Source organism: Lynx rufus, unplaced genomic scaffold, assembly GCF_022079265.1.
Source record: "Lynx rufus isolate CCGP_SWC_20201006 ecotype Redwood Valley unplaced genomic scaffold, mLynRuf1.p SCAF_9, whole genome shotgun sequence".
NCBI classification, from domain to species: Eukaryota; Metazoa; Chordata; class Mammalia; order Carnivora; family Felidae; genus Lynx; species Lynx rufus.
In genome coordinates, this window is record NW_025814897.1 from 109,057,433 (window position 1) to 109,192,035 (window position 134,603).

Consider the following 134,603-nt stretch of genomic DNA (forward strand, 5'->3'; position numbering starts at 1 on the left):
GCCAACACGCCCCCCCCCCCCCGAATGGCTTCCTGGTGCCCACCCTGCCCCCACCCCCTTCGCCTTGTCTGGCCGGGCTGGCGGGGCTGGCTCTGGGCCTCAGACACTCTGGAATCGCCAAGGTCTGAGCTCAGGGCCTGGCCCCCTTCCCAGGCTAACAGCCGGGAGGAGGGGGGTGCTGCTTGAGGGCCCAGGGGGCTGGGGAGGGGCACAGCAGGGCCCCAGGGCAGGGGTTGGCAGGGGCTGGGGAGGGGCCTTGGGTTTGGTAAAGCTTCAGAGGAGCCAGGCCTGTCCACTGGTCTGGAAAGGAGAAGCCCTGGAGGCCTGCTGTGTCCTGGGGCCCCAACTGTGGCGACAGGGCCCGGCCAGGAGACCCCAGGATTCAGTGTCTGACTCACAGAACTCAGCAGGGGGCGGGTGTGACCAGGGTATCCTGAGCAGCTCACTGCCAGGTCAGAGCAGCACCAAACCCTCTCCTGTTGGGCCCTGGGGGTGGCAGTCTGACCGGGGGAGGGGGTTCAGGGACTTGCCTTTAGGAACACCTGTCCAAGGAACTCATGGTTTTTACTGTGAGGGTGGATTTATTTGGGTAGCTTTGGAGGGACTGAGGGAAACCCTTAAGTGTAGACCCTGCCTGAAGTGCCCAGTGGGCTCTGACCTGTTCATACAGCCTGGTGTTGCAGGGACGGGATGAGGCCGTGTCCTCAAGGGATCCCTACTGCTGGAGTCCCAAAGTGGATACGAGAGACAGCCCCACCCTCCCTCGGGGCTCAGATCACACCCTGAGGCAGGGAATAATAGTGAGCGCTTACCACCTGCCAGGTTCAGGGCTGAGCGGTCCGTAGTCATTTTTTCCTCCTACTCATTTGAACCTGACCCTCCTCTGTTGAGGACAGGCTGTGGCTCCCCTTGGAACACAGCACAAACAGACCAGGGTTGGGGTCTTAATCTCCCCAAGCCCCAGTTTTCTCACCTGCGAAATGGGGCTCTGTTCATTCAACCAACCGAGAATCCACCAGGTACCAAGCTCTTGCTAAGGTATGGGACCCATCCCTGCCTCACCTGGAGCCTCTGTAGCGGAGGAGACTGACAGGCGACAAGTCAATTCACACGTGACTGTGGCTACAATAGAGGCCTGCCGCTGCTGTGGTGGGACCTGGAGGTCCAGGAAGCCCCTCTGACAAAGGGACTTCTAAGCCGAAAGCTGGAAGAGGAACAGGAGTTCATGGGGGTACGTGTGAAGCCAGCCAAGCGGGAGGGAAGCCTGCAGGAGGCCTGAGGGATTGAGGGCGCAGGGATGGACAGAGGGCATGCAGGGCTGGGGGATGGGAGGGGGATGGACAGAGGGCATGGGGGGCTGGGGGATGGGAGGGGGATGGACAGAGGGCATGCGGGGCTGGGGGATGGGAGGGGGATGGACAGAGGGCATGCGGGGCTGGGGGATGGGAGGGGGATGGACAGAGGGCATGGGGGCTGGGGGATGGGAGGGGGATGGACAGAGGGCATGCGGGGCTGGGGGATGGGAGGGGGATGGACAGAGGGCATGGGGGGCTGGGGGATGGGAGGGGGATGGACAGAGGGCATGCGGGGCTGGGGGATGGGAGGGGGATGGACAGAGGGCATGGGGGGCTGGGGGATGGGAGGGGGATGGACAGAGGGCATGGGGGCCTGGGGGATGGGAGGGGGATGGACAGAGGGCATGCGGGGCTGGGGGATGGGAGGGGGATGGACAGAGGGCATGCGGGGCTGGGGGATGGGAGGGGGATGGACAGAGGGCATGCGGGGCTGGGGGATGGGAGGGGGATGGACAGAGGGCATGGGGGGCTGGGGGATGGGAGGGGAGAGAGATTCAGTTCTTCTAGGAACTCAAAGAAGGCAAGCAAAACAACAGGGCGCAACGTGGGAGAGGATATGGATGTGGGAGGCCACCCAGAGGAATTTGGTTTTTTTCATTTCAGTGGGACTGTATCAGGGCAAGAGGGGGTGTTGCTGCCATCACCCCAGAAGAGATGCTACATCCTGGGCACAGTGGAGATGTATTTGGGAGGTGGAATCTAGGCACTGGGTGAGTGGCCGGTACCCGACAGGCAGGTGGCACGAATGGCTCAGGGAGTCTGGCCTGAGCCCGAGGGTGGGTGAGGAAGGTGGCGGAGAGGGAGATGCTGGGAAGAGCCTGGGGTTCTGTTTGAGCCCTTGCTGAGTTTGAGATGCTTGTGTCATCCAGATAGAGACATCTCAACCCAGCGGTCTAGAGCTCAGACTGAACGTCTGGCCCGAAGACACAGACTTGGGGTCCGTAGCATACAGGGGCATCGATGGCCATGGGAAAGGATGGGCTCAGCCTGGGAGAGAAGAGGGCCCTGGGTCAACCAGGGAGGTCCCCACTCCCAGGTCAGGGAGAGGAGGCAGAGTCGGAAGTGACTCACAAAGAGCAGCAGGAGGGAGCACGGAGGAAAGATTGAGAGCAGTGTTTGGGAGGAGTGTGTGGCCAGCAGTGTCCCCTGCTGCCGGAAGCAGGAGGGGGTGGTGACCGCCCTTCTTCAGGGGCTGCTGAGGGGACTCAGTGACTTAAGGCGGCGAAAGCAAGCACTCCGTCCAGTACCGGGCACATTCTGAGTGCTTAGTAAATGTTATCTGTCATCATCACCAAACTCCTTAAGCTCAGTGGGGAGCCAGCAGGGAACAGAGGACACCTGCATGTGGGTGATTGAGGGGACTGGATGGGAGGGACCGCTTACAGAGGGCAAGGAGACCACCAGGGGCAACAGAGGGAAGCTCTGGCCGCTGAAGGGACTTGGGGGTGGGGGGGACCCACTACCCCACTAACCTAAGCCTAGAGCCACAGGAGCTGGGGCTGGGGCCTGCAGCAGAGACCCTGGGCACCAGAGAGGGGGCTGGGCTGAGGCCATATTACTCTAGTCTCCTCTTGTCCTGCTGGGCCTCCCAGGGGCTGAGCCCCCGAAGCAGCCTGTGGGCAGGGGCCCCTGGGAGGTTTCAGCACATGAGGTTGGTCATGGAGCAAGGAGGACAAAGAGGCAGAGTGGACCAGCAGGGTAGACTTTGACAGTCCAGCTTTGGGGCCTGCCCCTGTCTAGCCTCATCTCCTGCGTCGCTATACCCAGCGCCCCATCTCCCTAGAACCTACCAGCGTGCCTCCCTGCCTCCTGGATAGAGTTCTCCTGTAAGTCCAAGGAGACCATGAGCTTTTCGGTCATTCCAGATCGTTTCTGCTGCCCAACGGGTCCCCCCACTGCCACTTCTGCCCTCGTCCCTCTTCTACCTGGTGCCAGAGCTGCCTTTTTTGTTGTTGTTGTGAGTTTATTTCGAGAGAGAGAGAGAGAGAGAGTGCGAGCCGAGTAGGGACAGAGAGAAAGGGCAGAGAGAGAATCCCAAGCAGGCTCCGCACCATCAGTGCAGAGCCCTACACGGGGCTCGAACCCGCAAACTGTGAGATCATGACCCCAGCCGAAATCAAGAGTCCGATGCCCTGCGTTGGGCTCTGTGCTCTCGGCACGGAGCGTGCTTGTGATTCTCTCTCCCTCCTGCTCACACGTGCGTGTGTGCTTTCTCTCTCTCTCTCTCTCTCTCTCTCAAAATAAATAAATACATAAACTTAAAAAAAAAAAAACGAACAAACCTGATTCCAACTATGCTACTCCCCTGCTTAAAAATCCTCCAGTGGCTTCCCTTTGCTTCCTGGCCCCCAAGGTCCTCTGTGCCTCAGAGGTGCTGAGTTCTTGACTCTGCAGGGAATGAGGGTGGGGTCAATCCTTTTTGTCTAGGGTTCTTGCCTCTAGGAAGCATTTCTTTACATCTTTCTCTAAAACAGCCACCTCTGGCCCTCTGGGTCCCATCACCTATTTGTTTCCTGCTGGTATTCATCACAGCCTGAAACATTCTTCTCCTCCTCCTCCTCCTCCTCCTCCTCCTCCTCCTCCTCCTCCTCCTTCTCCTCCTCCCCCTCCTCCTCCTCCTCCTCCTCCTCTTCCTCCTTCTTCTTCTTTTCATGTTTATTTATTTTGAGAGAGAGCACGCACAAGCATGAGCAGGGTAGGGGCAGAGAGAGAGGGAGAGAGAATCCCAAGCAGGCTCTGCGATAGCAGCTCAGAGCCCGACTCGGTGAGATCATGACCTGAGCAAAAATCAAGAGTTGGACGCTCAACCCACTGAGCCACCCAGTCACCCTTGGAACATTCTTCTTTATAGGTGTGTTTACTTTTTTTTTTTTTAAGTTTTTTCCTTAATGTTTATTTATTTTTGACAGAGACAGAGAGAGAGAGAGAGAGAACGCGAGTGGGGGAGGGACAGAGAGAGAGGGAGACATAGAATCTGAAGCAAGCTCCAGGCTCGTCAGCACAGAGCCCGACGTGGTGATGCCCAACCATGAGATCATGACCTGAGCCGAAGTCGGACTCTTAACCGACTGAGCCATCGAGGTGCCCCTATAGGTGTGTTTACTTCTTTATTTTCTGTCTCCCAGCCATCCCAGGAAGGCACACCTTTGTCTCCAGATCCTAGCACAGGGCCTGGCACACAGAAGGTGCTGAAGTTTGTTGACTGGCTAGGTGGAGTGAGCCACAAGAGCACCCATCATTTACCACGCACTTTATACCTTTACATTATTACATCCTCCTAGTGACCCCGGGAAGGGGGTACTGAGGCTTTGAAAGATGAAACAGTTAGACTCAGGTCATCAGGTGAGTCAAGTGTGGGAATGGAACTCAAGGCTGCCTGATCCGAAACATACACAAGTACTCTTGGGAGGGAGGAGTGAGAAGGGTCCCACAAATGTCCTAAAGATAGGTGCGTGGGGCCCTGAGGGCAATGACGAGCTCCACTGGGATGGGACAAACATGAGGCAGGGGACCCAGGCCCAGGAAATGTTCAGACCTGCTTAAATTTAGGGGCGGCTCTGTGTGGAGGGAGTTCTTGAGGCCCAGAGAAGGCAAGGGACTTGGCCAAGTTTACACCGCCGGTCAACAGCAGAGCCAGGACTCAAACCCAGGGCTCCCAATGCCTCATTAGGGGAATTGGCGGGACAGGAGAGAGGCAGCCTGCGTAAGGAAGTTATATTTCAGGAGGCAGCAGAGCACAGCGGTGGTTTTCTGGCCTTAGATTTTCCTGGCTACATCCTGTACCAACTATGGGAATTGGGAAAACTCTTCAACTTCTCTATGTCTCAATTGCCTCACTGTTAAACAGGGATGCAAATGAGCTGGCATTTAGGAACCCCTTAGTGGGTGCTGGCCACGTGGTAAGTACTCAGTATATGTTAACTCCTGCCATTGTGATCTGGGTCTGGGAACCATGATGGGAAGGTGCTTGTGGGGAGGTGGGGTACAACCACTAGAAGAGGGGCTCTGTGCCACCTTCAGAGTTCTGAATGTCTTTAGGAAGCTTCTAGGCTCTGAAGACATGACTCTGGGGGGTAGGGGAGTGGGGGGCTACGCATCAGTTCTGAAGGTGAGGGTGGAAAGTTTCAGAGGCCTGGAGAGGACGATTCTGCCCTGAAGCATCTCTCTCCCAAGACACTTTGGCGAGAGTGGCTTTCACTGAGTCCCTCCCATGTGCCACATACTGTGACGAAGGGATGGGATTGGAAAATGAAATGACGCTTTCTTCATGCTTGATCAATCAGACAGCATCTTCGGCCCTGCTACCCCTCTCCACCTTTCAAAACAGGAAAAGCCCACTGAGAATCAGGCTCTAGAGGTACACTGCCTGGATGGAGTCCCAGCCCTGTCACATCCGAGCAGAGTGCTCATGGAGAAATCGCTTAACCTGTCCAAGCCTCAGTTTCCTCATCTGTAAATTAGAGATGATGATAAGACCTAATTCACGGTGTCGTCCCGAGCATTAAGCGAGATAGGTCGTGAAAAGCCCTTAGCACAGTGCCCACCCCAAAGAAAACATACACCGCAAGTTGAGTAGTAGTATTTTTGTCACTGTATCATCAAGCCCTTTCCTGTTCCACAGAAATGTCAGGTCAATTAACACTACAGTTAAAAACAAGAAGAAAAGCTGATACCTTTCGGGTGCCTGTTAGTGTGAAAATACAATAACATAAATTATATTTTTCAGAATCACAGCTATGCATCATAGACCACACTTGGTACCATGTGAACCTGACCTCCAAGTGAGGCAGTCAAGGGTGGCTGTTATTGAGTTGTGCGAGTATATCTGCCACCATGGTGTTTGCTGCCACTGAGGAATGGGCCTAACTACTGCCGTGTCAGCAGTGCCACAGGTAGGGACAGATGTTGGGCTGGCTTACATGAGGGTGTGATAGATTCATTGGTGAGGGAATAGTCTGAAAGAGTCCAAGCCCACTGCTTCCCAGACAACTGGTCTGCTTTCCATGACTACTATGAATAAGTTTTACCACCAGCTTTTCTAGGATCTTCTTTGTACCCCTGTCAAAGACTGGCAAGGGGCTGAGACTGCCCCCTACTTGCAGAGTAAGAAGTGAGCCCACCATTGTCTTGTGCATGCCGGCAGAAGACATGAGATTCTTGGGTCAGAGTCAAAGGACTTCATTACTCAGGGCACAGTAAACAGTGTGATCATGAGCCTATTGACATTAATCCCCTTGTCCCTAAGTCCCATGGAGGTGGCATCAATGGGCCAGATAGATGTCTGCACACAGTGGGTTGCACTAGGGAGAGGACTCTAAATTTAGAGAACCCAAATCTTTTCTTGTTTTTAATATATATTTTTTGTCAAGTTAGCTAATTTACAGCCTATGCAGTGTACTCTTGGCTTCGGGAGTAGATTCCTGTGATCGATCACTTACATACAACACCCAGTGCTCATCCCGACAAGTGCCCCCCTCAATGCCCATCACCCATTTTCCCTGCCCCCACCCCCATCATCCCTCAGTTTGTTCTCTGTACCTAAGAGTCTCTCTTTTTTATTTATTTATTTATTTATTTATTTATTTATTTATTTACATCCAAGTTAGTTAGCATATGGTGCAACAATGATTTCAAGAGTAGATTCCTTAATACCCCTGACCCATTTAGCCCCTCCCCCCTCCCAGAACCCCTTCAGCAACCTCTGTTTGTTCTCTATATTTAAGAGTCTCTTATGGTTCGTCCCCCTCCCTGCTTTTATAGTATTTTTGCTTCCTTTTCCTTATGTTCATCCCTTATGTTCCCTTAAATTCCTCATATGAGTGAAGTCATATGATATTTGTCTTTCTCTGACTGACTGATTTTTCTTAGCATAATACCCTCTAGTTCCATCCGCATAGTTGCAAATGGCAAGATTTCATTCTTTTTGATTGCCAAGTAATGCTTTAGTGTGTGTATGTGTGTGTGTGTGTATACCACATCTTCTTTATCCATTCATCTGTTGATGGACATTTAGGCTCTTTCCAATGTTATAGCACTGCTATAAACATTGGGGTGCATGTGCCCCTTTGAAACAGCACACCTATATCCCTTGGATAAATACCTAGTGGTGTAATTGCTGGGTCGTACAGTAGTTCTAGTTTTAATTTTTTGAGGAACCTCCATAACTTTTTCCCAGAGTGGCTGCACCAGCTTGTATTCCCACCAACAATGCAAAAGAGATCCTCTTTCTCCACATCCTCGCCAACATCTGTTGTTGGCTGAGTTGTTAATGTTAGCCATTCTGATAGGTGCGAGGTGGTATCTCATTGTGGTTTTGATTTGTCTTTCCCTGATGAGTGATACTGATCATTTTTCATGTGTCAGTTGGCCATCTGGAGGTCTTCTTTAGAGAAGTGTCTATTCATGTCTTTTGCCCATTTCTTCACTGGATTATTTGTTTTTTGGGTGTTGAGTTTGATAAGTTCTTTGTAGATTTTGGATACTAACCCTTTATCTGATATGTCATTTGCAAATACCTTCTCCCATTCCGTCGGTTGCCTTTTAGTTTTGCTGATTGTTTCCTTCTCTGACAGAAGCTTTTTGTTTTGATGAGGTCCCCATAGTTCATTTTTTGCTTTTGTTTCCCTTGCCTCCAGAGACATGTTGAGTAAGAAGTTGCTGCAGCTGAGGTCAAAGAGGTTTTTGCCTGCTTTCTCCTCTAGGATTTTGATGGCTTCCTGTCTTACATTTAGGTCTTTCATCCATTTTAGGTTTATTTTTGTGTCTGGTGTAAGAAAGTGGTCCAGGTTCATTTTTCTGGATGTCACTGTCCAGTTTTCCTAGCACCACTTGCTGAAGAGACTGTCTTTATTCTATCGAATATTCTTTCCTGCTATATCAAAGATTAGTTGGTGTACTTAAGAGTCTCTTATAGTTTGCCTCCCTCTCTGTTTGTAACTTTTTTTCCCTTCCCTTCCCCCATGGTCTTCTGTTAAGTTTCTCAAATTCCACATATGAGTGAAAACATATGGTATCTTTCTCTGACTGACTTACCTCACTTAGCACAATACCCTCCAGTTCCATCCGCGTTGTTGCAAATGCCAAGATTTCATTCTTTTTCATTGCCGAGTAGTATTCCAGTGTGTGTGTGTGTGTGTGTGTGTGTGTGTGTGTGTGTGTGTACATACACATCTTCTTTATGAACCCACATCTTTTCTTTTCAAAAAAAAATTTTTTTAACGTTTATTTATTACTGAGAGACAGACACAGAGCGTGAGCAGGGGAGGGGTAGAGAGAGGGGAGACACAGAATCTGAAGTAGGCTCCAGGCTCTGAGCTGTCAGCACAGAGCCCGACGCAGGGCTCAAACTCATGAACTGTGAGATCATAACCTGAGCCGAAGTTGGTCGCCCAACCAACTGAGCCACCCAGGCGCCCCTGAACCCACATCTTTTCTAATGGCCAGCAAGCATGTCTGCCCTTTGCTCTGGAGGAGACATTGTTTCCATCTTCTCTTCCATGGCTGCTCACTGTACCAACATCCTTGAGAGGAGTCCAGGACAAGGGAGATAGTCCCTCTCTTGCAAAATGTGCAGAAACTTAAGAGACTCCCGGAGAACTATTTTGCAATAATAACCAATCCTCATTTCTGAACTTTGATTTTGGCAGATTTTCCCATGAGGGTACCACATCATCAGTAAATCTGATCAACAGAGTCTGGGACCAAATCTGTTCAATTTGTCACACACAGCATTACGTAAGGCTTCTCTCAACAGGAATTGAAGCAGCAGAATGAGGTCAGTTTATAGTACTGACCTCAACCTCAACCATGCCCCTCAGGGTCCTAGTTCTACAGATTCATTAAGCATCAGATCTCCCTTAAAGAGAGAGGTTGCAGGGTGACCAGTTAAGCACCCAACTCTTGATCTCAGTTCAGGTCTTTTTTTTTTTTTTAATGTTTATTTATTTTTGAAAGAGAGAGACAGAGCGTGAGTGGGGAGGGGCAGAGAGAGAGGGAGACACAGAATCTGAAGCAGGCTCCAGGCTCCGAGCCATCAGCACAGAGGCCGATGTGGGGCTCGAACTCATGAACCGTGAGATCATGATCTGAGCTGAAGTTGGATGCTTAACTGAATGAGCTACCCAAGCGTCCCCCAGTTCAGGTCTTGATCTCAGGGTCTTGAGTTCAAGCCCCACATTGGACTCCGTGCTGGGTGTGAAACCTACTTGAAAAAAAAAAAAGGCGGGGTGGGGGTGGTTGCTTGCTTCTAGGTATCAACCTTTCCACTTGACCAGAAGTGTTAACTCAGGTAGGTATAGCAGAATATATCACAATTGCACGGACTCTGCCCCGGCTGGCAAGGAAGAAGTCCAGGGAAATTCTATCCTCCATAGCAACACGAGGTAGTGAATTAAAACTCTCCTAAAAGATTTCTAGGCCGAGGTGGTGCCACTGATCACTTCAACTAAAGTCGGATAAATTAAAAAAAAATTTTTTTTAAACGTTTTTATTTTTGAGAAAGTGAGAGACAGAGCATGAGCGGGGGAGGAGAGAGAAAGAGGGAGACACAGAATCCGAAGCCGGCTCCAGGCCCTGAGCCGTCAGCACAGAGCCCAACGCGGGGCTCGAACTCACGGACCGCGAGATCATGACCTGAGCCGAAGTCGGACGCTTAACCGATTGAGCCACCCAGGCGCCCCAGAAAGTCGGATAAATTTGAAGTCATCCTGTTTTCAAGAAAGAGGCAAGTTAACATTTAACTTCCACACAAGTCGTGCAGTCTTGAGGATGCACATGGTGCTTCTGGGAAGAAACCTAACCCCCCCCCCCCCCCCGCCAAGTGGGACCTGCATCAGTTGGGGGCACAACTGACAGCGCCTCCAATGTGGCTTCTCCACGCGCTAGTCGCCTTAGAGTGCCCAGTCCAAGTCAAATAATGGAGTCTAGTCTTTGTTTTCGGAGGGACTGATTGAGGGCCCAACCTCTCTGGGTTGTCCTTGCCACCAGCCAGATGGCATTCATCTACCCCAGGGAATGTCTGAGTGATGACAGCTACAGGCTTGGGGATGAGGAAGACACCTGGAGGTGCTGGTGTTGGCAGGTGTTTTATGTGGGAAGCAGAGGGGCCGAGGCCACCCTCTGCTGCTCCCGGCCTCTCAGCTCAAGCGGAATGGCAATCAAAGCAAGGTCAGAGCTGTCGAGTGGACGATAACAGACCCAGCGGGCAGTTAAGTTTAAGGCACTCGTGACAGTTTGCGTGCATTGGACCAGGATGTTTTCCTTAGTAAGGGGGGCTCCAGGTGCCTCGGAAAGACAAAGATCACTAATGTCTCTCTCTCCCTCATGGCTCCTGTGTCTGAAGTGCTCCCTCCGAGCTGCCCAGGCGGTTGTTTCACTTCCATTGTTACAAGATCAATCTGTTCTGTTCCAGTAGCCAGAACGTCACCTTTTTCCAAGCATTCCCTACTGACATCTTTCATCTGGAAGGGTCTGGTGCAAGAAGGACAAGGACATTTAAAAAAAATTTTTTTAACGTTTTTATTTTTGAGAAGTGAGAGAGCATGAGCAGGGGAGGAGAGAGAGAGAGGGAGGCACAGAATCCGAAGCAGGCTCCAACCTCTGAGCTGTCAGCACAGAGTCCGACGTGGGGCTCGAACTCACAGACCATGAGATCATGACCTGAGCCGAAGTCGGATGCTTAACTGACTGAGCCACCCAGGCGCCCCTGACAAGGACATTTTTATAAAACTTACAGGGACTCATTAGGTCCCCCAGTCTACATTTGGGCCACTTCTGAGGACTCAAAGAGAGAACACTCCAGTTGTTTTCACGATCCAGGACCACATCTGTCCAACAAGAGAACCTAGGTGGTTGAACCACAATTCAATGTAAATCTCGTAGGTCCCCTTTGAGCTGCCACCGAGGAAATGCAGCAACCAGGCTGGGGCTAGTGTTAGGGGAAACAAAGAATCATGTATTTTTTTGTTTTCTAGAGATTTTACACCAAACATGGGGCTCGAACTCACAACCCTGAGATCAAGAGTCACCCGCTGTACCAACTGAGCCAGCCAGGTGCCCCAGTGACTTTTTAAAACTGGTCTATCTAAACCCCACCCCTCTCATCCTGATCATTACAAAGGACATAGCCAAGAGGAGATGGTCCCATCCTGGGGACAGCCACATTCAGTGACTGAACTGCTGTACTGAGTTGTGTGGACCGGGGGGAGGGCCAGAAATATTTTTGAGCTTATATTTCTTTAAGTAAACTCTACCCCCAACGTGGGGCTTGAACTCCCCACCCCAAGATCAAGAGTTGCATGCTTTTTGAGTTTAGTTTTGAGGAAACTACTTCAACACTCAACAGTGCCACCTGCCTGCGGATGATAGCATGAAAGGGCCACCAAATCCCTAGACCATCAGCCCCTTGTTGCGTGGCTTTTGGGATAACAGTTGCCCTGTTCCTACGCTACAAATCATCCAGAAAGTAAAATGCACAGATGAGTCTCAAGAACCACAATGATGTGGCCAAAGCTGCCTGGCCGGACTGGCACAGCACCACCGTACCCTGAAAAAGGCACCGCCGATAGCCCCAAGAAGGAGTGAAAGGTTCTGTGTAGTCAATTCCCCCGGAGAGAACAGGGGCAACACTACCTACGCTGTGGCCTCCCTCGTCGTAGGACACACAGATGAACGTTCGGCAGGAGTCACAAGTTTGGCAGGGAGTGGTGGCCTCTGTACCAGAAGCCTAGAATCTTCTACTTTGTGCCCACTCTATGGTGGTGGACGTGTTGCGTATGATGAAAGACCCAGGAAGAAACGGAGACAACCTGGGTGATGCAGGACCGATCAACAGCTCGATTCTTGCCAGTCTCGTTAGAGAACGGCCCATAGCATGGCAGCTACGTGAGCGATCTGTATTGAGCAGCCGCGGTTTGTTTCCACAGTTAGCTGAAAGCATTGCCATGCGAAGCCCCCTATTGGGCGGCAGGGTTACTATCACTGGCATTGACCTCACATGTGGGGACTCCCTGACATAGCAACCACAGCCACATTGCTTTCTGGCTGCAGCTGCCAGGTTCACACCCTTTGGCTAACCTGGGCCTGAGCCGGTCAGTCCAGCAAAGGTTTGTCAATTTTGTTGATCTTTTCAATGAACTAATACGTAGGGTAGTTGATTTTTCTCTAATCTTTACTGTAGCTTTTCTTTTGTTTGCTTTGGGTTTAGCTTATTCTTCTTTCTCTATTTTCTTAAAAAATATTTTTTTTAATGTTTATTTATATTTGAGAGAGAGAGAGAGGAAAACGCAAGTTGGGGAGGAACAGAGAGAGGGAGACACAGAATGCGAAGCAGGCTCCAGGCCCAGAGCTGTCAGCACAGAGCCTGACGCGGGGCTCGAACTCAGGAGCCGTGAGATCATGACCTGAGCTCAAGTCGGACGCTTAACCGACTGAGCCACCCTCTTTTTCTATTTTCTTAATGTGCAAGTTTAAGCTATTGATTTTAGATCTTTTTTTTTCTTTTTAAATTGAAGGTTTTAGGGGTGCCTGGGTGGCTCAGTCGGTTAAGCATCCGACTTTGGTTCAGGTCATGATCTCACGGCTCCTGAGTTCGAGCCCCGCGTCAGGCTCTGTGCTGACAGCTCAGAGCCTGAAGCCTGCTTCGGATTCTGTGTCTCCCTCTCTCTCTGCCCCTCCCCTGCCTGCATCCTCTCTCTTTCTCTCTCTCTCAAAAATAAACATTTAAAAATTAAAAAAAAAATAAGATTTTAGAACTATAAATTTCCTTCTAAGCAGTGCTTTGACTGTATCTCGTAAGTTTTGGTATGTCGTGTTTTTGTTTTCATAAATCTTAAAGTAGTTTCTAATTTCTCATGTTATTTTTTCCATGTGATTTCTTCTATGACTCATTAGTCATTTTAGAGTCTGCTGTTTAATTTCTACGTATTTGTGAATTTCCTAAATTTCCTTCTGTTATTGAAAACTTCATTACATTGTGGTCTGAGAACTTACTCTGTATGATTTCGACCCTTTTGAATTTACTGAGACTTGTTTTACGGTTTACCATATGGTCTCTTCTGGAGAACGTTCCATATATACTTGAGAAGAATATGCATTCTGCTATTGTTGGGTGGAATATTCTATAGATGTCTGTCAGTACTTGGGCTTGACTTGCACGTCTGTGACTTTTAAAGGAAACTACCTTGGTCGAGGCTCTTTCTGTCTCATTGTGATGATAACATCTTGGGTTTTTTTCCTGGTTTTAATGTAAGGGCTAGGAGCATTTTCTAGGGCAGTGGAGCTGATCACAAAAATTTATCCAGATTTTTTTTGGCCACCTTTAGCAGCACTGTGAACCCATATTAAGACAATAAGAACCCAAAGAGCAATCCAGGCCTCATCTATGGTTTTCTAAGGGAGCTTGTCTGTCTCAAGAGAATCTCCCTGAGTGGGATAAAGCTTCGATATAGCAGCTAGGACTCATTGGCAAAAAAACAAAAACGAAAACAAAAAACTGAGCAAAGCTGAGACTTTTCATCATCATCTTGGCATGGGTATAAGATTCGCATGATAGGGGCTCCTGGGTGGCTCAGTCGGTTGAGCGTCCGACTTCGGCTCAGGTCATAATCTCACAGTTTGTGGGTTCGAGCCCCGCGTCGGGCTCTGTGCTGACAGCCCGGAGCCTGCTTCGGATTCTGTGTCTCCTTCTCTCTCTGCCCCTCCCCCACTTGTGCTCTGTCTCTCTCTGTCTCTCAAAAATAAATAAAACATTAAAAAAATGTAACAACAACAACAAAAAGATTCGCATGATAGACTGTAGGAAGGACTGAGCTGTTAGATGGTCCAGCTGTTACTGTCCTTCCTTAACAAGCATCCCATGTCCTTCTCCTCATCTCCCGAGTGAGCCAACAAAATTCTCATGATTCATCTGACTTTGGTCCATAGGGGTAGTAAATTTCCCTCCCTTCATTGTTCAGTGGGTATGTGCCGTCTGAAAGGGGCTGGAAACTTCCGTATGCCCCAAATGAGTCTTAGGGCTGGTTGTTACAACGGGGCAGACCCGAGGCTGCCTGCCGGGCTGTGGGCAATTACCCCTGCATCCCCCAGTCCCACCCAGAGGAGAGTTAGCAACAACCTGGGCAGCGTCTGGCAGCTGGCTTTGACCCTACTTCCAGGTACTCCACCTGCAACGACCTCCCTCACTCGTTCTCATGAACAGGAAAGGAAGTCGCAGGCCGTTTATTGATTGGTTGATTGTACGCTGCTGCTTCCCTTGGCCTTCCCCTCAACATGTGTTCGTCAGCCCGTGAGGTCCTCATACTTCCTCTTACAGAAAACTGTGCTTCCGTCAGCACCTCATCCTCAGTGCCAGAACAGTCCGGAACTGTGAAAGGGTCTCTTATTATTTTTTGCAATTTATGATATTTATTTATTTTTTTAAATTTTATATTTTTTAAAAATTTACATCCAAATTGGTTAGCATCTAGGGCAACAATGATTTCAGGAGTAGATTCCTTAGTGCCCCTGACCCATTTAGCCCATCCCCGCCTCCCACAACCCCTCCAGCAATCCTCTGTTTGTTCTCCGTATTTATGACTCTCTTCTGTTTTGGCCCCCTCCCTGTTTTCATATTATTTTTGTTTCCCTTCCCTGATGTTCATCTGTTTTGTCTCTTAAAGTCCTCATATGAGTGAAGTCGTATGATATTTGTCTTTCTCTGACTAATTTCCCTTAGCATAATGCCCTCCAGTTCCATCCACGTAGTTGCAAATGGCAAGATTTCATTCTCTTTGATTGCCAAGTAATACTCCCTTGTATAGATATACCACATCTTTATCCATTCATCCATCGGTGGACATTGGGCTCTTTCCATACTTTGGCTGTTGTCGATCGTGCTGCTATAAACATGGGGGTGCATGTGTCCCTTCGAAACAGCACACCTGTATGCCATAGGGTCTCTCATTTCACCCTATTTTCAAATAAACAAGGTGACACAATCTCAGGGATACTGGCAGAAGACATGAGACTTCTGGGCCAGAGATATAAAGGACTTCATTACCTCACAGCATGCGTTATGAGCACGAGAATACTTGTCACTTCCCCTTACCCTCAGGTCTCACCAGTGCAATGCAGGTGGACTCATATGGATGCCCACACACAGGGCGAGTTGTGTCACAGTAGAGGAACCCTGAACTTGGGCCACCCAGGGATTTCATAACGGGCAGTAAGTATGTCCGCCCTTTGCTCTAGAGGGAGCCGCTATCTCTGTTGTCCGAGGCTGTTGACTCTACAAACATCCTGGGAAAGACAGTTCAGAATAAAGGTAGTGTCTCTGCTCACGAAACCTGCATTCGTGCGAGAGGCTGGGCGACAACTGTCTCCTACCACCTCTCTCCTCGCATCTCACTAAATCCCCACGGCCACCCTGCCAAGTAGGTGTAACTGACCCGGTTTCACAGATGAGGAGCTGGAAGTCCAGACAAGCGAAGGGAATTACTGCTGGTGGCGGAGGCAGTAAGCGGCGGATCCAGGACCAAAGCCAGGCCTACCTGATGCCCGACCTGTGCCTTGTCTACCCTCCTGCACAACTGGAGGCAGGGACGGGCTCTGAGGAGAGAAAGGTGATGAGAATCCCCTTGAGTAATGGGAGAGCGGGCTCGCAGGGAGAGCGGGAAGAGAGGAAGTGGGCCGGGAGCCAAATTCATAGGACCTTGGAGACCATAGTAGAGACTTTGGATTTTTGTCTGGGTGTGATGGGGAGATGCCACAGGATTTTGGGCAAAAGAGCGATATGACTTGATTTGTGTCTTTTTGTTAATGTTTATTTACTTTTGAGAGGGAGAGGAAGACAAAGTGGGAGCAGGGGAGGGGCAGAGAGGGAGGGAGACACAGAATCCGAAGCAGGCTCCAGGCTCGGAGCCATCAGCCCAGAGCCCGATGCGGGGCTCGAACTCACGGACCGTGAGATCGCGAGATTGTGACCTGAGCCGAAGTCGGACGCTTAACCGCCTGAGCCACCCAGGTGCACCCTGATATAGGTCTTAAAAGCATTATTGTTGGGGCTCTTGGGTGGCTCAGTCAGTTGAGCAGCTTCGGTTCAGGTCACGATCTTACGGTTTGTGGGCTCAATTCCCACATCAGGCTCTGGGCTGACAGCTCCGAGCCTGGAGCCTGCTTCAGATTCTGTGTCTCTCTCTTTCTCTGCCCCTCCCCCCGCTCATGCTCCCTCTGTGTCTCAAAAATGAATAAATGTTATAAAATTTTTTCAAAGCATTATTGTTCCCTGTTCTGTAGAATGGGGATAACAGTAGTACCTTCCGGATAAGGCTGTCATGAGGAGTAAACTAAAGGGATGGAACAGGAGGATGAATGTCAGGATCTTAGTTGGTTCCAGGAAGAACAAGCTGTTGAGGGGATCCTGGCCACGCTGATGAGATGAGTTTAGGATGGGGCTGGGAGCTGAAGCGGTATGGACCTGGAGGGTCTGTGCATACAGGTTAGGGTTCAAGAGTTCCACCAGTCAGCTTGGCTGAACTGACTTCGGGTCAGCCTGCGAGTCAAGAGCACTAATGCCCAGAAGCCTGCTGGTAAATGGAGAGAGGGAAGAGAGGCACAAAGCTCTCCAAGTAAGCAGGAGGCAGCAAGGGTCAGAAAATGGCAGTTCCGGGGAGTCTATGTAGAAAGAAGATGGGGCCAAAAGGAGGGCACTCGATCTCCAGGTAAGATTGTAGCCAAAGAAGGAAGTTGCCGATTAGATGATGGGGGTCTAAATCCTAGCTCCTTCTCCTCTGCCCTGGGGTACAGCCTTAAGGCACTTCGGGCTGCACATCTGGGGACCACTGCCTGCCCCGTCTGGCTTCTCTAAATCTAATAAAGGAGAGAATGTATAAAGAAAAAGAACACAGAAGAGAAGGAAAAATCAAGACCAATGTCCAGGGAGCCCTAGTACTTTTAACAGAGACCTACCTAAAAAAGAATATTACAGTCATACCTATTAGGTCCCTCAGCCTCACCATCCAGCGGGAACCTCTCCGCAGCAGCTGGACCAGCTCTGGTGCCTGCCCAGCACAGCACTTCTCAGTCAGCCAGCGTTTTGAGGGCTTACACTCTTTTAAATGTTTGTTTATTTTTGAGAGAGAGACCGAGGGGGAGAGGGGAAGGGGCAGAGAGGGAGACACAGAATTTCAAGCAGGCTCCAGACTCTGAGCTGTCAGCACAGAGCCCGACGTGGGGCGGGAACCCACGAACTGTGAGATCATGACCTGAGCTGAAGTCAGTCCCACGCTTAATCGACTGAGCCACCCAGGCGCCCTATTGAGGGCTTAAACTTTAAAAAGAAGAGAAGGAAAGAAAAAAAGGAAGGAAGGAAGGTAGGTTAGGGGTGGACTTTGCATTAGTCGAAAGAAAAAAAGAAAAGAAAAGAAAGAGAAAGAAAAGTTAGGGGCAGTCATTGCATGAGTCAAAAGAAAGAAAGAAAGAGAGAGAGAGAGAGAGGAAGAAAGAAAGAAAGAAGAAAGAGAGAGAGAGAGGAAAGAAAGAAAGAAAGAAAGAAAGAAAGAAAGAAAGAAGAAAGAGAGAGAGAAAGAAAGAAAGAGAGAGAGGAAAGAAAGAAAGAGAGAGAGGAAAGAAAGAAAGAAGAGAGAGAGAGGAAAGAAAGAAAGAAGAGAGAGAGAGGAAAGAAAGAAAGAAGAGAGAGAGAAAGAAAAGAAAGAAGAAAGAGAGAGAAAGAAAAGAAGAAACAGAGAGAGAGAGAAAAAGAAAAGAGGAAAGAAAGAAAGGAAGGAAGGAAGGAAGGAAGGAAGGAAGGAAGGAAGGAAGAAAGAAAGAAAGAAAGAAAGAAAGAAAGAAAGAAAGAAAGAAAAGAGAGAGAGAGTCAGGGGCGGACTTTGCATCAGTCCCAGGCCTTGGGGCTAAGGGGTCGGCGGCAGATCGGGACTCCGAACAGGCACAAAGGGGTGGGAGTGTCTTGAAACAGGCTGAAAGGAATAGAAAGGGAGACCGATCCCCGCCTGGCCTGCCTTCTGAAGTGAGAAGTACTGAGGCCCGAGGAGGCTCGACGCGCGCGCAGGGGGCCACTAGACGACACTGCCCGGCCTGCCGGTGCGACCGGTGCGGAAAGGGAAGCCCTAGGGCAGGTGGAGGCCAGCGGGGATTTCACCAGCCAAGTGGTCTTCTTCATCTGCGACGGGTAAGACAGGCGACCCCGCACACCCACCACTTTCCGGTCCTGCGACCCGAGCGGCGTAACCCCGGGGACTCCCCTCCTGCGGCCCCGCCAGCCCAAAGTTCGCAGACCCGGTTCCGGATGCGGGGCTCGCCAGCAGGCCAGCGACGCCGGCAGCAGCCACGCCCCACTCCTGGCATGTTGACGTCTGAGGGGTGCCGTTTCCGCCCTCATCCTAGGAGGGCGTGAAGGGGGCGGAGCCGGGCGGAAAGCGCGCTGCTTGTACGTCACTTCCGGTGAGCCTAGTGGCGACAACGGCAACATGGCCCTGAACGGCGCTGGTGAGGACTTGGGCTGCGGGGGCCTGTGGTTGCGGGATATAGGAGGCAACCCGCTCGGGCAAGACCTCTCTGTCTCTTGTGACTCTCTTCCGCCAGAAGTCGACGATTTCTCCTGGGAGCCCCCAACCGAAGCGGAGACGAAGGTTCTGCAAGCGCGACGGGAGCGACAGGATCGCATCTCCAGACTCATGGGCGACTACCTGCTGCGTGGTTACCGCATGCTGGGCGAGACGTGCGCGGACTGCGGGGTGAGGAGACTCGGGACGTGGGATCGGGGATGGGGCCGCGGACCAGGCCTCCACGGCCCTTCCTCAACTCTCCCCCCTGGATTCCATGGCCTTGCGTCTCACCCCTGCCCCCGTACTTTCTGCTTCTAGACGATCCTCCTCCAAGACAAACAGCGGAAAATCTACTGCGTGGCTTGTCAGGAGCTCGACTCAGACGTGGATAAAGATAATCCGGGTGAGGGGGTCGAGTGTGCTTGGTGGAGAAGATGCGTGCTAATAGAAGCCCCGGAACAGTAGGTTTGGGAGGTGACAGTGGAGTCTGCGGGTGGGGCGGAGGTAAGGTGCTTTCTCCTTTCGGCTCTAGAAAGGACCATTCGTTCAGTGAGAGCACTAAACACCTACTTTGTGCCAGACACTGTGAAGAGTCTGAGCTCCATCGGGCACGGTCCTGATGGGAGAGATGGATCAAGGGCACAAATAACTTCGACACAAAGAAGAAAATGGATGCGTTACCTAATAGAGGGGTTAGGAAAAACATCTCAAGCATAGAAAGAGCAGAGCAGTAAAGAGTAAGGAGGTGGCTCCGCGCCGAGAGGGGACAGGCGTCCTGACCATTTCACCCACTTTCTCCTTTTTTTAGCTCTGAACGCCCAGGCTGCCCTCTCCCAAGCTCGGGAACACCAGCTTGCCTCTGCCTCGGAGCTCCCCTTGGGCTCCCGGCCAGCCCCTCAGCCCCCAGTACCCCGTCCAGAGCACTGTGAGGGAGCTGCAGCAGGGCTCAAGGCGGCCCAGGGGCCACCCCCTCCTGCTGGGCCTCCAAATGCAGACGTCCTGGCCTGCACACAGGAGGCCCTCCTGCAGAAGCTGACCTGGGCCTCAGCTGAGCTGGGCTCTAGCACCTCCCTGGAGACTAGCATCCAACTGTGTAGCCTAATCCGAGCTTGTGCTGAGGCTCTGCGCAGCCTGCGGCAGCTTCGACACTAAGAGGCCCCTCCTGAGAAGAACCCTCTAGAAAAACAGCTGTCCTCTCGTGTGGTTTGTTCTTTTCTTGGTTCTGAGTTGCATGCCAGCCCCGGCTCCGTGAGCCTTTTCCCTGCCTTTGGCCTCTTACCCTACTACTGTCTGCTCTTCCTGATGCCCTGAGAGATTCGTTGGGCTTGTCTCTGCTTGGTTTCCCCGCCCAGAATGAGGGAAGAGGGAGAGGACTATGTGATACTTTCTTTCTGAGGAGGAGGCCAAAGCCTCTTCAAAAGCCGAAGGAAGAGGGGTGGTCCTCTCCGCACCCCGGCAGCCTCCTCAGCCAACCAGTGCTCATTTCCCATCCTCCAGTGACATTTGGGGGTTCCAGGCCCCTTTGGCATCTTCTCCTTCCCCGGAGTATTCTGGTACCATCATCCTGACCCACCTCATGCCCAGCCCAGGTACTCAGACACTTGACAGGACGTCAGGGACCAAGTATGGACTTACCCAAGTCTCCCGACCGCCCCAGCCCCCTCGTTTTGGATCCTTTCCCTTGGGAGTTATAATTGGGCAGAATGATTAAACACATTGTTGTGGGGGGAGCAAAAAAGAACCACGAAGGAACCGCGTGCGCCGCTTTTGGTCACCCCCACCCCTTTTCTGGCTCCTGTTCAGTGGATGCCCCATTCCGTTTTCTCAGCTTTTCGAGATGTGGTCCCACCACCATAGCCCTTTTAAGGGAGGCCCCGCCCGTGCGAAGGGGGTGGGGCAGGGGCGGAGTCGGAGGAGTCGGGGAAGGAACAAAGCGCGGCCTGCGGGCGGCGGCTGGGCTCGGCCGGCTGGGCCGCGCGGTGCGGGGCCTGCGGGCGGCGGCCCGGGCGCAGCGTTGAAGGGAAGCAGGCCGCAGCGGGGTCCGCGTCGGCCGGGCCATGAATGGGCTGCCCTCGGCCGAGGCGCCGGGTGGCGCTGGCTGCGCCCTAGCCGGGCTCCCTCCGCTGCCGCGCGGCCTCAGCGGTCTCCTCAACGCAAGCGGGGGCTCGTGGCGGGAGCTGGAGCGCGTCTACAGCCAGCGCAGCCGCATCCACGACGAGCTGAGCCGCGCCGCCCGCGTCCCAGATGGGCCCCGCTACGCTTCGGGCGCCACCAGCGCGGGACCCGCCGCCGGTCCCCCCGGTCCGCGTCGTCCTGTCAATCTCGACTCAGCACTAGCAGCGCTGCGCAAGGAGATGGTGAGTAGCTGGGCCCGGGACTTACTGGGCGGGGGTCTGCCACTGAGCGTGAGGGTCCGGGGCGGGGCGGAGGGCAGAGGCACGGAACGGGGAACGCATAGCTTGCGTCTCAAGATCTACAGAAGCTAGTTGGGTCAGAGGGGATATGGTAACAATAATTATAGTTACTGTTTATGGCACTAGTTACCATGTATTTTTAAGAGCTTTACTCGTGTTATTTCATTCCATCCTGCTAGATAAATGTTATCCCCATTTTACAGATGAGGGTCAGTGACTTGCCTAAAGATTCATAGCTTGCAGGTGGCATCTGATGTCCACAAAACTTTGTGCTTAGAAAGGTGCAGGAAGATTGGCTAGGGCCGAGGGTGGCCTGGACCCCAACCCCAGCCCACCCTCAGTCTTTTGCAGGTGGGGCTGCGGCAGCTGGACATGTCCCTGCTGTGCCAGCTGTGGGGCTTGTACGAGTCAATCCAAGACTATAAGCACCTGTGCCAAGACTTGAGCCTGTGCCAGGACCTGTCATCCTCCCTGCATTCAGACAGCTCCTATCCACCTGATGCTGGCCTATCTGATGATGATGAACCTCCTGATGCCAGCCTGCCCCCGGACCCGCCACCCCTCACTGTGCCCCAGACACACAATGCCCGTGACCAGTGGCTGCAGGACGCCTTCCACATCAGCCTCTGAAGAGCTGGGGGTGGGGGGGAATATGCACCCATGCAAAAGGCTCAGAAACTCACCCGTAGTAAGTACTCAGACTTCTAGTGCCTGCTTTCCCCCATACCACCTCACTTTATAGGAAGGCAAGGCTTGGGCCCCTCAGAGGCAAAATTGCCAACCTCTCTCTCCTGACTCTGGTTAGCTGGCACTGGGGCAGGCACCTGGCCTACAGCCTTTGCCCGTGGCACTGGACCTCCACTTCTGCCACAGTGTGCACCCCAGCTTGGCCAACCTTCAGTCTGGTGGTGGGGCCCAAAGCATCTGGCACTCCCCTTAGCGTCTCTGGGATTGGGATGAGTGCCTGGTTCCCATCACCTTTTCACCTTTTGCTGCTACTGGCAGCTGCTGGCTCAGGGGCATCCCACCTCTGGTCCCTGGGTTCCACTGCTCTAGACCAGGGCATCCCCATTCCTGCACCCACCCACGGCCAGGAGGGCCAAGGCTCCATGCTGGATATTTAAGTTTAGGGGCCAGACTCCTGGGCACGGAGGTAAATAAATACTCTCTCAGCGTTCTTGTGTTCTGACTGCCTGGCTCTGCGGCTGGAAGATAGCGGTGTTTCTGGCAAGTGCGGTCCCGCGCTTCGCCGGCAGATGGCGCCCAAGACCCCCGAGTGGAAGAAGGGCTGGCCGGTGATGGAATGCGAAACCTCCTTCCACCGACGGGGTTGGGGAGCTGGCCAAGCTGGTCCCGCGGTTCTGCGACGGCTGGCGAGGAACTTCCCCTCTCTGGCCGGACATCTAGGAGTCCAGCCCCTCTCCCCCCCCCCGCCTCGCTTTGGTCCTTCCTGGCCGGCTGGGAAGGAAGGAGAAGGAGCCGCCTATCTTGAGAGAAACTTTCCACCCCGAGTGGGGGCGGAGTTGGGGCGGCACAGGAAATGGGTGGGCCTGAGCCAGCGGGCCTAGGGGCCCCTCGGCAGGAGAGGGGAAGACGCCTCCAGGAAGGGCCTGGGAGTTAGTGAGTGCTCTTTGGGTGGAAGGAAACAGCTGCAGAAGCCGAATGGGGTGAAGTTGCGTTGGCCCAGGCCTCCGTAGAGGCCACACAAGCCCTGGAGGGGAGCTGGGGGCAGGGCCCCAGGCTTCCGTGCATAAGACCCAGCTTTGATGAGGGGCGACTGGGTGCCAGATACTCCCATCCCGCGCTTACAGGCTGCCTAGCCCCCCCCCCCCCCCGCCCCGGTCGCACTTGGAACCTTTAGAGTTATATGTCAAGGGCTTTCTCTTACAGAAGAAACCGAGACTGCACTGCTGGGTCTGGGAGCCAAACCCAAACCCAGGTGTCAGGCTCGCTGGAGGAAGCCTGCACAATTGGGTATGGTGGGTGCTCAGACCTCCAGGCACACACATAACACCCCCGTAACTTCCTGAGATGAAAAACAGAGCACCTCGAAATTGCACAGCTTAGGTTTACAGGTTGCTCACCCCCACACCCTGCTGTACGGTCCCTTGCCTCCTGGACACAAAGGCAGGCACTCCTGGCAGATCAGTTATCCTGTTCAAACCGAGTACTTACTAAGCACCAGCCTGCAGTCCATTCACAAGCCTTGCAGAGGGCAGGCAGGGAGGGAAGGAGACTGACAGTTCTCTAACTCGGCCTGATACCTGCAGGTGCTCATTACCATGCAGGTAGGCGATAAGGGTTCTAATCTAGGTGTGAACAGGGCGGTTGATGCCTGGGGCAGGCTTCTTAGGGCAGGGAGAGTAAACTCATTTGTGCGTGCACACACACACTTTCCAGTCTGTGATAACGGGTTCCATTCATTTGTTTTGAGTTTATTTATTTTGAGAGAGCCAGCGGCAGTGTGAGCAGGGGAGGGGAGGAAGAGAGAGAGTGAGAGAGAATCCCAAGCAGGCTCCATGCTGCCAGTGCAGAGCCAGACACGGAACTCGAACTCACGAACCATGAGATCGGGACTGAGTTGAAACCAAGTCGGACTTTGAACCGACTGAGCCACGCAGGTGCCCCGGGTAGCGGATTCCATTTAATAAGACCTCAGAAAATCAGCCAGTCTCCGTCCTAAACGCTTCCCAGGATTTCATATTCTCAGTGACTGTGTAAGAGGCAGAACTATAATTATCCCTACTTAACAGAGGTAGAAACTGAGGCTCAGAGTGTTGGTGCTTTGCCCAAGGTCACACACTTGTTGGAAGTCAGCTGCTTGTGTGATGTTGGGGCTATCTTCCCACTTGCCAGCTAAGGAGTCCGGTTCTGAGACTGGCAAATGGGTGCTGCCCATAGGTAGGGCCACCCAGGTTGACCCCTGACTCTGCTCCTTCCTACTTAGGTTAAGACTTAGGTGGCAGCAGAAGTCCGCCACCCGTGTCGAGGGCAGTTGGCTCTGGCCCAGGTTCTCAGTGTGGACCTGAGCAAGTCCGTTCTTCTCGGGTCTCTGTTTCCACCACCTGTGAAATGGGGCCAACAGTACATACCTCCCAGGGCTGCGGGCAGGAAGGGTGGCGGCCAGGGCAATGCTCGAGAGGGCGGCACCAAGTTGTCGGTTGCTCTCTCCCCTGGCCCCCGCGTCCGCACCGCCTCGGCGCGCTGCGAGCCGGCGCTGCGGACCGGGCGTCCCCCTCGGTACCCCTCCCCTCCCCGCCAACCGCGGTAGAGGCGCGAGGCCCCGGAAGCCGGGCCGCCCCGCCCCCCGCTCCCGCCCGGGCCCCGGCCCCCGCCCCCGCCGGAGCCCCGCCCGCCTTCCGACGGGGGTGCGGCTCCAGGAAACGGCGCGCTCGCCGCTCAGCGCTCCAGCGACCCGACGCGCCCCGGACAACCCGCCGACTCAGCCGGACCACCCGGCGGGCCCCAGCGGCCTCCCCGGGGAGATCGGCCCCGGGTCCGAGCCTCGGACATCTCCGACGGACGGGACGGGCGGCTCGGATAGCAGCCCCGGAGGCCATGGGGACCCAGGGCCGGCCAGCGGTCTCGGGCCAGCGGGAGCCCAGAGTCTGAGGATCCGGCGGCGGGGGCGGCGGGGGCCATGACCTCGGTGTGGAAGCGCCTGCAGCGCGTGGGCAAGCGGGCCGCCAAGTTCCAGTTTGTGGCCTGTTACCACGAGCTGGTGGTGGAGTGCACCAAGAAATGGTGAGTGACAGGGAGGCCTGGGGGACTCCGCGGGCTGGCCGGGACCCTGTGGCGGCGCCGTTGAAGCCTGAGAGAACCCTGCCCCCAACCCAGGGGCCAAACAGGCCCCTTGCCCCACTTTGGGCCCTGGCGTCCCAGACAGAGATTCAAAAGTGCCTCTGCAGTTTGTGGGGCCCCTAGACTTGGTGGTGTGGGTAGCTGTTGGGGAGTGGAGGTCAGAATTTGCAGGCCTGGGAATCTGTCTGTCTGTGCCCACACCTTCCTCGGCTGCGCTCAGGGCTGGGGGAAGGGAGGCCTCCTGTTTTTTTGACCAGAGGGATGGTTCCCGGTGGCATCGGAAAAGGGAGCAAATTTTGAGGTCTGCGGGTGGCCAGGCCGCGGCAGAAACCTCCATCGACGGGTCCAGCTCAGAACAAGGATGTTGCCCCCTCCCCCTCTGCCCACTTGTTGAGCCAGAGGAACACGCACGCACACACCACACACGCAGGCCTCAGCCAGAGTGGATGCTGGGAGGCTGGATAAGTCTCCACAATGTCCTTAAAAGGGGAAACTGAGTACTGAGAGGGATGAGGAGGGAGGCAGGGATCGGCTTAAAGGGGCCTGAGGGCCTAGAAGGCTGTGAGTCTGGGAAGAGAGAGGGCTGAGGGAGGGCGAGGTGGCCCGGTCAGGGGGAGATGTGTGAGAGGGCACAGAACCTGGCTCAGACTCCCAAAGGAGCCGGGGGCATCTTGTTCACATGGCTCCCACCCGCAGCTGCCCGGACCCCTGCGTCACACCCTAAATATACGTGCTCACTGGTGTCGGCTTCCCTTGGCTGGATTAGGGCGCAGCTGTGGGGGCCTCGCCCGCCAGGCGGGGCTAAATTTAGGCTCCCAAGAGAAAGCTGCTGGGGCAGGAAGGGATCGCGGGGTCCAAAGGGAGGGGAGTGAGCAGGAGGCTAGGGTCCCTTGGGCAGCAGCCAGAGCCGTGGTTTTGACTGGGCCAGCTGGAGGGCCCTTCACTCCATTTGGCGAGGCCCAGAGAAGACAGGGGCTGACTAGGGTAACACAGCACAGGGCTAGGACTTGAACTCTGGTCTCTGGCTGCTGCCTTCTGCCCCAGCATCCAGGATGAGCCCAAGGGGACGCTGGGCATGGTCCCAGAGAGCAGGCCTAGGGTGCGGGCAGTGTCAATGCATCTGAGTCACGGGGGTGGGCAGGGCCTACTGGGCTTCTGAGCTAGGGGCCCAGGCTAGGAAGCTGCCCCTGCCCAGATCTCAGGCTCCCCAGGAGGGCGTGCCTGGCCTGAGTCAGGCTGCCCAGCCAGGCCCCGCCCTCTCTAGGCACCCCTGTCTGCTTCCCCTTTCTGGGAAGGCCCCGTGGTGGTTACTTTTGCTCAGCCATCACCTGCAGTTTGGGGTTGGGGAGAGGAGCTTGGCTGCAGGCTGGCGGGCTCTGCGCTTGGCTTTGTGACCTTGCCTGGCTCCCAACCTCTCCGGGCCTCAGGATTCTCAGGGGTTGACGGGAGAGCCATTTATCCTGGCCCTGCCTACAGAGGGGCAGTGAGGTGGGTGAACCTAAGTGCCCTGGCCTGGGGCCGGGTGCAGGCAAAGAGGGCTCTTGTACTGCCCTCGGCCTGATGGTCCCCTCAACCACCCCCACCCTCGTGGGCAGCACTTGGACCCTCTAACCCAAAAGGACCTTCTCCCCGCACCCACGTGTTATCGCTGTGGGGCTGGGCCCTGCACGGGCAACTCTTGGCCCTTGTTTTGTCTGTCTCTTCACGTCTCTGCCTCTTCTCTGAGTCGGGCCCGGTGTATGCAGTTGGTTTGGATGTCACCTTCTGGAAGTCTTTCTTGATGCCCCTTGTGGGAGTCAGGGGCCCTGCAGAGCTAGAGTCCAGGGCTCTGGGTTTGAGAGGTGGGGGCATGGCTGGCTCTCAGGGCCTCTGAGCCCAGCGAAGGGCTGGACGTGGAAGGCCCTGGGTGGTTGTCTGATGACAAACTGACCCTGTGTGTCTCTGATCACCTCCCACCCTCTGCCCCTCGCTCTGATCCCGAGCCCCCACCCCCCCCACCCCCGCTCCGTCCCCAACCTCGGACCCTTGCACTTGCCATCCCTTCTGGAACCCTCCTTCTCCAGAGCCTCACGAGCTTGTCCCTCCCCCACTCATGCCTTGCTCAGACACCCCAAGTTCAAGGAGACCCCAGTGGCTCTCTCCCATCTCCCTGAAGCCAGCGTGTTCACTTATTTTCTTTCTTGATTGGCCCTCCACCCCTACCTCTGTTGTCCTCAGCCCCCGAAAGGGTCTCATTTCTTCTGTGCTCTGCTCTGCCCCTAAACCGGGCTGGGCTCACAGTGCACACTCCCCACATATTTGTGAGTGATGGGGTTTGTTTTCCTCCAAGTCTGTCTCTCCCTGTGTCTCTGAGTCTGTGTGTCTCTTGCAGGGTCCTCGCTGTGTTTATGTGTATCTCCCTGTCTCTGTGTGTGCCTGTCTCTCTATATGTCTCTGTCTCTCTGGCTGCCTGTCTTCATAATCCCTGTCGGCCCACACACATCTGGGCCTTTGCCCTTCTGCCCTGGGCCTCACCCTGCCTCAAGCAGCTCCACCCTGCTCCTGGCGGCTCCAGATAATGGGCTGTCCAGTCCCTCTCCTGGGCGAGGAGGGTGTGGGCAGAAGGAAGACCCCGGAGGAGATGGAGAGGCTGGGCGAGTGGGCCCGACTGAGTAGCCCCCTCTCTCCCCACCCCTAGGCAACCGGATAAGCTGGTGGTGGTGTGGACCCGGCGGAACAGACGCATCTGCTCCAAGGTGGGGGAGGTTGTCAGCTGGGGGGTCCAGGTTGGGGGTGAGGCCAACAGTGGGTGCGGGGTAAGTGGGTGAGGACTGATGGGAGAGTGGAGTCAGCTTCGGGTTTGGACCAGAATCCGCAGAAAGGGGGCTCCTGGGTGGCTCAGTTGGTTGAAACTCCGACTTGGGCTCAGGTCACCGTCTCGTGCTTCACGAGTTGGAGCCCCGCGTTGGGCTTGCTGCTGTCATCTTGAGGCTGCTTCGGATCCTCTGTCCCCCTCTCTCTGTGCCCCTCCCCTGCTCGTGCTCTCTCTCTCTCTAAAAACTAAATCAACGCTAGGGCACCTGGGTGGCTCAGTCGGTTAAGCATCTAACTTCGGCTCAGGTCATGATCTCGTGGTTCGGGGGTTCGAGCCCCGCATTGGGCTCCGTGCTGACAGCTCAGAGCCTGGAGCCTCCTTCGGATTCTGTGTCCCCCTTCTCTCTCTGCCCTCCCTTGCTTGTGCTCTCTCTCTCAAAACTAAATGAACATTAAAAAAAAAAAAAAAAAGAATCCACAGAATGGAGAGAAAGATGAGGTCAAGTTTGGGGGTAAGGACAGGGGACAAGGGGAGACTTAAGAGTCAGGGGAGGCTTCAGACTGCTCATTGCAGGCCCACAGCTGGCAGCCCGGCATCCAGAACCCGTACCGGGGCACCGTGGTGTGGATGGTGCCAGAGAATGTGGACATCTCTGTGACCCTATACAGGGTGAGTCTCTAACCTTCCTGCGTAGGTGGGAATGGGAGGGGCCGATTACAACCCAGGCAGCCACGAGGGATCCCGGTGTGTTATCCATCCAAATCAGAACGGAGGGGTGAGGCCAAGAAGCAAGATGGGGGTGGGGGTAGCCTGCTCAGTGTGGGTGGCCCAGGAGGTCTCTCGGGAGCGGGTAGCACGCACACATAGCTGCTAGAAGCAGCGTGAGAGACGGCTGGCCCTTCTCCCCGTACCGCCCTCACCCCAGCAGCCCCCGTACTCACCAGTTCCCCCTTTTCCCAGGACCCTCACGTGGACCAGTACGAGGCCAAAGAGTGGACGTTTATTATTGAGAATGTGAGTGGCCGGGCAGGCAGGGGCTTGGGCTCTTGGGGCCTCGGGGGCGGCACTGATGCTCCTCCCCCCGGCCCTTCTCCCCGGCCCACAGGAATCCAAGGGGCAGCGGAAGGTGCTGGCCACCGCAGAGGTGGACCTGGCCCGCCATGCGGGGCCCGTGCCTGCCCCAGTCCCCCTGCGGCTGCGGCTGAAGCCCAAGTCGGTGAAGGTGGTGCACGCGGAGCTGAGCCTCACTCTCTCGGGGGTTCTGCTGCGCGAGGGCCGTGCCACGTGAGTGCCCGTCCTCCTCCCTTGGCCTTAGTCTGTAATCTCTGTCCCCAGCCCCGACCCCTGACCTCTGACCCCCCACCCCACCCCCAGGGACGATGATATGCAGAGTCTTGCGAGCCTCATGAGCGTGAAGCCTAGTGACGTGGGCAACCTGGACGACTTCGCTGAGAGTGACGAGGAGGAGGCCAATGGTCCAGGTGCCCCTGAGGCACGGGCTCGTGTCCCCCAGCCAGGTGGGCTCACAGCCTACCATGGACTGAGATCTCCAAGACCTAGGGAGGGTGGGGGATAAGCCTGCCCATAAGCCCCTCGCTGTGCCGGGCCAGGGCCTGCCTTGAGCACGCCCAGTGAGGGGGCTCACTACGGCCCGGGCAGCCCCAACCTGCCCCGGCAGCCCTGACTGTCCAAACTTGGCTCCTGGTCCTGCGGCGGCCTGGGTTCTTGGCTGAGTCCTGCAGGATGGGTTCCCAGAGCCGCTGGCCCTCTCATCAGCCCTGAGCGGGTACCTGCCCGGAGACGGCAGGGCCAAACGCGCAGAGGGGAGTCTGATCTCCCCAGCCCTCGCCACCCACCCTGGCCCTCCTCGCTGGCTTCCTCATCCCTCCCTTTTGCTTGTTAAGGCTTTGTTTCTGTCTGTCCTTGTGGTTCTCTCTCTCTCTTTCTCTGCATTGGAGGGCCTGTCTCTTCTCGCAGGCCGGGGCGGTGCCCTGAGGCTGGGGCGTTTCCCAGGTAGGCCCAGGACTCTGGTTGGGGGGAGAGGGTCAGACCTGCAGGGCCCTCCCCTGGGCTGACCTGCCCCCCCACCATCCCCACCCCAGATCCCCCTCGGGAGCTGAAGACACTTTGTGAGGAGGAGGAGGAGGGCCGGGCCCAGCACCAGCAGGCAGGTGAGGCCCAGGCTCGGGTTGGGACCGGGGAGGGAATGGACCTCCAGCCTCAGGGCCCAGGCCTCAGCACCCCTCCCTTCCTTCCTCCCCAGCTGCCAACCCCTCTAGTGTGGAGGATACCAGCCCGGCCCCTGTGAGTGCCCCTGCGCCCCCAGCCAGGACCTCCCAGGGCCAGGGGTCTGAAAGAGCTACTGTAGCAGGGGGCCAGGTGGGCCTCAAGGCCCCAAGGCCCCCGGGAACCCCACCAGAGAAGAGGTGAGCTTTGGCACGAGCCCTGTCCCCTGCCCACTGTTAGAAAGCTGCACTCCTACCAGCGTGCCTTTCCAGGGCCCTAGGAACCTGAAGGGCGGGGATGGGGCTAAAAATGCTCTCTCCTGCTCTCTCCCCAGGTCTTCAAGACAGCCAGGCCAGGAGGCGGCCCCCACCCCAGCCCCTCGGCTCCGGAAAGGCTCTGATGCCCCCTGGCCCCTAGTCCCCCAAGGGGAAGATGAGGCTCCCAAAGCCTCAGGGGATCCCCCGGCAGGAGTGCGTTCTTCTGGGCAGACCCAGGCCCAGGAAAGCCCGCAGGAAGGGACAGAAGCTCAGGGAGCCAGGCTGGCCCCAGGCATTGAGGGTGGAGGCTCCAGAGACTCTTTGGGGGGGCAGAAACCTAAGGTTAAGGGGAGGGGCGCTGGGGATAGGCGGGGGGCTGGGGGGACGGACACTGAGCAGGAGTCAGGAGTCAGAGAGGTGAACACTAAGAGGTCAGACGTCAGAGCCGGGGAGGCTGAAGAGAGTTTAGAAGGGAGTCAAGTGGAAGCTGAGCAGATGTCAAAGGTGAGACATGTGGACACGGAGGGACCAGAGGCTGTAGGGGTGATGTCTGAGGCAAGATTCAAGGGGACTCCCGAGGCTCCTCCAAGGGGCTCTCAGGGGAAGACGGGGGTCAGGACCAGGGATGAGGCTCCCACAGTCCTGAGCCCACCCCCAGCAGACCCTGCAGGGCACACCAGGCATCTCGGTGACCTCAGTGGGGCCAGGGCTGCTGCAGGCCAGGAGAGAGAGGGTGCAGAGGTGAGAGGCAGAGCCCCTGGTGTTGGGGGGACAGGCCTGGAGCAGGGTCCCTCTGTTGGAGCAGCAAGCACCAGGCCCCAGGTGAGCGGGTACTGGGGACCCCCGCCAGCAACTGGCCAGGGGGTGATGTCTAGGGATCTGGGGGTCTGGGAGGCAGAGACTCGGGATTCAAGGGTCCTGGGAACAGAGACGGGGGTGGCAGAGTCAGAGGTCCTGGGGACCCAGGAGACCGAAGTGGAGGGATCAGGGTTCCCAGAGATAGAGATGGGGACAGCAGAAGCCAAGGCGTCGGGGGCCCAGGAGACACAGATCGTGAGATCAGGGCTCCTAGAGTCAGAGGCTGCTGGGATGGCAGAGTCTGAGGAACTGGGAGCCCAGAAAACAGAGGCTGAGGGTTCAGGGTTTCTGGGGACAAAGACTTGGACGGCAGAGACTGAGATAGTGGGGACCCAGGAGGTAGCTGGTGGTTCAGGGATACTGAGGATAGCAGCTGAGATAGCAGAATGTGAAATATTGGGGGCCCAGGAGACAGAGGTGGGAGGTTCCCGGATGCCAGAGACAGAAGCTGGGACGGCAGAGGCTGAGATACTGGAAACCCGAGAGGCTGAGGTGGGGGGTTCAGGGATAAAATCTGAGACAGCAGGGACCCGGGAAACAGAGGTAGGGGGCTCAGGGATCCCAGGGTTTGAGACTGAGACAGCAGCAGCGGAGATACCGGGGACCCAGGAGATAGAAGCTGGGGGTTCAGGCGTTCCCAGGATAGAAAATCAGATAGCAGGAGCCCTGGAGACAGAGGTGGGGGGCTCAAGGGTTTCAGGGCCAGGAGTTGGAAGGGCAGAGGCTGAGGGACTGGGGACTCAACAGACAGAAACGACAGTTTTAGAGGCTGAGAAGGACAAGGCTAAGACTTTGGGGGTCCAGGAGGCAGAGACTGGGCTCTGGGAGACTCTCCAATATGAAGCTTTGCAGGATTCCGTCACTAAGCGTGGAGTTTTAGGGCCCCAGGGAGCAGAGGCAGAGACCACAGTTTTGAGGGCCCAGGAAGCAGAAGCTGAGGTGCTGGGAGTTTCAGAGGCCAAGTCTGGGGCTTGGGGGGCCCAGGAAGCAGAGACGGAGATTTTAGGGCCTCCAGAGAACGAATCTGGTATTTTTGAGGCCCAGGAAGCAGAGGCCGGGTTCTCAGGGACTGAGCAGGGACAAGAAGCCGAGGGAAACCTCCCGGAGGCCAGCCTGATTGAGGTGCAGGTGGCCAGCGGGGCAGGGGCTGGGGTGCCCAAGCCCTCGGGGGCCTCTTCCCCAGAGGAGCCTGAAGAGGACGGGAGGCTGCCAGGCAGCCAGGTAGGGATGGGGGCCGCCGAGGGCCCAGTCCGCTGCTTTCCACTAACCTGGGGCTGAGCTAACGGCGGCTCTGCATGGACCCACCTGGTCGACTGGGGTGCGGTGGGATAGGGGCTCAGCTTCAAGGAGCCCCCCTCACCCTCTCCTCTCTCAGGATGCCCTGGCTCCCCCATCTGTCTTCCCTGGGCTGCATGGACCCGGACACCCCTAAGCTGATTTTCTGGGCTGACCTTGAGGTGTGGCTGCTGGTGACCTCTGATCTTGCCTGGGGGCCACTGACCTTTTAGGTGACCTTGGTAGATAACCACAGAGCTGGAAACCCTTTGCCTAGTCCCAAGGCTCTGGCCAGTGGTCTCTGGTGACCCCTGCAAACCCAGAGCCAGGGCTATTTTGTGCCCAGGGGTCAGAGGGTATACAGGTCTTCCGTTCACATTCCCTGAGCCCATCCCTGTGTCCCTAGGCACCACGTGCTCTGGTCAGCTCCAGTCAGTCCCTGCTGGAGTGGTGCCAGGAAGTCACCGCTGGCTACCGTGGTGTCCGAGTCACCAACTTCACTACATCTTGGCGCAACGGCTTGGCCTTCTGTGCCATCCTGCACCGATTCTACCCAGACAAGATGTGAGCGGCCAGAGGGGGTGGGAATGAATGAGGGAGCCTGCTGGGAGGGCAGTGTGATTTCAGCCTCTGACCGGCCCTCTCTCTGCAGCGACTACGCCTCCCTGGACCCACTCAACATCAAGCAGAACAACAAGCAGGTGAGATGGAGAGGGAGCGATGCCTGGGGGGAAAGGGTCCAGAGCCAGGCCGTAGATCCAACATTTAGGGTCCGTCTGTCCTTAGGAGAGGGACCTACGGGCTGCAGGGCCCCAGCAAGTGGGTTTGGGAAGTTCTGTCACTTTTTCACCCTCTTGGTCTTTAAACTGTTCGTTTTTCTTAGTTTTGTTTTGTTTTAAAGCCTATTTCCCCCAGATGGTTTTTCCAAAACCGCCCTTTGGTGTGCAGTTGCTGGGTGACGCGGGGGCGGGCCCTGTTGCTAGATTTCCCCCAATAGAAGGGTGAAGGCGTTGCTAGGCAAAACCCCGGCGTGCCAGTCGCGGGGATTCCTCCGGCGGTCCTGGGCGGGGCCGCAGCGTCGCTGGGTAACACCCGCCGCCGCCGCCGCTGATCCCCAGCGCACCGTTCCCAGGCCTTCGATGGCTTCGCGGCTCTGGGCGTGTCGCGGCTGCTGGAGCCGGCGGACATGGTGCTGCTGTCGGTGCCCGACAAGCTCATCGTCATGACGTACCTGTGCCAGATCCGCGCCTTCTGCACCGGGCAGGAGTTGCAGCTGGTGCAGCTGGAGGGCGGCGGCGGCGCTGGCACGTACCGCGTGGCCAGCGCCCAGCCGAGCCCGCCCGACGGCCTGGACGCCGGGGGCCTGGCGCAGCGGCTGCGCGAGCACCGGGCCGAGGCGCCGGAGGAGCCCAAGGGGCCCAAGGGGCCCAAGGAGCCCGAGAACCGCGCGGACGGGGCGGCTCCCGAGGCAGCCTCCAAGGACCGCGGTGCGGAGGCCGCCCCGGAGGCGCGCTCCGCGGAAGCCCCTGCCGACGGTCCCGGAGCCCGGGCGTCCGTGCCCCCGGCCGAGGGGCTGGTGAACGGGGCGGGGGCGCCGGGCGCCGGGGGCGGCGTGAGGCTGCGGCGGCCGTCGGTCAACGGGGAGGCCGGGCCGGTGCCCCCGCCCCGCGCGCACGGTTCCTTCTCCCACGTGCGCGACGCCGACCTGCTGAAGAAGAGGCGCTCGCGGCTGCGGAACAGCAACTCCTTCTCGGTGGAAGACCCGGACGCGGGGGCCGCCGGGGCCGCGGCTGCGGTGAGTGCCCTCCTGTGGCGCGGGGTCGAGGGTGGCCGGGCAGAGAGGGATGGGTCCTGAGGGGCCCCAAGGGCAGAGACGGCGCAGGGGCGGCGGCTTCAGGCCCGCAGGACTCGGCTGGACGCTTTCTGAGTGCGGGGGCCGTGGTGTCCGGGAAGAGTCCCCCGGCGACGGAGTGGGCTTCTGTTCAGGGGACACATGCAGGCCGAGGCCCCCCAGGCCCAGAGCGGCCGCCTGGGCAGGGTCTCCACCTTTGCTGCCAGCTTGGAATCTATGCTAATGGTTCTTACTGCCTGACACCCAGGTAGTGGAATCAGGGCTGTAGCAGGAAGTTCCTAGGAGGCTCCATCGTTGTCAGCACTCAGCACGCTGCTCTTTAGGGACTGTGAAGTGGGTGGGGGCGTTTCTTTCCCTGCCGTTGGCCCTGGGTCGCTCAGCAGCCACCATTGCCCTGTAAGCCGGCCAGGGCTTCTGTCCTCAGCGGGGCCGGCTAGGGCCTCCCTGTTCCAAGTATCTCTGATTCGGATCTTTAACTCCAGATCCTGGAGACCCATTCTTCTCTGAAGAATTGAAGCTGGGAGACCCTGCCTGGTGTCCCCTCCACCCCACTCCCCCAGCCCCTGCATTTCTCGGGTTCGGGTCTCCCAGGGTGTCATATGGTCATTGCACTGAAGGGGAGGTGGTCCCGGAGAAGGCAGGGATTTGCTCAAGGACAAGTGCCACTGAAGTGGCTTCCCAGTTGGGGTTCCTTCCACCCCCTGCACCCATCCTGCCCGCAACAGCAGGGGCAGCCCTGTCAGGCCACCGCAAGCCTTCAGCTGCCCAGGGATGACGTTCCAAGGAAAGGAGGGAATAAACCGGGAAAGGCTTTCTGGAAGAAGCAGCCATGTGAGCTAGGCTGATAAGATGGGAAGAGATGGTTCTCAAATGGGGGGACCTGCTTAAGTAAAAGTGTGCTCTTAGCAGGAAAGCTCAGGTCTCCTTTAGGGATCTGCCAGTCGTCTCCCACGAGGTCCGCAGGTTATAAGGCTGGTTTGGAGAACGGGAGCCTTGAGCAGGTCAGAGGCACAGCATTGTGAATGAGAGACAGAGAGGGCACCAGAGGCACCCCTAGGAGACGTGGTACGCAAGGGCCAGAGGGACACAGTCACCCCTGGCCTGTCTGTTGTCCTCTGGCCACAGTCTCATTAACATATGTCACTGGCTCCTTAAATCTTAGAGGGGAGGCTCCGTCCTACACCCTTCTCTGCCCAAGTCCCAGCATCTGGTCCTTCTGAGCCAGTCCCCTCCGGAGCCCTTGTCCCACAGGAGATCTGTGACCCACGGGGCTGGAGGGGACTCCTCCTTATTGGCTGTTCCCATCCCCCATGCCCTATGCATGCAGTAGGAGGTGGTCAGGCCTGTCCCTGCCCTTGGGAGCTCCCAAAGTCCTGGATGGGATGAAGTCAGGCACCTTGAAGCTGGGGTGGGGCCGAAGCAACGCCTAGAGGAGGGCAGGGTGCCTCTGGTGCGGCCCAGCAAGGCTTCCTGGAGGAGTGGCCATGCGTGAGGGTATAGAAAGGGGAATTGGGGTCAGACAGGAGGAAGCATTGGAATTCCCATCGGGGCTGAGTGAGTAAGCTCAGTGGCTGCTGAGGTTGGGGTTTCTCCTCCACTCTTCTGCCTCTGCCTGCTCTGTGGGTGGAGTGCACGCTGCGTGCCAGGCCCTGCCCCCATGGCCCCTTATTAGCTCCCAACTGACTTCTCACAATGTCCCTTCCGGGGAGGAATGATTACCCCATTTGCAGGTGGGAACATTGAGGTTCAGGGAGAAAGTTGAGAACACCCGTGAAGCCGGAACTATGAAACGGTGCCCTCTGCTAGGCTCAGCACTACTGGCTGGCTGGCTGCGGGACTCTGGGCGAGCCACTTAGCCTTTCTGTCCTCTTTCCCTGAGGAGAAGCAGCAAATGCCTAAGTCCTTCACGGAGTGGCCTTGAGATACTACTTCAGGGTGCCGTCAAGAAAGGGGAACTGTGTTCTTCTCCAGATGCCTTTCTGGAACCCTGCCACCCCCAGTTTCCACAGGGTTCGGATTTCTCTCACATAAAGACAAACAGAAGCCCAGGGAGTATGACTGGCCCAGAGGCAAACAGCCAGTGGGTGGCCCAGCTTGGGAACACATCTTTGGATTAGATGGCCCTGGGTCCTAGGCCAGACCTATACGAGCTTCATCTCTGACCTTTGGTGTCCTGTTCTGTGAAGTGGTGATGTTATGACCCCTGAATCACAGAGCTGTTGGGGGGACTGGTGGAGTCATTATATGCACCGTGTCCAACGCATCAATGTCTAGTCAACAGCGCTAATTGGTGGGCCCTGAGTGAATTCTCTGGGCCCCATCCTGTCTGCAGGGGCTGCCTCTGGGCAGGGAGACACAGATAACCAGCAGCTATGATGGGGGTGCAAGCAGGGATGGGGGGGGCCCTGGGAGGCCATGGAGGGGGGCACTCTCCGGGCTTCAGGAGGGGTGAAGTTCGGGAAGAGAGACAGAAAGCTGTGTGGGAGCCCGAAGGGGCCTCATGGAGGTGGAGCCGAGCCGGGTCATGAAGGTTGCTGATGTCAGGTTTCCCCAGATAGAGGCCAGTCCAGGCTGAGGAAGCTATTTGGGGAAGCGAAAGTCCATTGCTATGGCCAGCGGCTGGTGTCTGGGTGGGGTCTGGGGTAGTAGGAGTTGAGGCTGGAGCTGCCAACAGGCCTTGGCAACAAGATTGGGCGCTGAGAGGGGTCGGGGGGCTGGGGGAGTGACACCATCCGGTGAAGGTTTTAGGAAGACCCCTCAGTTGTGACTTGAGGATAGAGTCAGCAGGCAGGGAATGGGTAGTGGCCACTGACAGGGGCCAGAGAGGATGGCATCTGACCGCCATCTGTCCAGGGACGCTTCTCAGAGAAGCGCAGGATGGAGTGGACAGTGGGGTAGTTCAACCTTCTCCCCACCCTGTGACCTAGAAGGGTGGCCCGAGCAGGAGCCATCAAAGGGGCCAGGCTATCTGCTGACCTGAGCCCCCGGAGCTGACCCCCCACCCACCCAGCGAGTCGCCAGGGGCAGGGCACATTAAGGGCCAGCCCTGCCTTTGGAGACTGAAATTGGTAGGCCCAGCCCACCTGACCCGTTCTGAGTGTTCTACGAAGAGCACAGCAGTCTGGGCGTGGGAATTGATAAGGTGGGAGGGTGCCCCCTTTTGGCCAGGATATGGAGGTGCTGGCCCAAGATGGCCTGGGTCTGGAGATGAGGTGCATGCATCAAGGGAGCTCAGTGTCACCGCGTGGGCCCCTGGCCACGATGGAGACTCAAGCACCGGGTGATGGGAGTCGGAGGTGGCCTGAGGGAGCTCCAAGCAGGAAGGGGCGAGAGGGAGAAGGAGAGGCCCCAGCCAGGCCCCTCACAGCCTTTCACCCCTGACTCTCACAAAAGCCTTGTAAACCCAGCCCAGGGAACAAGGACTGTGAGGCTCCCAGAGTGGGTGTGGACTGGCCCAGGATCACAGGGCCAGGCAGGGTGAAGGCCATGGCCTTCCCTTGGGGAGGCACTTTCCCTGGAGGGGACGGAGGGTGGAGTTCTGTGCATGCAGGACTGGAGAAGCAGCTGGGGTGGGCAGGGCCTGGAACTGAGGGCCTCTCCTCCCCTGCGTGTGCATGAGGCTCTGGCTGGCCCTAGGGCAGGGCTGTTGGGGAGCCCTGCAATCCCTCACCGGCCCCTTTCTCCACAGGAAGGCCTGGGCCCTGACCCCAGCCCCGCCCCTGGCCCATCTACAACCACAGCCCCACAGCAGCCCCCTGGTGAGTAGTTGGGAAGGAGTAGTGACCCAGCTCAGTTCAGGCTGTTCACAGATCCTGAGCTGGGGACGCCCTGGGGGCAGCTGTCAGATGGAGGTGCCTTAGCCCGGTCTCTGTCTGCAGGTGGGAGTTCCCCACCGGAGGAGCCACCCCCAAGTCCAGGGGAAGAGGCTGGGCTGGTAAGGAGGGCTGAGGAGGGAGGAGCTGGTGGGTGGCGCTTCCCAGGCAGAGCCTGGACTGAGCCCCCCCGCCCCCCCCTTTTCTGCAGCAACGGTTCCAGGACACAAGTCAGTACGTGTGCGCAGAGCTGCAGGCCCTGGAACAGGAGCAGAGACAGATAGATGGGCGGGCAGCGGAGGTGGAGACACAGCTGAGGAGCCTTATGGAGTCAGGTGGGGCAGACATCTGGAGTCCACTCCCCAGCACATGCCACCAGATCTGCCCAGCCCTGCAGCCCTTCCTGATCCGGGGAGGAGTTGGGAGGAGGCAAGGCTGGGGTCTCTGTCCCCATTTACAGCGGGACAAGGGAAGCAGCTTGCCGGAGGCACCAGGCTCCGGCTTCTGGGATGCCGTAAGGAAGCGAGCCCCGATCCCCCGCCACCCTACTCTTGCCACCTGGGTTGACGGCAGGCCTGGTGACTGTCCTGGCCGGGTTCAGGTGCCAACAGGTTGCAGGAGGAGGTGCTGATCCAGGAGTGGTTCACATTGGTCAACAAGAAGAACGCTCTCATCCGCAGGCAGGACCAGCTGCAGCTGCTGTGAGTGAGCCCCTCCCGCTCCAGGCCCCGCCCCCAGCCCGCCCCGGGCGAGCAGGACCGAGGGGAATCTGGGCCACTTTGGTTAGAACTATTCGCTACTTTCTTCTTTCTGCAAAGGTCTTTTTGGAAAATTGCTCAGTCACCTTATTTTCTTCTTCTCAAAAGTCCTGTATGAATTGTACACCTCTTTTCTTGGTACTGTTTTTATGAATCAGAAAACTAAGGCCGAGAGAAAAACGTGGTACAGGCAAGTCAGGGCTGAGTGCCTGTTCCTTTGACCCTTCCAATAAGAAAAACTGAGGCCCACAGAGATCTGAGCTGGTTTCCAAGTGGGGTCAAAAGCAACTCTTGACCATGATTGCTTTGATAGTCCCGCAGGATGAAGGCAAGTTTGCCTCCCTTTTGGATTTTAGATCATTTTTCAGAATAATTTTAGTGTCCCATACTTGCTGCTGATGAATAATGTTCATCCAAATGATCCTGCAAGGTTGTTTCCTAATTTAAAAAAAAAAAAAAGAAAGAAAAAGGGAGGGGTGCCTGGGTGGCTCAGTCAGTTAAGTGTCCCGACTTTGGCCCAGGTTATGATCTCATGGCTCATGAGTTCGAGCCCTACGTTGGACTCTGTGCTAACAGCTCACAGCCTGGAGCCTGCTTCGGATTCTGTGTCTCCCCCTCTCTCTGCCCTTCTCCCACTTATGCTCTGTCTCTCTCAAAAATAAATACATATTTAAAAATTAAAAAATAAAAAGCAGTGGGGATGGGAGGAGACACTATAAGCATCCAGCATTTGGAGAACAGTTGGAAGGAAGATGATCTGGGGCAGGGACGGGGGTATAGCACTTTCCTCAGCCCAGCCCTCCACACGAACTGGTAATGAGGTGGGATGGGAGGCCAGGGAGTAGTCAGAGCCCCGGGACCCCTTCCTCTCCTGTTCCCCTTTTCCTGACCCACCCCGCACCCTCCACCCCAGTATCGAGGAGCAAGACCTGGAGCGGAGGTTCGAGCTGCTGAGCCGGGAGCTGCGGGCGATGCTAGCTATCGAAGGTGGGAGATGGGGCCCGGAGAGGGTGAGAGCCAGTACGGAGCAGGGACGGGCGCCTCCTGACCCTCGGCCTCCTCCGCCCTCAGACTGGCTGAAAACGGCCGCGCAGCAACGCCGAGAGCAGCTTCTGCTGGAGGAGCTGGTGTCGCTGGTGAACCAGCGGGATGAGCTGGTCCGGGACCTGGACCACAAAGAGCGGATGTGAGTGGGGTGGGGACCGCGCTGGGAGGGGGGGGGGGCGTCTAGGGGCGGATTCCCGAGGAGGGCGCGCTCTGGCCAGGGGGGCAGACTAGGGTTGGGGCCCCGACTCTGACTTCAAGCCGCTCCCTCCCAGCGCCCTGGAGGAGGACGAGCGCCTGGAACGCGGCCTGGAGCAGCGGCGCCGCAAGCTGAGCCGGCAGCTGAGCCGGCGCGAGCGCTGTTCGCTGAGCTGAGGCCTCAAGCAGTCGGACCGCAGGCTTTCTCGCTGCCGCGCCGGGTCGCCGCCCCGGACTAGCGCTGCGGAGGACCCGGGCCGCACGGACGCGGCGCGCCGCCCGTAGGGGCCGCCGTCGCCCCCGTGTGGGGGGAAGAAGGGCGGCCTCTGGGGGCCCGACAGACAGGAGCGGCCGGACGGCCGTGCCGTCCGGGCCGTATTTATTTGTCCGTGTGAGTGTGTGTGCGTGTGTTCGCGGGGCCTGGGGGTCCCAGGAGCACCCCTACAGAACCCCTCCCCGATGGCAGGGCCCGGGCCGGCCAGCGGGGGGACAGGGATGGCCGGTGAGCCGCTGCGCCCCCGCCCTCCCCCCTTTCCTGATCTTCGCGAGCAATAAAGTTGGACGAGGCCACACCAGGCCTGCCTTTCTCAGCCCTGGGGCTTTCAATAGACGGAAGGGGGCGGGGCTAGGCCGATAAGGCTGTCTGCGATCCGAAGTGGGGCTGGGCGGGTTTTGAGTTTCCCAGATGCGGCGGAGGACCCCCCTCGGCCTTCGCCTTCAAAGGATGATGGGGCTTAAGGATGGTGGGGTTTGGGTCGTTGATCGCTTTAGGGATCCCATTTTTTAAAATTTTTTAAAAAAATTTTTAACGTTTATTTATTTCTGAGAGACAGAGAGAGAAAGAGTGCAAGCAGTGGTGGGACAGAGAGAGGGAGACACAGAATCGAAAGCAGGCTCCAGGCTCTGGGCTGTCAGCACAGAGCCCGATGCGGGGCTGAAACTCACAAGCTGTGAGATCATGACCTGAGCCCAGTCGGTCGCCCAACCGACTGGGCCAGCCAGGCGCCCCTAGGGGTCCCATTTTGAAAGAAGGGACCAGAACAGGGCTATTGCCTTTCCCTTTAAAAAAACAAAACAAAACAAACCACTATTGCCTGAGGTCCTTACAATCACACCCTCCCCTCCCTTCACTGGGGGCTTCCTCCTCAAGCTCGTCCACCTGAACAGAGCTCAACTCCATCACCTCGCACCCATCAGCAAGTTGGGGTCTGTTCTGGGGCTGCGGCCAAGGGTGGCAGGGTGCTCAGGGCCAGTTCATCTTGGCCTAGGATGCCGCTTTGGTCTTCAGCCGTCCGCGGGCCACTGGACCCAAAGAACTTCACCACGGTGCGGACCTGTGGCAGCTCTGAGAAGGTCTCCACGGCCAGCAGCATGGCCAGGAGCCCGAGGAGCAAGTAACCTGGTGAGGAGAGGTTGCTGGCACGGCTCTGGCAGTGCCCGTATGCTGCCTGCCGCCTCCCAGCCAGGTGACCCGCCACCCCGGCACCCGGCGCCACGCAGAGGTGCCGTCAGGGTTCTACGACTCCCACACCACAGCCCGGGGCAGGGTTCCTCCACCTGGGCGGCTCGGCCTCCCCAGTGGTTTACGGAGTCGTAGTCCGGGCGCCTCTTCCCTCCTCTCGCCCTCACGCTCCTTGGCAGCTGGACTCACCGAGAAGTGCGAGCTGGCCCAGGTGGTAAAGCACCGGATGCAGGCCACGGCCGTGACCCGGCAGCAGGTCCCCCAGGCCGATGGTGCTGAGGGAGCTGAAGCAGAAGTAGATGGCCTCCAGCAGGCTGCAGTCACCCTGGACGCCCCACAGCACCAGCGCTGGCAGCAGCACGAAGGCGCCAGCCACTAGCAGGCCCAGTCCGGCTGCCCGTAGCAACGCGGCCCTGGCCGGGGCCGGCCGCCAGTAGGCCGCTACCCAGGCCCCTGGGCGGCTGAGCAGAGGCAGCAGGCAGCGGCGCAGTGCGGCCAGGAGCGCTAACGAGGCTGGCAGCCCCAGGGCCGCGTAGACCACGCAGAAGGCCTTTCCGCCCGCCGACAGCGGGGCCATGCAGCCATAACCTGGAAAGGAGAGAGGCCGTGGGCGACGAGCACTCGAGCGGGATGCCGGCTGTGGGCCCCCCCTTCCCCCAACGAGGCCTCTGGCAGAAGACCGCCCTCTAGTGGCTGAGATCGGGGGACCGGCTCCCGCCTGTGCTCTGGCTGGCTTTGCTCCTCATTCGCTGGGGGTCTTGGACAAGTCCCTTTACCTCTGTGCCCACTCTTTTCTGGGAAATGGAACATTAAAAGAGGCAGTCACCTTAGGCCTCTTGGGGCTGGGACAGTTCTGAGAACCCCTATCCTGCCCCAGAGGAAGCTTGGTTTTCTCCGGTTCCTCAGCTCTGCCCTTGACCAATACGATGCTTCCAAATCCACTGGGAAGAACGTTACGCACTCTTCCCCTGCCCAAAGGTGTCTTGAGACACCCTGTGTGCCAGGCCTTGCACTGGAATCTGAGTCTGCCCAGGCCCTGCCTTTTGGTGGAGACGACAATGAAGGAAAGTCAGTGGAGACACGACATGAACGGCGGCAAAAGAGGCAGCATGCGTGAGAGAGGGCAGTCAGGACTGGAAAAGCATGTGCAAGGCAGGGAGAGGCGGGAGAGCAGGGTGTGCTGGGAGAACAGGACCAGCTAGTCCAGAGGTTGTAAACGCAAATGCCTAGAGGGGCCAGATGTGAGACAAGAGCGTTGGGTTGGCCTGGAGAGGAAGCGTTCTGTCCAAAAGTACAGGCCTTGTTCCTCTCCAGACAATATGCCGCCTTGCAGGGATTCTGGCTCAGAGTGAATATAGCTCTCCTGATTGTCCAAGAGAAGTTGGGAATACAGATTTAGACGACATTTAGACACTCTGCAGATGTTTGTACGGACGATGTCCACTCACAGGACCAAAAAACCTCCAGGGCTGTGGGTCCCATTCCTTTATTTCCCTGCACCTTCACACATGCTGTTCGCTCTGCCAGGAATTCCGTCATCCCTCATCTCCGTGCCCTCTCGCCATGGCTAACGTTTCATCAGGACCTCCTCCCCCTGGCCACTCTCTCCGGAGTCGGTGGTCCTGACCTGCACTCCTGGGTTCACTCCATTCTCTTCTGTTAAAGAACCCACCCTACAATACCTGTTCCCCACCTTGCCTCGGGCCACGGGGTCTGGGCATCTCTCCCGGATGTCAGGGGGCGTCGGGGTGTGTGGCTGAGGAGGACACACCCTGCCTGGCCGCTGAACTTGAGGTACCAGTTGGGGTACTGGTGTGGGAAGCCCCAGCTCTGATGTCAGGCCGAGTCAGGCCTGGGATCTGTCTGGCCTTTTGGGGCTGAGGGAAGGGCTACATCGCCAGGGCCCCCCAGGAACCCCCGCCTGCCCGGCCGCCTGGCAGCCTTACCCGTGGTGGTGAGGATGCTGGCAGTGAAGAGCAGGGCCGAGGGCAGATCCCAGTTCCCAGCCTCTGAGCCATCGCCCCAGCTGGAGACCCCGCGTGCCTGGGCCGCCAGGGCGGTGCCCAGCAGCTCCTCCAGTGCCCCAGGTGGCAGGCAGGCCCCATATTCTGCCTGGAAAGCGGCCAACTCGGTCCTGAGCTTGGCCTGGAGCCGGAGGGCTGGCGGCCCCTCCAGGGCCTGAAACACCGCAGCCCCAATCCCCAGGGCCAGCAGGTGGCCCACGACCAGTAGTGGGAACCGGGCCCAGGGCCTTAGAGCCCCCATGTTGTGCCGCCTGGGGTCGGAGGTGCTGTGGGAGCTGGCGGCTCCACAGGCACCTGGGAGGGGCTGGCAGGGTGCGGCTGGGAGGAGGTGCCCGTGGGAGGCCGAAGACAGACGCCAGGGACTCACTGAGGGAGAGTGTGAATGAGCTGGAAGGGGGTCGGTCTGGGTCCCTCCTCCTAATTTCTGGGGACGAGACATTATTTGCCCAGTTCCCTGAAGCTGGGGAGATGGGGGCGAGGTGGAGTAGGTTGAGGCCCAGAGAGCGAGCGAGACTGGCTCAAAGTCACACAGGGTGGCTTATTCAGGGAGGAGCTCACTCGAGCCCGGCCCGCTCCCTGCATCCCCTCAGCAAGCACTTCTTTCTCCTGAGGACACTGGACAAGAAGACAGACACAGGTCCCTTCCCTCCTGCTGTTCCACAAGAAACCTGTTAGCAAGAGAATGTGACAAGTTTGAATTGTCACACATGCCCTGAAGTTCTGGGGGAAGGCCCTGGAAGAGTGAAGACTGACATTTCAGCTGGGGAACAGAAGCCAGTCAAGGTGGGAGAGAGCTTGGGGTGTGAGAGGAACGGCGTGGGGCAGGGGGGGGTGGTAAGGACACAGGGCCGAGAGGACAAGAGTGGCCCAGGTAGACCTATTGGGAAGGGGGTGCGAGGGGGGTACAGCAGGCAGCCTGCAAGGAAGAGGGGACAGGAGTGGGGATTTGGGAAGAGTCGGGGGGGGGGCAGGGCAGTGAGCTGAGAGGAGCCAAGGCCGCCGCCCAGAGGACGCTCTCACACCTCCATTCTGAGTTCTCCCTGAGAACCCTGTGCTGGGCCCCACTGAACACTGGGAACACGGTGAGCCTGGCTGCCAGGGTGTGTGCAGGGGCGGGGAGCCTAGACTACTACTCCCCTGAACCATGGAGGGGCTGAGCGCAAGGGCCCCGCCCCGGGGCCTGGTGTGGGGTGCCCCCCCCCCCACCGCAGAACCCGCAGAAGTGTGGACGGAACCATGAGCCAGTAAGAGAAGTGTGGACGGAGCCATGAGTCAGGGTGGTCACTCCTCCTGGTCCAGACCCTGGAATAGAGACAAACCCAGGACAAACCCCAAGATTTTGCCCAGTGGGCTCTGGACGCCCGAGCTCCGCGAGCTGGCTGTGGCGGGCACAGCATGGCCAGGGAAGACGCCCCAGGGGAGGTGATGTTGCAGCTGGGTCCCGAGGCTAAGCAGCAGGAAGAACGGGGCGATTCTTGAAATGGCAGGAAAGGCCTGCCAAGGGTGGGGAGGAGGTGGGCGAGAGCAGCGCGTGTGGGTGCCGAGGAGGCTGAGGCGGGCCTGGAATGCCTGACCGAGGCCAGCGCCTTTGGTCCCAGCCTAGCCTCAGGCCAACTGCCCTTGTGCTGAGGGCACGAAGTCACCAGGTTTGCGTGATGGCTCGGATCCCCCGGTTACCTCCCAAAAAGGTGAGAGGCTGCACCCGGGGAGACAGCTCGGGGAGTTTATTTGGCTTCATAGGATCCTGAGGCCGAGGCCCCAACCCTGGCCGGGGTGGCAGGAGGGCACCCAGAAAGTCCTGGCCCCAGAGGACCCCCAGGGCAGGGGTGGGGGCATCCGGGCACTAAGCCCCGGGGGGGGGGGGCACAGTAGCAGGGCTTGGTCAAGAGTGCTGGTGACAGCCGAGGCCAGCCCCTCTCCCCTGTACTTCCCCTCCTTCCTGCACCACCCCTGGGGGCAATTCCCTGAGACAGGCTCTGGTCCTCCCAACCAGCTGGGTACAGTGTTGGGCCCCAACGGGGCAGGTGAGTCGGGGGACCCACAGGTTGCAGGTGTGGGGGGGTGCAGGCTCCCCCCCTCCAGTGTGAAGGCTTCCTGTGCAGTGTAGTGTTCCTGACCCCAAAGGGGGTGGGGTCCCTGGGGGAAACCAAGGCAGCTACAGAGGCTCGCCCGGCTCCTGTTCCAGTGTATACTGTGGCTCCTGTAGGGCAGCTGGAGCCTGGGGGAGCAGCCCAGCCCACTCAGGGCCCTGCCTCTGGCGCCCACGGGGCCTGGGCACCTATGTCTTTGGTCTGTGCCCTGCAGTCCTGAGGGCCCCCCCGGAAGGGGTTGGCAGGTGGAGAGTCCCAGAAGGGGTCCGAGTCCGGGAACAAGGTCCAGGGTGCCCGGCGGGGCGCAGGCTGTGGCGAGGACAAAGGCGAAGGCCGTGGCCCGGCTGACACGAAGCTCCACGGGTCGATGCGGCTGCGAAGGGGTGAGGGTCGAGGTCGGCTGATGAGGCCCAGGGGCGGTGAGCGTGGGGTGCCTGGGGTGCCAGGAGCAGAGCGTGATATCCCTGGCGGCGGTGAGACAGCACTTCCTAGGAAGGTTGAGGGAGGGGGCACCGGGTCAGGCAGCCACCAAATCCTGGGTATCCACAGGAGGCACCACCCACCTCTGGAGCTTTCCTATCTGCACAACGAGCTGCTTGACTCATAACTTCCATGGCCCTTTATACTCTGTGGTGCATCTGTTTAATTACCCAGTGGTTAAGAGCAAGGCCTCTGGCGTAGACGGGCCTGGGCTTGGATCCCAGCTCTGCCACTTAACTGGTGAGAGCCTTGGGTCCCTCATCTCTCTGTGCCTTAAACCTCATCTAAAAAATGGGTATAACAAGAGTATTTTGTTCACAGGCCCGTCATGTCATTAAGTGAGACAATCTCTCCGCGGCTCAAGGAACAGCGCCTGGCACAAGTAAGCAACCAGTAGGCGTTTGCTGTCATCATCTCACCAGGATTATTTCTATTCTTTCACAACCTGCCTGGCCATGTCCCCCCACCCCAGCCCCCTCTCCCGCCACTGGGTGGCTGAACTTAGAACTCAGTTCCTTCCGTGCGTCCCCAGTGCCCTGAGGGCCTGGTCTGGGATCCAGCAGATGGCTGTGGCCCCAGCCTTACTGCCCCACACGTCCCCAGCGGCCTCTCCTCCCCGCTGTCACCCACAGTAGGCCTGCTTCGGGCCACTTACCGCGCCTCTCCTCCTCGCGACGGGGGCTCTTGGCTGACAGCTGGCCCACGGGGACTCCCAGTTCCAGCAGCAGGGGCGCAGGGGTGGGCGGGCCGGGGGCGTCTGGGCTCAGCGGGGAGGCGGGGGCGTCGGGCCTCTTGGGGGAGAAGCGGATGAGCTGGGAGGGGGGTGGCTCGGCGGCTGACGGTGTAGGCAGCGGCGCGCGGGGCATTGGCAAGGGCTCCCCACGCTCGCGGCCCGGGCCGCCTGGCGACGGCGATGGCGACGGCGACGGCGGCTGCAGGTCGCGGCCCAGGCCCAGGGAGGCGAGCAGGGCTGTGCCGCGCAGCAGCGCGCGCTGGATCAGCTTGGGCGTCCCGGAGCCGCTACCCGCGCTCCGCGGGGCCTGGGCGCCGAGGCTCCTCGGGCTCCGGGCTCGGCCGCGGGGGGTTACCTGGCAGCGGGGACGGGCACACGTTAGGCCGTCTTCCGGGCGGGGGCCACAGGGGGCCCTCAGCGGCCTAGAACAAGGACTGAGTTCTGCTCCCCACCAACGTCCTCCCTGACTCCTTTTCTCCCCGACCCGGTTCCTCCCTGCCCACCGATCTCGCCCATCGCGCGTTCTCTCTCTCCCTCTCCCTCTCCCTCTCCCTCTCTCTCTCTCTCTCTCTCTCTCACACACACACACACACACACACACACACACACACACACACTCTGGCCTTTCAGAAGTGGCAGGTGTGGGGAGGGCAGGCATGCTCAGGAGCTTGCAGGAGCAAAGCCTGGGAGGCAGCCAGGTGCCTTGGAGCCCAGAGATGGGGGTTGGGGTGAGAAGGGGAGGCGTGGTCCACCAGGAAGCAAGCTGAGGTCGCATCACAGCTGACCTCGTTGGCCTCTGTGGCCAGCCAGGGGCATGTGCATGGCTCCAGGGACAAGGCTGGGATCGATGCCCTGTGCTCTGTGCCCCCCTCCTTCCTGACTGGCCAGCCCTGGCCCTTCTGCCCATCTGCCCCTACTCGATCAGCCACACAGGTCAATTCCAATGCAACGACAGCCCGGAGAGGCACACATCACTGTCCCTATTCTAGAAATGAGGAAACTGAGGCTCAGAGAGGTCAGTTGTTTGTGCCAGGCCTGAGCTCAGTGATTCAGGGGCATTATGTTGTCTGATCCTCGTGCCCCAGGGTCTCCAGGCTCCAGAGAAGTTAGGCGCTTGTCTGAGACTGCACAGCCAGTGAGGGCCGGAGATGGCCTCACTCCAGGTGGAGGCTGGTCTCCACCATTTCCCAGCTGGACTCTGCTCTGGATTTCAGAACATCAGTGTCCTACTTGTGGGCCCAAGGTTGGCCTGACTCCATTCTAGACCACCAGGAATAGGCCTGGAGAAGCTGACATTGAGAAGGTGGTGGTGGTAGGGTCCTATGATGGCCTCCCACAAAGCCCAATTTTGTCAGTTCCTCTCTGGCTCTAGAATCTGCCATCGTTCTCCATTACCACTAAAATAAAGTCCAAGCTCCTTGGCTGAGCTTTCGAAGCCTTCCTCTACTCCACCCTCCTCGGGCCAGGCCTGGAGTGGGACATGGGGCTGGGGGTCCAGAGGAGGAAATGCAAGGCTGGGGAAACTGAACTTTTACTACCAGGGCTTGGCTCAGGGTCCCTTTTCTCAGCCACAACCCTTACCCAGTCTCTCTGACTTATCTGCCCCTGCCCAGACCCCTGCCTTCTAAAATGCAATGGCTAAACTCCCCATCGTTTCCAGGCCCTTCCTAAACTGTCTCTTGCCTCCTTTTCCAGTGTCACCCACTCATTCATTCAACAAACATCTGCTGGGGCTGAGCCGGGCCCACAGACCCAGAGGATGAAGGCCTGGCCCCCACCTATGGCTTCAGGCCTGCAACTCCATGGCTCTCAACTTTTCCTCCGAGGTTTCCTTTTCCTCAGGTGTGGAAAGCCCCGTGCCTGTGCACACACCGTTCCCTCTGCCCAGCACAACTTTCCCACCTCGGCTTTCTGTGATCCCTTAGTCACCATTCAAGCCCCTGTGAAGCTGTAATACTGTTAATTATAATAAGAAATACATATTTGGTTTTCATCTCATCCCTGGCACGGAACTCCGAAAACTCTTAGATTTTCCTAAGGGATCACATCGATAGAAGTGAAAGGAGCATTTTTTGTTCTTCCCAACAAGCCCCTTTGAATCACATTTAAGTTCACATTAACGAGGTCACTTTTGGAAAGCCTGGTTGCCGGGGGAATGAACCACGTGACGAGAGCTGGAGACTGAGGTCTATCACCAACGGCCATTGATTCAATCAATTGATCGTGTCCGCATAATGAAGACTTTATAAAAAAAAAACCCTAGCCAAAGGGTTCAGAGAGCTTCCATTGGTCAACACGTGGAGGTGCTAGGAGAGTGGTGCACCCAGAGAGGGTCCTAAAGCCCCACTTCCCCCCTTCCCACAGACCTTGCCCTAAGCACCTCTTCCATCTGGTTGTTCTCGATCTGTATCCTTTATGATAAATTGGTGATCTAGTAAGTAAACTGTTTTCCTGAGTTTGGTGAGCTGCTCTAGCAAATTACCAAACCTGAGGAGGAGGTCACGGGAACCTCTGACTTATCGGTGGTTGGTCAGAAGCACACAGGACACCCTGGACTTGTGACTGGCATGTGAAGTGGGGTGGGGGGCAGTCTTGTGGGACTGAGCCCTTCACCTGGAGGGTCCGATGCGAACTCCAGGTAGACTGTGTTAGAACTGAATGGGAACCCCACATTTGGTGCCAGAAGTGAAGTGAGTAGTGCCTAGAGGAAAACAAGAGTTTTTTCCCTCTTTTAGAAGCCTTCCCAGAATCTCTCCTAACCTGTGGAGTTACTGCTCACGTTATGCCTTATACAGCCTTTGCCCCACCACTTACTTGTTTGTATCTGAGTCTGCCCCTCCCCCCCACTAGGCCCTCCCCCAGGGCAGGGCAGGGTTGATTTCTTTTCTTTTCTTTCTTTCTTTCTTTCTATTAGAGAGAAAGAGAGCTTTCTTTTTTTTATTTGAGAGAGAGAGAGAGAGAGAGAGAGAGAGAATCTTAAGCAGGCTCTACACTCTACACTCAGAGCCTGAGGTGGGGCATGATCCCACAACCCTGGGGGATCATGACCTGAGCCGAAATCAAGAGGCAAGTACTCAACTGACTGAGCCACCCAGGAGCCCCAGGGTTGATTTCTAATATGTATGATGCCTGTCTCACAAAATGCATCAATATATGTTTGATGGGGGCATCCATTCTTATGATCTTTGCAACAGCCTCATAAGGTGATCACTATTATATGACTTTACAGATGATGAAACTGAGAATTATAATGATATTAAACTGAACAGGGGAAAAACATGTTTAAAACAAACAGGAAGGGGTGCCTGGGTGGCTCAGTCGGTTAAGCGGCCAACTTCAGCTCAGGTCACGATCTCACGGCTTGTGAGTTCGAGCCCCACATCGGGCTCTGCTGACAGCTCAGAGCCTGGGGCCTGCTTCGGATTCTGTGTCTCCCTCTCTCTCTGCCCCTCCCCCACACTCTCTCTTTCTCTCTCAAAAATAAACATTAAAAAAAATAAAAACTAAAACGAGCAGGAAAAGTGAGACAAAGGTTAAGGGCGGATGGAAGTCAGTACAGAATATGAGAGTGTGAAGAAGTTCCTGTGATCAATGGCCTTGAGAAACTGAGGTTCTGAGAGGTAAGTGCTTTGCTCAAGGTAATTCAGCAGGGATTTGAATTTGCCTCCACCCTTCCTAGCACAGTTCCTTGGCAACTCTGTTGCTTTGAATTAAAGCAGCACAACCATCTTGACCCAGAGATGCAGGTGAAATCGCTTCCATGGGGCCTCACAGAGAGAACGTGCCGTGTGGTAGTTAGCGGCTCCAGAGAGTCACAGAGCAGTCCCGTCAGCATAGGCGGACCGTATCCACCAACAGGCACCTTACGGCAACCCGTTCCCCAGTAGTATGGCGTGTGCCTGGGACAACCTCACAGGGTCCTCTTTGACTCTCAGCCAGGCTTCTGACTGTGTGGCTGGCTGGGAGGTCAAGGTCACGTACTCTCATAGGCCCAAGATGGCCACTGGAGTGTGGGCTCCTGCTAGGGGACCAAGTGTTCAGCCGGCGGCTGGGCTGGGATAGGTGATATCCTTCCAGGTCAGGGGCAAGCTTGAGAAGGATGGGGTTCAGACCCTTGTGTCCCTGCTCCTGGTTGCTCAGAAAGAGCAAGGTCAAAGGGCTCTGCAGAACATGGTAGGGGCCGCTTCAACCTACACACCTGGGTTGACAGGACTTTAAGTTCTCCACTGGCCCTTCTAGCTTGGTACATTCTAGAGCAGGTGAACCAAGCTGCCCCTTGGGCCTTCTAATTCTCAGTTCTGTCTCTACAGTACAGCTAGCTTGGGGCAGTGTAATTTCTGGAGTAGAAAATGGAGCGGCAGATGAGGGTCCGTGGCCCTGTTGCTGGAGTCAGACCTGGGTTCAGATCCCTGTTCTGCTGTGTGCCCTACATCAAACCACATAACCTCTCTGTGCCTCTATGAGATGGTCCTAATCATAATACCCAGCATTGCCTGGCACATACGAAGGACCTAGTAAATGTTACCTGTTGTTACTACTATCAAATGTTACTCAAATAATGGTGGAGGTGATGTGCTGGGTGGGGCGAGAGGGGCTCTGACGGGATCCACAAGCAAAGAAGGATGCAGCTTTCTACCCCTCGCCAATCCCGAGCTGCTTGTCCCTCTGACACAGGAGCCCTGATCTCTGCCCAACCCACTAGCTTCCCAAGCAGTTTGTGTGCGAAAAACCCTTTCTTCAGGTGAAAGCATCTGAGGAAGCCAAAGTCTCTCTGCGTTCAAATCCTTAGCTGAAGGCCCCAGGTAGGTTACTTTACCTCTCGGGGCCACAGCTTTCTCATCTCTAAAATGCCGATAATAACAGCACCTCCCTCACCGGGTTGTTGCTTAAAGGGAATGCCTGACGCGCAGTAACTGCTCGTATCCTCATGGAGGACAGAAAAGCTCAGAACTGCCCCAGGTGCAGTGAGAATGGGCTCTGGATCCCCACCTTCTCAGCTTTCTCATCTTCTTCTCTACCTACAGGCTGCTCAGAAGGGACTCTGAGCACAGTGTGGCAGCCACCTGTCTGGTCCACTCCACAGGCACAGTTTCCCTCCCCTCTCTGGACCCAGCTTCCCTTGGGTCCCAAATGGGGAGTACCATCGCTGTCTTCCTTCCCTCCCTACAGCCCGCTGAGGCACAGCAGCTGCCACCGGGGCAGAAAAGAGGCCTTTTGCGGGCCAGGCCTGACCACGAGGACTGCACTATGGGCCCCCTGAAACCTGGGCTGTACCTGGCTCAGTTGTGGACCTATATAGGTCAGATGGGGGTTCTAGGAACGACCTGCCCTGCTGCTGATTTTTTGTAGTTTCCCCGTAGTACCCATAGGAGCGCAGCAGGAGTCTGCTGTTTGCTGGTGGGGGGAGGGGGAGGGAGAAAAGGCCACTCACCATTGAGCATTGGGGGTGTAGAAGGAGATCCCAAGGAGGATGAGTCATCTGAATCCAGGTACCACGTGGCTTCGTCCAAGCGGGACCTTCTCCTGGGGAGGGGAGGGAGGTTGGGCTTCGTGAATCTCAGGACTATTGGGGAGGTAGATGATGCTGGGGCGGGGGCTCTCTGGCACTCACCTCCCATTCTGAGCTTCCCCAGGCTTGGGGGAACTGGGGCCCCAGGCCCAGCATGCTCGCCGCTCTCCGTTGCTGGAGTCCTCCAGACGTCTAGGGGACTGGCGGCCCCATGCCTGGCCTGGTTCAGCAGGCTCCACTGTGGGTGGAAAACCAAGAGGGTCTGAGCTGAGGTCAAGAGCCCTGATCCTTGTCCTCCAATCATAAGAGTCTGGCTCCAGGGACAACTTCTTAGAAGATGGGGGATCAGGTGGGAACCCATACTATTCCGAGGGTGGGCTTTGGGCCACAGAGAAACTGAACAGAACTGGGATGGGGTAGGTAGGTTTGGGTTCTGGGGTCAGCAGTGGGGTAGGGTATCTCATCTAGTTCTCCAGTTGGCATTTGCTGCTTAGTAGTTCGCATGCTGTGGCAAACTTGCCCGGGTTTGCTGGCTCTGCCCCTCGTTAGCTATGTGACATTAGGCAGGTTACTTTTTCCATTTTCCTCATCTATAAAACTTAGATCAAATAAATGCCGCCCAGGGCACGCAGAGATATCGGTCTAAACAGATCGGGGAGGGAGTCTGGGTGTGGGGAGTTAGGAGAAGACAGTGGGATCCAGCTCCCAGGGTAAGGTTTGACAGAAGGATATGGTGCTGAGGGGAAAAGCATGGGGAGAGGTTTCTTACATTGGATGGCCCGGAACCGGGGGAAGGTGGGCGAGTCCCCAGCCCCAACCTCGAAGACGTTTCTCCTCCGGTCCAGGCCGGGTGAGGCCTGCACGGTGATGCGGTGTTTGAAGTCTGGGGTTGGGGGGAAAGCAGGGTGCAGGTTTGTGGTGAACGAGAGCCAGGATTCCAACCCTCAAGAGCCCTCAGCCAGCTCCCAGGCCACGAAGGCGGTTCAGGCACGGTGGCTGCGTGACTGAAGCCGGGGTCACCGCTCTCCTGGGCCTCAGGCTCTCCATAAGGAAAGCGGACAGCCAGGACTCCACCAATCGAAGATTCCCCGGAGGCGACCGGCCGGGCGCCCACGGCCTTCCCCGAACTTTCATGAACCCCGCCCCTCTCCGGGAGCAGCCACTCCCTGGCCGCCATGCAAATATTTCCGCCAGAGCCCGCCCACATGAGAAAACAACACCCCCGGCCCCACCCCTTCCAGCCTTCAGCTCACAGTCCCACCCACCAGCACCCCAGACCAATCCCAGTGAGGGCAGCACAAGCCCGACCCCACCTCTCCGCTCATAACCAATGACTGGGAGGCGCGCTAGACCCCGCCCCTTACCGAGGGGCATGCTGATGCGCTCGCCGCCGTCTCGCGCGCGGAGCTTGCTGCGCTTGAAGGTGCCGCGGCGGCGGCGCACGTGCGGCCGCTCCCGGTCCACCTGCTGCAGCAGCAGCGTCAGCTCGCGCTCGAACACCTCCAGCTCCCACTGAGCCAGCAGGTGCTCGCGCCGCCGTAGCTGCTCTGCCTGTGACCGCTGCTCACGCGCCGCGCGGGTCAGCTCCTCCTCGCGGCTCAGAAGTTCCTGCGCCCGGGACAAGGAAGGTGGTGGGATCAGCCCAGTAAGGACCCTAGCGTCCGCCCCCACTCTCTGCCCCACGGAGACCGTGGAGGCACTTCCCGGCCTCTCTTTCCAATCCCGTCACCCCGACCCCTCCCACCTTTTCCTTGGCCCGCAGTTCGTCGAAAAGGCCTTGGATCTCACGCTTCCAGCCTTCCTGCATGGAATGGAAGGAGTCCCGCGGCATTTCCCGCAGGACCTGCGCCTCTAGCGCCTCCAGCTGCTGCAGGATGGAGGCAAAGTCGGGCCTGCGGTGGGGGTCCTGCGCCCAGCAGTCTGGGGACACGAGTGGAGGGGGAACAGAATGAGAAAGGGTCTGTGGGTGGGCGTGTCCTGTGCCAAAGGGCTCTGCCCCACACCCTTCAGCCCCATATCCTTACCTGCCATGAGCTGTGCGAAGGGCTCAGGGCAGGTGGATGGGATGGGCAGTGTGAGCTTGTTGACAGCTACTCCGTAGGCTACAGCAAGGCAGTCGATACCACGGTAGGGCACCTCCCCAGTCAGCAACTCCCACAGCAGCACCCCAAAACTGTAAGCAAGACAAAGGGTCTGTGTCCCGTCCTCTACTTACTTATTACTATTTCACCCCAAAGCAACTAGGAACCAAATGATTTGGGTCCCTCCCCCTGGGCTCTGCCTGTCTGCCCAGCCCTAGATTTTGGCAGCCACCTCTGCCCTCTTCAGCCCCACGGATGGCCTCGTCCTGTCTCTACCCAGGCCTCACCTCCAGACATCGCTGCCCTTAGAGAAAGTGGAGGCCTTGATAACCTCAGGGGCCATCCAGGCATAGGTGCCCGCAGCACTCATTTGTGTGGTTTTGTGCCACTCTCGGGCCAGTCCGAAGTCAGTGATCTTCAGGGTCTTGTGGTCCATGTCATCACCTTCAATGGGCTGCAGCAGCAGAACTGGGGAAGAGGGTGGGGGGCAGGACTGTGGGTGCTCCATGCTCAGTTAGTGGGGACAAGGGAGGAGCTAGGAGCAAACCATCATCTCACAGACAGGCTGGCTAGGTACTGGAAGCACAGAGGTGATCTTGCTCTGGAGAACTCACAGCTGGAGGTTGGGGTAGAATCAGACAAAAATAATAATGCTGGGAAACATTAATGGAGGGGCTACTTGAGGCCAGGCATTAACACTCAGCTCTAGCATTCACAAAACCATCTCCGAGGTACCCATCATTATCCCCATTTTACAGAAAAGGAAACGGAGCAGAGAAACCACTTAGTCAAGATCATATGCAAATAAAGAACGGCGTCCAACCTAGTCTGTGTGGTTCTCAAGCCAGCGTTCCAACTTTTCCCTAATGCTGCGTTGGACAGAAACCCATGTCTTGTCATGGTGCTGACACAGGAGTGTGAATTAGAACCCCCGTTCGTGTGGGGAACAGGAGGGAACCCCCTGGTGAGAAAGGAAACCCAGCAGGCACTGCAGGCCCCCGGTGCCCATGTCTCGTCTTGGCTAGTGCAGCCACTCTCCGTGAGGACAGAAAGACTCCCAAAAAAAGATATCTACTGATGCAGCTGGACATGAAGAAAATGGGGAGTCTGAGAAGTGAAGGTCCTTGGCCAGAAAGGAGGAGCTTGGGACAAACACGGGAGTGGATGGTCAGATTTGGCAGGGGTTCATGGTGTTGACCCCAATGGGGCCACCATAGTCTGTAGACAGAGGAGAAGCAGCAACTTGCAAATCTCTCACCGGGACAAACGTGGCTCAGATGAGAGGTTTTGAGGAACAGAAAGAGGATAAAGTCATAGAATCATCAAGGGTTTGAAGGAGGCCTCTCGCTCTGCTAGTTATTGTAGAGAAGTGACATCCAAGCCAATTACCTTTCTAAACATACGTCATTTCAGGGCACACCAACCACTCAGCCCTGCTGTCCAGGGTGAAAGCACCATTACGGGGGCAGCTCAGGGTACTGAGGGCAGAGGGGATGGGCACCTAACCCAGCCTGGCAAAAGGGAGGACTTCTTGGAGGAGGTGGCAGAACCAGGGTATTCGCTTTTCCAGGCTTGAAACCATAACCCCTGCTCCTGCTGCTGGCCAAGCTTTCTGGGCCTTGCGGCCGCATCTGGCACTGCCGTCCCCCCCCCCCCCACCAGCTGTCTTTGATTCTGGGGCCTCTGGCTGCTTGTGCTATTTCCTTAGGGCCTCCCCTCCCCTCAGCCTTTTCGGTGCCAGTGCTCCTCAGAGCCTGGCCTCTCCTCAACCTCTGCCCACTGCCCCCAGGCTGTCTTGGCCTCTCCCAAGTGCCAGCTGCCCCCTCCCTGTTGGACTCTCCCACATTTGAAGCTCTAGGCCAGAAGCCAATTCAGCTGCCCATCACCGCCCCGTCTGATGTCCAAATGCCCTCAACAACCACCTTCTGAATCCCACCGCACACAGCAAATCTCCCTGCAATTTCTCCTAATTCAGAGAACAGTCTTGCAGTCCGTCCTCTCCTCTGAGCCAGACTGGGGCTGAGTCCCAAACAGTTAATAAAGCTAAGGACGACAACGAAAGCCACCTCAGAGGGTTGTCATGAGTATTTAACAAGATCACACTTCTTAAATCCTTAGCACAGGGTGTGACATCTGGTGCTGAGTGTCAGCTGTCCTCTAAAGATTAGGTCTCTACCGTCTCGTGTTGACTCTCCTTGCGGTCCTCTGTCACAACATACTCCCTGCTTTGCAGTGGACTCTGGGCTGGCTGCTGGAGGCTCAGAACTGGACCAGTTAGTAAACTTTACACGAGTTCATTCCAAAGCAGCAGAACTGCAACGGGGGGCGGGGCGGGGCGGGGCGGGGGGAGGGCGGCAGGTGGCTTGAGTGGCACCAAGCAAAGGGGTCTATGTGCTAGGGCCCAAGGGTCTATGTGCTGGTCTCTCCTGGTGACAGGACCCACCCACCCTCTTGGAGACCAACCGGCCAGGTCTCTAGCTACTCGTACCTCACACACTAGTGAAGCACTTTCTCACTAGCATCTCTGGCTGGGAGGCCAGCTTCCCCTTTTCGGTCAGGTAATCTGAGGCCCAGAGATAGGCAGCCTCTCATCCAAGTCTCAGGACTTCTTTGTCCCTGGTGGCCTTTCTGTCACCCTCCACCCCCAGCTTCACACCTTTGAAGCCTCATCCTCACCTCCGCATCCCCTGCTTTATATGGAGTGTCTTGAATTTGTCCCAACCCAAGTTGCCCTTCTGGCATCTGATCCAAACCTTGGGGATGGGGTGATCAGGGGCCACCTGGAGGAGAGGGAGCTGGAGATCCCAAGCTCTCAGCCCCCTCTTAGGGCTCCCTAGCCTCTGAAAGGGGCCTGGCCCCCAGCTCCCTCCACAGGCTGGCCTCTGGGGGCCTAGGCAGCTCACACCTCTTCCGCTTCCCTTCCCTGGTCCCTACTTCTCCTTTCTGGGAGGCCTGGTCCAGGTTTCCATCTCGGGGGGAGCCCTCTGGGGGAGAATTGGGGGAGGTCAGACCCAGGCCGGGCTGGCTGGTCAGTCCTGTGACTCGTGGGCCTGGAGAATTCCCCCTCCACTCCCCGCCAGGCTTCCTCACAAGGCCCCCATTGTCCAGGAAAATCACGCCATTGTTTCCTGCCTGTGCCCCCCCCCCAGCTCAGGGACTCCCCCCACCATCCCGCAGACAGCACCCCAGGCCTAGGACCGGGGTCTTCGAGGTGGGAGGCCAGGCTCAGAGAGGCTGAGGGCACCTCGCCTGCCTTCATCACCACCCAGACTCTGGGAGAGAAACAGGGGAACTGGAGGGGGGGCGGGTGTGTGTGCAATCCCTGGCTCCTTCCTCTCCCATAACCCCCCCCCTCCCCAACCCTTGGCTCTTTCCTCCCCTGCAGGCAGCTGGGCTGGGGAGGGAGCAGAGGCTGGAGCAGGGGCAGGAAGCCGGCTCAGGGGCAGCAGGAAACGCAGGAAGCAGTGGGGAGGGTGGGGAGCAGGGGCCTGGGCTATTGTTCCATTTTCTCTGGAAAGAAAACTGGAGGAAAAACAGAAGAAGGGAGTCCCCTCCCCCAAGGCCTTCGGGGAATCTCCCTCAGGCTGGGGCAGTGAGTGGGGGTCCCTGGAAGGCTAGGGCCAAGGAGTGAGGGTGAGCAGAGGGAAGTGCCCCACTGGATGAGGGGAGTAGGTGGGGGTGGCTGGCAGGCCTCCCCAGCCCCTCCAGGCCTGTCAAGGACTTGGATATTACTGGGTCAGGGCATTCTGCTCTCCATAAGCTACTTGTATATGGTCAGCTCAGGCCAGGCCGCCCCAAATATCCATGCTTACCTCCCCCAAGAGTTGCCCATGCCTCTCCAATAACCCATCAGCCCCTCCCGCACCTCCTGTTGCTCTACGGCCTGTACCCTGAGCCCCAGCAGACCCAGCCCCGCGTCCCCACTACTGGGAGGGGTGGTCCTGCCTCTTGGCCTGACATGGCTGGAGACGGAGTAATCTTACTGCTTGAGGCTCCCTTAGCCCCACCACGCCCACCCCAATTGCTCATTCCAGGCAAGGCCCTCTCTGATCCAGCCCTCAAATGCTCACACCCACAGCTGCAGACCTACTGCGTGCCAGGCATCAGATGCCAGGCTTGCCCAGTCCCTTAAGCCATTCACCTTCCTGGTCACTCCCTTTTTACAGAGTCTGAAATTGAGGATCTGAGTTGAAATAAGGAGCTAAAGGTCATGCAGTCAGGGGCATGGGCGGGACCAGAATTCCAGCCCTGTCCCCAGCCTTGACCCCCAGGGGTGGGAAGGGTGGGGGGCTTTCCTCTCCAAGATCTCTGTTCTGGAGAAGCTTCCCACCACAAGAGCAGAGCAGCAACAGCACAAGTGTGAGCTTTAGGGGGAAAGGAAGATGAGCGCCAGTATCCAGCTTCCTTGAAGTGGTGCCCGTGGTTAGACAGGATGCTTATGGCTCACCTGAGAGCTCCCAACTTTTTAACTTGGCAGCTATGAGCTCGGGTTAAGGGCTCCATCTGAGGCTGGGACGTGAAGGACGGTTTGGTGCCTGGGACTCCTGCTTTGGGGTCCGTGTGGACTCATGGCGCCCCTAGTCAGCTGGGACTCCCCTAGGGCAGGAGCTCCTGCCTCTCCTAGATCCCCAGGTGGCTCAGCTGAGAGTTGGCAGGTGTGTGCTTGGCCCACGCCGCCCTCCAACCATGCTCCCCAAAACTCACTGTTGTTGGACTTGAGGTCTCGGTGGATGACGGGCACCAGGGCCTCACAGTGCAGGTAGTGCATCCCGCGGGCAATTTGCACAGCCCAGTTGACCAGAACATGCGGGGGCACACGTCGCCCAGCCAGGGCACGGCTGAGGGGCCCACCGGCCGCATACTCCATCACCAAGCACAGGTTGGGCTCCTCTAGGCACACGGCCTTGAGGGCAATGATGTTGGGGTGTGCCAGCATGGCGAAAAGCCGGGCCTCCTGGCGCACGCTCTCAGCTGTCACACTGATGTCCTCATCGGGGTCCTGGCGAGCTGCCTTCACAGCCACCAGTTCACCTCGCCAGCTGCCGCGGTAGACCTTGCCGAAGCCACCGATGCCGATCACCTCCTCCAGCCGCAGCTCTTGGAAACTGGCCACCTCGCAGGGGGGCGGGCCACCGCCCCGAGACACATAGTTGGATGGAAAGATGCCCACCTGGCCGCCCACCTGGCCCGCCCACCAGCCCTCATCGCCTGAGATAGCTGCATCCCGGGACAGCACCTCCACACGGTCGCCCTTCCTCAGGGCCAGTTCGTCCTGCCCATTGGGTTCGTAGTCAAACAGGGCTGTCCAAACAGGGTTGGCATAAGCCGCTGTCTTCGGGGACCCCTCTGGCCAGCCTCCTCCGCCGCCACCCCCACCGCCCCCACTGCCGCTGCCGTTCCATGACCCCAGCGGGCTCTTGAGAAAGAGGTTCTTCAAGGGCTCCATGGCTGGGACCCGATACTGGGGCAAGTGGGGTACCTTCCCTGGGTGCCCCTGGTCCCCACCCCTGCTGGCTGCCAAGGCCCTAGTCCCGGAACCTGGGCATCCGGGCCCTGGCCCTCAGCCCCAGACCCAAACCTCTCTGGGGAGCCAGGAGTATTGCCTCCCGGCCCCCCGCATCTCGGGCTTCTAGAGGGCCACCCAGGGCAGTGTGGTCAGGCTCTGGGGGTGGGACCCCGGGGCCTCCGGCGTCTCACCATGGCCAGCTTGGAGGGGCCCGAAAGTCCCTCAGTCCTGGAGCAGTCCTGGGAGGCTGGCTCCGGCACTCGCCAAGTGTAAGGTGGGGCCAGCAAGGGGCAGCGCCTGGACTCCGGTTGGGTCTTTTTGCGCAGGGGGTGGCTGGAGTGTCCCTAGTTGGGCCGAGCTGCCGCTTCCCAGCCCGGCTCCCTCAGCCCGACGGCTCCAACCCCGTTCCCTTCTTCCTCCTCCCTTTGTACTTTGGCCCCGGGGGCGGGAGGCAGAGGTGGAGGGTGGAGTTTCACTTTTTTCCGCTCTTCTCCCTCCTGCAGGAAACAGCATCAGATGACGCGGGCGGGTAGCCCTGCTCCCCTCCCAGAGGCTGCCGGAGCAGGTCCCGGGAGTTCCCGGGTAGGCGGGCAATGAGGGGATGGGTAGTCCCGACCGCCCATCGCAGGAGGTTCAGGGTCAAGGTTGGTCTTTGCTAAGGACAGGCCATCATCCCCTCTGCATCCGCATCGGCAAAACGGGGTAAAGAACCTGGCTTGGGAGTGGGGCAAAGCCGAGTCTAGTCTTGGCTCCGAAGTTGAAGGACTGTGTGACTCATCTTCTCTTCGCCTCATTCCCTTCATAGCTGAAACAGAGACCAGAAGCTCTGCTTTGTAGAGCTAGTTTGGGATGAGAGTGGGCAAGATTGGAGGACGGGACTGGCTGCACCTCAAGCTCTTGGAACGGGTTGTCTAAGGCTGTCCTCTGCTCCTCACCTGGAAAACAATCCGGTTCTTCATGCCCCTTCCCCAGTGGGCTGAAACCTGAGACTGTCTTCCAGAATTTCGCCCCGCGATTGGATTCAGAATAGCTAAATCGCCCTCACAGCCGCTGGATGGACTCCAATTGCCTTGCACCTGTCTCTTTAAGAAAAACGACGTTATCCTATTTCTATTACTCATGCCTGTTCTGTAAGGTTACTCTCTAACCGCTAAATCTGAGCTCTGACCCGGAAGTAGACACCGCTTAGGGCGAGAGTGCCGGTGTGAGGTCCAGCACTAAAAGGGGCGGACCGAGAGGGGCGTGCTTTGGTGGTGCAGAGCTGTCCCTGTAGCCCTGGGGAGTCCACGCCTCCACCCCGCCTCCTGTAACTCACTGGGAGAGTTTTGTGCCAATTAATTCCGCCGTCACCCAGTGGCCACTCATCAACCAACCCTTCGGTTCCGCCCAGTGGTGTCTACTGTGTTGACAACGCCTAGGTGTGCGCATGCGCTCGAGCGCTACCACTTTTGAGCTCTTTTAGACCTGGACTCTGCGCACGCCCAAAGGGCTCCGCCGCTTCTTAGCGCTCCACTACCTTCCTGCGCGTGCGTCGGGTTTCCTGCCGTCAGGTTTTCCTTTTCCGGGTCTCAACTAGGCCCGTCGCACGCATGCGCCACTGTTGGCTGGCGGCTCGCGGTTCCTTCCGGCCTCCCCCTTGGGCCGGCTCCTGCAGTAGCCGGGCGAGCGCGGAGCCCGAAGAGAGTGACCTGTAACCCCGGAAGTGGACCTCAGGGTCCCGGGGCTCTCCCCGGGCCAGAGCCGAGGGAGCCGTCGTCTGCACCCCCGGAGCACCCACTCCACGCCCATCTCTGGATGCCGCCGACGGGTGCCCGGCCCGTGCCCCGCGCCTGCCTACCGGATCGGCCCCTCGGAACAGTTCTGGGCCGGGGGTGGGGGCCTGGACCCCGCCCCTGATGAGGCTCCACCCCCGCGCCCAGGCCTCGCTCCGCTGACTGCTCCGGCCGGCCCCGCCCCCTGCCCGCCCCCTTGCCCGGGCGACCCCTCTCCCCCGCTGGGGGAGGCCATGGCGTGAGCTCGAGGCCGGGCCCCGGGGCCCTCGGGCGCCAGGCGGGGCATGGGCCGGCGGCCGCCCCCATGAGGGTCCCGGGAGGGGGGCGCGCGCATCAGCGGCGGGGCCATGGGGTCGCAGGTATTGCAGATCCTGCGCCAGGGGGTGTGGGCCTCGCTCACCGGCGGTTGGTTCTTCGACCCGCACCAGAGCACCTTCTCCAACTGCTTCCACCTTTATGTCTGGATCTTCCTGCTCACCTTTCCCTTCTTGCTGTACATGGTGAGATGCTGCCGCCACCTGTGACTCTCGCGGGGAAAGGGAGGGTGGATGTCAGGGAGGGGTGCCAACCTGGTAGGGATTCCGGGCTGTGCCTTGGGCACTTGGGGTGTGGAGAGGATTCACTGCGGCGTTTGGGGTAGGTGGAAGAGTGGCCAAATTATTCTCTTCTTGGGCTGGGTGACCTTGAGCCCCTCACTTAATCTGACTCCAGTTAGAGGACCGAGCTTCTCGACAAGGTCTTGGTACCAGTTGTAGCAAGGGATGGGCGATGAAGTCTTGTGAATTTGTGAATCCTGGCTCTGACTGTGGTGGTAGGCCTACCCCATGGGGCCAGGGCTGTATAAAGAGGAGCCTGACTTGCTGCCATCTCCAGGTCCTGCCCCCCAGCTTGATGGTGGCCGGTGTGTACTGCCTTGTGGTGGCTGTCATCTTCGCTACTATCAAGACTGTGAACTATCGGCTGCATGCTATGTTCGACCAGGGCGAGATCGTGGAGAAGCGCAACTCTACCATGGGGGAGCCGGAAGAAGAGCCTGCACAGGGGGACAGCAGTTTGCCCAGGTTGGTGGGGTCGGGGTCGTGTTGGGAATTGAGGGGTCCCGGTGCCTGGCCTTAAGGTTTGGGGGCTTAGGGGACATTGGCTCCGTGAGCAGTTGAGTGCTAGCTCTGCGGTCAGCCCCAGACTTTCGAGAGGACCCTGGAGAAGAGAGGAGTGCCGGGGATGGTGGAGGAAGTACAATGGGAAGAGGGGAGGTCAGCTGAAAGCTGATGTTTTTCTCCACTGCTAGGGACCCCGGAGTGGAGATGACAGTGTTTCGGAAAGTGAGTTCTACACCGCCGGTACGCTGTAGCTCCCAGCATTCCGTGTTTGGCTTCAATCAGGTCTCGGTGAGTGGTCCCTAGCGTCAGTCTGTCCCACTTCTCTCTTGGGAGCCCGACCCCACTGTGGGTACGTCCTGAACCTTCGTCTTACCCGGCGCGCTCCTTCATTTGTTTGTCTGTGTGCCTAGGAGCTGCTGCCCCGGATGGAGGACTCCGGGCCCCTCAGAGGTAGGTGGCTCCTGCTCAGGGCTGAGTTTGGTGGTGTGGAACGGGATGGCACACCGGTGCCTTGAAGTCCTGCTGACACCTGTGGGGCCATGGTCGCAGACATCAAGGAGCTGGTTCGGGAGCAGGGCAGCAACAACGTGATCGTGACCTCGGCTGATCGAGAGATGCTGAAGTTAAGCTCACAGGAGAAACTGAGTGAGTGGGCATGATAGGGCAGGGACTTGGCAGCGGGGGGAGGACTAGCTGACTTGTCTTTGAGTCACCCCAAGTTTTGTTTCTCCGGGGCTCTCTTTATCCTTCAGGTTGGGGCCTCCTCGTTGTCCTGCCCCCGCTGGGCTCTGGGGAAGCAGCGGCCTTAGGACCCTCTTAGCGACCGGTTCCTTTTGCAGCATGCCCTTCCCTCACTTTCTGTCTTCCTTTTCTCTGATAGTTGGAGACCTTCCCCAGACACCCCCGGGGGCTGCCCCAGACCCCTCTCTCCCCAGCACAGACTCTTCAGAACGTTCTCCCCTGGCTGGGGATGGAGCCCCCTGGAGGGGGAGCAGTGTGGCCGATACTCCCATGAGCCCCCTTCTGAAGGGGAGCCTCAGCCAGGAGCTGAGCAAGAGCTTCCTGACCCTGACCCGGCCTGACCGGGCCCTGGTGAGGACCAGCAGTCGACGGGAACAACGCCGGGCAGCAGGCGGCTACCAGCCCCTGGACAGGCGGGGCTCTGGGGAGCCCACACCCCAGAAAGCCGGCTCCTCGGATTCCTGCTTCAGTGGCACTGACAGGGAGACGCTGAGCAGCTTCAAGAGTGAGAAAACCAACTCCACCCACCTGGACAGCCCCCCTGGGGGGCAAGCCCCGGAGGGCAGCGACACAGACCCACCCTCTGAGGCTGAGCTGCCTGCGTCACCAGATGCTGGAGTCCCCTCAGATGACACCCTGCGTTCCTTTGACACGGTCATAGGAGCAGGGACGCCACCGGGCCCAGCCGAGCCGCTCCTGGTCGTGCGGCCCAAGGACTTGGCCTTGTTGCGGCCCAGCAAACGGCGGCCACCCATGCGAAGACACTCCCCACCTGGCCGTGCCCCTCGGCGGCCCCTGCTTGAAGGCGGGGGCTTCTTTGAGGACGAAGACACCAGCGAGGGCAGCGAACTGAGCCCGGCCTCCAGCCTCCGATCTCAGCGCCGCTACAGTACCGACAGCTCTTCTTCTACTTCCTGCTATTCCCCCGAGAGCTCCCGTGGTGCAGCAGGGAGACCCCGGAAGCGACGGGCCCCCCCCGGGGCTGAGGAGGGGACGGCTGTGCCCCCCAAGCGGCCCTATGGGACCCAGCGGACGCCTAGTACCGCCAGCGCCAAAACGCATGCCCGAGTGCTGAGCATGGATGGGGCAGGGGGCGATGTCCTCAGGGCCCCCCTGGCTGGCTCCAAGGCTGAGCTGGAGGCCCAGGCGGGGGTGGAGCTGGCTGCTGGGGAGCCCGCTCTGCTGCCTGCTGAGGCCCACAGGGGACCTGCCGCCAACCAGCCCGGCTGGCGGGGGGAGCTGCAAGAGGAAGGTGCTGTGGGGGGAGGTGAGTGCCCGCTCTGCCGGGGGTGGGGTGGGGAGACGAGCTAGCTATGGGCTTGGGTTTGGACAAGGGCCGGGCTGCAGAGGAGCTGGTCAGAGTCAGCTCAGCCTCTGTCTCAGGGAGCAGGTGGAGGTGGACTGAGTGAGTGAGAGGCGTCTGCTGAACCCCTCACCTGAGCAGGGCCGAGAGACCTCAGACACCTGGCTCCAGATCTTGGCAGTTAGTACAAAGCCTCCGCCCGTCGAGGATCCTCAGCATCTGCATCCGTTGTCCTGGGCCGCCAGTGGGGCAGGGCAAGGTCCTATCTTCATTTCCAAGCGTGGAAAGTGAGGCACAAGTGTGGTTAGGTGACCTGGCTAGGCCCCAGAGGCAGGACAGCGTTGAATGAGGCCTGACACTTAGCTCCGTGCAGGAGCAGCTGCTGCCTGCTCCCCCGCCCCCCCCCCCCACCGCCCCGCACTCCCCCCGACGTGTCCAAGCCCGTGTCGCTTATGCTTGGGGCCTCTCTCTGGGCAGCGGCCGAGGAGACCGGCAAGCGGGACCGCGCAAGCAGTGTGAGGCGTACTCAGGCGATCCGCAGGCGCCACAATGCGGGAAGCAACCCCACGCCTCCAGCCTCTGTTATGGGCTCGCCGCCCAGGTGAGCCCCTGCTGGCTGGTTGGAGGGGCGGTGGGGGCCCGTGGCTCTAAGTGGCGCTGACCCGTGGGCCGACCCCCCTCTTCAGCAGCCTGCAGGAAGCTCAGCGGGGCCGGGCCGCCTCTCACTCCCGGGCGCTGACGCTGCCCTCCGCCCTGCACTTTGCTTCCTCGCTGCTGCTCACCCGGGCCGGCGCCACCGTTCACGAGGCCTGCACCTTTGATGACACCTCCGAGGGCGCCGTGCACTACTTCTACGACGAGAGCGGTGAGCCCCTCCCCCGAGTCCAGCGGCCGAGCCCCTGAGCCCGGCTGACCCCACACCCCCTGGCCCTCACGCGGGGGTTTTCGTAGTCCTCGCAGCAGCGCTTGCTCTGTCGGGCACGTACCACGCTCTCAGCCCTGTGGTGACCGACCGCTTTACCTGTGCTGCCTGACGTCAAACTTGCAGCCGCCCTGAGGCACGGGGTAGCCTCGTAATCCTTGCCCTGCTGCTAAGGAGGCTGAGACACAGACTGAAGTCACAGCTGAGCAAGTGGCGGGAGAGAATCCCAAACCCAGGGCGGGCTGACCCGCGGTCCCTCTCCTCTCCAGCTCATGGTCCCTAGGGGCTGGGCTGCCACCCAGGAGGACGTAGCACGCGGTTCTTCCTTGCATGACGGTCCACGTGGGTCAGGCCTGGGTGCTCCTGTCCCTGATCTGCTGCTTTGTGTCCCATACCCTTGCCCCAGGCGTGCGGCGTTCCTACACCTTTGGCCTGGCTGGAGGCGGCTACGAGAACCCTGTGGGGCAACAGGGGGAGCAGGCAGCCAATGGAGCTTGGTGAGTCTCCAAGCTTGGGCTCGCCCAGCCGGCAGCCTATTGGGCCGCTGTTTCTAGGGATATTCTCTCTTCCCTGGGCTGGGGCAGGGGCAGCTCAGAATCTCTAGGAGAAGAGGGTGGAGAGTGGCAAAGGGCAGGCCCGTAGGGGTGCTTACGCTGTAGGAACACGACATCTCTAGGCAGGAGGCTTCTAGGAACCAGGGCCTGGGAGGGAGGTCTTTCTGCCACCTGTTTCCTGTGTTCTGTATCTGAGCAGCCCCCTTAGGGCCCCAGTTGTGGCCTGACTTGGGCCTCAATCCCCCCGCTGCCCCAGGGCTCTCCAGTGGCCTAACCTTCATGGCTGCTGTTCCCACAGGGACCGCCACTCACACTCCTCCAGTTTCCACTCGGCTGATGTCCCTGAGGCGGCAGGTGGCCTGAACCTGCTGCAGCCAAGGCCAGTGGTTCTGCAGGGTATGCAGGTGCGCCGCGTGCCCCTGGAGATCCCAGAGGTGAGGAGCCAGCGGTCAGGGAAGGACCTGCGGGAGGGGCAGTGGTGGGGGGGCAGGTCACTGAGCACTTGCCCAGGTACCAGGAGGGACGAGCCGTTCCAAGTAAGGGCTCCCGGGGGCCCTGAGGTGTCCATCCTGACCTTTGATGGCTGACACTGGGCATGCAGGCCCTCTGGATCTCTGGGGCCCAAGGAGTTGTTTATTTGCTTATTCAACAGGCGTGTCTAGGGTATCTCCTTTATTCCAGAGGGGCCCCTACTAAGTGGGGATGACGAGTGTCGACAGTGATACCTGTGGAAGAGGCGCTTTCTTCCACGTACTTGGCTGTGCTGCTCCCTGTGCTGGGCCCAGGTGCACTGCATAGCACGGGGCACTCTGTTCGAGCTTGTTGCCTTAGCGGGGTTATTCATGGGCTCCCATCTCCCAAAAGTACCCCAGTTTGGACAACAGTTTAGAGGATCTAATAATGGCAGAAGCATTAGAGATGCTTCAAAGCCAGAGTCAGAGTTTAGAGAACAGTCGTGAAAGGAGCGCCCACTCATCTAACACTCAGGGTCACAAACAGCATATGCAGTGCCCAGAGGCCCCACGTGTCCCTTTCTGGTGCATTTATTCTCCTTACTTGTCACACGGGATAGGCACCACGGTCCTGAGACAGCTGATGGCCACATCCAGAGGCAGGGGCTGTGCATCTTTGGCTCTGCATTGTATCCCTAAGGCCCAGGGCGAGGCCTATAGTTGTGCCCCATGGGTATCTGTTGAACGAAAGATGCAAGAGATCCAAAGAGATTAGGTATTTGCCCGGGGCCTCACAGTACTGGCATTGGCACCCAGGCCTGTCATCAGGGCTGGTTCCCTGTGTGCTCTGGGATAGGATGGTCAGAGTGAGCCTGATGGCTCTGTCCAGGAGGAGGGTAGCATTGCACTGCGTCCCAAATGTGGATTTCACCGAGCCCAGGAAGAGGTGGGAGAGGCTGCCTGAGCGGGGAAGACACTGGTGACTGTGGCCCGCAGCAGCCCCGGCAGGTCCCCAGCAGCCATTGAGCCATTGAGTCCTAGGAACCTGGAGAGAGGATCAGGCCTTTGTGTTGGAGCGTCAGGACAGGCCACAGGGCTGCTCGATGGCGGGGACTCTGTGCTGGAGGAAACGGCTGACCAACCAGTGTGCGCCGGGCAGGGGGATGGTGGCAGTGGACCGTGTGGGGGGCGAGGGGCTGATGGCTGCGGCTGTGGGGACCGCAGTTTGACCTGCTGGACCAGGACTCCCTGCACGAATCCCAGGAGCAGACGCTGATGGAGGAGGCACCACCTCGTGCCCAGCACAGCTACAAGTACTGGCTTCTTCCTGGCCGCTGGACGTCTGTGCGCTATGAGCGGCTGGCCCTCCTGGCCCTCCTGGACCGGTGAGTGCCCACCCGCCTCGGCCCCCGGCCCCTGGCCCCCCGGCCTTCTGAACCCTATGAGCATACGGAGGCCATCATGGCAGCAGGAAGCCTAACCGTTGCTGGGGGGTCACTGAAGGTGTGTCAAGGGCTGGAGTGGGCTTCTGCTAGGTCCTTTTGGAGCGTGAAGGGGTGAAGGCGTGGCCAAGAGGATGGTGCTCTAGTTACTCCTCTGTCCCAAAGCTCCACTCAAGACCAACCATTCTTGTCCGGTCTCTTGTTTATATCTGTTTCTATTTTAGATTTTCTTGAATAGAGATCCACGGTCTAAAAAAGCTCGCAAACTCTTTGTCTCAGCTTTCCCATTTCTTAGGGGTAGCTGAGGCCTGGGAAGTCAGATAGAGAAGTCAAGTGACTTCTCTTGTCTGCATGGCTGACTTGGGCCTAAGAGCCCGTGTCCTGGCTTCCATGGTCTGGATTTCCTCCCGGCACTGCAGCCAGTGTTTGTGGGGCACCGCCTGTGTGCATGGCATGCGTAGGCTAGAGACAGGCAGTCCCCATAGCGGTGGCACTTGGAGCCTACAGGGTCTAGAAGGGACGAAGATTGGGATTCAGGGTAGCAGTGGGGTGGCTTCCTAGAAGAGGTGCGAACTGGCCTCCATCCCCGAGAGGTCTAGATTCCGACATTCAAAGGATGAGGGGGTGGTGCGGGCACAGGCACAAACGTGGGACTTTGTGGCTGGGTCCTGTCCTCTGTGCTCCACCCACTTTTGCCCCCCTAGCCGGTAAGGAGTTGGGTGTGCCCTGACCTTGCTGTCTCTCCAGGACTCGGGGGCTGGTGGAGAACATACTCGGCGTAGGCCTGAGCAGCCTCGTTGCCTTCTTGGGCTACCTGCTGCTGCTTAAGGGCTTCTTCACGGATATCTGGGTCTTCCAGTTCTGCTTGGTCATTGCCTCCTGCCAGTATTCCCTGCTGAAGGTCTGTCCTTACTCCCTGGGCCACCTCCCTCCCCCCCCCTCCCCCCGCCCCACCTCTTTCCACATGCCTCCTTTCCCATGATCCATTTTGAGGGGTGTGAGCTGGAAAGCAGATAAGACGCTTGAGATTCCCTGTAACCAGCCCCTTGCCTTACAAATGAGAGAACCAAGGCTCAGGACAGTTTAGGATCCTGCCCTGGTTACTCCTGACAGCCAGTGGTGGAACCAAGCAGGTCCTGGGCTCTGGCTTCTGTTGCGAATGTAGCTCCTGTCTTTTTCCAGAGTGTCCAGCCTGATGCGGCATCTCCCATGCACGTGAGTAGAGTGCTTTCCCGAGGGTGCTCAAATGTGGGGCTGGCAGGGGCTGAGACCAGGTGTGCAGGGGTCTGGGAGGGACAGGGCTCCCTCACCACCCGTATGGCCTCAGATCCTCAGTCCTGCTGCCCTCACCCTGCCAGGCTTTCTGTCTTAGATCCAGGGCCACGGGTAGGGCACGTGAGCATGTGCGTGTGTGTGCGCACATGTGTGCGGGGTGGTCAGTGGGGGAGGCCTGGCCGCTCACAGTCCCACTCCCCAGGGCCACAACTGGGTGATCGCATATAGCCGGCCTGTCTACTTCTGTATCTGCTGTGTGCTCATCTGGCTGCTGGACGCCCTGGGCTCAGCTCAGCCCTTCCCACCCGTCTCCCTGTATGGCCTCACGCTCTTCTCCGCCTCCTTCTTCTTCTGTGCCCGGGACGTGGCCACTGGTGAGATTGGGCAGCCTTGAGGTGACTCAGGGGAGTGAGGCCCCAACGGTGGGCCAAGGGGTGGCCTGCAGGCTGACCGGCCGGGCCTTTGCTTTCCCTCCCTGACAGTGTTCACCTTGTGCTTCCCGTTCGTCTTCCTCCTGGGCCTCCTGCCCCAGGTCAACACTTGCCTCATGTACCTGCTGGAACAGATAGATATGCACGGCTTTGGGGGTACAGGTAGGGGGCCCATAGGTGGCTTGCGTGTCGGGAGGCAGTGTGGGGCCCGGGAGGGGCCTTGGGTTGGGTGTGTGGCTCCAGCCTTTTGCTGAGTCTTCTCCTGTGCCTATACTGTGGGTATCTGTAGGTGTGGATCAAGAGCCCGTCACCTCCCCCTGCTTCCTCCCCTCCCCAAACAAGTGGTTTCAACCCAAGAATGCCAGAAGCCCTGAAAGCCTCTCAGGGCTCGAGGAGCAGAGAACAATGGGCTAGTGATGGGTCCCAGGGAGGTTAGCCTGTGAGAATCGAGGGCAGTGGGGTGCGGGTGAGGTGGGGCAGCAGCAGGTAGCAGTCGGGCCTTACCTGCTGTTTCTCACCTGACAGCCGCCACCAGCCCGCTCACTGCCGTCTTTAGCCTCTCCCGCAGCCTGTTGGCTGCTGCCCTGCTCTACGGCTTCTGCCTTGGGGCCATCAAGGTAGGGATGACCTGTGGGGTGGGGGGCATGCTGAGGCCCAGGGGTGTTGTTGGGACAGGACTGTGAATTGGGCTCAGCAGTGGCTTCTCCCGGGGCAGGGGGAGGGGGCGGTGGATCCTCCCCTCCCCCCACGCTTACCCTGCCTCCCCTGACCAGCATGGGTTCTCTCCCCAGACTCCTTGGCCGGAGCAGCACGTCCCTGTCCTCTTCTCGGTCTTCTGTGGCCTCCTGGTGGCCCTGTCCTACCACCTGAGCCGTCAGAGCAGTGACCCCACCGTGCTCTGGTGGGTGCCTGCACGTGCCTGTCCGTGCGCATGTGTGTGTCTGCGTGTGTGTCCGTGCATGGCAAGGGTTGCGGGGGCGGGGGTGTTCCGTGCACGTGCCTGGCCCCAACCGACCCTGGTGCCTGCGGCAGGAGTGTGGCCTCTGCAGACCCGGGCCTCTGCCTCTTCTCACCCACCCCAGGTCTCTGATTCGGAGCAAGCTCTTCCCCGAGCTGGAGGAGCGGAGCTTGGAGACGGCTCGGGCCGAGCCCCCAGACCCACTGCCAGACAAGATGCGCCAGTCGGTGGTGAGGGGCTGGAGTGTGGGGTTCTAGTCTTGGGGTGGGGAGCTGACAGGGTGTGGTCAGCCCCCCGGGCGGCGGGCACCCACGCTGGTGTTTCCCGGCCCTGCAGCGTGAGGTCCTGCACTCTGACCTGGTGATGTGTGTGGTGATCGCCGTGCTCACCTTTGCCATCAGCGCCAGCACCGTCTTCATCGCCCTGAAGGTTCGTGTGGCGTGGGCCACCCCTGTCCCCTGGGTCTTTGCCGGAGCCTCCTCCACCCGAGGGCCCTGGGCAGCCATGGCCTCGTGTCTTTCTCTGCCCCTGCCCAGCCCGTGCCCAGGCCCCCTTGGCTCCTTGGCCTGCTCCCCTTGGCTGAGCCTCTGGCCTCTCCCTCCTGCAGTCGGTGCTGGGGTTCGTATTGTACGCACTGGCTGGGGCCGTGGGCTTCTTCACGCATTACCTGCTGCCGCAGCTCCGCAAACAGCTGCCCTGGTTCTGCCTGTCGCAGCCTGTGCTGAAGCCGTTGGAGTACAGCCAGTATGAAGTTCGAGGTGAGTGCCTGCCCCCACCCCTCCGCCCCTCCTGCCCTGATTTCCTGGTTGACCTGCAGCCTGCCGGCAGGGGGCAGCCTCCACCCAGACTGTCCTGACCGCGCTGATCCTGCAGCCCCTTCGAGGGCCCTGCCTGCCTTCTCCTGCCTGCTGTGCCCCAGCTTGGCCCCTGCTTTGCTCTCACCCTGCCTGCCCTGCCCTTTTCCCGCCTCTTTTGCTTTCTCTGAGGAGATGGAGGAAGTAGAATTCCAAGGCTCTAAAGGGATCTGTCGTCCCGGATCACAGATTGGTTTCCAGTAGACCAGGTCTGCCTGGCTGATTTTCATTTGAGCCCTGTGATAAAAACACCTTTAAGTCTCTGTTTAATCGTCTGGTTTTGTTATGCAAAGTTCCACGTGCCCTGTTTTACTTAAGTGAGAAAAGATTTTGCCCATCCCCGCGTGGCGATGATCAGCTCAAGCCAGGTGGCAGTGGCCCCTTACGAAGGGCCCTGCAGCTCAAGGTCACAGTGCATAGGGGCCTCACCCAGCCTGCCTCGGCTCCAGTGGGCATGTTGGATGGCCTCATTCCATTTGTTTTCAGACAACAGAACAGGCAAAGAGCGTGCCCTGGGCCCCTGATGTGCCCTGTCCGGGCCTCATTGCCCTCATTTGAGCTGCCACAAAGCTTCTAGGCACCTGGAGAGCCATGTCCCCTGGTTTGCCCTTTCTCCAGGTTCCCTCTGGTAGCTCACCTGACTTGGCCCTGCGGTAAGAGGGGAGCACACAGAGTCAACAGTCCTGCCTTCTCTCGCAGGCGCTGCCCAGGTGATGTGGTTTGAGAAGCTGTATGCCGGCCTGCAGTGCATCGAGAAGTACCTCATCTACCCCGCCGTGGTGCTCAATGCCCTCACGGTGGACGCCCATGCTGTCGTCAGCCACCCGGACAAGTTCTGCCTCTAGTGAGGACTGCCCCGCCCCCACCATCCCACCACTTGCGTTCCCACGTGACACGTGGGATGCTGAAGCCCACAGAGGGAATGAAAACCTGCCTCCGTTGCCCAGCCAACTAAAGCAGGATTCGGGCTTCTGACCCTTTCTGTTGAGACAGTTGCCTCTTGGAAAACAAACGTGTCTCCCAGATGTGTCTAAAAAGGGCGACCCCTTTGGAGAGCAGAGGCTGAGAGTCACCAGCCCAAAAGAGCAGGGCCCAGCCCAGCGGCGCCCAGGCCAGGGCCGGGGAGGGATGGGCAGCCATCTCCTCTGCCCCCTGAGCCCTGCCTGGCACATAATGCCTGCTTCTCGTCTACAGCTGCCGGGCGCTGCTGATGACCGTGGCTGGGCTGAAGCTGTTGCGCTCAGCCTTCTGCTGCCCGCCCCAGCAGTACCTAACCTTGGCCTTCACTGTTCTGCTCTTCCACTTCGACTACCCACGCCTCTCCCAGGGCTTTTTGCTTGACTACTTCCTCATGTCCCTGCTCTGCAGCAAGGTGAGGTGGTCATGTTGCAGTCTCTAGGCTGTGCGGCGGGAACGGGGTGGCGGGGAGAACTCCCCCAGGGGCCTGCGGCCCTCGCAGCTGCTGTTCCACATCAGCCCCACCATGGGCCTTCGCAGCAGTTTATCCAGGGGCACGGAGGAAACTGGTTTAAAGGGCTAAAGTGACTTGCCTCGGGTCCCCCAGAGAATTGGTAGCCAGCCAGGACTGGAATCCAGGTCTGTCTCACTTGGCTGCCTCTTCTCTGAATCATGGTCTTTGGTCACTTTCCTTATAAGCAGTTAAGGCAGTTCAGACTTGGCCTTGTCCTCTAGATACCAGCCTCTGAGCTCTGCCCCTTTGCCAGCCACAGCCCTGGGGAGCAGTTAAGAGCTGAGTTTCAGAAGCCCCTGGGGCCTGGGTATATCCAGACTGCTCTGCCAGGCTGTGGGATCCCCTGATCAGGGGTTGGGGGAGGGGATCACTGTGAACAAAGAACCATTCCTCGGCACTGTACTGGAAGCCTGTAGTGGTACCTTCCTAGCCCTGGGATCCCAGCAAAGATCCCAGCACAACCCTGAGCCTTTTTCTTTTACGTGGGTATTCTGGTCTGGTTTTCTGGTCTGGCCCAGAGTGGCAGAGATCCAAACTGTATCCCCTTCTGAGGGTGGGGCCTGTGACTGTCTCTTGACTCTCAGTATCATGGTTGAGGCCCAGCCTCATCACTGACTGATGGCCCGAGCAAGTCATTTGCCTGCCCTACCTTTTCTGAACCTCACCTTTCCGATCTGTGAAATGGGACAGCAATAGGAAGCTCCCAGGGTGGTCCTGCAAATAGACGGCTAGTGCTCCCGTAGAGGGTTTGCTAACAGTAACGGATGCTTTGAGCCAGGTCCAGAGAGAAAGGGCCGGGAGTGATCTTGAGCTTGACTCGCACGTGGGCAGCCACTGGGGTAGGCGCGAGGCTGTGAATGGGTACTTGATAGACCCCACCTCTGTGAGTGACCTGTGTATCTTTCACTTCTCCCCTCTCCGACCCTGCCAGCTGTGGGACCTGCTGTACAAGCTGCGTTTTGTGCTGACCTACATCGCGCCCTGGCAGATCACCTGGGGCTCGGCTTTCCACGCTTTTGCCCAGCCCTTTGCCGTGCCACGTACCCAGCCTGCCGCCCGCTGCCTGGGTGGGGGTGTGCGAGGAGGGCTGTGGCCTGGATGGGGGGGGGGTTGGGGGCACGGGGCAGGTTGATGGGGGTCAAGGAGTGGTGAGGGAGGTCAGGGAGGGTCCTGTATGCCTGCCACCTCCTTGACTTGCGCCCAGACTCGGCCATGCTGTTCGTTCAGGCCCTGCTCTCGGCACTTTTCTCCACGCCACTTAACCCCCTGCTGGGCAGTGCCGTCTTCATCATGTCCTACGCGCGGCCCCTCAAGTTCTGGGAGCGCGACTACAAGTGAGTACTGCGGGAGCAGGCGGGTCACCCAGAGGGGACCTGGAAGGGAGAGGAGCTCGGGGCCCAGGTGGGGTGGGGTGCCACAGCGAGGTTGCAAGTGCTCGGGCACGGTGGGCTTCAGATGGGTGATCTGATGAGGGCAAAACCTGAGTCAGGCCGAGCCTCGGGCTCACACCCTGGGCTTCCTGGCCATGTGGTCCTAGGTGAGTCCCCTCACGTCCCGAAGCCTCAGTCTCGTGTGCAGTGGGGCTGTCATGGCATCTGCCCAGAGAACAGGGGTGTGGGCTCAGAGGACGCGATGGTGGGCTGGCGGGAATCATCGTCTGAACCCTGGGCAGCCTCACCCTCTCAGCCAACTCTGTTGTCGTTCTCTCTGAACAGCACTAAACGTGTGGATCATTCCAACACCCGCCTGGTCACCCAGCTAGATCGGAACCCAGGTGTGTACTTGGCCATCTGGGGGCTTTTAGGGCCAGGTGTGTACTTGGCCTCCCTGGGGAGGGAGCCTTGCTTACTTGTCATTTTGCCCATTTGTCTGTCTGTCCTGGGTCTCAGGCGCTGACGACAACAACCTCAACTCCATCTTCTATGAGCACTTGACGCGCTCGCTGCAGCACACGCTGTGTGGGGACCTGGTGCTGGGCCGCTGGGGCAACTACGGCCCCGGCGACTGCTTCGTCCTGGCCTCTGACTACCTCAACGCCCTGGTGCACCTCATCGAGGTTGGCAATGGCCTCGTCACCTTCCAGCTGCGTGGCCTTGAGTTCCGGGGTGAGCGCGGGGCCTGGGCCTGACGCAGGCTGCTGCGTTGCATAGCGCGTGAGGGCTGGATTCTAGTCCGTCCCTGCCCTGGTTTGCAGGGTGACCTTGAGCAAGGCACTCTTCCTCCCTAGGCCTGGGTGTCCCGGTATAAGTGGTGAGGCGGCAGGGTCTCCTTTGGCCAAGCTGTGTCCCTGCCCTGACTCTGGGTCCACAGGGACTGAACAGGCTGCACTCGTACAAGCTGGGGCCCGGAGCTCTGGGGTCTCCCTTCCGCTCCCAACTGCCTGCCCTGTGGTCTTGGGCTTGGCCCAGGTTGGGTGCCACCTATGACCCCTGGTGGGTGAGCTAGCTCTTTGCCTTCGGAAGACGTCCGTGTTGGATGTCAGCTTCAGAAAAGGCCCCTGAGGGTGCAGAGGGGCTCTAAGCACAGCTCATGAGCACCATGAACTTGAGCAGGTCGCTTCTCTCTGAGCTTTGGTCATTTTTTTTTTTTTTTAATTTTTTTTTTTAACGTTTTATTTATTTTTGAGACAGGGAGAGACAGAGCATGAACGGGGGAGGGTCAGAGAGAGAAGGAGACACAGAATCGGAAACAGGCTCCAGGCTCTGAGCTGTCAGTACAGAGCCCGACGCGGGGCTCCAACTTACGGACCACAAGATCATGACCTGGGCCGAAGTCGGCCGCTTAACCGACTGAGCCACCCAGGCGCCCCCGAGCTTCGGTCTTTGCTGTGGCCCCTGGGAGTCAGGAAGAGAAAGGGTTCATTTGTCGATCCGTTCATTTAATAACGTTTACTCACAAGGCATCCCCGGGCAGGGAATGACGAAGGCCGGGGCGCTGGCTGGGGAGAAGGCAGGCGGGATGTGCTGGTGGCCCCCTGACTGCCCCCCCCCCCCTCCAGGTACCTACTGCCAGCAGCGCGAGGTAGAGGCCATCACGGAGGGCGTGGAGGAGGATGAGGGCTGCTGCTGCTGTGAGCCTGGCCACCTGCCACGGGTCCTGTCCTTCAATGCCGCCTTTGGGCAGCGCTGGCTGGCCTGGGAGGTGACGGCCAGCAAGTACGTCCTGGAGGGCTACAGCATCAGTGACAATAATGCCGCCTCCATGCTGCAGGTGTTTGACCTCCGCAAGATCCTCATCACTTACTACGTCAAGGTATGTCGGGCGGGTGGCTGGGCGGCAGAGGTCCCCACTAGCGAATGCTCACTGACCAGGAGCGTCCTGAGTGTCATCTTCTGGATTGTTGGGAACCTGTTTTTCCCAAGGGAAGCAGAAGCCTTAGAGAGGTTAAGCATCCTCCAAGGTGCCACCCACCACCAGACAGCAGGACTCAGGGGCCTCAGTGGCCTGTGTGGCTCTAGCAGTAGGGTACTGGGGGGCGGAGGTCTCCCTGTCACCCTCCTCTGGAAGATGCACCTTGGGCAGTATCGGGGGAAAGTGGGCAGTATGTGCACGGGTCCCCTCACTGGGCTGCTGGTCCTGGGAAGGGCAGTTGCTGAGGCCAGTCTTCTAGACCACCAGGACCCTGGCCCAGGTCCCACCAGCACAGAGGGACGATAATGCTACCAATGGTGGCGTTAAGTGATAATCATAAAGTGGCTGCCAAGCAGTGGTACTTACCAAGGGACAGACTCCTAAACTGGCTGAAGCCCACCATACCCTTCAAGAGAGGTCCTGATGTCTCGGCCATGGCAGCTGGCTCGCAGAAGGAGGCAGTTAGTCTGAGGCCCCAGAATCAGGAGAAATGTGGCAGAGCCAGTCTTAGACCCAAGCCTGGGCCTCCCTGTCTCAGTCTGGGTGTGCCAAGCACCTGCTGGGGGTGGTGGGGTTTGTGAGGCACAGTGTGGGGTCCAGCAGGAGCCCGGGACTGGGTTCTGGGAAGCCTGCGATGTCACCTCCTTTGCTGTGTCTGGTTTATCCGCTTGAGAAGTGGGGATTACTGGAGTTCTGTGAGATGGCAGGAATGATGCAGCTTTGTGACCCCCAGAGTAAGGGAACCGAGGGAGTGGGGTGAGGGTGGTCACTGGCCACAGTCCCTTGTGCCCTCTTAACATCTGCCCTGGGGCTCCTGGCGCGGGGTCTGGACGGGAGGCCTCCTGGGGCCCAGATAGGCCTGCTCACCTGAGGTCATCTCTGGGGCAGGCGTCTGCATCTCCCAGCTGTCCTCTCGCCTCCAGTGACATCCCTTCTGCAGCACACGTCAGAGAAACTGTAATTCTTCTGTGGTTTTTCCTATCCACCCATCCACTTCTAAGGAAGGGCTTGTGAGCCTCACACCTCTCACTGTCACCTAGGAGGAGGCTGTGGTCCAGACCGGGACATTCCCAGCTTCAGGTCATCCAGGGGTCACAGTTCTGTCCACCTCTCCCCCCCCCCCCCATTGTCAGAAAAGTGCTTTTACTGAGGTCACCCTGCTGCCTCCCGGAAACCCAGCTCAAGGCCAACAGCAGCCTTCTCATGGCTGTGCACCAGGCACCTAGCCAGGCTTGGGCTGGCAGGCTGAGATGAGCTCCACCCCAGCCAAGTTTAATGTGCCATGGGGAAGCTAACTTGCCACGGATGCAGCTGCCTCCAAAGCTGGGCACGGTCAGAGCTGGGTACAGGTGTCTGGAGGACCTGGGGAGTGCTCTGCCAAGGACAGTGTGGGGTGAAGTTCGGAAGGATAAGTCGGGCGTGGTGGCAGGTGTGTGGGGCAGGGTGCCCCACCGGAGCCACCCTGCTGGACATTCCTCGTCCTGTCTGGGTGCCCTCTGTTCATGGCCAGCTGCAGCACCCTCCCCAGCCCCAGACTGGCCACCCTGTCCCCAGGCACAGGACCAGATCGGCTCCATCCCAGGGTGCCCATGGAATCCCTGTAACCTTGCTGGTTACCACCTGCCAGCCACACACTGCCCATCCATCCTGACTGTCTACCTTCCAGAAGCTCTTCTCCATTTGCCCAAACACCTGCTCAGCAACCAGCGTTCACTTAAGGGGTACAGGAGCCGCCGACTTTGGGCACAGGATACTGTGCCTTTGCCTTTTTTTCTGAGTGGAAGCCCTGTGGCTGTCACATCTCACCTGCCTAAAGGGACCCATGACCTATGGGCATGGCCTGCAGGCAGCCCCACTACCTCAGCCTGACCTTCCAAGGTCTCTGAGATTTGGATCCCATAGCATCATGGTGTGGAAGGTTCTGGGGGTTCAGTTTAGAACCCCCTAGCTGCGTCTGCTTTGCTGTGTAACCTCAGGCAAGTCTGCTGTCTAAGCCCCAGTCTCTCTTCAAATGAGGGATCTTCTGAAGCAAGCAGACAAGCACTTGCCACAGGGCAGAACCTTCCAGGCGACGCTGTGTAAGGAGGGGGGCTTCCTGGCCTAAGAGAGGGGGGCACACTTGCCTGTGTGGCTTCAGGGAACTCAGGGGCCGAGGGTGGATGGCCCAGGGAGCATCCTGGTGCTTTCTCTCCCACGACTAGGGCATGACCGCAGTCACTGGCCCCAGCTCTGATGCCTGCCCTCTCCTCCTAGAGCATCATCTACTATGTCAGCCGCTCACCGAAGCTGGAGGCGTGGCTGAGCCATGAGGGCATTGCAGCAGCCCTGCGGCCCGTGAGGGCGCCGGGCTACGCTGACTCGGACCCCACCTTCTCACTGAGCGTGGATGAGGACTATGACCTCCGCCTCTCCGGCCTCTCACTGCCCTCCTTCTGCGCGGTGCACCTCGAGTGGATCCAGTACTGCGCCTCCCGGCGCAGCCAGGTCCGGCCCCCACGACCCTGGGGCTGCCTCCCTCCCTCGCCCCACCAGTTCTCCCTTCCCCGTGCGAGTCCCTCTTGCTCTCAGCCTCCCTCGGCCCGGGCCCTGCCCCCCGCCCCGCATTCCCTGTCCTGGTCTGAGCTGGGCTCTGGGGACGGGGTCCTTGTGCCGCAGCCCGTGGACCAGGATTGGAACTCGCCGCTGGTCACGCTGTGTTTTGGCCTGTGCGTGCTGGGCCGGCGGGCCTTGGGGACGGCCTCGCACAGCATGTCTGCCAGGTGAGTGCCACAGGTCCGGCCGTGCCTCCTGTACTCCCCCTGCCCCCTCCACGAACAGCTCTGGGCCAGAAGCCCCCAGGAACCACATCAGTCCTTCCTTCAGGGTGGCTCCTCTCTGTGGGCAAGACACCTCCCAGTTATGATCATGCCTGTTCCTCACCACCCCGTGAAGGACCCAGACGGAGACGGACCTTGTCAGGCTGGGGAAACTGAGGCCCCGCAGGAAGAGCGGTCCCGGCTCCGACCACTGCCTGGAGAGCCAGAGCTCGGGAACCTTCACGCTCGCCTGTGCCTTCTCTTCCACAGCCTGGAGCCCTTCCTGTACGGCCTGCACGCCCTGTTCAAGGGGGACTTCCGCATCACCTCCCCACGCGATGAGTGGGTCTTTGCCGACATGGACCTACTTCATCGCGTGGTGGCTCCTGGAGTTCGCATGGCCCTCAAGCTCCACCAGGTAGGGGACACGCCCCCAGGCAGGGCGGGCCGTGGGGTGAAGCCCCTCCCCAGGGCGGGGCCACTGACACGGCCCTCCTGTCCACCCCGCAGGATCACTTCACGTCCCCAGATGAGTATGAGGAGCCCGCCGCCTTGTACGACGCCATCGCAGCCAACGAGGAGCGGCTGGTCATCTCGCACGAGGGCGACCCAGCCTGGCGCAGCGCCATCCTCAGCAACACGCCCTCGCTGCTGGCTCTGCGTCACGTCCTGGATGACGCCTCCGACGAGTACAAGATCATCATGCTTAACCGGCGCCACCTCAGCTTCCGAGTCATCAAGGTGGGGATGCCCCTTCCCGCCCCGTGCCCGCTCAGCCCCCTTCCTGGCACTGACCCCCTGACCCTTGTGTGTGGCCGCCCACAGGTGAACCGCGAGTGTGTACGTGGCCTGTGGGCCGGGCAGCAGCAGGAGCTGGTGTTCTTGCGCAACCGCAACCCCGAACGCGGTAGCATCCAGAACGCCAAGCAGGCACTCCGCAACATGATCAATTCTTCCTGTGACCAGCCACTGGGCTACCCCATCTATGTGTCCCCCCTCACCACCTCGCTGGCCGGCAGCCACCCCCAGCTGCGGGCACTGTGGGGTGGCCCTGTCAGCCTGAGTGCCATTGCCCGCTGGCTTCTGCACAGCTGGGAGAGGTGAGCCCAGAACACCACCCCGAGCCTGTGGGGCTGAGGTCCTGGAGTGAGAAGCAGAGGCTCAGCGAGGTGAAGCCACTTCCTCCTAGGGCTCAGAATGAGGAAGTGCTGGAGCCAGGATTGGGCCCCGAGAGCTGACACCGTCCCAGAGCTGACCTGACTTCATCCTGCTCTCCCAGAGTTGAAGGTGGCCTTTAGCCTTAAGAGCCATTGATAACGCCTCTCTTAGAAGACCCTGCAAAGTAGATGGCAAAATCTGTTAGAGACAGGATCCTGGGGCTCAGAGATGTTAGGTGACTTGTCCTGGAGCCGGGGGCTTGTGCCTGCAAGGTCTCTGGCCCTCCCCCTGCCAACCTGTCCCTCCCCACTGCCCCCATCCCAGGCTTCATAAGGGCTGTGGTGCCGGCTGCAATAGTGGCGGGAACGTGGATGACTCGGACTGTGGCGGAGGCGGTGGCTTGGGCTCCCTCAGCAATAACCCCCCCTTGGCACACCCCACACCTGAGAACACAGCAGGTGAGCTGGCGAGGCCGGGCCGAACTGGTGGGTGAGGAGGACGGCCTAGCTGAGATCTCTACCCTCTTATCTGTCTCCCACAGGCAGTGGAGACCAGCCCCTCCCTCCGGGTCCAGGCTGGGGCCCTCGGCCTTCCCTGAGCGGCTCTGGTGATGGGCGCCCCCCTCCTCTGCTGCAGTGGCCACCCCCTCGGCTCCCTGGACCAACCCCTTCTTCTCCCGCCCCCACTGAGGGTCCCCGGCCCTCAAGAACCCCTGGCCCCGGTCTCCTCAGTTCTGAGGGTCCCAGCGGGAAGTGGACCCTGGGGGGTCGGAAGGGGCTGGGGGGATCTGAGGCAGAGCCGGCCTCAGGGAGCCCCAAAGGAGGCACCCCCAAATCTCAGGTAAGGGTCCTGTGGAAGGGTTGGGTCCTGAGCTACTCGGGTCTGCTTTCCCACCAACCTCTCTCCCCTCCCTTAGGCGCCCCTAGACCTCAGCCTCAGCCCGGATATCAGCACCAATGCCTCCTCGCCCGCCAGAGCAGCCCAGGACATTCCTTGCTTGGACGGCAGTGCTCCTGAGAGTGGCACACCCACTGGGATCCTGGGCGACTGGCCTGCCCCTGCTGAGGAGCGTGAGAGCCCGGCTGCCCAGCCCCTGCTGGAGCATCAGTACTGAGTGGCCTGGTACCCTCTGGATCCCAGCCCTAGGATTCAGTAACTTGGATCCCTGGTCTCTGGCCCTCTGCTGGACCACAGAACTGAGTGGCTTTGGCTTCCACATCTGAACCCTGACCTCTGGCTGCCTTAGCCAGCGTACCGGAACTAAGTGGCCCAGACCTCCGGCCTTGATCCCTGATCTCTCATCCCTAGTCGAGGGCCTGGGCTCCCTAAACTGAGGCAGGCAGCCTCCCAGCCAGGCCCTAGAAGTCAAACCCATGGGCTGGTCCCGTTTCGAGCCCGTGGCCAGGACTGTCTTGGCCCCTGGGCCTGCACTGCCTGCAGGGGCAGCCCCTTGGCCTGGACCGGGGGCTGAAATGTGGGAAGGGTGGTTTCTTTTTTTTCTTTTCTTTTTTTTTTTCTTTCTTTCTTTCTGTTTTTTTTTTTTTTTTTTTTTTCGTGCTTCAGAGACACCAGAATAACACTATTTTTGATTTTGGTTGGCGTCCTCTTTTTCTGTCTGGGATTGTTTGGGTGGAGGGTAGAGGTGGCGGCCAGGTCAAGGTAGATGAGCACCAAGAGGAGGATAAAGGATGTGGGGCTGGGTTATGATGGAGATAGAGGTAAGGCCCAGGTAGGGTTCACGTAGCCCTAGGTCCCTTCCCCCCCTAACCTGTTCCTTTTGAAGCCTTGGTCTGAAGTTCATTTTGTTCACTTTCTCATCCCTGTATTTTCAAACACTTCCAGTTCATGAGGCTAGTGCCTATAATTATCAGCCTTGACTTTAGCCGAAGCCCATCTCTGAACCTCAGTTTATCCAGCTATAAAGAAGAGAGGACACCTGTCCAAAATGTTTTAAGAATAAATGAGAGCGCGTGGAGAGTAGGGTTCAGTGCTTAGTAAGTGCTCATAAATACTCAGTTTCTGGGCACCTGCTGCGTGGGGTGGATGGGTGGGAAGGGAGGGGGTTGCTAAACGCTCTAGGAATCCTGCTGTAGCCCTCGGAGTTGGTCTGGACGGCAGGTACACTTCAGCGTTTCTCGGCGGAGGCTGGAGGCCCCACAGCGCTCGGACTGCCGTCCGCCTTGCCGACGCCTGGCCAGTCCCCGCCCGCGGTGCTTCCCGCCGGCCCAGGCTGCTCCCAGGCCGGCCCCGCCCGCTCCGCGGAGGCCCCGCCCCCCGGCACGGCCCCGCCCCCAGGCGGAGCCAGCGCCCTAGCGCTAACGGGAGAGGCAGCGGAACCTCAGCGCGGGAGGCGGCCACCAGGCGGGAGCCCTAGAGGTACCGGCGGGAGCGGGGGAGTGGAAGCACCGAGGTCGGGCCAGACAGGGGAAAAGGTGGCTTGGCGTGGGCCTGGGTGGTGTGTGTGTGGAAGGGGGGTCCTCGCCGCGTTCGCCGCCTGCACCCTCCCAACCTCCGTCCGGGCTCCAGCTCCAGTCCCGAATCAGTACGTCCAGTCCCCTGCCTCCGGCCGGCGGCCCCCACTCTGCTCTGCGTGATGGCCCGGCCCGTCCAGTGTGCCGGCGACTGGATGCGGCGGCCCCCGACTCCTCTGGGCGGCGCTGGCGACTGCCCCTGCTGCCGGCTGTGTGAGGGGCTCCCCCTGTTCTGGGGCTCCCCTTGTCTCGGGGCGGCCTCCTCCTCAGCCTTTGCGCACCGTCCCCCAGTCTCGGGCCTGGCCTGGGAGGAAACATCTGTCGCCCCCTTGGCAGCAGAAATGGGGTCGTGACCTCCAGATGTGCTGGGAAGCGTCCAGGGCCTCCTCCTGGGGCAGCCAGGCCTTCCGGATCTGTGGGGGCGGGGCCGGCCCCCTCCCCCCAAGTGACACAGGCTGCGAGGAATGTCCCGGCCTCAATGGACCCTGTGTGAAGCTGCCGGGTGGGGGGCAGAGCCCAAGAACACCCCCCAAGGCAAGGCTAGAGCCCAGCACTGGGCCAGAGCGAGAGGCACCCCATGGGCTGTGCACAGACACGTACACAGAGCTCAGCCCACGCGGAGCAGGGGCTTACACGGCTCCCCTCTCTCGTGTCCCCTCCCACTCCAACACACACTTCACAACCCAGGCCCAAGACCAGGGCCTGCATCATCACCACACATGGTCAGCTTCACACTCTTCAACCTCCTTTCAGGCTCCCAGTGGTGTTGGGAAAGGGCAGAAGGTTAACCCCATTTTAGAGATGAGGGAACAGAGACTCAGGGGTGAGGTCAGAGGTTGTCCTAGGAGAAACTAAGGGAGGAGGCACCCCACGTGTGGTGGCCTACCCTTGCTTTGTCTTAGAGCTTAAGCTGAAGGGTGGACAGAGCCCTGGCCCCCACCCCGGCCACACACAGTGTCACCGGAGGATGCCCAAAGCCCTACCAGCAGTCGCCTGTGTTCCTAGTGGAGGGTCCCACATCTCTGTCCTGCTTGCCCACACCAACCTGAGTTCACCTGGGGTGGCTTCCCTCACCTTCTCACACTACCCTTGGCACCTGCCCCTGGCCTCGACACGTTTCCGCATTTAGCAGGTCCCTGGGACCTTGGGTATCTCAGTCTTACATCCCGTGAGACCTCGAGCCTCAGCCCAACACCCCCCGCTCACCCCACACCTACACACACAGGGACGGGAGTGGGCAGGTACTGCGCTGTCTAGGCCCTGGAGATTGACAGAGCTAGGTTCAAATCCTTGCTGTAACATGGAATTACTTCAGGCAAGAGCATCCCCTTCTCTGGATCTGTTTGACCATCTGTCACATGGGGTTCAGACCTCCCTGTCAGCATCAGTGAGGCCAGGTAGGCAGCCGTCCCGTGGGTCCCAGTTCCAGCAAAGGGGTTCCGTCAGTGTGACTCCTTCCCCTGCCCCCAGGCATGGCCACAGTAGGCTGCAGAGAGTGAGCCTGGGCCTGTCCTTCGGGCCAGGGGGATGGGTCCCATGACTGAGCTGGTGTGACCCCAGCACCTTCCTCAGGATATGGTGCTGGGCAGGGGGCTGGGCTCAGAGTTGGGGCCACTTCCTGTACTGAAGGAAGTACTCTTGTCGTTTCTGTTGCCCTCCCAGTGCCCCCCGGGAACCTCTGTGTCCTTGAGGTATTGAGGCCATGAGGGCCAGGGCATCGAGACCCAGGTTCTGGGTGCTCGGCTCCTCCGGGACCCTGAAGGAAGTGGGAGGGGCAGGGAGGAAGGTCTCTGGGGACAGGACGTCCTCCCTTTGTCAAGTGGGTAAGACCCAGACATCAGTGGCCCCGTGGGTTTCCCGTCCCAGTGAAGACGAATCGTCTGTCTCGCTGGGCCAGGACTTGGTGGGGACCCTCATTCTGGGCCCAGGCCAGAGCCACGGTGTGTGCCATAGGAACTGACCGCCCCAGGGCTGCCCGGACTCCAACACCCTCAGGGCCAAGGCCCAGACAGCCCGGCCCCTGGCCCTGCCCCTCACTTAGCTGGAGGAGGGGGCTGGAAACCTCAGCCTAGGGCAGACGAGGAAGTGGCCAGGAAAGCGGAAGAGGCTTTGATGGTCGCGGAGGGGGGCCGGAAGCCAACCCGCGTGGTGGAGGGCCAGGCTGGGGGCCCGGGTTCCTGTTTTCTCCCCAGGCCCCACTGAACAGCCCCCTCCTCCCTCAGGGCAGGAACTGGCCTGCCGCCCGGGCACCAACCACCCGCGCCTGCCAATGCGACCCGGCCCCCGGAGAGCCAGGCCCACATCACGCCCATGTGGGCCGGTGGCGTGGGGAGCCCTCGGCGGGGCCCGGCCCCTGCGCCCACCGATGACCTCTTCGCTCGGAAGCTGCGCCAGCCGGCCCGGCCCCCGCTGACACCGCACACCTTCGAGCCAAGACCAGCCCGGGGCCCGCTCCTGCGCAGCGGCAGCGATGCCGGCGAGGCCCGGCCCCCCCACACCGGCCAGCCCTCGCGCCCGGGCCCACAGCCACGAGGAGGCCAGCCGCCCTGCCGCGACCCCTACCCGGCTCTTCACTGACCCCCTGGCACTGCTGGGGCTCCCGGCCGAGGAGCCGGAGCCCGCCTTCCCGCCGGTGCCTGAGCCCCACTGGTTCGCCCACTATGACGTGCAGAGTCTGCTCTTTGACTGGGTTCCGAGGCCGCGGGGGACGGGCGGCCACGCAGAGGCTGGCTCTGGGACTCCGGCCTCCGCTGAGGACCTGTCCGCCGGCTCGGACCTGCTGCTCGAAGCGCCTGGCTTCGTGAGTGAGCTCGGGGGTGAGGGCGAGCTGGGCCTGGGTGGACCGGCGTCCCCACCCGTGCCCCCTGCACTGCCCAACGCGGCCGTGTCCATCCTGGAGGAGCCGCAGAACCGAACTTCGGCCTACAGCCTGGAGCACGCAGACCTGGGTGCTGGCTACTACCGCAAGTACTTCTACGGCAAAGGTAAGGGGAGGGCTGGGCGGCAGGCCCTGTCACCTGACCAGCACACGGTAGGGCTCAGGAGTTGTCATTTCCCTGTCAAGTTTCCGGCCGGCTGCGTGAAGGGTCAGGGTCTGCCTCTGGGGCCAAGGCTGCCCTGCAGGGCCTAGCTTTAACCACCTGAGGCCTTCTAACCACCTTTAACCAGCTTTAACCACCTGAGGCCTTCTGCCTCCATCGATTCATCCTACCCCTCCTACCCCTCCGGGCTGGGGAGAGAATTTCTATCAACACTTCTGTGAGGTGAAGAGTGAGGTGTGAAAACCTCTGCACCTGGGAACCTCGTTCTCGTTCTCGTCAGTTCCCAGAAGGGAGGGCCCCAGACGTCCTGCAGCAGAAGATGGGCGGATGTGGCTGGTGGGGCCCGGCAGGATCTAGGCCTGGAAGCGAGCGGGCATTGGCCCCCTGGGTCTGGGGCAGGTGTGAGGTGTGCCCTGCAGCAGAAGATGGGCGGATGTGGCTGGTGGGGCCCGGCAGGATCTAGGCCTGGAAGCGAGCGGGCATTGGCCCCCTGGGTCTGGGGCAGGTGTGAGGTGTGCCGAGCCGCCCAGGGGGCGGGGCAGAGGGCCAAACACGGATAGGGATTTGGCCTGGTAGAACGGGGGCGGGGCTGCGGAGGGAGTGGGCCTTAGTCTAGGGTCCCCACTAGGTGAGGGGATGGGGCGTGGGGGGGGGTGGATTTAGTGATGGGCGTGGTCGAGCGGGGGTGGGACCCCCGGGGGGGGGGGTGTGGGGCCGGTCATCCACCGACTGGCCCTCCCCCACACCCCCCTCCAGAACACCAGAACTTCTTCGGACTGGACGAGGTGCTGGGCCCGGTGGCAGTGAGCCTGCGGCGGGAGGAGAAGGAAGGCAGCGGAGGAGGCACTCTGCACAGCTACCGCGTCATCGTGCGGACCACACAGGTGGGCCGAGGTCACGGGACCCGAGCGCGCTTCGCCTCCTCGAAAGCCTGTATGGATTCTGAGCGCCCCCATGTCCCCTCCTCAGCTCCGGACCCTCCGCGGCACCATCTCGGAGGATGCGCTGCCCCCGGGGCCCCCGCGGGGTCTGTCCCCGAGGAAGCTTCTGGAGCACGTGGCGCCGCGGCTGAGCCCAACCTGCCTGCGCTTGGGCTCAGCCTCACCGAAGGTGCCTCGCACGCTGCTCACACTGGACGAGCAAGTGGTGAGTGGCCGGTGTCCCCGCGCAGCCCCTGCAGCTAGACCTGGTCTGAACCCAGTCTGCTCAGCTCCCAGCCGCCTAGCCCTGACCCTGATCCTGGGCTGGACGGTGACCCCAAGAGAGCTGGCTTTTCAGAGGGGGCAGCGCAGGTCATCCAGAGCCTTGCCTCTCAGAGTATAACCGGTAGACCAGCAGCATCCACGCCATCTGGGAGCTTGTTAGAAACGCAGACTTTTGGGCCCTGCCTGTCCCACCGCATCAGAGCCTGTCCTTTCAGAAGATCGCAAGTTAATTGCCATGTACATTTCAGTTGAGAAACACTGATCTGACCACTTGCTCCCCTTCCTGCAAGTCCCTCTCCTTCCCTGTCACTTTGCCCTGCAAGGTGCTGCTTAGTCTCCTCTCAGTGTGGGGTGCTCACTCCTTCCTGGGACTGCCTGTTCCACTGTGGGACAGATCAAGCCAGTGGAAGTCCTTCCCGACCCTGTGCTGAAAGCTGCCCACTGGCTCCGATTCTCCTCCTCTGTGTCATTCGGTCTGTCAGCCATTCAACAAACATTTTCTCACAATTTGATGCTGGGCCCCGGACTGGACACTTGGGGACATGTCCAGACCAGGTGCTGTCTTGGAGTAGCTCACAGCCGGTGGGGAGAGAGAGAGAGAGACCCACAGTTAATCGCGGAGCAGCGAAAGAGGAATATTGAAGGCTCCGTGGGGCGCCAAGGGTAGTCTTGACAGCCCTTCCTTGGCTTGGGGTTTAGTATCATGGTGGAAATGTAAGGGCTTGGCTCAGGAAGAACGGGTGTCTTCTAGACAGAAGAAACAACTTGTGTGAAGGCTTAGTGACTGAGGGCAGGTCACACTGGGGTCCTATAGGCAGTTCTGTGTGGCAGGAGTAGCACTTGGGGGGTAGGGCGATGGGGAAGGCTTGTATTCGGGAAGGCTTGCATTTGGTCCTGGGGGCACTGGGGAGCCATGGAAGGTATGAAAGGTAGAGCAGCCTTCAGGTGGCAGTGTGGAGGCCAGACTGGAGGGGCAGGGAGGCCAGGTCAGAGGCTGTTGTAGTCATCCAAGCCAGACCTGATGGTGATGATGGCAGAGGTGAAGAGGAGATGACAGTCCAGGGGTAGGTGGGTGGGATGGGAGCGGCACAGTGAGGGGGGTGAGGTGCCAAGTGGGGGGAAGGACACTTGGGCAGCCGGAGAAACGGGTCTGGAGCTCAGAAGAAAGGTCTGAGCTGGAGGCAGAGACTGGAGTCTCTTCCCGTGGAGACGGTTGCGACCGTCACCGAGGGCAGAGACCGTGGGCGGAGAAGAGGCCCAGGCCGGAGACAGTGGGGTCGTTAGGGTTTCAGGTAAAGTGAAGTTCCAGTTGTCCCAGGCGCCCGCCATGGAGACAGTGTGCCAGGGTAAGGCACGCCCATGGGCTGAAGGAGCCGCAGGGATTTGGAGCTGGGGTGGAAGCGGGGCTACAGGAGTCAGGAGTGATGAAATTGAAGTGGGGACTGAGTGTAGACAAGCTTCTCGTGAAGAAAGGAGGCTGGAGCCCGAGGGGCCAGAGCACCTTGAGCTGTGCACGGTTAACCCCGGATGGAAAGGAGCCGGGAGCAGCGTGAGCGGAGGGGGTGCAGGGCTCAAGGCCTCCAGAGGCTGGGCTGGGGATGCCTGGGATTCGAGGGAGGGGAGGACAGGCTAGCCTTGAGATAAGGAGGATGACAATGTGAACGTGCACAGAGATGGAGCGAGCGCACCGTGGGCCGGGTCCTTTCCACGAATCACCTCGTCTGTGGTCACATGAGAACCACCCCCCTCCTGGTCCCTTCCCACCTGTGACTTCCTCTACCCTCCTGAGCACTGGGTGGGGTGGGGGGAGGGGGCAGGACAGACCAAACCCACTTATAGGCAGAAACACAGAGGTGGCTTAGCGAGGGAGGTGCTCGGGGCCGCTCGCAGAGACAGCCCAGCCCCCAGCCCATTGCCCAAGAGCCGGTGGGCGCAGGGCCCGAGAGACTGAGGCCTGGGCCCTCTGCCTGTGCTGCCCCGCAGCTGAGCTTCCAGCGCAAGGTGGGCATCCTGTACTGCCGCGCCGGCCAGGGCTCGGAGGAGGAGATGTACAACAACCAGGAGGCAGGACCGGCCTTCACGCAGTTCCTCACCCTGCTGGGCGACGTGGTGCGGCTCAAAGGCTTTGAGAGCTACAGGGCCCAGCTGGACACCAAAAGTGAGGCCCCGGGGCTGGGAGTGGGGGCGGACCGGTGCTGAGGGGCAGACGGCCTTGGTGAGAGCCCCCTGGCTTGTCACCGCTCCCCCTGTAGTGTCCTGGGTCTGAGGCCCGGGTTGAAGAGTTCTTTGGGCAGGTTGAGGACGTGGGTCAGGGGCCACACTGGCCAGGCAAGCCACGGGCTGGAAGGAAGGACTAGGATGGTCCCCCAAGGCCCTGATGCCCTACTGCCTGAGCTGGAGCCACGCGGGCTGGCAGGCACCGCTCCCTCCGTCAAACACACATGTTCCCCCAGCCCTGCTTCCTCGGGAATGCCCCTGCCTCCCGGGTTGGAAGGGCCCCGGGGCCGCTTGCGGAGCCCCTCTGGCCTCCTTCCACTCTCAGCTGCTCCACGCACGCTGGGGCCTGGGCCAAATCTGTCCTCTCCTGGGACATCCACCTCCGCCCCCCTCAGAGCAGGCCGCTCCTCACTGAGGTCCTCGTTCTATCTCCGCACGCCCACGCCGAGCCTAGGCTGGAGGCTGGAGCCTGAGGGGGAAGGGGCAGGGAGCAGCCACAGGTGAAGCCATGACTTCGTGACCTGGTGGCATGAGGGGTGGTCCGCCTGCTGGTCGGGGGGCACAGGAGCTCGAGACCGCAAGCAGGGATGCCAAGTTCGAGCCGATCCCTCTTGCTCTCCCCCCGTGTCCCCGAACCCCTGGCCACAGCGGATTCCACAGGCACACACTCCCTGTATACCACGTACCAGGACCACGAGATCATGTTCCACGTGTCCACGATGCTGCCTTACACCCCCAATAACCAGCAGCAGGTGTGAAGAGCTATGACGGGGCTGGGGGATGGCCACGGGCTTCTGGGGAACCATGGAGGGGGGTCACGTGGGCGGTGGCATTCGAACCTTGACCTGAGATCTCTCGAGGCCCAAACAACCCTCCCCAAAGACAATCACCCCAGACCTTCCCCAGGGGCGGGTGGGGGAGCCCCTGGGGCCCAGCCTCCGCCCTGCCAGAATTAGGAGGGACTTGGGCGGACGGGTCCGGGTTACATCTCCTGCCATCTAACTCCCAGCTCCTTCGGAAACGCCACATTGGCAACGACATCGTGACCATCGTGTTCCAGGAACCTGGCAGCAAGCCCTTCTGCCCCGCCACCATCCGCTCGCACTTTCAGCACATCTTCCTGGTGGTGCGGGCTCATGCACCCTGCACGCCACACACCTCCTACAGGTGGGTGCCTGGGTGGTCCCAGTTCTGCCACCGCCACGGACCCTCCCAGTGGCCCCTAACTACCGCCTCCCTCCCCTCAGGGTGGCCGTGAGCCGCACCCAGGACACCCCTGCCTTTGGGCCGTCTCTGCCCCAGGGCGGAGGCCCCTTCCCGGCCAACGCCGACTTCCGCGCCTTCCTGCTGGCCAAGGCGCTCAATGGCGAGCAGGCAGCAGGCCACGCACGCCAGTTCCACGCCATGGCCACGCGCACGCGTCAGCAGTACCTGCAGGACTTGGCCACCAACGAGGTGACCACTACGTCGCTGGACTCGGCCTCGCGCTTTGGCCTGCCCTCCCTGGGCGGGAGGCGAAGGGCGCCCCCTCGGGGCCCGGGCTCCGAGCTGCAGGCGGCGGGGGCGCTGGTGTGGGCCGTGCGCGCGGCGCCCGGAGCGCGGGGCGCCGCGGGGGCCGAGGCCCGTGGTCCCGACGACGCCGAGGTGCCCTGCCTGCTGGGCATCTCCGCTGAGACGCTGGTGCTGGTGGCGCCGCGCGACGGCCGCGTGGTCTTCAACTGCGCCTGTCGCGACGTGCTGGCCTGGACCTTCTCCGAGCAGCGGCTCGACCTGTACCACGGCCGCGGGGAGGCGATCACGCTTCGGTTCGACGGGCCCCCCGGCCATGCCGTAGGCGAGGTGGTGGCGCGTCTGCAGGTGAGGCCCGGGAGTAAGGCAACTCGCCGCCGGGTCCCTCCCCACCTCGGGGGCGGAGCGGGCTGTGGAACCCCTCGCTCCCGCCGCCTCTCCCGCGAAAGGGGAAATTGGGGGTTGGGGGCAAACCCTGCCCTGGCGCTTGGCAGAGTTGGAACGGGGGCGGGGAGGTCGTCGGGCAGGTGACTTCCGGTCTCTGAGCCTCAGGCCCTCATCTGCCGGCGTGTAGGGGTGCGGGGGTGTGGGGTAGGCGGTCTGGGCGGCCTGGGACCTGGACTGGAGCTGGCGCAGTGCCCGCCCTGCTCACGCCCCGCCCCGCCCCGCCCCGCCCCAGCTGGTGAGCCGAGGCTGCGAGACCCTCGAGCTGGCGCTGCCCCGCGAAGGCCAAGGCCGCCTGGGCTTCGAGGTGGACGCCGAGGGATTCATCACGCACGTGGAGCGCTTCACGTTCGCGGAGACAACGGGGCTGAGGCCAGGGGCGCGCCTGCTGCGCGTGTGCGGCCAGCCGCTGCCCAGGCTGGGCCCGGAGGCCGCTGCCCAGCTGCTGCGCTCGGCGCCCAAGGTCTGCGTCACCGTCCTGCCCCCCGACGAGAGCGGCCGGCCCCGCAGGTCAGGGCCTGGATGCGGGGAGGTGGGAGGACCTGGCAGCTGGCCACCGCGGAGCCCGTGCCTCCCGTGTCGCCATTAGCATTCTCCCAAGAATACCCGTGGGGAGGGCTCTCCTCCAGAGAATCCCACGTTTCTTAATCTCTCTGAGTCGCAGGTGCAGAGTGAAGCCAAGATCCAATAGCAGCCCCGTCTTTTAAAAAGTATCATCCACAGACGCATACATGCAACCGGCCACTTACCGGCTTAAGCCAGGATATGCAAACTTTTCCCCCAAAGGGCCAGACAGTAAATATTTAGGTTTTCTGGGCCACCTGGTCTCTGCTACAGCTACTCAACTGTGCTGTAGCACAAAAGCATCCGTAGAGGACACATGAATGAATTCGTTTTCTTTGTTCCACTAAACCTTTATTTGTGGACACTGAGATTTGAATTTTATTGATTTTCATGTGTCATGAAATGTTCTTTTGATTTCTGCCAACTATTTGAAAATGTAAAAACCATTCTTGGCTCACAGGAGTAGGAAAACAGGCACATCTGCTAAAACAGAAAAAAAAAAAAAAAAAAAAAAAGGCGCAGGCTGGATTTGGCTCCCAGGCAGGAGGTTTTAGATCTCTACCCCGGGTGATTTACTTGTGTCGTTACTTAAATCCTCACAGCGGGCTGTCAGTTGGTACAGTTTACCCATTTCGCAGACGGAGAAACGGGTGTTCACAGTGATTTACCCAGGATACACAGGGGCAGCGCTGGGTCTGGACAAAATGGCCAGTAGTCAGGCAAACAGTTTTCGTTGTCGTTAGGGTGTTTGGAGAGCTCTCCTCCTGGAAGTGAGCCTCGGGCACAGCCGGGAGTGGGGCCGGAGATGCGGGACACCGGGGACAGGGTGTTCCTGCCTGACGCCGCCCGTTCTCCCGCCAGGAGCTTTTCGGAGCTGTACACGCTGTCTCTGCAGGAGCCCAGCCGGCGGGGGGCCCCAGAGCCCGTGCAGGATGAGGCCCCCGGGGCGGCGACCCTGCAGCCCACCACGCAGCAGTTGCTACAAGCGTGCCTGCTGGAGGGTGGCAGTTCCACGGGGCCTGGGGATCTGGCTGAAGAGAGGACCGAGTTCCTGCACAGTCAGGACTCACCGTCACCCCGCAGGTGCTCCCTCTCGGCCCTCCCTCTTGTCCAGCCCAGTGAAGTTGGACAGCCGCGGTCTGTGAGAGCAGGGGCCCTGGGGTGCAGCTTCTCTCGCTGAACTGTCTCTGCTCTCCCCAGCTCCCTGTCAGACGAGGCCCCGGTCCTTCCTAACACCACCCCGGACCTCCTCCTGGCCGCCACGGCCAAGCCGTCAGCACCCAGTGCTGGCCGGGAGACACCACCCACCCGGGTGAGCAAAAACAAGACTCGAGCCCAGAGGGCGGTGGTGGGCACAGTGGGGAGGGTGGACGTCACCGCATCCGTACCCATTAACACCCCTCAGGATGGGCCAGGCAGCCCCAGTGGTTGTGAGGACAGGGGCGACCCGGCCCCAGAGCTGAGGGCCTCCTTCCTGCCACGAACCTTGTCTCTGAGGAACTCCATCAGCAAAAGTGAGTCTGGAGCAAGGTGTGGGTCATGGGTGGGGTCGGGCAGAAGAGGGGCTGGCTTGGGCTCTCCCTGGGCTGAGCCCACCTCCCTGTGCCCACAGTCATGTCAGAGGCGGGCAGTGAGACCCTGGAAGACGAGTGGCAGTCCATCTCAGAGATCGCCTCCACCTGCAACACCATCCTGGAGTCACTGTCCCGGGAGGGTGAGGCCACCAGGGCGCCGGGGGTAGGAGCCAGGATGGGGTGGGGATCTTTCTCCCTTTATCCTCCTGCCCAGATGGTCCCTCTGTCCCCACAGGACAGCCCATCCCAGAGAGCGGGGATGCCAAGGGAACTCCGAAGTCTGATGCTGAGTAAGCCTCCCCGTGCGGATCTAGCCCCTTCACTGTACCTGCGTGGCCTCCATACGTGCCCGTCCGCTAGAGTTAAGCGTTGTCCCGGGCAGGGCTCCGCGCTCACACCCACAGAAGTCTGAGAACACAGGGGTTGGGCCCATCTCATTTAAGCGGGCTGGGAGCCAGCCGGAGGTGCTGACACCTACCCTGGTCCCATGAACCTGTCCCCCACGTCCTCAGGCCAGAACCTGGGAACCTGTCGGAGAAGGTCTCTCGCCTGGAGTCCATGCTCAGGAAGCTGCAGGAAGATCTGCAGAAGGTGACGACGGGGCGGATTGGGGGCCGGCGGGGAATTACAGGGCCGCCCCGGGAAAGGAGCCGCTGCTCTGACACCTGCCTCCCACCGGTCCCAGGAGAAGGCAGACAAGGCGGCCCTGGAGGAGGAGGTGCGGAGCCTGCGTCACAACAACCGGCGGCTGCAGGCCGAATCAGAGAGTGCAGCCACGCGCCTGCTCCTGGCCTCCAAGCAGCTGGGCTCACCTACTGCCGACCTGGACTGAGCCGTCTGGGCCAGCCTCAGCCGGGCTGTGGACCTGCTTGGAACTGCTCAGGTCCTTCAGGGTACCTGGGTCACAACGGGCCCGGGGCCCTCCTCAGGAACTCTCCCTGCGCACAGAGGCGCGTCTTAGCACTGCCCCCACTCCCCAGTCCATTATTTGGTGGTGAAGTTGCCCCTACCCCCCATCCCTGTTTGTAAATATTCTGTGGAGAAGAGGGGACTTTGGGGAGTAAAGAAGCCACTACTATTTGTGTCTGTGTGGGTGTTCATGACACGACGGGGGGGGGGGGGGTTGGGGGCAAATCGGTTTTGACCCCAGAGGCTCCTGCCAAGTTCCCAGGACCAGTTAGAAGGACAGGCCTTGGGGACATTGGCTCAGGCCTAGGTCGGCACTCGCTGAGGGGTTCTCTGAGGCTAGGCCACCCCTTGGTTTCTCTCCCACAAACATTTATTTGTTCTGGTGGGAAGCAGATGGCCACGCCCCACACTTACTCTGCTTTATCTGGGAGCCAGGCCCAGCCAGGCCCTTGCCCTGGAACCAAACCTGAGGGAGTGAGTGAGACCAGGGGCAGAGGGACAGAGGTGGGCCTGCAGGCGTGGGGGAGGAGTTTAGGGGTCAAGGAGAGAGGCTGATTATAGTCCGATGGAAAGTCCTTTTCCAGGCCCTGCCCTCCAGTGAAGGCCCCACTTCTCCTCTCTGTAGTCACCGAGCCCCCAAGACTGGAGCTCCCTCGACCCCTGGCAGCTGACTGCAAGACACTGGGAAGGCCAAGGGAGAGGCGTGGCCCGGGTAGGGGGACCAGGGCTCACTCGGTTCGTTCCCCTCGGGCCTCAGGCTGGGGCCACGGTACGCAGCTACGCCGTCTGCTTCCTCCGGTCAGGAGCCTTCTCACCTCCCTCCTCGGGCTCGCCCGGGCCCCGCCTCCGGGGCCGGGGTTCCACCGAACCCGGCCTCCCTGGGCGATGGGGTCGCGGGTTCGCAGGGGTCCTGACCTGGCGACCACGCTCGGGTTCCGCCCCGTACGCGGACGCGCAGCTTGGCCTGGTCCCTGAGTGGCCCACCCTGCTTCGGGCCCCGCCCCTGGCCCCGCCCGCTGGGCTAGAGGCTGGAACGCAAGCTTGGCTCTGCAGACGCTTTCCGATACCCCGACATTTTGCGGCTCTCTGGCGTCTTCCTCGCCGGCAGGCAGTCCACCACCGGAGTCTGCAGCCAGGGCCTACTGTCGTTCCCAGGGTACACGCTAGTTTTTGCAGCAAGCGCCACTGGTAACCCGCATACCTCTACCTTCACCCTCCCGCAGCCGTGCAGAGCACAGAACTTAGATGCCATCCGACTTAGGACTGGGATTTCCCCGAAGCGCATTACAGGGCCGCCCCTCGCGGAATGCCGCCTGTGCGCGTGCGCACTTGAGAAGGCGGGGTCTTGCGGGCCCGAGCCTTCGCGAACACTGCCTTACTGCGCCTGCGTCGGGTCAAGCCGGAAGTACATCCAGCTCCAGGCCTCTGGGCTGTGGCCTGGCTTTTGTTTAGGCTCTCGGGGCTGCAGATTTAAGATTTCTTTGCTCCTCGCAGAGCAGGATGTCAAAGCATAGACCTTTACCTAGCACCTCCCTTCCCCAACAGATGCGAACTCTCCCTCAACCACCCAAGGGATGAAATCCAAACCTCTCCGTCCAGCGTCCTTCATGTTTTTTATAGCCTGGCCCCATCCAACTTTTCCAACATTGTTATCTTTTACCCGGCTCACCTTCCAACGCTGGCTGGACCCTTTGCAGGACTGACCCTCCTCTTATCAAAGACCTGAAGCTGATTGCCCCTATGGCCTCTGTGAAGCTCTTCCTGAAACTACTCCATCCCCACAGCCACTGGGCCCTGCTGAGCTCTCACTGTGCTGGGACACCACCCCTATTAGCTGCTTGCTTTCATCCACGGGCATTTCATTCCAAGGACATCCTCGGACTGCAGGCTTCTAGATGACAGTGTAACTATTCATCCAACTCTGTATTGCTAATGTCCAGCCTGACATGACCAGCAAAGAGTGTGCTGTTTGCTGAAAGAAGGGGAATCTCTGGCCAGCTTGGCAACAAATTTATTAGTTCAGAATAGAAAGAGCAAGAGTCCAACTGCTTTGATTTCTTCAGTAAAAACTGAGCCTCTTGATTGGAGAGCTGCCAGCCTGCCCTCCCCCCTACTCTCCAAACAACTAGCCCTACTATTAAGGCACTTGAGGAAAGGGAGAACAGAGAGGTCTCAGACCGAACCTCCCAGGATCCCGGACAGGGCCAGTGTTGTCCCACCAGTTCCCTTACAGCCACAGCTGAGCAAGGAGAGCTGGCAGAGACCTCTGCAGGGCCAGAAGGCCAGGCCCTCAAATGCTGGTGTTAGTTCAAGGACAACGTGCCAGCACCACAGAGGGGCTGGTAACAGGCATTATTTTGGCACAAGATGTGAATCCATCATGTGAAGACACTTGGTGATAAGGCTTTGTGGCCTCAAAGGCCATAGCTCCAGCCTGTCCCTCTCTCTAGGAGAGTATTAGAAGCTGGAAGGTAGGGATGGGGGCCCCCAGAATTCCCTGTAAAGAGAAGGGAGCGGAACATCAGGATAGGGGAAGAGTTTGGGTCCTCCCTGCTCCCCGCTTTCCAGAGAAGTTAATGCTTCTGCTTAAGCACCTCCAAAAAGAGAGAGAGATAGACACTGCCAGTAAAAGAATAAAATGCACCCCCCGGAAGACATCACCCAAAGAAGTTGGGGGCAGTTGGAGCACACCCCCCTCCCCGAATCCATAAGTGCTTGCTTTGGGAGGGCTTCAATCCCCTGCAACCCAGTACCCCAGGCAGGGTAAGTGTCACCCCCTTAGGAGCTGATCTGACTCAGAAGGGCTGAGAAGTCCATGTCGGCAATGGAAGAGAAGTCTTCATCCCCTGAGAGGAGGCCGTTGGGAAGCCCAGAGGCCCCCAGGGGAGCGGGAGCTGGGTCAGGGGGCCTCTGGGATCCCGTCACCAGGCGAGTTATTGCCTCAGGGTATTCCATCAGCATGGGCTCAGCTGGGTGGGGGGCCACAGATACACCCTGGTTCAGCAGCTGCTGAAACTCAGAGTTGTCGACGGATGCCAGGTCTGTGAACACTGCTGGGTCGGCGCTGTTGCCAAGCAGGGCCCCCAGGTCTTCATCAGCGTCAAACTGCAGGTGCAGCAGGGCCTCCGTCAGCGTCCCTTCCCCAGCCTGGGTGGTCTTGGGAGCAGGCGGGACCACAGCCTGAGCAAGGCCTGGGGCTAAGATTGGGGCAGGGGCCGGGGCTGGGGCCGGGGCAGGGGCGGGGACAGGGGCAGGGGCCGGGACAGAGGCAGGGGCCGGGGCCAGGATTGGGGCAGGGGCTGGTGCCAAGGCAGGGGTCTGGCTTGGGATCTGCCCGGAAGGGAAGACCATGGGGGAGAACTCCTCGAAGTTGATGGTGCTGAGGGATGGCGTAAAGGGATAGGGCTGGGGAGCTGGGAGAGAGAGACAGAGTCGGGTCAGACAAGGCTGCAGAGACCCACCCTGTCACCTGTGCCCCAGCCCCTGTCAGTAGTGCTTAGGATCAGTCCCTAGGAGGAGGTCCCTCCCTAGAAGGTCATGGCTAGCACCCTCACTCCTTCTTCCTCAGTCTGACCTGTTCGGTTCCATCCCCACGTCCTCCTGTGGAGCCCTCCAGCCCGCAAAGCTCTCCCAGCCTTTTAGAGGAAGGGATGCTGTCAGAGATCAGCTGGTAAAACCCAAGCCACAGACCATGAGCCCAGTGAGCGCCCGGCGAGTCAAAGCCTGAAGCAGGGCACTTGGTCGCTCTTTTGTGAGCTACATACCAGCATGCACGTTCTGCTGGAGGAGCTTTTGCTTCCCTAATTCAACTGAGAGCTGAGGGCGAAGACTGCATGTTTGAACGGTCTCCTGCGGCATCCAGTGTGGGGTTTAGCTGACATAGTGGTTCTCAGACCACAACGTGCATTAATTCGTGAGCTGGTTCCGGGGCCACGCTTCCAGAGCCTCTGGATTGCACAGGTCAGTGATGGGGCCGAGGAATGTGCATCTTCACTACCCCCCCTCAAATGACTCTGATGTGGGTAACTAGACCTTAAGCCCCGTGAGCCCCACAGACAGTAAGCTTCAGACACCCGCTGGTAAAGCTGACCCCCTCCAGCCCAGAGCCACAGGCTGAATAGAGTTGAGCCCACAGTTCTGGTGGGGCAACAGGAAATCCTTACCTGGCTTGGGGACGGCAGCTGAGCTTCGGGAAGGCACAGCAATGCGCCGGGGTGGAGGCCGGGGGTCGGTGGGTCCTGTGGGGCAAGGCTGGGTCAGTTCCTAGCCCCCAGGGTCTCCCCTCCCCTATCCACCACCTTCTAATTCTCTGCACTGCCCCTCTCACCATTGAAAGGACTCTTTTTCATGATGCTCTTGAAGGTCTCATATGTCCTTTTGCGTTTCTCCTCAATCCGGTGACGATCATCTAGAAAAGTAATGGGGAGAAGTGGGTCTTGCTCTTCTCAGCTGGATCCCCAGAGCCTTCAAAGTACCCGCAGGAGGAAGATGACGAGACCACCTTTCCGTAAGACCCTTTCTCCAAACATTGCCTGCCAATGAGAAGGGCCTCATGACACTGACACGCAATTCTGAGAGTCCCACAGCGTTCTGAGAAGGCCTTGGTCACTGAATCTGACCACCCCCCTCAAAGGCCACGTGGGTGCCTCCAAGTAGGGGTCATGCTCTGAGGGGACAGGAGCCCTCGTGAAGCCGTCTCCAGCTTTTTCTCTTACCTGCATTGCCCACGTCCTAGCTCACCTCCAGCCTTGATCCAGGCCTGGCCATGATCTTTGCACTCAGGGGCAGCATAATAGGCTTGCTAAAGACCAACAAGGACTTGTATTCTTATCTCTGATGGTTTGCTAGTTCAGTCTGGAGCCTCCAGGACTGCCTTTCTAAGTACTGGAGCACATGGATAACTCCAAAGTACTCAACACCATCAGTCCAAAGCCAGCCTCATCATCTCACCTCAAAAACCTGGTTCTTCCTTCTCCAGTGGCCCCTCACCACCTGTCTGCCCTGTCACCCCAACTAGAAACCTTGGAATCATCCTCAGCATCTTCCTTTCTCTCACTCTCCACCATCTACTAACACGACACACGTTTACCAACACCCACCATGTGCAGGCTCCATTCTAGCCACTGGGGGTACGGCTGTAAGCAGACAAAGGCTCCTGCTCCCCCCAAAGTGGACATCCTCATGACAGGGGGACAGGGACACAACCACATACAAGTGACAGGAGCTCTAAGGAAGAGACACAGGCTGATGTAACAGAACCGGAAGTGAGGTTGTGGAGTCGAGCTTAGAGGTGGCCATGGAAACACCAGTGTGGGCCCATCATGTGGAGATCCAAGCACTGCAAGCAGAGGCAACAGCTGGAGCGCAGGTCCCGAGGAGGGACTCAGCTTAGTGTGTGTCGGACAGAAGGGCTTGGGGGCGGAGGGCACCCAAGGGAGACAGCGGTGGAGGAGACTGTCTTCCTCTGCCATTGGCTCTGCAAGGTTCACACCACGTCTTCTCCCGGACCGGACTACGGCATCTTCCACAAGAGCCTCCCTGCCTGGAGTCTCTCCCTCTCGGATCCTCTATACATTCCTGCCAGAGTGAGCTTCCAGATCCACGCGTGTCCCTTCCTTCTTAAACCTTTGGTGGTTCCCCACTGTCTTTAGGATGAAATCTTGGATGAATGCCTTGAGTCTGACACTCGAGGCCCTCCTGCCAGCACCTGTTCAGTGCCCGCCGACAGCTCCCACAAGGCTGCCCCCAAATGCGATGGGCACCCTCCAACGCCCTTGCGCCTCCAGGTGTCTGTCCACCTACCTGGAGAATGTGCTTCTGGGGCCTTCTCCACCTTAAAACACTCCTGCCCCATGCAGCCATCTCCAGCTCTTTGCACGCACCTCCCTCTGTTTTACAGGTCTTTCTGTCACTTAAGAATCTGTCCTGCGTGTTTGTCTTTCTCATGAGACTGAGCTTCTGGAGAGCAGGGAACACATCTCATTCGTCTTTGTGTTCACAATACCTGGCACGGGCCCTGACACCACGTGGGTGTCAATAACTATTTGTGGAATGAACCGATAGCTATTTCGGGGGTTGCTTTCCAAACTCTATCAGACTGCTCCTGGGACAGAAAACACTCTCAGGCTCGACGACGGGCTTTGGATCGAAGATCATTCTGGCTGTTCCTAATGTGGTCAGATGCCCGAAAGCCTTGACCAGATCATGGCTACGTGGGAGTGACGAGACACATCGCCTGGCAATAGGACCCTAGAGCCAGATGGCCTGAGTTTAAATACTAACTCTGCCACTCACTATCTATGTGACCTCAGACAACTTAGATGCCATCTTCTACCTCAAAAAGCTCACGAGGGAACAAAATCAGGTAATTCACTGATACGCTTGGAATAGGAGCAAACATGGAAGGACTCAGCCAATCTCAGGGATCCTTACTACTAACTGAGGCAAGAAAGAGAATCTGATTCCTGTATAAATCCCTGCCCTGACTCCAGTTCTTGACCCACTACTACAGCCCCAGACGTCTAGCCCTAGCCTCACGTCTGCTGGCTGGAGACGACAGTCCTGCTGCTTCCCTCCCCAGCTGTGTACCTGTGTCTGGCAAGTACTGAAATTCCATGGGCTCGCTGAGCTCCCGATCTGAAGGCCGCCGCAGCTGCATGGAGACACGCACGGGGGCCTGCAGGCTGGGGTCGGCATAGGGAGGTGTCCGGAACACAATGGCCACTTGTCGGTGTACGTCAGCTTGAGAAAAGGAGCCTCGGGCCTCCCAGCCTGGTCCCGTGAAATACACTTCAATGTCCTCTGCGGGAGATGGGGAGCAATGTGGGTCACCATGCTCGACTCATACGGCTCGCTGCCCGCCCCCCCACAATCGCTGAGACTTGTTTCCCAAGATACATCACTCTGCTGCCCCCGAGGCATTAGGGGGAGTGTTTAAAGCCAGTCTCCTGACACTCACCGTCTCCGCTCAGCATTGCCCCTCACCTCCTGTTCCAGAGTCCAGCCCTCTTCCTGGTGTGTACCTTTCTGCACCTTGTCACACAGCAGGAAGATCTCATCCCCCCCGAGGCAGCTCCCAGAGTTTCGGTTCACTCGGCAGATCTTGAGCTCCGCGGTGTTGGGGGCACCTGAGGGCGTGGGAATAAGGAGGGAAGCCCTGAACCGTCGCAGGTCTCCGGGACTGGCCTGCAGGGGATGCAACATCCCTGTCCATCCCAGAGTCAAGGCTGTTCAGAGCTTGCGGACCACACCTCCGCAGCCAAGGCTGCACCGTCCCCAGGACCCCTCAGCCCAACGTATTCAGCAACTGTGTATCTACTATGTGCCCAGCACTGTTCCACGCACGGAAAACACGACAAAACTTAATCATCTCTGCCCTCGTGGAGCTTATAGTCTGGGGGAACCAATCTGGTCACATACCCTCTTTTTCCATCAGACCCAAGCACCCTTCAAGACCCAGTTTGCTTGGTAACAGACCCTTCCCTCCTGACCTCCACTTCATCCTGGTTTTCTGTCCTTGGGGCTCCAGGGCCCTTTTATTCCCATTCATCCTGCTGATTACTTGATTAAAGGCTGCAACTGATCAACATTGGCCCAAATCATCTGTGAACTTCCTATGAGATTTCATCATTGAATTACTACTCTGGTAACATCTTCTTGTTCCTGGGAGTTCATTTCCCAGAGTCGTTAGTACCGTTCCGGGCACACTATCCTCCCATCATGTAGTGGAAATGCCTGTCTCGCATCGACTCCCTGCCAACCTAGAAGCGACACCTCACAGGCAGCTCCGGGTCTCCTTTGCCCTGTCCCCCCAGGCAGCACAGAGCTGGACACAGAAGAGGTGACAAATCCACAAGATGCCTGAACCAAGCGAGAGCTCCTCTCGCAGGCCATACCCAGCCAACCCCCTTCCTCCTCACAGGCCCATCCCCCTCTCCCTTCCACGGCTACCCCGGCCACTCACGGTTGTCAAAGATGGGATGCGAGAGGACAGGTGGCAAGCGGAGGGGCCTGCCTGCCGGGTCCCGCACTGTCACCTGGAAGCAGAGCCGCACCGCATTCAGGTCGTAGTCCCCACGCTGTTCTTCTATGGGAACTGCCACAAAAGCACATGGTCAGGAGACTGGGAGGCATGGCAGGGAATGAGGGGGGCAGGGAGCTCTGGGCCAGGAGGGTTAGTTGAGGGTGTGTCAAACAGTAGGAGTCCTAAAGCAGGAGAGAGACAAGGTTCTAGACCCATCACTGACCTGTATGACCCTCATGGGACCCTGGATGTCATGTCCCCTCACCGGCTCCCAGTTTCCCCAATGGTAAAATGGGAGTGTGTACTGAATGGGCAGCAAGATTCCGTCTGCACTATGACTGTTGGCCAATGAGGGAGAGGTGCAGGGAAGGTGGCTTCAGAGGGGCGACAGAGGGTGGGGGTGCTTCAAGCAGGCCCAGGCTTTCGCCCCCTCACCTTGGAAGGGATTGTTGTTGGTCTGGATACGTTGACTGATGGCCTGCTCCAGGTCCCGCTTCTTTACACACTGGATCCCCAGGTTCTGGAAGCTGAGTCCCCCACCAGGCATCAGTCCCAGGGTCTCTGCCCAGGCTGCCCCCCTCCCCCCACTCACGAGATCACCTCTGTGCTTTACCCCCTCGAATGGCTTCCTCCTGTGCTGCAAAGAAACTCCACTCCTTACTTTGGCTGAAAAGCACCTGTGCCCTGCGACCCGGCCCTGGCCACGGTCCCTGCTGGCTCCCTGCCCTCAGCCATAGTGGCTTCTTGTCTGTTCTCCAAACACGCCAAACTCACCCCCACTTTGAGGCCTTTGCATGTGTCCACTCTGCTTGGAATGTTCTTTCCATGCTTCTTTGCTCTTTCTCACTATTCAAGCCTTAAGTGAGAGGCCTTTCCTGACCTCCTGGCTCTCCTACCTCCCTCCCCTCCACCAGTAGATTATTCTTCCAACCTAACACTGTTTTATTTTCATCTGTGAAGTTATCTCAGGTATTGAGGTGACTGGGGATCCAGCCCTAGCCCACAGAGCTCTTATCTACTTGACAGTGGAGATGCACAAACATCTTGGAGATGTAACTCCAAGACCAAGGGTATCTGCTTGCAGAGCTGGGAGTGAGGAATTCGGTCTCTTGTCCAGACGGTAACAGCTACACAACTGCCTTGCCTCTTGTCCCCCCACCCCAACCCCACCCCCACACCCTGCTGGTCAGGAGCTCACCTGTGGATGCAGCGGTCTGGGCAGAGCTCAGCCTCATAGAAGCCATCCCGGCAGTCTTTTCCCACCAGCTCATGGGGGTGAGGCCGATGAGGGGGGTCCTTGGTGACCAATGAGATGCGAACTGTCCCTGGCCCGGTGTAGCCATTGATCTGTTCAAAGTACAGAGAACATCTAGAAACTCAGGAATTCCAGACCCAACTCCCAGACACTGCACCGGGGCCCGGAAGCAAGCCTACCACAGTTCCTTCCCGCAAACCCTCTCTGTGCCCCCCACCCCACCGCTAACAGCCATGCTGACCTTGATGGTGGGGTGGGTCTTGGTGGTATCCGTGCTCCTCTCGCCGGGGATACTGCCCGCGGAGCGACCCTCGCACTTGTAGCGGAAGCGCATGCCCCGCTGCTTGGGCTGCTCGATGATCTCCACATAAGGGCCAGAGGCCTGGGCCGGCTCTGCGGCGGGGACACGGACCAGCCCCGGTCAGCCGGCTGCCCTCCTTGCCCCTAACCCTGGGGAGCTCCTCCCCAGTCACTGGGAAAGGCTGGTCCACTTACCAGTCGGGAAGATGAGGGGAAACAGGTCTGAAAGGGGAGGGAGACGAGGGTCAGCACAAGCCCACTTCCCATCCTTACCAGGGAGGGCCTGCTTCCCCACGGAGAGGAGATGGAGCCAGGCTCCCTCCCTCCGAAGGAGACTTTGTCAAGGCCTGTTCCCTGGGACCTGCGGGTGAAACTAAGGAGAAGGGGTAAAGAAGGCAGAAGCACCTGCTTCGCGAGGGAACCCTGGGTATAGCGTCCTCTCTTTACGGAGGGAAATGGAGTCGGGGCCTTTCCTACTTCCATAAGGAAAACTAAGGGAGGGCACTTCCCACACCTCATCCTGAGAGGAAACGGAGTCAGACACAGTCTCTCCCCTGACCAGGAAACCAAGTCGGAACTGCCCCCACGGCCCCGGGGTGAAACTGAGTCAAAGCTCACAGCCACCCCTCCCCCCTCCCCCGCCAGAGGATACTGAGTCAAGTCTCCGCCACCTAAAGGGGAAACTGAGTCAGACCCCTCCATGCCCGCCCCGCCCCGCGCCACCATCCGGCCGGCCGCTCCCTGCGCAGCGCCCGTCGGCGCAGGAAGGGGCGGAAGGCGGCGCGGGGGGCTCCCGTCGCCGTCCCGGAGACCCCGACGCGGCCACCCCGCGGGGTCAGAGGGTGCCCTCACCGTCCATGGCCAGGGTCCCGGGGGCGGGGCCGGGGTCGCAGCTGGGGCCGCAGCGCGCGCTACAGCCAAGCCATTCGCCAGAGGCGGAAATGCGCCGCGCGCGCCCGCCGCCGCGTCACTGCCGGGAATCCGGCCGCGCCTGCGCGCTGCGCCGCTCAGCCGCCGTCGCCGCCGCCGCGGCCGCCGCCACCCGCGCGGGGCCAGGCGCGCGCCGCGCTCAAGTCTGAGAGGCCGCGCGCGCCGCCGCCGCCGCCGCCGCCGCCGGAGTCTGGGAACCAGAGCGCGCCGCTCCGGGGACCAAGAGGCTGCTCGTCCCGACGCCACTCTCGAGGCTGGCGGGGCTGCTGGGCTGCCTCCCGGGTCCAGGCCCCGCCTGGAGGGCGGGCCCAGCGATTACTCACAATGTTTTTAGGGGATTTCGGGGCCCCCTCCCGCTGATCGGAGGAGTTGGGTGATGTCACCCGGGCCGGGTCTGGAGCCCAGCCAGGGCTGCTGGGCTGCGGCTGCCCGCCCTGCGCGGGGAAAGGCCCGGGCCTGCTTCGCCCGCAAAGGCCAGGTGGCTGATCTCCGCAAAGTTTCCTAATCGCCAAAGGTGCCTCTTGGTGGTGTCGCGGCAGAAGCACTTTTTAATTAGCCACTCACGCCAATCTAACAAAGCAGGGGCAAAGGGGAACTTCCGGACCTCTCCACCTGGCAGTGCTTGGACCGTGGGCTTCACGGAGCCTGCAGAACGCAAGGGGCGACCAGGACACTGCGCCGCATCTGCTCCCGCCGGCGAGGGCGGACCGAGGGCTAGTAGGTTTAAGGTTCATACGCGTTTATGGTTCATTCACATTGTCAGCCCCAGGTCCCAGGCCCCCAGCGCCCCCCCTCCCCCCGGGGCGATGGTAGGGCTGGAGGCGCCCAAGGGTAAATCTTCCGAGGAGCTTTGTCTTTATAGCCTGATGCCTGTGTCTTGGAAGGTCCCAGACCCCTGGGGCCACCTAAACCCGCCAAGTCCTGCACCCCCCTCCCCCGCCCATCTCCTCAGGGCCTACTGCTAGGGTCCAACCATCTGCTAAAGCAATTCCACTAATTAACCCTCCTGTGACCTCTCCGCGGAGGTATAGTCCCCAAGGCCAAGCTCAAGGCCTTTTTGTGGGGTGAGGGAGGAGGCTGGAGTAACCCCCCCCCCCACCAGGCTTTTTCCCCAAACGAAGATGCTCCAAGGCAGGCGGTAGATTCTTCCCCAGATGGAGAAAGACTGAACTCGTTCTAAATTAGGGAATCATGTGGGAATTGGAAAAGATTGGAAATTCTGACTTGCTTTCCCAGGCTCTGAAAAAACAGGAAGAGAAAAGTGAAAACAGTTAACCACCCCTCCCACTCATTTCAGTTTCTCCTGTTTTGGGCCCGGATTTGAAGAGTCAGCTCACTTTTGAGAAGGAGGCATTCAGGTCGACAGAAGTGATTACTTATAATCTTTGGTTAATGACACACAATCATTGATCCTTGCATGATCTTCTTTTTAAAATTCACATATATTGGGACACCTGGGTGGTGCAGTTGGTTAAACCTCCCACTTTTGATTTCAGCTCAGGTCATGATCTCAGGGGTTCATGGGGTTGAGCCCTGTGTAGGGCTCTGTGCTGGCAGCGAGGAGGCTGCTTGGGATTCTCTTTTTCTCTCTCTCTCTACTCCTCCCTTGCTCAAGCTGTGCTCTCTCTCAAAATAGATAAATAAACTTAAAAAAAATTGTTTTTAAAGATAGCCAGTCTTAAAAAAGCTCTTAATGCATGGGTTTAAACATATTTGATGCATTTTGATCTATTAATATTTGATCTATTGTTTTCCTTATTGAAGTTTAAATTGTTCCATCTTTGGCCAGTGGAAAACTTTTCAATTTTGTTCTTCAGTCCTTTTGACACAGTTCCGCAATTCTAGTGTCTAAGATCTGGAATTGGGAAGGTTTCTGAAGAGTCCTCATTCCTCCTAGTGGGAAATGGTATTTAGAGACCACAGCCTGAGTGCTAGGGGTAGTTACTGATCCCTTACTGTACTGGGTTAGTCATTGTAGATCTTTTCAATGAACAGTTAGGCTATATATATAATATAAAATGTATTAGGAGTTCATACTGATATCTCCTTTTTAAATTTAGGACTACAGGGTCTTAACTTACCCTCAATCATCTTACATATTTCTCCAGTGTTAGAAAAAAATCTCATTTCTCTTTTTACAGAAATAGAACAATTCATCCTTAAGTTCATATGCAGTCTCAAGGGACCCTGAATAGCCAAAACAATCTTGAAAAAGAAGAACAAAGTTGGAAGAGTAAGACTTCTTGATTTCAAAACTTACTACAAAAGAATACTAATCAAGCCCATGTGGTACAGACATAGATTGATGAAATGGAATAGATAGAAAACAAAAAAATAGAAAAACGAACTCTCACATATGTGGTTGAATGATTTTTGGTAAGAGTGCTAAGACTATTCAATGAGGAAAGGACAGTCTTTTTACCAAATGGTGAGGGGAAAACTGGATATCCACCTTCAATAAATGACGTCGGACCCTAACCTTACTCTATATACAAAAATTAACTTAAAATAGATTGAAGACTTAAAGAGCCAAACCATAAAGCTCTTAGAAGAAAGCATAGTGGAGGCGGGGGGCTCACCTGGGTGGCTCAGTTGGTTAAACAACCGAGTCTCGATTTTGGCTCAGATCATGATCTCATGGTTTATAGGTTTGAGCCCCGTGTCCGGCTCTGTGCTGACAGCACAGAACTTGTTTGGGATTCTCTCTCTCCCTCTCTCTCTGCTCCTCCCCCCTCCCCAAGATGTATGCTTCTACTTATATATAGAATTGTCAAATTCATAGAGACAGAAAGTAGAATAATGGTTACCAGTGGCTGGGGAAAGGAAGGAATGGGGAGTTAGTGTTTAATGGGGACAGAATTTATACTGGGGGTGGTGGGAAGATTCTGGAGATGGATGGTGGTGATGGTTGCAAAACAATATAAGTATACTTAATGCCATGGAACTGTACACTTAAAATAGTTAAAATGATAAACTTTATATGATGTATATTTTATCACAATAAATAAAGGAATAAATAAATAAATACCTCTGTTCTCAATGACATCGACCAATTACTCATTTGATGTATTTCACATTGTACACAAAACATTCTCAGAATAATAACACCAACTGCCACCAATAATGCGTGGAGTTATTGAAAATATAATATATTTTTGTAGTATTTGTCCTTAGGTTATATATAATTTGGGGTACATATCCATTATCAGGTTAAGGTAGCTCCTTTCTCGTTCTAGTTTACTAAGAAAGTGTATGGTAAGTAGGTGTTGATTTTTTTTTTCTTTTTAAAAGTTTTTGTTTACTTATTTTAAAAGAGAGAGAGAGAGAGCAGGGGAGGCGCAGAGAGAGAGAATTCAGAGCAGGCTCCGCGCTGTCAGCACAGAGCCCGATGCCGGGCTTGAACCCAGAGCCACGAGATCATGACCTGAGCCGAAATCAAGAGTCAGATGCTTAACTGACTGAGCCACCCAGGCACCCTGATTTTTTTTCAAATGTTTTTCCACATCTATAGCGAAGAGCAGATGATTTTTCTCCTTTATCTGTTAATGTAGAGTATGATGTGGACTTCCTGATAGGAAACAGTCCTGTGTTCTTGGGATAAAACTAGCTTGGTTATCAGTGTGTTACGTTGCTGACTTGATTCACTGATAAATGAGGAGGGGGTTTTGCAACTATATTTGTAAATGAAATTGCTGTCATTTTCCTTCCCCCCGCCCCCGGCTTCGTGTAATTTTGGTATCAAAATTGTACCAGCCTCAGAAAGATTGGAGGAAAAATCTCCCCTTTTCTATTCACTTGAGGAGTCTGTTTAAGTTTGGAATGATTTCTTCCTTGAACAATTGGTAAAACTCACCAGTGAAACTGACTGTGGCTGTTGTTTTCTCAGTAGATTTTATTTAATTATTTTAACCTTTTAATTATGAACATTTTCACATACATTCAGTATTAGAGAGACTGGCATAGTTAACCCCCCACATACCCATCCTTCAGCTTACATAAGTTATCAACTTTCCTGGGGTGGTTTTTTTTTTTTTTTTTTTGCTCCATTTTAGGGAGTATTTAAAAGCAACCATTACATTAACTCATAAGTACAGAATTATATATGTCTACATGTAAGGATTTCTTTTTTATTTTTTTATATATTTATTAATTTTTTTTAATGTTGATTTACTTTTGAGAGAAAGAGAGAGACAGAGCATGAGTGGAGGAGGGGCAGAGAGAAGGAGACACAGAATCTAAAGCAGGCTCCAGGCTCTGAGCTGTCAGCACAGAGCCTGATGAGGGGCTCAAACTCATGGACCGCAAGATCATGACCTGAACTGAAATCGGACACTTAACCGACTGAGCCACCCAGCCAGGAGCCTGCTTTGAACTCTGTGTCTCCCTCTCTGCCCCCCACCCTGACCCTGCACCCCCACCTCCCCCACCCCCTGCTCGTGCTGTCTCTCAAAAATAAATAAAAATGTTTAAAAAAATAAAAGGTCTTTGAACAGATTTCCTGCTGTTGAACTCTTAATTTTTGATTATATGCAAATACATTCATTCTACCCTCATTTTTTTTTAAGGTGTTTATTTATTTTTGAGAGAGAGAGAGAAGTCGGGGAGGAGCAGAGAGAGAGGAAGACACAGAATCCGAAGCAGGCTCCAGGCTCTGAGCTGTCAGCACAGAGCCCTACACGGGACTCAAACTCACGAACCATGAGATCATGACCTGAGCCGAAGTCGGACACTTAATCGACTGAGCCCCCCAGGCACCTCTCTACCCTTGTTCTTGAAGGATAATTTTGGTAAGCACACAATTCTAACTTGGTTATTTTCTCTCAGTGCTTTGCAGCTATCACTACTCCCTTGTCTTGTGGCTTCCTTTGTTGAGAAGGTTGCTGTTATTCTCTTATTTATTAGAAACCTGTCCTTCCTTTCAGCTGTGAAAACTTTGTGTCCATTATCTCTAAATATATTACCTTTCCTCTATGCTTTCCATATGTTCTTTCTGGGACTTATTAGTAAAATAACTAGATAGGCCTCAGGGAAAAATATGTGTAACACATACATCCAAGGAAGTCCTCGTCTCTAGAGTATAAAGAACTTCTACAAATCAATGATGAAAAGAGAAACAATAAAAGTTGGCAAAAGAATTGAACAGAAACGTCACAAAAGAAGATATCCAAATAAATGGTAATAAACACACAAAAAGTATTCATTAAGAGTCATCAAAGAAATGCAAATTAAAACTACAATAAGATACCACTTCCCACATACTAGGATAAAAAGACTAAAACATAAAATGATAAAGAGGATGTGAAGCAACTTGAACTCTTGCTGGTGAGAACATAAAATGGTACAACCACTCTGGGGATCTGTTTGGCACTTGTGAAGTTAAATCTACATTCACTCTATGACCGGCAAGTTCACTATTATGTATTTTCCAAAAATGAATTTTTAAAAATGCTTTCACAAAATGTACAAAGATGTTTCTAGCTTTTTTATAATATGAGAAGACTGTAAACGACCTAAGTGTCCGTCAGTAATAATCCTTTGTGAGTGGATTAACAAATTGTGGAATAGTCACACAATGGACTACAGTTATCGTACCTTGCACCTTCTACCATGGAAAAGAAGCACCGTGTCTGCGAGGCAGTTTTTAGATTTAGACAACAGCACATACTACATTTAGGAATTCTGTTCTGATCCATCCATTGAATGGTTTGAAGCCTGCCATGTTTAAGTAGAGCCTGGAGCAAGAGAGAGCTCTATGTGTACGCAGGTTAAGGTCCAAGGGCCTCTGCCTATCATGATCTACGAATTGTCAACCCCATCAAGTTCAAAGTGACATATTCACAATTGGGCCTGTACAGATCCAAAGGGCAAATGTAAGTTTCATGACCATGTGGCCTGATCCCCACTGTGTCTGTTGCATCGATGTCTCCCCATCAGCTCATGCCTGTGGCCTCTTAGGGATTCTCTATGACCAGCTAACAAAGATGAGAAGCTCATTCTTGGTTCATTGATGGGTCAGTATGATAAATTGGAGTGAACCAAAAATGGTCTGCTGCTGTTCTACAGACCTACTCAGGGTGGAAAATAGTGAGGGGTAATCCTCCCAGTGATCAGAGCTTCAAGCAGTAGACCTAGTCATCACCTTGGTGTAGTTTGAGAAATTAATGGCCTGGAATAGCGCTATGTATGGATTCCTGGGCAGTGACAAACTCATTCATCAGAGCCTGGGAGTAGCAAGGTTGAGAGCCCAGAGACAAGGAGACGTGGGGAAGAAGCATGTAAGTGGCCTTATGAGAGTGGAAAGAAAGTGCAGGGATCTTTGTGTCTGGTGTTACTGCCTACCCAGAGAGCATCCATCATAGAGAGAAACTAAACAATATGGTGGACAAGACGACTTGTCTCATAGATGTAAGTCAGCTTTTGTCTTAGGCGACTCCAGCATTTGCACAATTGGTTCATGAATAGAGTACCACAGTGGCAGGGATGCAGGTTACCTATGGCCCAATGATGTGGGCTCCCTTTCATCACAGCTGATGGCAAGTGAATTACATTGGGTGCTTCTGCAATGGAGTGGCTGTGATATTGTCCATACAAGGATTGGCATGCATTCTGGGTATGAATTTGCCTTCCTTACCTAGGTTTGGGTTAACTCACTGGGCTAGCAACCATGTCCATGGATTGGAAGATTCAGTATTGTTAAGATATCAATTCTCCCCAGATTTATCTATAGAATTAGTGCAATCTCAATCAAAATACTGGCAGAATCTGTTCTAGAAAATGACAAATTGATTCTAAAATTTATATGGAGGGGCGCCTGGGTGGCTCAGTCAGTTAAAGCATCGACTTCAGCTCAGGTCATGATCTCACAGTTTGTTCAAGCCCCACGTCGGTCTCTGTGCTGACAGCTCAGATCCTGGAGCCTGCTTCCGATTCTGTGTCTCCCTCTCCCTCTCCCTCTCCGTCTGTCCCTCCCCTGCTTGTGCTCTGTCTCTCTCTGTCTCTCAAAAATAAATAAATGTTAAAAAAAATTGTTTTAATTTATATGGAAATGCAAAGGACCTATAATAGCCAAAACATCTTTGAAAAAGAACAAAGTTTGAAGAACTACATTACTTGATTTCAAATTTATTTTAAAACTGTATATTGGGAAAAAACTGTATATTGGGCTTTGATTAAAGAAGGGTTTATTGAAGTAAAAAAAAAAGCTGTAGTAAACAAGAAAGTGGGATATTAGCGTAAAAACGGACCTATTGATAAATGGAACAAATTAGAGAGAACAGAAAGAGACCTACACATATACATACATGATAAATTGATTTTCAACAGGGGTGCCAAGGTAATTCAATGGGGAAAGGTTAATCTTTTCAAGAAGTGGTGATGGAATAATGGGGCAGGGGAGGGGTGGGGAGTAAAGAACCTTAATCCTTACCTCACACCATATATAATAAGTGGTTTCTTGTCTCTGCCGATATTTATTGCTGAGTAAAACGTGATACTTTCATGTGTTTGGTGGTGGTTGTTTGAGAAATCAAACAGTCCTGTAGGCTTAACTTGAGAAAGCCCCCCTGCATGGAGGGTTTGCTCCTGCTTTTGTTTCTGCTATTAATTTCAGTGGAGGTGGGAGTAACAGGACCACTGAGTCCATTTGAGTACTAATTTAGCCTCTCTTGTGGGTTTAGCCCTAACTGGGAGTCTCAAAATCAGCGTTTGATCCTTATTCTTGTTCTGAGAATTTAAAAGTGTTGGCCTAATGTCAGTTGTGCTTGCTAGATATTTAAAATATTTTAAAACTGGGGGCACCCGGGGGGCTCAGTCAGTTAAGTGTCCCACTTCGGCTCAGGTCATGATTTCACAGTTCATGGGTTCAAGCCCTGGCTTGGGCCCTGTGCTGACAGCTCAGAGCCTGGAGCCTGCTTGGGATTCTGTGTCTCCCTCGCTCTCTGCCCCTCCCCCGCTCATGCTCTGTCTCTCTCCATCTCTCAAAAATAAATAAACATTGAAAAAAAATTAAGATATTTTAAAACTACGATTTCATTGTCTTACTGATAAAATTACTCTTTCTACAAATGATTGACACCAGAATTAACACAGTTTAATAAAACCATGTAAATATTGTCTATAAAACCATCTAAATAGTTTTCTTGTTGGAGCTGGTTGTTGTCATTGCTATTTAAGTAGGCTCCATGCCCGACACAGGGCTTGAACTGATGACCCTGAGATCAGTAGTTGCACGCACGCCGACTGAGCCAGTTAGGCGCTCCTGGAGCTGGTTGTTCTAATGGGGAAGAGCAGAACTAGTCTTTGAACCTCTTTAAACTAGTCTTTAAACCCTCCTAAGTTTATACAAGGGACTTAGAATGAAGTTATCTGTCAGTTTTTCTGATACATATGACAAATATCTACACCAGTTATGGATTTAATATCTGTTTCTATAACTCTCCTAAGAATGGCATCTTCCCTATCTCTTGGTTTGTCCTCCCAGTCATGATTTGGGAATGTGAGAATCAAAACTGTATCAAATGAGAAAAGTGCACCTGGATATGTAAAGAAATCACTGCCTTTCACCTTTCTGGCTGCCGACCAGTTGGTTTACTTTGCATGCAACTTGTCTTGGTTCACTGGGCCTTGGGAATCAGCTGCGCTGGCCCACTTCCAGCGTCGTGACAATAGCTAACACTGAGCATTGGTTGTGTGCCAGATGTTGAGCTAAATGCTGTACATGGGTGAGTATTTGAATCTCATGCTCACAGCCAGTCATTGAGGTAGGTGTTGCACCATTCTACCTCCACGTTACATGTGAAGTAACAGGTTCAGAGACACCGGGTAACATTCTTAAGATCACACAGCTTCATGGAGAAGCCAAGATTGAGACCCGTTCTGTCTGCCTTGAGAACCGACGCTTTGTTGCAATTGCCTACATCAATGTGATCCTGGAGCCAAGTCCCAGATGCAGTGTTGAGGGCCCTTCAGATCTTCCTTGAAGCAAGTCATCTTCCCTAGTGTCTCTCCAAGTCTATCTTTGGCCCCAACATGGTCAGCTCTTGCAGCAAGATGCATGAAGCAGCTCTGGGTTTTCAAGGTCCTTCATGATGTAGGTCAAATCTGCCTCCCTTTGGCTTCCATTAGATGGTCAGCCCTTTGCCCTCTGGGGCCTTATAGAAGACATAAAGCTAGTCCACACCATAGGGAATCCCCTCAGATCTTGACTCATTCATTCACCAGATATTTACTATGTGTCCACAATGTGCCTGGGACAGAGCAGTAAACAAGACAAAATGGTAGCCCTGGTGGAATTGACATTTTGAAGAGGGAAACATACAATAAGTTTCATGTTGATAGTGACACACAACACACACACACACACACACACACACACACCCTTATAGTCTCTCTGGATCATTCCAGATTTCCAGATTTTTTTTTTTTTAGGTTAGCACAAGTTGCTGTTTTTTCTGCCACAATTTTTTTTTTAAATAAAAGAATAAAAATCAGAGGCGCCTGGGTGGCTCAGTTGGTTGGGCATCCAACTCTTGATTTTGGCTTAGGTCATGATCTCAGGATTGTGAGGTTGAGTCCTGCATAGGGCTCCATGCTAAGCCTTGAGCATGGAGCCTGCCCAAGATTCTCTCCCTCTCTCACTGCCCCTCCCCCTCATGAGCTCTCCCTCTCTCTCTCTCTCTATCTCTCTGGGTGTAAGGCTACTGCCTCCTTTCTCTTCACACACTGTTGCTCTTTCTCTTCCTCCAAAAAGATGACCAGCTCTGGCTTCCACACAAGGAGACCCAAGAAGGGGAAGTTTCCATGATTCTCTAGAATTCTACCTGTATGGTTCCTGCTCCTCCTGAGAGAATGCTATGGCCACATCCCTGAATGTCAGCAGTCCCTGGCATTGTTTCTATCTGTGGAAATGTCGGGGTTCGGAGCCAATGGCCAAGCAGGAATTCTTGAGACATCGTCAGTTACAAAAAGGTGGTTTTATTAAAGCATGGAGACAGGACCCATGGGCAGAAAGAGCTGCCAGATTTCCAGATTCAAGATCCTTTGAAAATGTGGTCTCAGATGAGGTAGTCATACAAAGAGCAAGGCCATGGGGCTGGCTGTGATGACCCCATGCAAGATGCTTTGGCTTGTTTCTGGGGTTTGGATGGGCCATAGGTCCAGGGCAATCCCAAAGCTTTACTCTGTCCAAGTCCCAGCAAAAAAAAAGAATGGAAATCCCGCTTCCCCATCTCCATACACCAAACAAGCAGACAGCAAGAAAGGCACAATTCACTGGCCTCCCTACCCTCTCCCAAACTCCAGAGTTCCCACTCCTACCCCTGCCCACTATTTCCTTCACCCATCCCCAGATCCTTCCCTAGCCAGAGTGCATAGGCACTTCCAACTCACTCACATTCTGCCTTTCTCTAGCCTAAAGCTCCCTTGCCTATTCTCACTGCCTCCCACCCTGTCTCAGCCACCCTCCCAATCTTCTGGTCTCTTCCACCTCCCAACTCTATGTGTCTCCAGTTCAGCCTTGGCCCAAGATCAAGTGTCAGAACTGTTCCCTCAGACTTACACCCTTCCTGTTCACCTCCCCAGCCCTACTCCAACAGATATTTGGAATAGGAGAACATTTGAGATAGTATCACAAGTCAAACACACACATTTCCTTTTATTCCATGACTCTCTCTAGTCACTGACTCAGGACACAGTGGAACAAAAGAAATCATGATGCTGGTTTCAATGTCATAACGATAGATGACAACAATAGAGTTGTCAACAATAGAGTCTATCAGCTTACCACCCCCACCAAGGGGGATCATGAGAGGATGAGGAACAGACAAGACAGGGACATCAGACGTTTCAGAAAAGACCCAAGAAGTTGGGGTGTCCCCCCACTGTATCCGAGCCCCGGCCCAGCCCCCACCTTGGCTAAGGCACAGAAACAAAAAGAGAGCCCAGAGGGATTGGGTTGCTGGCAGCCCCATGCCTGTGTCGTGTTTCTGGGCTGGAGTCAGGGTCAAGGATGTCCTCAAAGATGATGGCCAGTGGGAGCCTGGAAGGTGATTTGAGGGGCCTCACAGAGCCCCTGGGTATTGAGAGGGATGGGGCACAGATGGGTTCCCCTGCGACCAAGAGTTGTATGGTTTGGGCACCAAGAGCTGGTAGGCCTGGAGAGGCTCCGCCCTGAGAGCAGGGAAGGCCAAGATGCGGAAGGAACCATAGGTACCAGCAGGGTACCTCCCCAATATTAATAGTATTATTAGCACTCCATTAGCCTTTGTGGACTGCTCACAATATGGCCTTTCATGTGAACGGAGCTCATTTACATCTCAAAGCAACCTTGTGAGATACTATTATCCCCATTTTACAGATGCGTAAATTGAGGCACAGGGGGGTGAAGACACCCACTCAAGGACACAATACCGTAAAGGACACATTAAAAAATCAATTTTATTAAAATATATTTGCATACAATAAATGCATATATTTTGAGCATGCAGATCGATAAGTGTTGACAAATATACACATCTATGTGTCCATCACCACAATCAAGACACAGGACATTTCCATTATCCCAAATGCTCCCTTGTGCCTCTTCCCAGTCAATCTCCACACCCATCCCATGCCCTAAGCATTAAGTGATCTGTTTTCTCCTTCTTCTTCTTCTTCTTCTCCTCCTCCTCCTCCTCCTCCTCCTCCTTCTCCTTCTCCTCCTCCTCCCCCTCCTTTTTTTTCAAGAGAGAGAAAACATGAGCAGGGGAGAGGGGCAGAGGGAGAGGGAGAGAATCTCAAGCAGGTTCCACGCTTAGCATGGAGCCTGACACCGGGCCCGATTCTGGGATCATGACCTGAGCCAAAACCAAGAGTTGGACATTCAATCGACTGAGCCATGCAGGTGCCCCTAAGGGGACTGCTTTCTGATACTATTAATTCAATGAGTCTTTCCTAACACTTCATAATATGGAATCATACAGTGGGATGAGTACTCTTTTGTATCTGGCTTCAAATGCCATCTATTGTAAAGTTTCCATTCAATTTTTTTGCTTTGAGTTTTTAGAGTTCTTTATATGTCTGGATAAAAGTCTTTTGAATTTGCAATACAAGTATTGCAAATAGTTTCTCCCAGTCTGTGGTTTGCCTTTTCATTTTGCTAATGATGTCTTTCTAAGAGTGAATTTTTATTTCATCAATTTTTTCTTTTATGTTTTTAAAATTTTTTTAATGTTTATTTTTAAGAGAGAGAGAGAGAGACAGAGACAGAGAGACAGAGTATGAGCAGGGGAGGGGCAGAGAGAGAAAAATTCACAGAATCCAAAGCAAGCCCCGGGCTCTGAGCTGTCACACAGAGCCTGCTTAGGATCCTCTCTCTCTCTCTCTCTCTCTCTCTCTCTCTCTGCCCCTCCCCAGCTTACACTCTCCCTCTCAAAAATAAATAAAACATGAAAAAATCTTAAAAATTGTTATTTCATGTTTATTTATTTTTCTTTTTTAGAAAGAGAGAGAGAGAATGGGGCACCTGAGTGGCTTGGTCGTTAAGCAGCTGACTTTGGTTCAGGTCATTATCTCACAGTTTGTGAGTTCGAGCCCCAGGTCAGGCTCTGTGCTGCCAGCTCAGAGCCTGGAGCCTGCTTCGGATTCTGTGTCTCCCCCTCTCTCTGCTCCTCCCCCCACTCATGCTCTGTCTCTCTCTGTCTCAGAAATAAACATTAAAAAAAAATTAGAAGGATCAAATGTCTCTCTCTCTCTCAAAAATAATAAACAAACATTAAAAGAGAGAGAGAGAGAGAGCATGGGAGAGGGACAGAAGGAGAGAGAATCCCAAGCAGGATCTGAACTCAATGCAGAGCCCAACATGGGGCTCAATCTCACTAACCAAACCATGAGATCATGACCTGAGCCAAAATCAAGAGCCAGACGCTCAACCTTCTGAGCCACCCAGGCGCCCACTGATCCATTTTTGAATTAGGTTTTGTATGGGTTAAGAAGTAAGGATCAGGGGGTGCCTGGGTGGCTCAGTTGGTTGAGCGACCGACTTCGGCTGTGGTCATGATCTCACGGTTTGAGTTCGAGCCTCGCGTCCGGCTCTGTGCTGACAGCTCAGAGCCTGGAGCCTGTTTCGGATTCTGTGTCTCCTTCTCTCTCTGCCCCTCCCCCCACTCATGCTCTGTCTCTCTCTCAGAAATAAACACTAAAAAAAATTAGAAGTAAGGATCAAATGTCCTTTTTTTCTCCCCCAAATGGACGTCCAGTTGGTCCAGCTCCATTTGCTAAAAAGCCTGTCCTTTTCTCATGGAATTATCCTGACTCCTTTGTTGCAAATCGATTAACTATACGTATGTGGATCTATTTCTGGACTCTATTCTGTTCCATAGATCTATGTTTTGATATATGTTTCAATTCTTATGCTAATATTATACTGTGTTATAAGTCCTCTGATCTCATTCTTCTTTTTCAAAAATTACATCGGCTATTCTAGGTCCTTTGAATTTCTGCATTTATTTTAGAATCAACTTTTCAATTTCTTTTTTTTTTTTTAATTTTTTTTTCAACGTTTATTTATTTTTGGGACAGAGAGATACAGAGCATGAACGGGGGAGGGGCAGAGAGAGAGGGAGACACAGAATCGGAAACAGGCTCCAGGCTCCGAGCCATCAGCCCAGAGCCCGACGCGGGGCTCGAACTCCCGGACCGTGAGATCGTGACCTGGCTGAAGTCGGACGCTTAACCGACTGCGCCACCCAGGCGCCCCTCAACTTCTCAATTTCTACCAGTAAAGCCTGCTGAGATTTTGATTGAGATTCTTTTAGGAACCTGTAAAATTGAATCTCATTCTCAAAATGAAAAGGCTGCTTAGAAATAGGATACATTTTAATCAAGTTTCTAGAATATGTGAATAATTGTTAAGACTGAACCCTTATTAAAAAGTAAGTGTTGGTGGGGATGTGGAGAAATCAGAACTCTTAGGCACTGCCGGTGGGGATGTCAAATGGCACAGGCATTGTGGGCAACAGTTTGGCGAGTCCTCAGAAAGTTAAACACAGAGCTAGCATAGGATCCAGCGTTTCCACGCCCATGTAAATATCCACAAAAACTGAGAGCAGAGACCCAAACGGAGAGGTCCACACCAGCGTTTATCACAACATTGCTCACGGTAGCCAAAGGGCGGAAACAACCCAAATGTCCATCGACAGATGAATGGGTAAACAAAATGCAGTCTAAACATACAATGGCATTTTATTCAACCGTAAAAAGGAAGGAAATTCTGACCCGTGCTACAACACGGATGAACCTTGAAGACATGATGCTAAATGCTATAAAGCCCGACACAAAAGGACAAGTATTATTTGGTTCCACCTACATGAGGTACCTAGAATAGGGAAACTCATAGAGACAGAAAGCGAAATAGAAGTTAGCAGGAGTGGGAAAGGGAAATGAGGAATTATTGTTCGTGGCACAGAGATGACATTGGGGATGATGGAAAAGATGCATAGTTCGGATGGTTTTACAACACTGTGAATGCATTTATGCCCCTCAGTTGTACACTTACAAGCGCTTAAAATGAAAAATATTTTGCTATGTATATTTTAGCAAAACAAAGAAGTAAACCTTTACTAATAAATTAATGGCATATATCTAGTGACGTTTAAAAACAGAATAGTGTAGGGGTGCCTGGGCGGCTCAGGCGGTTAAGTGTCTGACTTCAGCTCAGGCCATGATCTCGTTGTTCATGAGTTCGAGCCCCGCATCGGGCTCTGTGCTGACAGCTCAGAGCCTGGAACCTGCTTCGGATTCTGTGTCTCCCTCTCTCTGCCCCTCCACCGCTCATGCTCTCTCTCTCAAAAATAAACAAACATTAAAACAATAAATAAATAAATAAAAACAGAATAGTGTAAGCGTGGGGCAGGACTGGGTAACTCATTTTAATCTGTTTTTAAAATGTGCCCCATTATCTTTGTTTGTACTTGGGCTCACAAGGGAAACGATGTGTCTCTTGAAAGCACTTGGGAATCCATCTCTCATTTAATCAGCCAACAAATATTTATTTAGCATCTAGTATTGGTCAAGCACTGTTCTAAATGTCGGGATGGTGGTGCGGAGAGGAGAGCCATGAACGAAACAAAGTCCTCGCATTCGGGGAACTTATATTCTACTTGGAAGACGCATGTACGAGTATAAGATACCAAGCGCAGGGGCAATATATCAAGTGGAGATAAATGTGGTGAAAAAAGGGATGATTTGATATCATTTGCTAAAGCATTTTGTATCTACGTTCGTGTGGGATACTTGTCAACATCCTGTTTCCTTACGATAGGTGTGGTTTTCATGTCAGGGTAATGCCGGCTTTATAAAATGAGCGGGGAAATGTCTCTTCTGTTTCTGAAAGAATTTGTGGCGGATGGTATTACTTCTTCCTCAACTTTGATAGAATTCACCAGTGAACCAACTGGACCTGGCGTTCCATGTGTGGGAAAGTTTTAATTTGCGAATTCAGTTTCTTTTTTTAAGTTTATTTATTTATCTTGATAGCGAGAGCAAGCGGGGAGGGGCAGAGAGAGAGGGGGAGAGAGAATCTCAAGCAGCAGACGTGGGGCTCGATCCCAAGAACTGTGGGATCATGACTTGAGCCGAGATCGAGAGTCGGACGCTTCATCAACTAAGCCACCAGGCAGCCCCTCCCTTAGATATTCTTGAGTCGTGTTTTGGGACACAGTTAAATTACTTTGAAATGGTTTGATCCTTTTGAGTCTTGCTTTTAAGATTTGGAGAGCTTTTGTCCCTCACACCAGCCAGTTCTCTGACACCAACTGAATGTCCAACTATTTATTTCCGTTCTGACACTATCTGTAGTTTGCACAGACCTCACAGGTTAAGGGCTTAGTTTCACAAGATTGCCCTCACTTCAGATGCCGGTTGCAAATGGGATGCTCAAGCTACCCACATTTCTACCTGGCATTCTACAAATGTGAGGGGTTCCCATGACCTCCCCTCCTTCAGGTTCAAAAATTCAGTAGAATTCACAGAGCTCGGGACAGTGCTTTACTTACAATTACTGGTGTATTTGTAATTGTTACAAATTACAAAAGCTCTAACTCAGGAACAGCCAAATAGAAGAGACGCAAAGGGCAAGGTAGGGGGGTACAGAGCTTACATGCCCTCTCTGGGCACACCACCTTCCTAGCACTGGGTGTTGACTGCTCTAGAAGAATTCTGCATCCTGTCGTTTAGGAGTTTTTATGGAGGTCTCATTATGTAGGCATGATTGGTTAAATCATTGGCCATTGGTGATGAACTCAACCGTTAGTCCCTCTCTCTTCTCTCGGGGTTGGGAGTGGGGCTAACAGTTCTAACACTCTAATCACATGGTTGGCTCCTCTGGCTACCAGCTTCCATCCTGAAGCTATTCAGGGGTCCACCAAAAGTCACCTCATTAACACAGATTTGAGTATCACTGAAAGGGGCTTATTATGAATATCTAGAAACATTCCTATCATTCAGTAAATTCCAAGTGTTCTAGGAGCTCTGTGCCAGGAACCAGGACAAAGACTAACTATATATGTTTAATTAAACCAAAGATCTATTAGGGGGGAGCAGAGCAGCATTTAGTCTGGGGCTAATCACTCCTCACTACTGAAGCAAGACCCATCTAGGACCCAAAGCCCCAAGTATTATGAAGTCTTCATTCTGACTAGTGGGAACAGACACAAGTATCAGGTCAAGTTGGTCGATAGTGTTGTTCAGGTCTTCTATGTACTTACCGATATTTTCTGTACCTGTTTTTGTTTGTTTGTTTGTTTTTTATCAGTTCTTGAGAGATGAGTGCTAGGTCTCTCATTGTGGATTTTTGTTTCTCCTTTTGGTTCTGTCAGTTTTAGCTTTATGCATTTAAAATATTTTGTGGCTCTGTTAAGCATCTGACTCTCGATTTCACCTCAGGTCATGATCTCACAGTTCATGAGTTTGAGCCCCAAGTCGGGCTCTGTACTGACAGCACAGAGCCTGCTTGGGATTCTCTGTCTCCCTCTCTCTCTGTCCCTCCCCCACTCTCTCTCTCTCTTAAAAATAAATAAACAATAAAAAAGAAACTCTTTTTTGAATGCGTACAGTTAGGACTTTCATGTTTTCTTGATGACATAATCCCTTTACAACTATAAAATGTCTCTCTTTCTTGCTGGTAATATTTCTTGTTCCAAAGAGGGCTATAGTATTCAACCAGCAGGTCAAATGACCAACACTACAGCTACAGGTAAGCCCTGTTTCCCTCCATCTCTACTGTAGATTCATGTCCACATCACAAAAATTACTGAGATTAGATTCCCCACCCCCCAGGTATGACAGATCTCAAAACAGAGATTAAGATGAATTATGGAGAAAATAAAGGTTCTCTGCTTTCTCAACAGTGTTGTCATGCTGTGTAGATGGAAGGATGGAAGGATGGATGGATGGATGGATGGATGGAAAGATAGAAGGATGGATGGAAGGAAGGATGGATGGATGGATGGATAGAAGGATGGATGGATGGAAGGATAGAAGGATGGGTGGATGGATGGATGGATGGAAGGATGGACGGATGGAAGGATGGATAGATGGATGGATGGATGGATGGATGGATGGAAGGATGGGTGGATCGATGGAAGGATGGAAGGATGGATAGATGGATAGAAGGATGGATGGATGGATGGATGGATGGATGGAAGGATGGACAGATATGGACGGATGAATGATAGATGGCTGTTCTTTAATGTCACAGACAAAACCCATCTGTTCCTCCTGTGTTGCCTGTTTGTCAGCCTACCCCATAGCAGCAACTTCTATCTTGACTTCTAAACTACTCTTAACCAGCAACTCTCTTGCACATCCTCTTCTAGCCAGGCCCTCCATGCTCTGCCCAGCAAAGTTCCTACTCTCTCTTTGATCCATCTTCTGAGGGCACTAGAAGCCTCCTGACTATTGCAATGAAGATATTTTGCATCCTGATCTCAGCCCATCCTGTGGGCAGCTCCCTCTCCAGTCCTCATCATCAACTATTCCAAACCTGAACTTCCTTTTGCCTCTGCACCCAGGCACACCCCGCAACAAAACACCTGGTCTCCCACTCCCCCCGAAAAGAGATCTAGGAAGAGGTTCTCAAACCTCAAAAGACCTCAGCAGTGCTAAGGCCCCATGACATCACAAGACAAACAGTCTTTGATTCAACAAAGTTTATTTTAGGTACTATTCATCATGTGCTTACTCTACTGAGCCCTTTACATTCGGTGGTTATTTGTTACAACTACCAGTTGAAAGAGGTGTAATTATTCATACTTCATAGATTAGGAAATTGAGGCTCAGAGAAGTTAAATTACTTATCTAATCAGGTAGCTAATAAGTGGCAAAAGTAGGGATTCTTTCTGCAACATCAATTTTACTCAACATTTTTTAGATAGATAAGATTTGTTTTATTTTATTTTATTTTATTTTATTTTATTTTATTTTATTTTATTTTATTTTAAAGTTTATTTATTTATTTTGAGAGAGAGAGAGAGGGAGGGGCAGAGAGACAGGGAGAGTGAAAATCCCAAGCAGGTTCCACACCATCAGTACAGAGCCCAACGGTGAGGCTTGAACCCACGAACTGTGAGATCATGACCTGAACTGAAATCAAGAGTCCAACGCTTAACTGACTGAGCCACCCAGGCACCTGTAGATAAGATTTACTTTAAGTGAAAAAAAATAGAAGAAGAAATAACAATGTAAAATAAATTCTAGCTATAAAGTAATATCGACAGGATATAATCCAAGTATATCATTCATTGCACTAAGGTATGTTGCTTAAAACACACACACACACACACACACACACACACAGCTATTATTGAGTTAAATCGAATATTCTTTCAACCCAGTGATCCCACTCATGGAAACTGATCCTTTAGACTCTGAGGGATTTATTGTAGCTGTGTTCATGTTGGCATAAAACCAAGAACAGAGCAAAAGACCCCAGAGAGCTAAATTCCTCCTGTGTAATATTACAGGCATTAACGAGTGAAGCAGGCTTGAAGGGGGTCCCACGAGGTGCTGCTGAGTGAGAAAAGCACATTTGTTTGGCTCAAAGCACCAAGAGTGACTGTGAGACCCAACAAAAATGTCTGCACATACTCACAATCCTATAGCCATAAAAACACACGTGTTATGACCATGTATTCATCACGTGCTCCGGAGAAGCAAAGTCAACAGAATGGTGCCACTGTTGGAGGTGGGCCAGGCCTTGTATTGGTTGTGTATAATCAGAGAATTGAAATAGAAACACATGTATATGCGAGAGAGAACACACGTGCTTGTGAGTGCGAGCAGGGGAGGAGCAGAGGGAGAGGGAGAGAGAATCTCAAGCAGGCTCCATGCCCGGTGTAGAGCCCAATGCGGAGCTTGATCTCACAACTGTGAGATCATGACCTTTGCTGGAATCAAGAGTTGGACGCTGAAACGACTGAACCACCCAGGCACCCTGAGAATAGAAATATTTTTAAGCCAAAAGTATATCTGGGGGGCGCCTGGGTGGATCAGTTAGTTGAACGTCCAACTTCGGCTCAGGTCACGATCTCACGGTTCGTGAGTCTGAGCCCCACATCGAGCTCGCTGCTATCAGCATGGAGCCCACTTCAGACCCTCTGTCCTCCTCTCTCTGCCCCTCTGCTGCTCGTGCTCTTTCTCTCAAAATAAACAAACAACTTAAAATTTTTTTAACGTATCAAATATTGTGAAAGATACAAAATAACTTGTGGGTTTGGCAGGATCATACATGGGGAATGGGGAGGACACAGGTGAGAGAAAGAAAGGAGGTGGGAGGGGGAGAGGCCCCCTAGAGGCTGAGACAGACAAGAGCTGGTGTCTCGCACTAAGTCCGGGACACTTTCCTTCCCACCTGGGGCCCTCCCTCTGACCTTCCACTGCTCTTCCTGTTTGCCCCCTCGATGCTTTCTCAGCCCAGATGACTCTTCCTCTGGACCTTACCGCTGGGGTTGCTTGCCATCTGATGACATGTGTGTTTCCCTCCCCACCTTCCCAAACTCAGGCTCTGTGGGGCCGGGGCCGCTTCTGCATCGCCCATCCCGATTTCCCCAGTGCCAGCGTGGTGCCTGCACAAAGGAGGTTCTCAATGAACATTTGCGGGAGGAATGAATCTGACCCCACAATTGCCTGAGAATGGGGTTAGGTGCTGTACCCATTTGACGGGTGACCCATGAAGGCTCAGAGCTTTGGGGGACTTAACCAAGCCATAGAACCAAGGATTAGCAGAGACATCATTTGAACACAGACCCTACCTTTCAATCCACTAACCCACCCGCTGCCAGCCCTGCTCCGGGAAACCCAGAGCCAAAATGGGGCAGGAGCCCCTGGAGCACAGACCCCCACCTCAGCAGAGAGACTCGGGGAGTGGTCTGAGGGGCTACAACAGTGACCACTGGGCAGGAGATGCGGGGCTCAATCTCACCAACTTCAAAATCATGACCTGAGTTGAAACCAAGAGACTGGTGCTTAGCCGACTGAGCTACCCAGGAGCCCTGAATTATTTTCCTATAATAGACTTGTATGAAAAGTTTCAGAGCTTTCTGTAAATATATGTATATGTATACATATATATATGTACACTATATATATATGTACACTATATATATATGTATGTATATATATATATACACACACACGCACACACATATGCTTGAAAGATTTATCGTTATGAACCAACATATCACAAGACCATATGTGTCAATGACAAGTAAAAATTATCTCTACCTGATTCAGGGGCGCCTGGGTGGCTCAGTCGGTTGAGCGCCCAACTCTTGATTTCAGCTCAGGTCATGATCTCACAGTTCATGAGTTTAAGCTCTGAACCTGGCTCTGCACTGACAGTAAGGAGCCTGCTTGGGATTCTCTCTCTCTCTCCCTCCCTCCCTCTCTCTTTCTCTCTCCCTCTCCCTCTCTCTCTGCCCCTCCCCTGCTCACATGCACACTCTCAAAATAAATAAATCAACTTAAAAAAAAATCTCTACCTGATTCAGACATTTGATGATGGAAAAGATAAAAAGAAGGGAAATGAACAAGTTCAAGGTCAATTAAAAGCCAATTACTGAGAAATAAATACAAGTATTTAGTAGTTAATATTTAGAAGTTACCACTTCTTAAAATGAAAACGTAAAACATACAAAGCATTAATTGCCTATCTGATAGTCTTGACAGTTGTTTGTTAACAAATATTCCAGATGTAAAAACCTTTCTTTCATTTGGCATTGACCTTGATCAAATTGTTAAAAGGGCATCCGCAAGCAACTTCAACTCAGGCATGTATCCTTCATACAAGCCCCTTTCCTTTTCATTTTTTCATTTGAGAGAGAGAGAGAGAGAGAAAGAGAGAGCGTGAACTCACGTGCTCCGGAGCGCGGTAGAGGGGCAGAGAGAGAAGGAGAATCTTAACCAGGTTCCATGCTCAGTGCAATTCCCACACGGGGCTCAATCCCACATCCCTGAGCTGAAATCAAGAGTCAGACGCTCAACTGACTGATCTGCCCAGGCACTTTTTTTAATGAGGAAAATCTTTTGTCTGCTGGTCCTGATTTTGGTTTTGCTGTTGAAATCAGTATCGTTAATTTAGATTTCGGATCAGCTTCTGGTTTCCTGCTGGAGCATTTCATAGCACTCACATCTTTTTCATCTCTTTGTGTTTTTCTTCTTAAAGTTTTCGCAAGGAGCCGTAGCCTACAGCTGCTATTTCAATGCCAGAATACGCCAGTGAACATTATTGGGTGGTATTTGAATAATGTGACATTTGGATCTCCTAACAAGATTGAAAGTACTGCGTGGAATCCTAGGTCAAAATGACCAACTTAAGGACTTATTTTACTTCCAGAAGGTGTTATTTCTTAGGGATACCATTCATAAGATTTGTATAAAGAATAGTTTGCCCACAGACTTAGTATCCATACACTGGAATGTGATTTGCCCTTAAAAAGGAATAAGATTCTGATACGTGCTACAACATGGATGAATCTTTTTTTGTTTGTTTGTTTTAATGTTTTTATTTATTTTTGCGACAGAGAGAGACAGAGCATGAGCAGGGGAGGGGCAGAGAGAGAGGGAGACACAGAATCGGAAGCAGGCTCCAGGCTCTGAGCTGTCAGCACAGAGCCCGACGCGGGGCTCGAACTCACGGAGTGTGAGATCATGACCTGAGCCGAAGTCGGATGTTTAACCGACTGAGCCACCCAGGCGCCCCTGACATGGATGAATCTTAAAAACGTTATTCTAAGTGAAGCAAACCAGACGCACAAAGACAGATAGCATATGATTCCATCTATACGAGGTGCCAAGAGCAGTTAAATTCTTAGAGAGAGAAAGAATAGTGGTTACCAGAGGCTGGGAAGAGTGGGGAGCGGGGAGTGATCGTATAATAGGTAGAGGGTTAACGTTGGGGATGACGGAAAATATTCTGGAGAAGGACAGCGGTGACGGTTGTGCAAAAGTATGAATGTACTTAATGCCACTGAACTGCACACTTAAAAGTGGCTGAAATGTTAAGTCTTAGGTTATGGATATTTTGCCAGAATTAAAAAAAAAAAAGAAAGAAAGAAAGAATGCCTCCCTGTTAGCAGAGGCAGGGCCACGAAACCACACTTAACAGTATGGAAACGACTATAAGTGAAACTAGTTTCATCATGATGACTTCTCTCCTATGAACTCGTATTTCTGCATTTGCTTTCGACTTGATCTCAGCAGCTTCTTTCGAAGCATTAATGTCTCCATGTTGACCACTAAGCTTTAACTGTTGTAGGGGAATTGTAATACTTTTTCCTGATTTTTTTTTTTTCAGGGTCAGGACTCACCACACAATTTGTGGGGCCCTTGTTTAAAAGTTATTAAGAATTCTCTCTTTTTTAAGTTTATTTTGAGAGAGAGAGGGAGCACGAGCGGGGAAGCAGCAGAGAGCACAATCAGCCAGTGACCTAACAAAGATTTTTTTTTTTAATTTATTTATTTTGAGAGAGAAAGAGAGCACGGGTGGGGGGAGGGGAAGGGAGAGAGGGAGAGAGAGAATCCCAAGCAGGCTCTGCCCTGTCAGCACGGAGCCCAATGCGGTGCCTGAACCCCTGAATCGTGAGATCATTGACCCAAGTCAAAGTCAAGAGCTGAATGCTTAACCAAGTGAGCCACCCAGGTGCCTCAACCCAACAAAGATTTTTAAAAAAATGTTTATTTTGAGAGGGGGAGAGGGGGAGAGAGAGGGAGGGACACTCGCAAGCAGGCTCCGAGATGTCAATGCAGAGCCCATCACGGGACCCCATGTCCTGAACCATGAGATCATGACCCGGGCCGAAATCAAGAGCTGGACGCTTAACCAACTGAGCCACCTAGGCGCCCCAGTTATTAAGAATTTTCAAGATGGCAACAACCGAATGCTAAACTAAGTGTGGGACCCTCTTCAGCTCTGGGCCCTGTGTAACCGCACAGGTCACATCCCCATGAAATTGACCCTGCTTAGGATCCAGGAAAACACATTTCCTGAGAGATGCCAAGAAGGAATTCTTGCACGGAAACGCTAGGTGTGAAAGCAGAAGGATGCGGCCCCGGGACTACTGTAGGCTTCCTACTGCTTTAGAGGGAATCCCCCAGAGGGGCGCCTGGGTGGCTCAGTCAGTTAAGCCTCTGACTTCGGCTCAGGTCACGATCTCGTGGTTTGTGAGTTCGAGCCCCGCGTCGGGCTCTGTGCTGACAGCTCAGAGCCTGGAGCCTGCTTCGGATTCTACGTCTCTCCATACTCGGCCCCTCCCCTGGTCATGCTCTGTGTCACTCTGTCTCTCAATAATAAATAAACGTTAAAAAAAATTTCTTTTAAGGGAATCCCCTAGAGAACAAAGCCAACCCACCGGGTTGGTGGCCTGCAGAGATGGAATGAACCTGGGGGCCTGGTGGTGCCGTCTTTGAGCCACTGGGCCAAGCAGTCTTGGGGCTGCTCCACCTCCAAGGAGGTAAGATACTTGGCTTATTAAAGCAGTTTACTCTTGGTTTTCTGTTATTTACAACCGAGAGTATCCAACGAATGCACGTCCTAAAGAAATTTCCTTTCTCCTCCTTGCAGCACCCCCTGGTTCCCCTCCAGAGGCTATCTTCCTCACCGAATAAATACAAGCTCATAGTTTTTTATAATTTTCTTTCATTTTTATTTAAGCTTTTCTACCTTTTCTTTAAAGTTTTTTTAAATGTTATTTATTTTTGAGAGAGAGAGAGAGAGAGAGAGAGAGTGAGTCAGAGCACGAGCTGGGGAGGGGCAGAGAGAGACAGAGAGGGAGACACAGAATCCAAAGCAAGCTCCAGGCTTTGAGCTGTCAGCACAGAGCCTGACGCGGGGCTCGAACTTGGGATTTCTCTCTCCCTCTCTCTCCCCCTCCCCAACTCATGCTGTCTCAGTCTGTCTCAAAATAAATAAACTTAAAATTTTTTTTAAAGAATCAATGTTTTTATTTCTTTTTTCCTTTGTCCATTTGTTTTGTTTCTTAAACTCCACGAGTGAAATCGTACGGCTATTTGTCTTTCTCTGACTTATTTCACTTAGCATCACACTCTAGCTCTATCCGTGTTGTTGCAAATAGCAAGCTTTCATTCTTTTTCATGGCTAAGTAATATTCCATTGCGTGTTTGCACCCCATCTTCTTTATTCATTCATTTATCTCTTCATTCGGGTCTCAGGTCACATGTCATCTCCTGCAGTGGCCGTCCTGGCTGCCTCAACGGCCACTTCTTCCTCTCCCTGCTGGCCACAGGCATTGGCTGAGGCAGAGACACGTGCCCCATAACGGTTCACTCTGAGGGAATCCCACGGCCGGGGAAGACATTTTTCTCCTTGGACATGGCCTGGGACACATGTAGGTCCTAGAGCTGGGGGCAGCTGTCCTGTGATCGCGAGAAGAGCCCACCCTAATGTAGGAGGAAGGTAACCACGAGGAGGCTGGAGTGGAAAGACAGAAACTTCGTTGTTGGTGACATGTCGAGTTCTCAGACGAAGCCATCAAGAAGCCCTGCATGCCTTTGGGGCCACGCGGACCAAGAAAAAAGGCACTGCATGACTCTGGGGCCTAGCAATCTTGACTGACAGCCCTTTAGAGAGGTCCGCACTGACCGGCACCTCACTCCCCACCGGATCACAGTTTTATCATCGACACTGCACTTACCACTACCCGAGGGGATTATTTTTGTTTTCTTTTGCTAACTGTTCATGTCCAACCCACTAGAATAGGGGCCTCATCTGTTTTCGTTCAAGTTGCTCCTGCGGGCTGCGGCACACAGGTGGTGCTCAATTAATGTTGCCGAATGCCCGATGCCCCGTTCGCCAACTGTTTCTTTTCTCCGTTTTTCTTTGCTGTTGCCGTCCTCACTTCCCGGAATGTCCCCCAAGTCCCTTCTCTTGCCAACGCTTGCTCATCCTCTAAACTGTAGGTCAGACATCAGATGCTCTGAGATCCTTCCCTGGATCTGTCTCCTCTGAGCTTAGGTTTCCTTCCCATCTTACGAGACTAGTCACTCTCTGCAGTAAATGTCAGTCTGCATGTCTGGCTCCCTGGAGAAATCACGTGCTTAATCCATTTGACAGGTTTTAACGGAATGCCTCCTGGAAGCCAGGCACTATTCTAGAAGCTAGGAGCATAGCGCTGCACAAAACAATACAAATACTGTGTTCATGGATCCTACGTTCTAGTGAGGGAAAGACAGTACTGAGTAAATAAGGAAAATATATGGCTCAATGGCTGGTGAAAATTCTCTGCAGGACAATGAAGTAAGGAGTGGGGAGATGAGGTGGGTGGGGGATGGGCAGGCTTAACTGAGGAGGTCAGAGGTGGCCTCACTGGGAAGGTGACATGTGAGCAAAGGCTTGAATGAGGTGAGGACTAAGCCAAGTGGATAAAAGGAGAGAAAGTGTTGCAGGAAAGAAACAGCAAAGGACCAGAGAAAGGAACTTCCTATGTCCTGGAAACACAGGGAGGCCCGTGTGGGTAGAATGTAGTGAGTCGCAGAGTAGAATGGAGAGAGAAGCGGCAGATGGTAATGGGGCTGGATTTATACAGGGATTTGGGGTTTTACTCTGAGTAAATGACGAACCACTGGTGGATTCTGATCATCACGTGACACGGTGTGAGTTATATTTTTGAACGATCCCTCTCGTTCCTGGGTACGAGGCTTCTGCAACAGTTCCGAGAGGCGATGGCGGTAGCTCGCCCCAGGCTGGCAGTGGTGAAGGCAGAGAGAAGTGGTACAGCCTCAAGTATTTGCTGGTGGACTGAATGTGAGAGAAATCAAGTCCGATGACTTCAAGGTTCTTGGTCTGACAAGCCGGATGGATAAAATTTTCACTGACAGGGACAAGAAAGAGAGCGGGAGGAGACCGTTAGGAAGGAAGACCAGGAGTTTGTTTTTGGATATGTCCCCTAGACATCCAGGCAGAGATGCTGAACGGGCAGCGAGAGCGGAGCTGGGGAAGAGATCTAAGCTGAAGATACAAGTTTGAGAAACCTCAGCATGTGAATGTTATGTAAAGCCACGAAGTCCAGGACTGAACCTGGGGCCTGTGAACATTTAACGGTCACGGACAGGAAGAGGAACTAGCAGAGGAGATAAGGGGCAGCCACGGAAGTTGGATGGGAACCAGGAGGGTCTGGTATCCTGGAAACAAGGGCAAGTGTTTCAAGGACTGGAGAATGACCAACCGTGCCAAATACCATTCACGAGAGGACCAAGAAGCAGCCATGGGATTACCATGGGGGTCACGGGTGACTCTGACAAGGCGGCAGGGACTGAAACTCTGCTGTGATCCATAGCTGGCCCTGGATAAACATTTTTTTTAAGCTTATTTATTTTTTTTACAGAGAGAGAACGCACATGCAAGTGGGGGAGGAGCAGAGAAAGAAGGGGAGAGAGAGAATCCCAAGCAGGCTCCACACTGTCAGCACAGAGATGGAACCCACGAATCCATGAGATTACGACCTGAGCCGAAATCAGGAGTCAGATGCTTAACCGACTGAGCCACCCAGACGCCCCAATTTTAAATACATTTTTTATCTATACCTCTCTTTTTCCTCCCAATCCTCAAGGCTGTAAGCTCCATGAGGTCGGTTTCTTTCACACATTCTCTAACGTATTACAGGCTCCTAGAGTAGTGCCTGGCAGATGCTACAGGATCACTAAATATCTGCTGATTCTATGAATGATTAATACATTACATTTAAAATTAGAAAACTAATATACAAAAGAATATGCCTACAAATCTGAATCCCCATCTCTAAGGAAGTACGTCCACAAGCGGCCAGGCACTGAGGTCCCCTAGCAGTGCCGCCCACTCTCCAGCCTCCCAATCCCCCAGACCCGCCCCCGGCGCCCAGCAGGCTGTGTCCCTGCCGGCGACGCCTCCCGCTGCCACGAGGAGACGCTCGAGCCCGGGCGTCCTGGAAGCACAAACCTAGTCCCACGTGACCCGCGCCGTAACCACGTGATCGGCGTCGCACCCGGTGGGCGTCACGTGACGGACTCAGCTTTCCTCCAATCGTTGTGCGCCTTTCGGGGATTCCACCTAGGACCCAGGCCTTCATTTAAAACACCCCACTCTCCCGCCAGCCAAACGGGACGCCTGCCTGCTTCCAGCTGGATAGCGGTGTCTCTTAAATGTCTTCTTCCAAAGCGGCTTCAGGAGGCGCGGGCCTACAGCGCGATCAGTCCCGGAAGTGACGTCTCCCAGAGGGGCCGGAAGTGGCAGTGGAGGGAGGGAAGATGGCGGAGGTGGTGAGTCCGGTGCCCGGGGCGGGGCGGAGGGAGCCAGGGGAGGTGGGTAGAACCCGAGGCCCCCCAGTAGCCGACCCTGGCGCCGCGCTGTCTCCCCAGGGGGAGATAATCGAGGGCTGCCGCCTGCCCGTGCTTCGGCGGAACCAGGACAACGAAGATGAGTGGCGTGAGTGACGTCGGGGGGCGGGGCTAAGGAACCTGAGGGCGAGGGGCGGGAGGGAGTCAACCGAACCCTCGGGAGGGGGTGGGGCCTCTATAATCCTGGGGCGGGCGGGGCGCAGATACCCGGGAGGGGCGTGGCTCTCAGCCGCTCGGAGACGGACAGGGCGGGGCCTGGAGAGGGGGCGGCACTTGGTGACTAAAAAGGGGTTTGGGCGAAGGCTTCCAAGTGCTGGGGATCCAGTCTGGGGGTGGAGATCAGGTCTTAGGAGGGTGGATCCTCATCGCCTGGCTCGTCTAAGGCTCCTGCCTGTGCTGTTCCCACAGCCTTGGCCGAGATCCTGAGTGTGAAGGACATCAGTGGCCGCAAGCTTTTCTACGTTCATTATATTGACTGTGAGTTCTAGGTTGGGGTGAGGTAGGGCTGCAGGGTGGGGTTGGGAGGCAGCCTCTGGCATTCCTTCCTGAGCCATCCCCACTGCTACAGTCAACAAACGCCTGGATGAATGGGTGACCCACGAGCGGCTGGACCTAAAGAAGATCCAGTTCCCCAAGAAAGAGGCCAAGACCCCCACCAAGAACGGACTTCCTGGGTCCCGCCCCGGCTCTCCAGAGAGAGAGGTGGTGAGTAGGTCCCGTGCTTCACCTTTTTTCTCCTGCCTCCTACTTTTCTCATCTCTTGGCCTCAGGGGCTCCTGGATGGGTAGGAGTCCACACCCTTCCACTCTGGCTTCAGCTTGCAAAGGATGGGGGCCAAATTGCAGATGTAGCTTCCAGAGTCCAGTAGCTATTCCTATGTCCTTGAGAGGGCAGAGGGTGGGGTTTGATCACTCCACGCTGAGGGGCCCCTACTCCCCTTCCCCATCCCACAACCATCCCCACCCCAGAGGAAGACCCTGGACCTATCTCTACAGCCGGCCTCCGCCCAGGCCAGCGGGAAGACCTTGCCAATCCCGGTCCAGATCACACTCCGCTTCAACCTGCCCAAGGAGCGGGAGGCCATTCCCGGTGGCGAGCCTGACCAGCCGCTCTCCTCCAGCTCCTGCCTGCAGCCCAACCACCGCTCAACGGTACCCTCAGCAATTCCAGGGACCTTGCTTTCCTCTTAGGTCCCACCTTCTCTACCTTCTGACCCACCTTTCTTGGTTTCTCTCTGCAGAAACGGAAGGTGGAGGTGGTTTCACCAGCAACCCCAGTGCCCAGCGAGACAGCGCCAGCCTCAGTTTTTCCTCAGGTAAGTTCCCCAAACCCTTGTTTTTGTCTTCGCTTCTCCCCTCTGGCGGCCTCTTTAAAGCTCATCTCACAGCCACCTTTTCCGTTCCTACAATTTCACCTGCAGAATGGATCCGCCCGTAGGGCAGTGGCAGCTCAGCCAGGACGGAAGCGAAAATCAAATTGCTTGGGCACTGATGAGGTAGGTCTGGGGAAGAGGAAAGCTGGGTGAAAAGGAGGGGACACAGGCAGGGTGGAGAGTTCAGTGATTGGCTTAAAAATAAATAAGAGGTTGGGGCGCCTGGGGGGCACAGTCGGTTGAGCGTCTGACTTCTGCTCAGGTCACGGTCTCCCAGTGAGTT

At 56.2% G+C, this 134,603-nt stretch overlaps 9 protein-coding genes across 20 annotated transcripts in view; 6 read left to right on the forward strand and 3 right to left on the reverse strand.

Moving 5' to 3' along the window:
- Positions 1–18,774: 18,774 nt before the first annotated feature.
- Positions 18,775–20,082, forward strand: ZNRD2 (zinc ribbon domain containing 2). The gene is made up of 4 exons (XM_047072428.1): positions 18,775–18,836; positions 18,933–19,084; positions 19,214–19,298; positions 19,704–20,082. Exons 1-4 carry the CDS (start codon positions 18,818–18,820, stop codon positions 20,045–20,047), a joined length of 600 nt encoding a protein of 199 aa, XP_046928384.1. The 5' UTR covers positions 18,775–18,817; the 3' UTR covers positions 20,048–20,082.
- Positions 20,083–20,183: 101 nt separating this feature from the next.
- FAM89B (family with sequence similarity 89 member B) lies at positions 20,184–22,486 on the forward strand. Its single transcript, XM_047072429.1, has 2 exons — positions 20,184–21,252; positions 21,661–22,486. The coding sequence occupies exons 1-2, from the start codon at positions 20,953–20,955 to the stop codon at positions 21,937–21,939; spliced, it is 579 nt and encodes a 192-aa protein (XP_046928385.1). The 5' UTR covers positions 20,184–20,952; the 3' UTR covers positions 21,940–22,486.
- Positions 22,487–24,698: 2,212 nt separating this feature from the next.
- EHBP1L1 (EH domain binding protein 1 like 1) lies at positions 24,699–40,774 on the forward strand. Of its 4 annotated transcripts, none has more exons than XM_047072426.1 (19): positions 24,699–25,053; positions 27,788–27,845; positions 28,478–28,573; positions 28,865–28,918; positions 29,010–29,188; positions 29,279–29,421; positions 30,007–30,075; positions 30,168–30,330; positions 30,465–31,209; positions 32,927–33,084; positions 33,173–33,221; positions 33,653–34,315; positions 38,061–38,130; positions 38,251–38,306; positions 38,396–38,519; positions 38,786–38,885; positions 39,856–39,929; positions 40,014–40,128; positions 40,262–40,774. In XM_047072426.1, exons 1-19 carry the CDS (start codon positions 24,950–24,952, stop codon positions 40,359–40,361), a joined length of 3,120 nt encoding a protein of 1,039 aa, XP_046928382.1. In that variant the 5' UTR covers positions 24,699–24,949; the 3' UTR covers positions 40,362–40,774. The 4 variants fall into 4 exon arrangements, with proteins under 4 accessions (XP_046928382.1, XP_046928383.1, XP_046928381.1 ...); XM_047072424.1 differs by having other exon boundaries at positions 24,700–25,053; positions 30,465–32,466; XM_047072427.1 differs by lacking the exon at positions 30,465–31,209 and having other exon boundaries at positions 30,168–30,208.
- Positions 40,775–41,141: 367 nt separating this feature from the next.
- On the reverse strand, positions 41,142–44,845 carry KCNK7 (potassium two pore domain channel subfamily K member 7). The gene is made up of 3 exons (XM_047070665.1): positions 43,593–44,845; positions 41,836–42,234; positions 41,142–41,583 (listed from the first exon to the last, which is right to left on the reverse strand). The coding sequence occupies exons 1-3, from the start codon at positions 44,107–44,109 to the stop codon at positions 41,378–41,380; spliced, it is 1,122 nt and encodes a 373-aa protein (XP_046926621.1). The 5' UTR covers positions 44,110–44,845; the 3' UTR covers positions 41,142–41,377.
- A 534-nt stretch (positions 44,846–45,379) lies between these two features.
- On the reverse strand, positions 45,380–60,482 carry MAP3K11 (mitogen-activated protein kinase kinase kinase 11). Its single transcript, XM_047070663.1, is given in 11 exon segments — positions 45,380–46,248; positions 46,896–47,265; positions 47,267–47,328; positions 52,405–52,496; positions 52,585–52,720; positions 53,252–53,365; positions 53,847–54,090; positions 54,227–54,402; positions 54,507–54,655; positions 54,851–55,031; positions 59,268–60,482. Coding segments are annotated over 11 exon segments (2,604 nt in total). The 5' UTR covers positions 60,010–60,482; the 3' UTR covers positions 45,380–45,910.
- Positions 60,483–61,476: 994 nt separating this feature from the next.
- PCNX3 (pecanex 3) lies at positions 61,477–82,242 on the forward strand. 6 transcript variants are annotated; one of them, XM_047070656.1, is made up of 35 exons: positions 61,477–62,341; positions 62,715–62,902; positions 63,130–63,229; positions 63,352–63,391; positions 63,491–63,586; positions 63,822–64,949; positions 65,463–65,586; positions 65,672–65,850; positions 66,314–66,404; positions 66,760–66,895; positions 68,138–68,298; positions 69,103–69,256; positions 69,538–69,570; positions 69,833–70,004; positions 70,113–70,223; positions 70,587–70,678; positions 70,853–70,962; positions 71,144–71,249; positions 71,356–71,448; positions 71,627–71,777; positions 72,573–72,717; positions 73,068–73,245; positions 74,276–74,384; positions 74,549–74,678; positions 75,060–75,118; positions 75,234–75,449; positions 76,343–76,596; positions 78,949–79,179; positions 79,351–79,454; positions 79,761–79,908; positions 80,001–80,231; positions 80,316–80,590; positions 80,973–81,106; positions 81,190–81,488; positions 81,565–82,242. In XM_047070656.1, the coding sequence occupies exons 1-35, from the start codon at positions 62,189–62,191 to the stop codon at positions 81,760–81,762; spliced, it is 6,129 nt and encodes a 2,042-aa protein (XP_046926612.1). In that variant the 5' UTR covers positions 61,477–62,188; the 3' UTR covers positions 81,763–82,242. The 6 variants fall into 6 exon arrangements, with proteins under 6 accessions (XP_046926612.1, XP_046926614.1, XP_046926615.1 ...); XM_047070658.1 differs by having other exon boundaries at positions 68,156–68,298; XM_047070659.1 differs by having other exon boundaries at positions 68,177–68,298.
- A 678-nt stretch (positions 82,243–82,920) lies between these two features.
- SIPA1 (signal-induced proliferation-associated 1) lies at positions 82,921–94,751 on the forward strand. Its single transcript, XM_047070662.1, is given in 17 exon segments — positions 82,921–83,024; positions 85,342–85,606; positions 85,608–86,103; positions 86,917–87,044; positions 87,130–87,306; positions 89,349–89,523; positions 90,231–90,334; positions 90,592–90,749; positions 90,830–91,439; positions 91,771–92,045; positions 92,961–93,182; positions 93,300–93,411; positions 93,505–93,613; positions 93,712–93,813; positions 93,909–93,963; positions 94,186–94,264; positions 94,359–94,751. Coding segments are annotated over 16 exon segments (3,126 nt in total). The 5' UTR covers positions 82,921–83,024; positions 85,342–85,429; the 3' UTR covers positions 94,506–94,751.
- A 1,825-nt stretch (positions 94,752–96,576) lies between these two features.
- On the reverse strand, positions 96,577–105,114 carry RELA (RELA proto-oncogene, NF-kB subunit). The gene is made up of 11 exons (XM_047070664.1): positions 105,013–105,114; positions 104,356–104,382; positions 104,102–104,253; positions 103,804–103,952; positions 103,041–103,132; positions 102,546–102,677; positions 101,605–101,709; positions 101,171–101,383; positions 98,910–98,990; positions 98,746–98,820; positions 96,577–97,995 (listed from the first exon to the last, which is right to left on the reverse strand). The coding sequence occupies exons 1-11, from the start codon at positions 105,017–105,019 to the stop codon at positions 97,361–97,363; spliced, it is 1,668 nt and encodes a 555-aa protein (XP_046926620.1). The 5' UTR covers positions 105,020–105,114; the 3' UTR covers positions 96,577–97,360.
- Positions 105,115–132,725: 27,611 nt separating this feature from the next.
- Positions 132,726–134,603, forward strand: part of KAT5 (lysine acetyltransferase 5) — a 7,657-nt gene continuing 5,779 nt past the window's right edge. The window contains exons 1-7 of one of the 4 annotated variants that reach the window (XM_047071128.1): positions 132,726–132,870; positions 132,970–133,036; positions 133,357–133,425; positions 133,517–133,653; positions 133,944–134,099; positions 134,189–134,263; positions 134,369–134,443. In XM_047071128.1, the coding sequence (XP_046927084.1) occupies positions 132,859–132,870; positions 132,970–133,036; positions 133,357–133,425; positions 133,517–133,653; positions 133,944–134,099; positions 134,189–134,263; positions 134,369–134,443 (591 nt within the window). In that variant the 5' untranslated portion in view covers positions 132,726–132,858. Of the gene's footprint in view, positions 133,037–133,356; positions 133,426–133,516; positions 133,654–133,943; positions 134,100–134,188; positions 134,264–134,368; positions 134,444–134,603 lie in introns of all 4 variants that reach the window. The other 3 variants (XM_047071127.1, XM_047071130.1, XM_047071129.1) reach the window with 3 other exon arrangements.

Bases quoted from the DNA above. Each gene is read 5' to 3' on its own strand.
- ZNRD2 (XM_047072428.1), top strand. The intron at 19,085-19,213 runs GTGAGGAGACTC...TTCTGCTTCTAG, and splicing joins AGACGTGCGCGGACTGCGGG to ACGATCCTCCTCCAAGACAA. The intron at 19,299-19,703 runs GTGAGGGGGTCG...TCCTTTTTTTAG, and splicing joins CGTGGATAAAGATAATCCGG to CTCTGAACGCCCAGGCTGCC.
- FAM89B (XM_047072429.1), top strand. From the start codon at position 20,953: ATGAATGGGCTGCCCTCGGCCGAGGCGCCGGGTGGCGCTGGCTGCGCC. The intron at 21,253-21,660 runs GTGAGTAGCTGG...AGTCTTTTGCAG, and splicing joins CAGCGCTGCGCAAGGAGATG to GTGGGGCTGCGGCAGCTGGA.
- EHBP1L1 (XM_047072424.1), top strand. From the start codon at position 24,950: ATGACCTCGGTGTGGAAGCGCCTGCAGCGCGTGGGCAAGCGGGCCGCC. The intron at 29,189-29,278 runs GTGAGTGCCCGT...CCCCACCCCCAG, and splicing joins CTGCGCGAGGGCCGTGCCAC to GGACGATGATATGCAGAGTC. The intron at 30,076-30,167 runs GTGAGGCCCAGG...CTTCCTCCCCAG, and splicing joins GGCCCAGCACCAGCAGGCAG to CTGCCAACCCCTCTAGTGTG.
- KCNK7 (XM_047070665.1), bottom strand. From the start codon at position 44,109: ATGTCTCGTCCCCAGAAATTAGGAGGAGGGACCCAGACCGACCCCCTT. The intron at 42,235-43,592 runs GTAAGGCTGCCA...TCTCCTTTCCAG, and splicing joins CAGCATCCTCACCACCACGG to GTTATGGCTGCATGGCCCCG. The intron at 41,584-41,835 runs GTGAGTCCAGCT...TCTCCTCACCAG, and splicing joins GGGCCAGCTCGCACTTCTCG to GTTACTTGCTCCTCGGGCTC.
- PCNX3 (XM_047070656.1), top strand. From the start codon at position 62,189: ATGGGGTCGCAGGTATTGCAGATCCTGCGCCAGGGGGTGTGGGCCTCG. The intron at 63,587-63,821 runs GTGAGTGGGCAT...TTTCTCTGATAG, and splicing joins AAGCTCACAGGAGAAACTGA to TTGGAGACCTTCCCCAGACA. The intron at 71,250-71,355 runs GTGAGGGGCTGG...CCGGCCCTGCAG, and splicing joins ACAAGATGCGCCAGTCGGTG to CGTGAGGTCCTGCACTCTGA.
- RELA (XM_047070664.1), bottom strand. The intron at 101,710-102,545 runs GTGAGTGGCCGG...CCACGCCCTCAG, and splicing joins GCATCCCATCTTTGACAACC to GTGCCCCCAACACCGCGGAG. The intron at 98,991-101,170 runs GTACACAGCTGG...TTACTTTTCTAG, and splicing joins TCAGTACTTGCCAGACACAG to ATGATCGTCACCGGATTGAG.